We start from the raw sequence: 121,896 nt of genomic DNA, 5'->3' as shown, positions 1-121,896 counted from the left end.
CAGCTCCAAAATCCAACATCCACTCCAGTCCACGGCTGCTCGGGGGGGCTCCATCCTCCAAGTGTTTTTCACATAAAAACACGCTGCGCTTGAGGGTCTTTTTCTGCACAAGCTTCTCGGTTGTTTTGGTCCATCGTTTAGCCAGCAGAAGTGGACCCCGCCGGGCTGGCACTGCCTTGCAGCAGCACGCAGCCCCGTCGTTAAAAAGAGCGGCGGTGAGGAGAGGCGGCATCTCACCGCCGCTACAGACTCTCACACGCAGCAGAGGGATGGCCGCGATCTCATTGGACAGGACGGCTCGTCATCCACCAATAGCAATGCGAGGGGAGAGAGCACCTAAGCAGGAGGCCAGAGCACCTAACAGTTTCATTACCCCCCCCCCCCCCAACTACATCCACTGTGGACACCAGTGCGACTTCATACCGAACAACAGCCAACAACTGAGTCTCCTGAGATGGAAAAAAACACAGGAGACAGCGGAGACCTCCCGGTGATCGGATGCGTGGCTGTGGATTGGTTCCACGCTTGAATAAAAACACTCTCTGATCAGAGCCTCTCGTTTCATTACTGTGAAGTTTCCCCCTCTGCGCAAAGGGTTAATGTGGCTCCAGACCTCCAGCCGCCGGAGCAGGGTCCCCACCCCTCGCTCGGCTTTCATTGGGCCGCCCAGCCTCTCACCCACCCGTGGACGCGTCTCTCAGCCGGTCACGATTTCCCCCATCTGTCTCGAGCGCACCGGAGCCAGACGCCACTGACGCAGCACGCGCCTCACTCACTTTTTTTTTTTTTTTTTTTTTTTAGCAGTCACGACTCGAGACCCGTCGCGCACAAAAAGGGGGAAAAAAATTAAAAAAATCTGCAAACAAGCATCAAATTGTGAAGGTAACGCTGCTGCAGCTGCTCTGCGTGGGAAAACACACACACACACACACACACACAGCTGAGGGAAATCAGAGGCTTTCTGAGGTAAAAATCTGCTGCAGCAAACTTGTCGGAAATGCCCACAGTGGGCAGCGGGAGCACGGTCCCTTGGAGAACAGCTTCAAACACTTCAGCACCACCACAGGAGGACAGCTCCCCGAGCCGCCGGGAAATCTCGGCTCTCACTGTCTGATGACACCAAGTCGCGATGCAAAGAGCCGCGGTGGTGATATCAAGCACCGAGCACCGAGGACAGACGCGTCCGACCTTCTTCTCTCAGTCATGACTGAGGGTGATTCCCGTGTAGCTGCAAAGTCACACAGGTTTGATGCCTCTGAGCATCGCTGCAAAAGGAGCACAAATCCACGCGAAGCACTCATGACACCGCGCGCATCCCGCCTGAATCAAACAATCACATCTGCAATGAACTGCCCTACATTTAGCACTGGATATAAAAAATAATAATAATAACAATAAAAAAAGCATGTACATATACAGCAAAGCCTTGAGAACAGGAGGAAAGGAAGCAGGAGCTGGAGAAAGGTTGACACCACTCACCACTGTAGCAGCGGAGCCTCCTTTTCAAAAAACACGCAACGTAACAAATAAAGAACAAAAAAAGCTTGTTTGTCCGTCAGGAAATACAGCCCTGGCTCCCCCCTCTCCAGACTGCACACACTGTACTCCTGAATGGCGGCTCTTTTATAGCAGTGATGCCCCCCTATCTATTTCTGGATCACGATCCAACCCCCGTTTCTATTTTTAGCTGGCGCGTGATAAAAAAAAAAAAAAAAAAAAAAAAGAGGCGCGCGCGCAGAGGTTCCTCGGAGGAATTTCGAGCCGCGCGCGCGCGCCCGGCAGCACGCTCCACGTTAACGACCCCGCGGAAATCTGCACGCCCGGATCTCACGGTGACCCCCCCCCCCCCCCCCCCCCAAGCACCACCACCCGACTCCCGGCCCCATGACGGGACGCGGACTGACCCCCCCCCCCGTCAGCTGACAATAAATGTGGCTGCAGTGCACAAACACACATGTGATTCTGTGGATGTTATTTTTACGCCGGCGGCTGTGTGTTGACGGTAGATCATAATAATAATAATAATAAGAATAATGATAACAACAACAATAATGGTAATAATAACAATAATGATAATAATAATAATGATGATGATAATGATAATAATAATATTAATAATGATAATAATGATAATAATAATAATAATAATAATAATAATAATACTGACTGTCCTCTCCTGGGGGCTGCGTCAGTCACTCGGCGTTGACGTCAGGTGGAGAATCTCCCACTTTGAAGGTGGGAGCAGGAGCCTCGGTTGCCTATAATGTGGCGAAAAGGAAGATCCAATAAATGTTTAATAGCAGAGGATAGGCTACAGAGGCGCAGCCCCCCCCCCCCCCCCCCCCTTTCCTCTTCCTCTTCCTCCTCCAAACCTGAAGGGCCATTGTTTGCCGGCTGTGGTGAAACCTCTCTCTCATGTCACTGGGAGGAAAGGAGCGGTTTACGACCACACACACATAAAACGGGGAGTGAACCATGAGCTCCACTGGTCATGTGACAAACCACCACCAGCAGCAGCAAACGCCAGAAAAGGGGCAATTTACTTTACGATTTCCCCCATAAACCCACTCTTATGCCGGTGAAGGCGGCTGGAAGGAGTCCAGGCTGGGCCGGCCGTGCAGCGGACCCAGAGGAGGCCCTCAGTGTGCTGATGCGGAGCTGCACAGGGAGGCGGAGGGGTGGTTACAGGCTGCCGTGCTCTCAGTCCTGCAGACCCCCCCCCTGCACAGGGCAGAATGCTGAAACGCGTAGTAACGGAGCGGCGCTTGGCCGAGCGCTGATGCTATTTTTAACTCTGGTGCTCGACATGCCTGGCGCTGCGGGTTTCTCTGCTCAAGCTGGCCTACTGCTGCACGAGAGGCAAACATAAACACAGGACAGCGTCCAGGCGGGAAAACGGCCCGGATCTGCTTTCTAAGAAGAACAGTATAACTATATATCCTCCTCAGATTATGGGATGGGTTTGTTTTTCTTTATGAATGTGTCTCTTTAAGAATGAGACCCTGCCTCATTCATTAAAGCTGCAACCTGTAGGATTTACATGGCGGTACATTTACATGAGATGAAACTTACTGTATCATTCTCTACTGAATGTGCTTTATTCATATGTTTTTTTTAATCATAAACAAATGAAGCATGATGATATTATTCTATATATTTATGTTCATATCTTTACATTCATATTTAGTGCATACAATTGCAATATGATTTACCTTTAAGATAAATAACCAGGCCTAGTTATAGCACATAAAGGCATGGTGCACAGCAGTGTGAAAGTCAAAGGTAAGCTGAGTGATATTAGGTCAGACCGGACAGACTGAGGAAAGTTTAGGTGTCCTGTCCTGGTTTTGCTCTCTGGCATCATGCAAGTCATTCATGGAAGGCAGGGGACCGACTGTCAGAGATGGATCCGGTCCAGACGGTGCCGCCTGAAGCTGGGGTGATTAGAGAAGCTGACTTTAAGCTGAGTGTGGTCTTATTCCACCTGACAGCGGTGGGAGTCATTCACACTGGCCACAGTTGGTAGTCGGCAGGTTTTCTGTTAAAGCCAACCTTCACTCCACACAGTGCTGCGAGGTAGCTCAGCTCTCACCTGTCCACCTGGCTGATTGTTGGGGACACTGCAGACAAGACACACCTCTTGTCTTGTGTTTTTAGGTCTGGTCTCTTTAAGAGCTGATGTTTAGTTTGACTGAGTCGTTCCAGGATCATGGCGCTGAATGAGGAGCCAAGACCAACAAACAGATCCAAGACTGACTGAGTTATTTACTGTAACAGACAAACTACACAACAACGAAGAGAGTGTCTGTGATTATAAAGGTACGACTCCAGGCACTCATATGAAAATCGGATGTTACTGACATAGGTTACCTTGCAGCTCTAGCTCCCAACTGATAATGGATGGTTGCAAAACAACAAGTTAATATAGTTTATATCCTTAAAACTGTGAAAATATTTGAATGCAAAACCAAAGGTGTGGTCTGAAATGGTCCTGAACGCTGCTCAGAGAGCGAGAGGAGACTCAAGGTGTGGACTAGATTCACAGGACTTGAGGGAGAAAGAGAAAAAAGATGTAGAGCTTAACACCAATAATTCAGGACTTCACTCAGACTTGATGTCCTCCTCAAGCAATGGCAGGATTTCTTTATGAAGTCTGAGACCTGTCTGTACAATCGCTTGATGTGCAGTTTCACCACTTTCCCTGTGTGCTGATATGTCATCATCAGGATTATCCGTACGTTATGGTGAAAGGTTGGAAAAGTGGTAAATAAATTTTACATTTACGTTCCTTAGACTATGTTTTCAGTTTAGTAAATAGGACACAATTTGTTTACAGTCTGGTTTAGGACTTGAAATCCAAAGGCAGTTTATGACTTAAGAGTTTGACCTGGAAGTGTAAATATTTCCGCTTTAATTGTGATGTGTGTGAAAGTCAAATTAGTGTGAATCATTTGTTTTTATTATTTTTTGAAAATCTTGTTATAATCATGCTAATGCCGTCCAGATGTTCTGTGATGAGGCTTCTTTTCCATGGCAACTGTAACCAGACCTGCTCATCCTGATTGGTCACATTAGTGACTGTCCAGCTCATGGACAGTTCACGGCTTCTTTCCATTTGGTTAATATTATGTTGCTTTTGGGCAAGTGGCCAATCAAGGCCTTCAGCTATGTCTTCAACAAAAGTATAAATCATGCCTTGGCTCTTTGTTTGAGGAGATTTCTCTTCTTGACTTCAAGGTTGAAAGGTTGTTGTACAATATATTTATAATATATTTATTTTTCTGTGTTTTGAGTGTTAACTGGATGTCCAGAGTGTTTCAACAGAGCAGCTGTCCATAACACTTGAAAAACAATCACATGGTTCAGTGTTGGAGTAGGCCACGACCAGCTCAGATTTCCAAAAGGAATCATTTAAAAAAAAGGTCAATTTTAAGAGCAGGTCTGCCAAACAGTTTCTAAGCTAAAATAAACCCACTACGCCTGTGCACACTGTCCTAACAATAGGACAACAGATAACAACAGATGTAAGATGTCATATAAATAGATTTAAAAGAAAAAACCTGATGGGAGTGGTCTATTCCAGGATGACAGTGCCGCCATCCCCCGTCCACTGAATGGTTTGGATGAGTGGGAAAATGATGTGACTCTGTGGTAATGGCTTCACTGGGACATCAGATCACAAGTCAGTCAAACACTTTAAGTTTTAGACAGCATTCTCAACCGCCATCATCTAAATAGCAAATGAAGAAACATCTCTTGGAGGAGCAGGGTTGACCTCTTCAGTATTACTCCACACACTCTGACATCAAGACGCTAAGATACTGTGCAGTGTTTTTTTACCTTAAGTCACCCATGTGAATGTCAGTGGTACAGCAGTGTGCTTAGCAGTGGGCGTCACTGTGGAGCTGTCCATGGTACTGGAGCCAACGGTGAAGCAGGCAGGACAGCCAGGGGTGAGGGGTTCCCATAACAGCCTTTAAAGTACAGTTCGGGTTCAAATGCTGACTGCTGTTAAATTTTCTGTGATGCATTCGCTTTAGTGCTGCTATGATCAGTCCATCAAAAAAAAATTTTTATTTAGTGATTAATCGCTTCAATTGCTTTAAGCAAAATTGCCATACACTGGCTGGTTCCAACTTCTCAGATGTGAGGATTTTTCTGTTTTTCTGCTTGTCGCTTATGACAGTAATGAAACGTCTTTGGGTTTCAGGTCATTGGCTGGACAAAACAAGCTATTTGAAGATTGAAGACGTCACTCTTGGCTCTGGGAAACTACAATAAGCACAATCTTTAGACTAAATGATAATTGATGAATGGAGAAAATAACAAATAAGTAGACAAATTTATAATGAAGTAATCACTAGTTGCAGTCATTCATTAGGTAGCCTATGTAAAACAGACTTAATTAACTACAAACCAAACAAACTGGATACAGCCTAGCATGCATGAGTGTCTCCTGCAGTGCTTAGATGATTATAGCCAAAAAAAAAACCCAGGAAAATGGTGGAGAAAATAGATTTTTTTTTCTGCCACACAAGTGTCTTCTACTTCATGAGATCTTCACACGCACATCTTCAACCTCAAACACAAAAAAAAAGATCAGACTGTTATGATGATATTTTACTATGGTGTGTATATGCAGGCCTAATAAATATGTTTACATTTAAAATAAGTAGCTATATGCATCAGAATACTGTTGCAAAAGCCAGCTGCAATATATATATATATATATATATATATATATATATATATATATATATATATATATATATATATATATATATATATATATATATATATATATATATATGGGCTATTGACTTCCTTGTTTTGTATTTTGTTTTATTATTGGTTATTTTTTATTCTGCTAATAATGTGTGATTATATTCTATTTTCCATTTCTGGTTTCATTTATTTTTCTTATGATACCTGGAAAATTCACTGTATCTTACACGTCCTGTCTGAAATCAGGTCCAGTATTATTCTGCTGCAGAAACCAAGAAGCCGCTGTCTTGACATCAGATGATAACAATACATGCAAACGTCTGTGAGCCTGCACCATAAACAAGAGACGGCTCCATTCAAACAGACTGACATCCTTTCCTTGTGTGTTAAAGTCTTAAACCACTCTTATGTCACTGTGTCTTTAAAAAAGCCACCTCCTTTCATGTCTATGTAGGAAATTCACTATTATTATATAATATCTCACAACATCTATTCAGTGTTACTATATTCAGCAGTGGTGAGCCAAAGCAGCAAGTCTGACTGGTTGCTACATAAATAGATAGTTGCAAAGGAAAATGTCTTGACTATATCTTAACAAAACTGCATTAGTGAAAATGACACTTTAAAGAAAACAGTCTTGATCCAACCAGTTTAGAGTGTTGCACAAATATAGAATAAGTATTAAAACATTTACATAGTACTAACAAACAACTGATAAATATGAGATTGCCAGATTAGTGCAGCACCTTATTATACACTCTAAACAATAGCAGCTCTACATTAATATCCATATTTGCTTTAACAAATCATGTAGTTCAACTATTACAGTGAAAAACATAGATCCTATAAGCTCAAATGAATATATGAGGCTAGTTTGTCAAGATGAAACTGTTTATTTAATCAGTATTAAACATGGAATTTATATATGTGTAAACCTTGATAAAGTGCATCATTTATATATATAAAAGGTGCATGCAACTTAATGTTTAGCTTGTGCAACAACAGAATTAGCTGTCTCAGCTGCAGCAGACTTAACAAAGGACTCCCAGTGAGTATACTATCACTCTGAAAACACTCAATGGGTACAGAGCGTCACACACACCCATTCAATGCAGTGTCTCTGTGGTGTGCCAACTCACATGCCTATTACATAACAGGGCTCCTACTCCCAGGCCTCACGCCCCTGGCAAATCTATGCACGCTTTGCTACACATGAGCTATTTATATACTGCACCCAAGACAGGGCTGGTCAAAAATACCACCCCAGTCAATTATTCATTGAGAAACATTCCAAAACAGATCTGGGAGTGGGTTCAGCTGCACAGGAATAGACCAAGGGGCTCACAATAAATAATGTCCATTAGCAATGCAGCAACCAGTTTGTCCTCAGTGGTACCGAATCTGAGGGAGAGAGAGGGCGGGAGCTGCAATTGCCCTCTCATGTGTTGTGCTTGTATTTATAGGAGTCTGTGCATACACTTCAGCTCCTCTGCAACCATCTTGTTCCTTTACAGGATTCTAAAAATAGCAGGCTGCACTGTGCCTGTGCCATTTTTAGCTCCTGCAATTTAAAGCGAGGGGGAAAAAAAAGTGCCGTTTCACACGGATACTATGTGGATTCACTTCTTTGTGTGTGAACTGACGCACTGTTCCATCTTTTGGATGAATGCTCCATGCTGCACTGGCAACATCACATTCAAATAAACAGCTTTAAACTGCCAGGTTTTAAGGTGTTTTTTTGCACTACACATTTGACACTGGAAATAAAGCATTTTGTTTTGTAAAGTGCTATAAAAACTAATGAGTTACGATCAGTTTCAGGGTTATAACTGCCAAACCTATGAAGCCTCTTAAGTTTCTAATTATTATTAATTTGCTTCTGCAAACAACTACAGATAAACAGCTGTAGCTATAAAAGCTATAAAAATGACTCCTTCTCAGAATGCGATGCGACTTTACATACATGTCCTTATGCAGTTAACTGTTAGCAAAAAATAGGTTAATTAAAACTGATGGTTGAAAAAAGCAGATATGAATTTTTAAAGAGTTTATGTTATGTAAGAAAACAAAAGCACAGAAACTCTGACAGCTTCACTTTGTGACTGATCTGTTGCCGTTTTCAAATCTCGTCACTGCACAACAGGTTACTGAACAAGAATTTGACAAGAAATATATTTTGAGCCTGTAAATGTGTAATTCAGATCACTGATGCTTATCAGAGCTACTAGAAATCACATCTGTTGTGAGCTGAAGCAGAGTGTTTCCAAATTTCACACCTTCAAGTGAAATTCTTCAGGTTTCCCAAATCTAGCTTCGATTAGGCTAGGCAGTGAAAAAAGTTTTGATCATGGCTTTAAATTTTCCTTTCTGGACTATGGTGTAATAATCCATGAAGATCTTGTTTGTACTGTGCACTCATTGCCTGCAAGCTCCACCTCACTGCAGTCATAACGAACCTGCTTTTTAAAAAAAGTTTTTCATAATTATTTTACACAAATTGATTTTGTGTCTATCACCTAAACATCCATCACTTCTTGCGCAATGTAGCATCCACAGTTTTTATTAACAGGCCCAAAGTGGACTCATGACTATATTGTTTCTTGGTTGGTGACTGTTTCAAAATAGAAAATGTATTCACCTGAAAAACTATAAATTATTTTGACTTTGATGTCTTTATCCAACATAAATATAAAAAAAAAAAAAAAAAAATAGATTTTACCAGAATTCTCCATTCCAAGTTGAATGTATTCTGATGCCATTTAATCTACAACATAAATATCTCATTGGAGTATTTTGCAGCTTTTATGTTCCTAAGTCATAATAGTGTCATTTCATTGCAGAGGCTACGATGACAGAGCCTTGTCATTAAGTTTCCAAGTCAGATTCGTTAAGGTCACAGTCTTTGAAATGAACTGACCTGGGGATGTAAAATAATCATACTGTCATAGCTAAAATACAAATCTCTGTCAGGTAATCATTATTTACCTTCATAAATATAAACTGAACACTCTTCCTTCTATTATTAGAATATTATTTACAAGTTTGAGTGCGATAACCAAGCTACAGTTTGGTTGTTTGAATTATGGCTCAGTCATTACAGAACTGGTAACATGTAGCTGTTGATTTTCCTAAAATATATGTGATATTACAACCTGTGTGGACTGCTTCATATCTTTGATCACAAAAAAGTGACTTTTAAATTGATATAAAATGCATTTTGGACTATGATAGAGAGAGGGAGTGATTTTAGGAGCTGATAAAAGAAGTGTCTTAAAAGGCTGGACAGCACCACCATTAGGTTGGTTTTAAAATCTTTACAAGAAAAAAATGCAGTTGTGTTCATATTTATGTTTAGTTTTCAATCAGGGATTCATATAATGTGGCTGATCACAGTTAAATGTTATGTCCACTGTTTAATTTAAGCTTCAAGGAGTCCAAACACTTTGTTTTTAATTCCCACAGAAACAAAGAACTGATGAAGAGAAATGAACTGATGAAATCCACACATTGCCTTTAATACTGTACATTTAATACAGAATCCACTTTAGAGTTTTTTTTTAATAGATGGTCAATGGCAAATCTTTTTTTCTGCCTGATGATTTCCATAAGTTAAAAAGCAAATGTAATAGCATATTTCATTTTCTCTCTTTTGTATTTAAATTAGCTTGGAGCAAAATCAGAGTTTGTAGGTCCCATATAAATAGGAATGATACAGAAAAAGTGCAAAAACTGAGAATTCCCATCCGTTTTATGAGGCAGAAAAAGTGAGGGCTTATATCGTTCACATCGACTTGTTTAACCTCCGAGTTGAGAAGCACAGTCTTTACCATCTCAGCAAAAGATTTAGGCGAATACTGTATAATATCCTTTTCCAAATAAATTCCCAATTAAAATATTAAATTAAAACATGGCACCATTTCCAAGCTGTAGTATGTTTGTTCCTTGTGAACAATGGAACAATATACTTATATTTCCTTTATTCTAGATGCCACATCCACAAACCAAAATGCTAAAAAGTCTTCATGAATGACAGGTTGAGCTAATCTTCCCATCAGCAAAGATTGAGAATAATATATTGCAGAATTAACTGGAACTTTAGAGCCTTATCCCATTTCATTTTTGCAAAACAAGCAAACCTAGAAAAAAAAGGTTGACAGTCTTAACTTCTTGATTGTTAGATAACAAGAGGTCCTGCATTTAACAGATAAGTTGTGGGGCAAAAGTATCTACAGTTGTACTCTGTGACGTTTCCTAATTCTTTGGGAAGTCAGATCTCAAAGAGAAAAAGCCATATATTTCTGGATATGAATCTTGATACCTCACCTTTAACCACATTCAAGCTTCTTACACTTGTTTTGTGTAAGTTGTCTGTGGTCTTCAGATGAGCGTGTGTCTCTGTGTGTGTCTGTGTGTATGTGTCTGAGCATTCTTTATCTGGCGTGCACATGATTGCAGGGTACTCGTGGGGTCAAACTGGTAGAGTGGTTCAGGGCTGACGGCGTTCCCTCTTGGTGAGCAGGTAACACTGAATGGTTCTCAGTCGATCTTTGGCAGGGGCGAACTCCGGCTGCAGCTTCAGAGTAGACTCGTACCAGCGCATGGCCTTCTCAAACTCCTCCTGTTGTCAACAAACAGAACAAACACGTCAGCGTAGCACTGGGTAAACTTAAAGAACTGAGCAGTAGGTCATGTCACTATAAGGAAACAAATAATGACCAAAAAGCAACAGAAAATTTGATTGCAGCCATTACCATTGCTATATAGACGTTGGCGAGGGTAAAGTGGTTCACAACAAAGTGCGGGGCTATTTCTACAGCCATGCGGGCGACTGTGAGGGCGTCCTCCCATAGCCGAGCGTTCTGGAAGATGTTGGCCAAGCTGATGAGGGGCACATCCTGGTTCACAATTCAGGAGGGGAAAAGAAAGAATATTGATTTTTCTCATGTTTGAAACAATCCTTTATTCAGCAGAAAGACTATGTAGGTTAAGTGTTGATGTCTAACTTGCCTTCATATGATGGGGGGCGTAATTCAGAGCCTGTCGTAGGCAATCAATGGCTCTCTTGCCTTGACCTTTCACCCTCCAGTACAGTGCAGCCATGCTGGATAATACCCATGATGTCTGATTCTGCAGGTTAGGGAAGAGAAAAGCATGTACAACTGAAACTGCATTGGTTGAGTGTTAATAGTTTTATCGTTAAGAGTTGAAATAGCTGAGTGTAACTGCTAATAAATAATGCACAGTAATGGCACCTTATCCTATCTTTACATTTCAGAAAATCCTATGCAATGTATTTTAGGTTGCAAAAAACTGTAAGATCAGGGTTGGAATGGCTACTGTTGTAAGCAGCCATGACACTGAGAAGTCTTTGGCATCTAAAAAATGGTTGAAGAGACATTTAACAGTTTGAATGTGGACTCCCATCCCTACTTCTTGGCATTTCGCCTGTTTCCTCAATGGGAAAAAAAATCTGTCTTTAATAGCTATTATTGTCCACTTTCCTAAAATCCCTATATTTGGAGAAAATGAAGAGTGATGAAGAGTTAATCCATATAACTCAGACAAGACTAATTGAGCCAAAAGGACTGAATATGTTTAGGTAGAGTAGAGAGCTCATGTCCATCAGATTCAGTTTTGGAGGAACAGCTGCACCAGCAAACCCTGAACAAGTTGGCTAATGAGCAAATGTTGTGCAACACAGTGTAATATATCTCACCAGTTCAAACTGCACATAAGCTTTGCTAATCTAATAGCAGTTAACTGTAGGAGTGTATGCAGTATTGTAAGAGAACACAAGTTAAGAACATTTGATTGTGACTCTCCCCAAAAGAAGCCAAGAACTGGAACCACCAGAGAGCCCTTACCTTCTCCAGTACTTTAGCAATGCGTGTGCCCACCTGCTCAAAGGACTGAGGGGAGTACTTATCTTTGCCTAGGTTCTGCAGGACCTGTGGATGAGACAAAAAGAGACATGTGAGACTATTAACTTTGAAGTTGAGCTGTACTGATCATTTAATAATAGTCTGACTGTCAATTATATCATTTTCTCTATTGCGTATAACAATGATTTTCCACTTGAGAGATTCAGTACATGACTGACTGACCCTGTGCATGCATTACGTACACCTGTTGCATTTCCTCCTGAGACCTCAATTCTTCACATTAAGTTTGCATATTGATATAATACATGGTTTGCAGAAGTACACCTGTGGAACTGAAACTCATTTGGATGGGAACGTTAGATGTGTTCAGCATGTTGACATTAGTTTTGATGAATAATCAACTTCTCTGTCATTATGTTTATTATTGTTGTGATAGAGACAACATTTTTTAGGGAGGAGGATGGATGATAATTCTTGTATCTATGGCTTCTGCCTCAGCCTACCTCACGCAGTTGACTCTCTCCAGTGTAGTGGATGGCGGCACGATTGGCCACCCCTCCCAGGTGGTCGAGGGTGTGCATACTGGCAGCTAGGTTGGCGTTGCATAAAGGTTCAGCAGCTGGCTCCTGGAGCGGAGTGGCAAAATCTATGTGCTCTGTGATGCTGAAAAGAGACAGCCAAGGTTAAATATAAAATTAAACATAAAAGACTAAAATCTGTATTTACTGAATTTTGGTTGTTGATATGACTCAATGAGGCAGTGATGTTTTCTTCTTTCCTGTTTTCTATTTCTAAACACTCAACAGGTGTTTCATAAAAACACGTTATGTGTTGTTGTATGAAAAGCTTTTTTGGATATTATTTTTAAACATAATGAATTAGAGCGTCACTCACAGTGTGCACATGGTCAATATTTCTGCACCTACTAAATTCACAGTAATATAATAATAGGATATGTGAATCCTCTTTGGAATTGACATGTTGTGGAAGATGAAAATGAGAATATGATCAGGACAGTGACAGTCTTACTCAATGTTCTTGGCAGAAACAGCCAACCAGGTGCTTGCTACAGTGGTGAGGTCTACCCTTCGTGTCCGCTGGCACTCCTCTGGCCCTGGCCAGCCAAGACTTGTGTAGTCCCTCCAGCGACCTGTCCAGACACACAAAAACCACAAGGACATCTCTCTCAGTTGGGTGAAGTCCTGTACCTCTCTGCATCTTCTGTCTAAAATGTAGGTGCATGTGGTACCTGAAGGTCCAGGTGATGGGATAGTTGGCCCACTGATCTCCAAGACAGAGTTTGCTCCAGGCAGTGACTCCCCATTCTGGCTGTCATCAGAGCTGGAAACGCTCTCTGTCCCATCCACCTTAGCCTTCCTGACCCGCTTTACCTGGAAGGTGATCTGATGAATGACAACAAAAGGCATTCACACATTCAGATCAGCTGTACACACACATCAGTCACATCACTCCCACTCATATCTGCAGGAGTCTGATGATTATTAAGCAAACTCACTTACCCACTCTGCTCCCTCATCATCCTCACAGTTTCCAAAGCAGGGCCCACCTCCAGCACGGGCACCCATGACACGGTCATTCTTTAGCACCCGGATACCTCGCAGGTCCCCCCGCTTGCCTCCTACATCCAGTGCTCCTTCAAAAGCTCCCATCAGGTCCTCTTTGAGCTGCCACTCCTCCTCCCCTTCCACTCCTCCACCTCCAAATGGGGTGGCCATTTTAGCTTTTCCCGAGGCAGAGGGAGAAGTCCGGTGCTGTCCAGCTGCCTCACCTGACCCATTACTGTCCAAGATGACCTCTGGGGGAGCCAGGATACGAAAGGATTTAATTAAAGTGGTGCTGAGCTACAGGAGCACTTACCAAACACACTTGCACCTATGGAAAGAGTTTCTTGACTGTTTTATGTTATCATCTCATTCTCTCATTCTTACTTTCAAAGAGCAAGGAGTCCTCCATTGCAGAAATGGCTGGTCCATCCTGCTTCTCTTCGCTACCCTCCCATTCTTCCAGCTGTATGCCAAGGTCCTCCTCAGCCATGCAGGCACCCTCTGGATCAACACAAGTCGAGGGACAACTATTACTCCAAATCTTACCATGATAGTAGACCCGGGGCCGACATTTACTGGGTGGGACTGAGACATTTGTATTCATAATGAATTAATTGACAAAGACTGATAAAAAAAAAGCTTAGCATGTGACAAACACAAATGTTTAATGTATTCCCAAGCACTGTTCTGTATATCCACACATATTTTGGTAATGTACATTAGTTAATTTGGAATAAAATGAATGTTCTGAGACCTGAACAATTATCCGACTCCTGTGTGGGGAGTTATGTAATCATGTTAATACAGGCAAGTTACTATGGCAGTTTGGATGTTTCCTATACCAAATCAGTCCTTTCAGCTTTTCTGTCTCTACACATTGCTGATTCCATTCACTGTCTCAATCCACTAAATCCACAAAGGGAGTTTCCAAGTTTTCAAATCTGAACTACATTACTAGATGTCACAATCTTATAGGAGCCATGGCAGACCTGTTAATGAGTTATATACATGATAAGGGAAACCATGGATGGCTAGTTCTCAGCAGTTAAAATATATGTATATCTTTTTTTTTTTTCTTATACCGCTAGAGGCTGAACACAGCTTTTGAGGCAATAATACAATGAGGCTTTTAAGCTAGAAATGATAGTAACATGGTCTACCATGGCTTATACCTCCTAACACCACAGCAAGAATGCTCTTATTGTTGCAGCCCTGTATTGGTCTTTGTCGCACTAGTAGGTTTTTGCAGTTGTTTATTAGCTGGTCTACACTGACTGCGATTATCATGATGTTGGGCTGTGGAATTTTTGTGCATTATTGCCTTCTATATGGCCTTCCCCATAATGCAGACCCTTTCTTTTTAGGTGATTTTTTTTCCACCACATGCTACAAACCATCTCAAGATTTATAGCACAAGGAGCCAGGAAGGCAATGAATGAATGAACTCATCAGGTGCAGTTGTCTGCGACTAATCAAAAATGTGAATCTATGTATAGCATTTTGTTTTTCCACAACCATGAAAAAAAAGATGGACAGCCCACATTAGTACCATTTATATGACTGTAGCAACACTGCTAAAAGGATCAAACATGTAGGAGGATCTGCAGCCACCATAGAAATTATTATGAGAAATGTTTGTATTTTTTGTGTATATTTAAACTTTTGCCCCAACTTAAGGTGGGTGTGTGTTTTATAAGTGCTTGTGTGCCCTCATGTACTCGGCGTGCTTTATGGGAGCAATATTTAGCTTTGGAGAATAAAATATAGACCCTTCTAAATTTGGCATCAGCTATTTTCTGCAGCTTAAATTATTGAGTGGCAAAATTTCTCCACTTCAAAGCACTTTTCTCTTCCCTCCCACTGATATGAATAAAAAAGCAGGTGCAGTCTCTGTTCACATCAGAAGCACAACATACTACTTGTTTTTCACAGCCACTCTTGCAGCTTCAAGGGACAACATGGGGGGTTTCTGAGTGTGTGTATGTGTGCATTATGGGTCCATGGCTAATTTTCAGTTCAATATAGCCAACTGGCAGAGTTGGGCAATACAGAAAAAAATATTTGTAAGCTGTGATCAAACAGCTTTGCAAAATGACCTTTTTAAAATCTGAGAAATAATTTAGACTCATAGCCTTTAATAAAAACTGTGAGATTTAGAGAGTACTATAGTAGTAAATGTGATTAAAATGTTTTGTTATGTTTTATACAAAACTAAACCAATATACAAATTAAGAAACATATTGTCAGGTTCTGCTTAAGTGGCTATAATGTTCGTCAATGTGTTATGGAAGACATCAATATATAGAACATAGAGCACATTGTAGGTAAATATAGGGCAAATATTGGGCTGGGATTTGTTTCCTGGAGCTGTCCATCTGTCTGGCACAAAGCTCAGGTAAAGATGCTTATCACCCCTCTGTCTCTGCTTTTTTGTTATATATGGCAAGATTAACCAACAATGATACTCAGTTTTAAGAAACCTGCAAATTCTTCAGGTTCTCCCACAGCTTTAACGCAGTTGCAATTGTTAGACCAGGAAAAAAACTGCAAAGCTCTCTTTAAAAATACCTCACTCAATCTTGTTGAAACTCCCCAGTGCCTCAGAATCCCTAAACTTTCTCCCAGATCATTGCTGATGTTCTGAATCTGTACTCCAGTTCAGAGTTCAATTGAACTCTAACAAATGATTGTATATTATTAATCTAATTTTAAAACCTTTTACATGATAGTTCAGAGATACAGTAAAATAAGCCTGCATGTGTTTTGAATTACTCACGTGAGCAGGGCTGTCGGTGTGAAAGATTGTAAAGGAAGGGGTAGAACTGCAGACAGCGCAGCAGAGGTAGGCTGGTACGACACTGATCACAGCCAGCAAAGGATGAGAAGGAAGTGGTGGAGGAAAGGGCCATCACCAGAATGTGGCGGAACAAGGCCACAGCACCTGTCACATTGCCCTGGGCCAATTGCACGCTCACCAGGCTGAGCAGAGTGTGTGGCTGAGGAAAACCAAACAAAGCAAAAGAGCATTAGCTGATGGTAACATACATGAAAACTGACAGAGATATGGGGACAGAAGAAGGTATATGCATTTTTATTGCAAAACCACAAGAACACTGCAGTTTACGGTGATTCAGTGAGGTTGAATCATATAGTAGTGACTCACTGCAATTCCCTACTACAGCTTACCAGCTCCAATTCTTCCATATATTCTCTAGCTGTGGTTCCTGGATTCATATATCAACAACAAGCATCATATGAATTGTATACACTTATGGCCACTTTATTGGGTACACTCCTTTTACCTCTACAAGTCCCTGTTTTTTCAAGGCTTGACTTAACAAGATTTTGGAAACGTTCCCTATTAATTTGAGTCAATGCTGACTCAATAGCATCTTGCAGACTGTGCACATTTTTCAGGCACACACCTGTGTTTTAAATCTATCCTGAGGTAGTCTTTTGGGTTACAATAATCTGCAGTTGACTGGAGAATAGTGAATTTGTGTTCTTGGAATCACCATGAGATGATAAGTTCTTTTTGACATGGCACAACATACTGCTGAACACCTCCAACTGACAAAGAGTTCAGTGTATGGTCATTGCAAGATGCACTTAGTCTGCACGACTAACCTGATGAATAAGAATCTGTTAATAAAAAAAACACATACAGCAAGAGGAGCAAGACTACTATGATCCTGTTGGGGTTTTATCAATACAGTTACGATGATGCACTGATATTGGTAATGAGTGTTGTATACTACAAAGAGCAGCAGACATGTGACTGTCTAAAGGAGCTACTCATTTGTGTCGACAAACATGCAGCTTACATGGCCACAAGTGTGGGTCCAGGTAATACAGCGTATGCGTGCACCCAGCAGGTTATTTACCAATGCGCCTTTACCTCTGATGCATTGAGTGCCAATGCTTGCTCCAGCAGTGTTTGTGCGTGGGTGGTCAAGCCGTGGTGTAGCAGTAGGTTAGCAGCGTTGGTGAGGGGCAAGTGGCGGTGGGAAGGCGGAGCTGAGCTCAACACTTGGCGCAGGCACTGTAGGGCACGGCTGCCATTGCCTTTGGCCCGCCAGAAGAGAGCTGCCTCATTGTGGATCTGCCAGCGGGGTATAGTGGCCTATATATACAAACAAACTTCTGTTAGCTCTGAAAGTGACTTAAGATGGGTTGAAGTGGGAGCACTTAAAATTGGCTGAAGTGATTTATGATCAACTTCCCAAATCTGAGATGTGATGGAGACTTTTTATCAACACAACTCAAGTTAGAGTGTGAAACATGTTATGTGCAACTCTCTACAGATTCAGACTTTCAAACATTTTACACAAGGTAGTGAGATACGTTATTGTGCTACAAGATCAAGAGTGAGGGGCTTTAACCTGTTTCATAGCTTGAGCTACTCTGGAGCCAATCTGCTCCAGCGTCCATCCTCCACTGCGTAACTGCAGTATCTGTAAACACACAAAGTAATAGTCATGACTGGATATTCTTCTGCTCACTTCAACATAACATATACAACACTCGCACACAAAACGAGCATACAAAGTACAGGCACAGTAATTCTGTAAACATACTACACATAGTATGTATCTATCTCAATCATTTTCCTATTCAAACCACAAACACACACGCACACACACACAAACATAGATAAAGAGGCAGACGGATACCTGGGAGGCAAAGGGATCTGGCAGCTCCTTTTCTTCCAGCGGCCAGTCTAGTGAGGCTGGCAGGAGGGCTGGGTATGGTTGAGGGGTGGGACCACAGTCTGGCAGAGCTACTGTCTGAGGAGGACTACTCTTCCCATAGAGGAGAGCTGCCACTGGGCTGAATATACACAATTAGATATATTTCAAGTCATTTTATGTGGTAAATTCTGATGTATAACTCACTCTTCTCTCACTTCCCTTTAAAATGAAATGGAACTATGCTGCTACTAGGCACATTCAGTCATGTGTACTGACCTGAGGGCCTGCGTTTCAGGTGGAAGGTAGTAGGTTGGGAGCAGGTGAGCAGGGGGAACACTTGGGTACTCATGGGCACACTCAGTCCTCTGAGGCCACAAAATCCTCTGTATGTCCTAAAGGTAAACATAATTTCAGCAACTCTTGTCCTCAAAAACTATACCATAGTCTATTATCAGCACATAATCAAGACAATACAGGTAAGCCACACAAAAATCTCAGACATATTTATGAGTCTCTGAGAACTTAAGATCTTTTAATCACAATTCCAACTGACAATCTCATATTTTCAATGCTTCAAACACTTTATCTTACGAAATGATTGAGTTTGACTTTTGACTGCAAGACCAAATGTGACCTGGCAATTTGGATACAGTAGCATTACATTGTTGAGTGTGCATTAGCATTGCAGAGGCTTCATTTGTCCTTTTGTTGTCAATTTGACGGGGTACTCTGCAGTCACGGAGTTGGCCTGCAAAAAATTAATTTGCATGCAGTTCTCTTTATCTTGCCTGTGTGTAATCCTGACGACTGCCCCACAGGGCTGCAGCAGGGTCTTGGTCTCCGGACACAGAGGGATGGAGCTGGGGACCTGTTGCTGTCTGGTTGGAGTTGCGTTCAGACACAAGCGCCACACTGGATGCCACTGACACCTCCTCTCCAAACTAAGAACAAAGAAAAACAGACAAAACTGAAACAGAAACTGGCAGAAGATTTCCCTCAATAATTTGTAAAAAAGAATGTTTTTTATTTTTATTTGCTTCTATTGATAAATATCAACTGAAAGCTGCACAACATGTTCTTTTTGTAGTGAAAGAACAGTGCATTGTGGTTGAAATTCTCTCTGCATGAAAAACCCTGAGCATATAATCACCTTCTTATAAACACCCTACAACATCTCAAAGACTCACTTGGACATAGTGGACATGTTCAAACAAATCGCCACGGTGATAGCGCACAGGCAGGTCAAAGGGGCAGTAAAGGCTGCGCTGCTGCTGACCCAGAAGACACATCTGATGGTTCCCTGGAGCACATATGACACACAATACTCAGGTGCTGCGATGCTTCAGGATTAAAGGATGTTTGTGTACCAATATGCATGAGGACTGAAGCTACAGTAATATCAAAACACATCTTTAGAAGCAACTCATATGGTAAACTTTCTAACTCATGCCTCTCATGAGTTCCATATAATCACATTTATCTTGACCCCATAGCACTGAAGCTTTCCCCTTCTCATAATTGATAGATATATATCATTTCACTGCACTGCACTTGCTTGGTGATCTCACTTCTTTTTCATAATTATCAATCTCTGCTATTTGTCTACTATACTAAATCACATTTAGCACAAGTCAACACATTCTTCTTTGATGTACCAAAGCAATTAGCTTTTCTTCAGTTAAGAATAACATATACTGTATACACAATCCAAAAAAAGTAATCAGTTGTGAGATAATACTACTTGCACCTCCTCATGATTGTGTTCTCAGTTCTATCATGCCCTGGTCTAGTTGCTGTGCATGGCATCCTACCAAGTTGAGCTTCCTTGGCCATCTGGGTCTCATGGATAATGTTGCGCAGGATCTGCTCTTCCTGCAGCAGCTTGTGTTTGTCCAGTGCCTCCTGCTGGCGAAGGTAGTGATCATGCTGCTTCTGGTACTCCTTCAGCTCATTCAGTGTCCGCTGCAGGGATCTACAAATAAGAGTGAAAAGAGGACAGGAAACACAGGACAGTTGGCAGAAAAACATAGTGGGGTATCTGCAAAAAGATCCACTGCATTCACGAACAAAACACTGACACTCTGCCAGCTCTGGGTACTGTGCTTTTACTTACACACTCTAATTGCCCCATGGAGGGATGTAAGTGCAAGGAGAATATCTCCAAAGGCAAAAGTATTTTGGTTTTATCATTATAACATAATCCCTAACACATAATGAATGATACTCTCACATTTTCTTTGCGGGCCACTGTAGGTTCAAATCTTAGATTTTTACTTAAATCATTGTCTAAAAACTATAACCTGCTGAAGAGCTTACAAGTTCTTCATATGATCATAAATATGAGTATTTTAAAACAGTGAGCAATGATATAAAAGAGGAAATTGGAAATACAATTATTAGAATGCCTACTCAGACAACTCAGACAGAATACTGGTAAGATGATAGTTTATCTTTTGTGTGTGTGTGTGTGTGTGTGTGTGTGTGTGTGTGTGTGTGTGTGTGTATATATAAATGAGTGCTTGCCTACCTATGCTGGGCTTCTAGACGCTGCTCCAGCTTCTGCTGACAGAGCACAGCATGCTTCCTCCTCAGAGCCTGCTCAAAGCCTGGCTGGGCCTGCAGTGCCTGCTCGTAACACAGCACTGAGTGGTTGTATTCCCCAAGCATCTGGTCAGACAGTGACAGAAGAGGAGACATACAGACCATGGATATGGCAGAGGTCAAACACTGATTTGTTTCATGTAGAAATTACACCGAGACAAAAAAAAAAAAAAAAAAAAAAAATAGTAATAGTAAAATAAAAATAGTAGGGAAAAAACAAAAGGCACGAAAACTCAGCTCATTGTTATTTAGTTGGCTAAGTCTCAAATGGCTTTCTATTTCTTATCAACACATAAAAAGGTGTTAAGCACAGGTGGGCAGCAAAAAATGGGAACCTGAAATCATTTCTACATTTGATTAATGCATGTTGCTCTATCAATACATACATCAATTATGAAGCTAACTGGATCATTTTTACTTTCAAATCATTTTCCATGGTAGACCACAAAAGTCTGTAAACTATTTTGTTTTGTAAGCTTTTATTGTAACACATGCACATATATAAGGACTACGATACAAAGTTTGAAGTTGATCTTTAGCATACACCAACAAATTCAGGACACAATAGCTGTGATAGTATGGTGCTAACCATGGTTGATTAACCAGTTGGCAAGTTTGTGGTTTAAATACATAACAGCCTCTGCAGCAGTTGAATGGTTTTCCTTTGACTTACAGCATAAATGTTGCCTAAGGTGTAGTGGCTGGTGAAGAGATCTGAGCTAAGGTCCAGGGCAGCGTGGGCGAGAATAGCAGCATCTGCTGAAAAATGGGCCCGGTGCAGGATGTTGGCCATATTAACCAGGGCTACATCCTTGTGTTGCCTACAAGTACAACACACACACACACAGCATGAGAATATGAACACTTGTGAGCAGGCTCATATAATGAAGTACAGTATGCTAGTGCATTGGGTTTCTGAGCGGCCTGACAGTACCTTGGGGAGAAATGCAGAGCACGCACCACACAGTCCACTGCCTTCTGAGGCTCGTTCTTCATACGCCAATAAAATGAAGCCATGTTGTACAGCACCCAGGATGATGAATTCTGGAAAACACAATCATACAGACATGCAGACATACACTTTTTTAAACTTTCTTTGAAAGACTAAGTTCTGACTGTTAGGCCTCTATGGAATCTTAATTTTTTTCCACTCAGTTTTTCTGCATTGGACAATGGATCTTAATCATATGCTTGATTGGGCTCACTTGCTGATACTCTATATGTCTCTGGGCTTGCACTGACAGTGATTACTTTTTCACTTGTTTGGTGTTAGTAACCCATCTTCAAAACCACACTGATGCTGACTGAAAGGAGGGCAGATGTATGCAAAAGTACACACACAACCACACACACTTAAGCAGATATTATGTACTTCCCCTATTTGACATTTCTATAAAAAAGGCTTCTCCTGAATCTAATGTGGGGTTTTTCGACACACAATCCATGCTTTTGTCTACTAGTTACAAAGGGGAAGTAGTTTAGTGAGGCAAAGTTGTACAGGCAGACCTTACCCTCAGTAAACCTTGATGGATACGGTGGCCCACCTCATCAACACTGCGGCCCAGTTTATGGGACAGTGAACTAAAAATGGGATCCTCCTTAGAAAGAAGTGGGGAGGTCAAGTTTGCCCTTTCCTGCACACCCTGGAACAGACAAATGGGAAAAGTCAGTCACATGGAATTTTAAAATTGGAAGAGTGGGAAGAGTCAGTCACCTGGCAGCAAGGTTAGCTGAAATTCTCAAGTGTTTTACAACTAGATACAACTAGATAAAATGCATACCAACTCCCAAGGTGAACATTTGAACCACATACAACTATACACACACACACCACAGTGGAACAACATGATGAAGCAAGACAATAAATAGATTACTTAATAAAAATTGACAGAGTTATCTGGGTTTTTCAGTCTCACTGTCGCAAAATATCAACTTTATTCATTGGTACTTGGCCACAAAAATACCACTGCCCATTAATCTTTACCAAAAGGCCTCACTCATAAAATTGTTGATGATCTTCAATGCAACATTTAGATAAAATCATGTTGTTCTTGAGATCTGGAGACACAGATTACAGTGCCTTGCATATCTCCACAGGGGCTATTTTATTCTATAAGAGTCACAGAATATAAATGTCTTGATCTGGCATGAAGAGAAATTTACTTTTACGTATCATAAAAACCATGCTGTTGATAAACTGCAACCAAAGCTTGGCTTTTTGTACAGAAACAAAACCACCTAGTTTTTCCTTAGTTCTGGATTACTGGGATGTAATTTATTGACATGCAGCTGCCTCCACCATTGGCCTTTGGATTGCATTTCACATTAAGTTCTAAGGGTCACTACTGAAGATAATTACAACACTCATTGCTGCATTTTATTTGATAAGGTTGGCTGGGCTTTTCAGACTGAGAAACTTAATAACCTTTGGCATTCAGATACAGTGGGGTCCAAAAGTCTGGTGTCAAGAGAACACACAACACATTTATATCCATAGTTCAAAACCATTCTTAGTAATCATCTCATATGTGCCAATGACTGCTTTAGCTGTGAGCCTATATAATTGTTGTATTTTATTATCTTCTGTATGTCTCTGCTCTTACATCCCTTAAATAACTTCACAGTGAAACTGTGAACAGCATTGCTGTAAAAATTAATGTCAGCTCTGCTAAACTAAACATAAGATACATTCCCAACAGGATGCTTCCATCAGACGGATAAAAACTGTTGAAATACTATTTGAACAATAACTGTTATATTAAGCACCAGACATTAATGATTTTCAAATTAACATAAATTTGAGAGAGAAGAGTACAAACAGCGTTCCAGCAGATATGCAGCACACCACCTCTTAAACAGACAAGAAACAACAAGTAGGTTTTTTTTTCTTTAACACACACAGGAATATGACCTCTGCATTTAACCTACAGTATCTGTGAGCACACACCTCACAGATAGTGAGCACTGACACCTGGAGCGGTGGGCTGCCACATTATCAGCAAACCAGGGAGCAGTATGGGGGTTAGGTGAATGGTAAATGATAAATGCTCTGCACTTTTATAGCGCTTTTCTACTCTTATCGACCACTCAAAGCGCTTTACAATGTAAGCCACATTCACCCATCAAGGCAATTTGGGGTTCAGTATCTTGCCCAAGGACACTTCAACACATGGACACTGGAGGAGCCAAGATCTCACCACCGACCCTCTGAATAGTGGACAACCCATTCTACCTCCCGAGCCACAGCCACCTCAGGTGTTTTGCTTAAGGACACTACAGCCATGAATGATGAGTGGGTAGAATGCAGTTCATTCTCTCCCACCATCCACATTTCTCCTGCTGGTTCATTTGGAATTGGGGAATTGTCCCAAGACACTTCTAATCGCTAGGCCACGACTGGCCAAAATACTGGCTGGCTGCATTTTGAACAAAGTATTGACAAGTTTGACCTTACTCACCCTGAGATGTTGGAAAGCATGGATACTATAAGGTAGTTCAAACACTTTTGCACAGTCAGGCTTTTCTAGATCTGGGGGCAGAGCTGACCGGGAATCCACATAGTCTTCAGGACTACAGGGAGGAGAGAGGGGAGAAAAAAAAGTTCATCACTTTAAGATGAAGAATTTATCGAAATCATAAAGTCACTAAAAACACACTACCTCCATGATTCAGCTATTCAAGATTTAAATGGTGTGCCATCTAATTTACAAAACCACTGCAGAGACAAGAATAAGAATAATGGCAATGATGTGTTTTAATGAGGAAAGCTTACCTGATGTCTTTGACTTCCAATGAGATATAAGTGCCATCATACAGGTCCAGATCCCCAAGGGGTACCTTAGCCATGATGCAGTCTGCATCCTCTTTGTAGTGTCTCTGCTCTAACCCTGTGTCTCTGTCCTCATTTTCCTCAATGTGAATTTTCTGTGCCACCAACTGCTTCTGCTCAACAATAACCAACATCAGTCAATCAGTGAGGATATGCATACACGAGAAATGGACAGTAGACAGAATACAAATTCTTCTCTATGGTTGGTAAGAGAGAGAGAAAGCAGAAAACCCATTTGACAACATCCTTGAACATGACACTGACAAAGTGAAACACACACACACACACACACACACACACACCTCCAGCTTCTTGAGGTAGTTAACACGAGTCTCTTGCCTCATGAAGATCACAACGTCATGTGGATGCTTAAGATTCAAAGGTGAGTCAACCTGAAACAAAAGTAGTGATGTAAGGACTGACATACAGTATGCATATTCATGTGAGTCTCCGTGAGTGCGATATAGGTTTAACCAGCGGATTGGTCAAATGATATGACACCTTATTAAAGTACTGCGGAGACAAAGCTTTCTCAACTTAAATTGCAGATGTGCAAACTCCTGTCCGCCTGTCACATTAACACCAACACCGTCTTTCTCTCTGTGTTAAGGTAACGTAAACTCAGGCATAGTATAAGCGATTTCCATCGCGGACATTGACATGGGCCTGAAACATTTTGGTCATCTTGACCTCAAACACCTAGCGATAACGTCAGTTTTAAGGTAGCTGGTTTGGGCTAACTGACTCAGCCAAACAAAAACAACTTTTAATGCTACCTTCTCGTCGTATGCAACATTACCAGAGCCTATAAACGAGTCTCGCTGAGTTCAGATAAACCACTAAAATAAATAATAATAATAATAAAACCACATAACAAAAAAATACTGTTGATGCTAACAAAATAGTTAGCGGCACAAGCTAGCCACCTAACGTAAGCGTTAGCAGGGCAATGAGCTAGCTAACTGACATACTTGTTGTTGAATTTTTCCATCCTCTGTGACAACCCAATGAGTCGTGGCTGCTGTGGAGTCCACTAAGAGCAAGCAAAGAAGGACGAAAAGCTTCCCCTCAAGCGATGTTTTTCGTGAGCAGTTGACACGACAGGGTACAGACTCAGGACAGATTTTCCTGAGGTCCGCCATTTTTCTGTCTTCTTTTGCTCTGTGGCAGTAACGGTGAACCCGCCGCCTCCGGGCGGCAGGGGGCGCTGCTCACCGCTTCACCCAGCAAACCAAAAAAAAAAAAAAAAAAAAACACTTCAACCGGTTATCATTGATGACGTTTCGAAAAAAAAACAGGAAATTTTCTAGAAACGAAAAGTCTGAGACATTTTCACGTCAAAGGTGCGTACATTACAAGAATTTTTGCTTTCACAAACCTACTCATTACTCCCATGCTGTCGTTGCTGCGTTGCTGACAAGGAAGCGCGTTTGCCGCCTGCGTTTGTTGGTCAGTATCTTACTTTTAATCTCTTTTCAGTACAGTCAGACTCGAAGTTGCAGTTCCGCATCCAGGGGCATGACCGGTCCATTAAGTGACAACATTGTTTGTTAAGTGCAGTTGTTAAGGATTGAGCGCTGTAGTTTCAACACCTCCGGTATGTGTTTTACAAGCTTAAGTCACTGGATCGAAGCAGATGTGGTGCACAGCTGCAGCTTTTCAATTATACCAGCAGCTCTGTATTTGCCCTCAAATTCAGGGCTCAAGAGCATCCTTAATGGGTATTAAAACTTCTTATTTTTATCCACAAAGATCCAGGTTGTAATAATATAATATTATTTTCAGGCCTGCTGTAGGTAAGTAATGCAGGCTTTAAAATATTTTTGTTTGTGATCTTACTAAAAGCTGTCTGGAAAATCCCCAGTACTTTTGTTCCTGACCTCTGGCCTTATGTAAAGTCGTTATAAGGATCTTATTTAGGTAAGCCATCCATTTTCTGTTAACTTACACAGGCCCGGCTCATTGTTAATGCTTAATTAATGATATTATCAGGAATTACTATATGAAAATATCTGTAAACTCGTGGATTTTGTAAATAAGTCTCTGCCTTATCATCCTTGCTAGTTTTCATTGATATATTTCACACTAAGGCCAGTTCGACTGTGAAATGGATGTTAAATTGCATTTTGTGGTGTTAAAAAGTCAATATGACTTGGTGAACCCAACAGAAACCCTGGATTCAGGACTCAAGACTGAATACTGTAGCCTTTCTGACCTTACATAAATCAAAACAGAAACCTCACATCACTGAGACATAAAACGAGATTCAAAAACCTGAATGGTTTTATTGTTTGACCATGAAAATTTTTTCTGTATTTATTGTAATAGCAAACTGTGACTATATGGGGGGTTGGACACAACAAGCCTTTTGAGGACATCACCTCAGACTTAAGGAAGTTGTGATGGACATTTTTTAAGGCCAGCTTTTGAAAAAATTGCACATTTTTGTCCCCCTCTGCATAGATGGCTTGCTTTGAAAGCAATAAGGGAAGTTTGGAAGAGGACAGCTATGAAGGAGCCGCTTTTGAAGAGCTGTCCGGCTGTGCCTTGATAATGCTGGAAAAGGAGCGGGAGTCCCTGCTCAGCCCATCAGAGAGCCCCGGCACCTTCATCAGCAGCACCTCCAGCAGTTTTCCGGCTGCTGCCCCCTTGCAGGGCTACGACGTGGAGTTTGACCCGCCCCTAGAGAGTAAATATGAGTGCCCTATCTGCCTGATGGCTTTGAGGAATGCTGTTCAAACACCCTGCGGTCACCGTTTCTGCAAGAACTGCATTGAGAAGTCAATTCGGTATGTTATTGTGCAACATTGAAGACTAACTCAGGTTTATGGTGCATTTGCTAACACCACCATCATGACATATTCTTGAAGAGCTGTTGATTTTTTTTATTAGCAACAGAACAATCCGCAAAATGTTCTCTAGGTATGTTTCTTAATCTTAATGATTACTGTTTGATTACTGACTACTGGTTACTTCCTCTTGTGATACAGAGATACAGGACAGAGATGCCCCGTGGACAATGAAATGCTATCGGAAGATCAGCTGTTTCCTGATAATTTTGCCAAACGGGAGATTCTGTCACTAACTGTCCGCTGCCCAAACTCTGGCTGTGTTGAGAAAATGGAGCTACGACATTTAGAGGTGAGAGTTTTTAAGAGTGACGGCCATCTCTGATCTTTGAATGCAGCTTAACCAATAACATGGAAATCAGTATTTTTAAAGTATCTTGTTTTGCACAATAAAATTTAAATGATATTTAGACCATTGCGATTACTTTAAGTTGTTTATTATACTGTTTAGACCATAAATGACATGTAATTGTGATCTTTTATGGTTGATCCAATACTACCATTGACCACACTGAGATTCCAGGAAACCTAAACAGATTGTAGATGAAGGAGTAATGAGGGATTTCAGAGGCTGTGACACTGTGTGTCCTTGTATTGGCTTGTAAAAAATGGGATGGATGTCACATAAAGAGCTGGATCTTTCTCTGGCATAGACAATAAAATTGTAATATATATGAGCCACTGCTTACCTACTACAGAATAAAATTAACAGCATTGTTTCAATATGTTTGTTTTCCTTCCAGATTCATTTGGGACAGTGTCTGTTTGCCACTGCGCCTTGCCCTCAGTGCCTACAGTCTGTGAGAAAGAGCCACCTAGAGGAGCATACAACTGTTGAGTGCCAAAGGAGACCCATGTCATGTCCAGACTGTGTGGCATCCTTTGTTTACGAGGAGAGAGAGGTACTGTTGACTCACTTATGTAACTGCTCCTCTTGCTTTTTCCAGAATAGTTCTCACAGCAGAATCACAGAGTTGCATTGTGTATCAGTGAGGATTAGTCTCCTTACAGTCTGGTTTTGGTTGCTCCTCCAGCTTCACGAGCAGCAGTGTCCCTTTGCTAACGTGAAGTGCCAGTACTGTGAGATGGATCTCATCAGGGACCAGGTGAGTGTATCTGCCATGAAAAAGGCCTCTGGTCAATCAAAATGTTTTTAATGAAAAGTAGTGACCTGTTAATCATCTAAGCTAACGTCTGTTTATGAGAACTTCTCTTTTATTTCAACAACGCGGAACCAGAGCCAGTCACAGTTCATGTCATAGCCGATGTGGGCACCCACCACTTCTGCAATACCAAGTGCAAACAGTGATGCTTTAATTATGTATTTCCGAGAGGGTTACTTCATTACATTTGTTCACAATTGTGATAACTGGCTTCTTGAAATGCTTGTTGAAAATATGATTTCAAAAAATGAACATGAATAAAACCGAGCTGTTTTTGTTTCAGATGGAATCTCACTGTGATACAGATTGCCCTAAAGCACCCATCGCCTGCAACTTCAGCACCTTTGGATGTAAGGAGAGGGTAGGTGGTCCATTTCAAAGTCTCCTATCACACTGTTAAAAGAACAATCCTTGAGAACTTGGTTTGTTACACGACCCTTAGTCCTACAGACCACGTTTCACGAGAAATATAAAGAAATATTGTCGTGCCTCTGCAGATGCAGCGCCACAACCTGGCTCAGCACATGCAGGAGTTCACACAGATGCACATGCGCTACATGGCTGAGTTCCTGCGTGACCTTAGCATCAATGGCACCACACCCAAATCCCTGTGGGCGCTTGGATCCTCTGCTTCTCCAGAGGATCAAGGAGCTGCAGCATCAGCGTCAGCCTCTAGTGGGCCCAGAGGATCTGTAAGCTGCAGCAGCAACTGTGCTCCATCACAGCCTAGTGAAGAGATGCAGAGGATCAGAGAGATGGATGGGCGATTGGTGAAGCAGGATCACCAGCTTCGTGAGCTCATCATCTTTAAAGAAACACAGGTACGGGATGTCAGAGTACTAATATGTTCATTCACCTGGTTTATATACATTTTCTATCAGGACAGTTCTGTTTTTGCTTGGCCTAAGAAATACTGATGGAATTTGAGTTTTAGAAGAAATTAATACACACCCATCGTTAAACACAGAGCTGGATGTTGCTTTTAAATGACAGAGGAAAACAAAGTAACGATGGGGAAGTATCCACGCTGAAGGAGATACATAGGGGATGTTGAGGAGATTTTTTCACTCCAGTGTTTCTTTTGCTTTCCTAAAGCTCACCTATGCTCTCAGGGCACAGGCCATAATGACCCCCACCCTGTTATACAATAGGTTAGGAGACACTTCTGTCCTCCGTTGCTGGGGTATCCAAGGTCTTATAGATAAGGAGGCAGGAGGAAAGCACAAACTTAATATTATATAATATAAAATATTTTTAAGATTTAGGACGAGACTCTTGCAATATAAATTAGGTTTTTTGTGTCCCATAGCATCTTCAAACACAAGTGTTTAGCATCGAGTTTAACGTTATATGGAATAAGGTGCTGTAAAATATTGTAACTGTGTGAGATCTGGGAATATATACCGATTGTCACATAAGACATCTTCAGAACTTGCTGTCATTTTATTGCTCATCACTTTATCTGTGGTGTGTCAGCTTGCAATAAATACTTCTGCCTGACACATCTGAACTCCTGGTCATCCTGTATTCTTCAACTCAGAGGAATTTTAAATCACAGGGGTGATGTAAAATGTGACTTGGAGACAAACATACTCTAACTGTACTCATGAGCTCAAACATGGTTTTTCTACAGAGTGAGAGTATTGCCTCCTTTTCCTTTCCTGATGGCCCAGTTTTGTTGGCAGCATGTTGTCTCTAGCTGTTTGAGACTTTTTAAACCCTGTCATGGTTGTCTTGAAGTCTCAGTCCTTTAAAACTATCGTGCTATCTCTTTCACAGGCAGGCCAGCTTGCAGAGCTCAGGCGTAGGGTCTCAATGCTGGAGGACACAGTGAAGGAGCTGGAGGCCCAGCAGTGCCGCGGTATCTTCATCTGGCGCCTCAAAGGCTTCTCTGTCCATCTGCAGAACCAAGAAGCATGTCTGCCGGTGGTGGAGCACAGCCCTGGCTTCTACACAGGCTGTCCAGGCTACAAGCTGTGCCTGCGTCTGCACCTGCAGACCCCCAATGCTCCGCGCTGCTCCAACTACATCTCCCTCTTTGTCCACACCATGCAAGGAGCTTTTGACGGGCAGCTGACCTGGCCATTTCAAGGCACCATTCGGCTGGCCATCCTAGACCAGGGCCCTGAGGGTCAGCACCACATGGAGGTGATGGAAACGAAGCCAGACCTGCAAGCCTTTCAGAAGCCCACCATCCAGCGCAACCCCAAAGGATTCGGCTACGTCACCTTTATGCACCTGCATCAGCTGAACCAGAGAGCCTTTGTTAAAGACGACACCCTACTTATCCGCTGTGAAGTGACACCACGGTTTGACAATATGCCTCACCGCGAGGGACCAACAGTGCAGCCCAGAGGGCATGAGGCATCAGTTTCAAGGGACTAAAGTCAAACTCATATCTATGGCATCATTGTTACACTGAGATGACAGCACCATACATCTCCTAATGTTTCAATGCGTCTTGGTTCATTTTATTGGTGCAAATCAGTAGGAGGAAGGTTGATGTTGACAGCCATTTAAAATTTGGAAACAGCAAGTATGCTTGTATTTATTTGTTTACCAACTTTTAAATGTCTGTATAGTTTTTGTTTTAACAGATATGCACAGTCCCCTTGAATTAAATTTGAAATGTATGTTCTCACCTATATGGTACCACTGTTCACTGTGCCTCATATGATCAAAGTGTGTAAATATCCAATGTTAAATCAGCTCAACATGACCAGTTAAAGAGATGTTCTCACTGCTTACAGACTGAACATGACTACAGACTTTGCTCTCTTCTTGTTTTTGCTGGAGACAAAACTGAATGTTTTGTAGAAAGACACCCTGTGGAGTTTTTGACCTCTGGTGGCTCAAATGAGCAGTGTTCTGGCAAGTAGATCCCCATCTTTGTTTTACCTCATCTTCTACTATTACACTCATGCAAGCATCCACATGTATGTATGTGACACAGGCCCTGGTCAGACCTGGTATTAACATCTGTCTCTGTGATCTGATCATAAGTGAACAGTTCTAAGCACAGCTGTGAGCGCACCCAAAATGCATTCAGGATGCATTTGAGATACGATCACTCAGACCACATTCGGAGGTGGCCTGGGTCACATGTGTCCACACTCTTTTAGCAGTGTGAATGTAAATATAGCCTGGGCCACATTGAAGGACCGCCTCCTCTGCCACAGTCTGATCTGCCGCAGTTTCATAATGAACTGAAAATATTTCACTATTTCAAATGGATAAAACCTTTTTTACACTGTAGAGCCGTGAGCAGCGCTTTGATTCGCTCAGCCCCTCCATACTGCTCACACACACACACAGAAGCACATTGACAACAGACTGTCCGATTGGTGAAAAACAACACTGCATTATTTGCATATGAAGTGAAATGTCATCACAAGTGGAGACGCATTTTAAAGCCAGGCGTGAACAGACGTACTGACCACTTGGAGCAGACCACTTGTGATGGAATCACTGAGGAGGCATGCTGATACCAGGTCTGAACAGGGCCACACATTCTTAACGACTGCAGAGGGCAGGAATGAAAATGAATAGTGCATAAAAGGCAAACAGGTGAAACTAGGCTCCAGGAACAGAGCTGGGCTGTGTGGCGTTTTGTTGTTGAGAAATGTGATGTTCTTTGGTCCAGATCATATAAAAGAGATGGCTGCACAATAAAGAAGTGCCACAAACAGATGGCAATTATTCTTCTTATCACAATATGACGCCTTATGCCAAAAACTTGGAAGCCTGAAGAACTTTTGTGTGTGCGTGTCAGGTGAGAAATGGGTGCTATCCATTTCTCTTTAATTTATCAATGGGTGAAATGAGATGCAGAGGAGCATCATGTCAATGGTTACGTGACATCATCAGTTTCATGATGATGGATGTTTGCTGGTGGTAACATGGTAATCAGCTGAGTAAAGTTTGAGAAAGGGTGTAGAGGAAGACTACTAATTGATGTATATATGGATATTCAGGAATAATGTAAGTTTCAAAATTAAAGGTCTTATGTTTTGTGAGGAAGGAAATGTATTTAATACATTGGTTGTGTCTGAAAGACACAGAGTACGTGGATGGGAAACACTGACTGTAAACGAAAACTCCACAGGGTACTTTTGGTTTGTTTTTAAGGTTTAAGGTCATTATAAGGATTAGGAGGATCAATAGTCAAACTCATGCTCTCTGAATTCAACATTAATGCTTCTCTTATTTTTGACTGTTCTGTCCTTGGGGGTCCACTGACATTGACACCTTTTTAAACATGGAGAACCACTGTATATTTCTGATGAATACATTACAGCTAAGTACATTAGTCTCCTAGTTGCCTATATTGCTTTTGACAGAATTTATAGTGCCTTTCACACAAGCCCCTGCTTAATGTGACCAATCAAAACATTTCAAGAGCAGACATAAATACTTTTTATTTTCAAATAATATGCTGCCTGTTTAGCCTTTATGGATGTTAAGCCTTGCCAGTAGATTGTGTTGTTGCTTTTTAAATGTATTGGTATGTCACCATTCAGTGATTTGACTGTATAAACAATGATGACTCTTAATCTTAATCCAATGCTGATGGAAATAGCCTTAAATTAAAGCTAAGCACACTCACTGTAGTGTCAGATATTCAAGGTCTTCTACTGTCTTGATACATTATGATGGAAAAACAGCTTTATTCCTGTATATTTTTGTCACATAACCAAGGAACCTAATCAAAGAGTGACCTATTTGATATTTTGCTCTATCATTTGGTGCTACTGAAGGAAGCTGGTCAAATATAAATAAATAAAGAAAGAAAGGTACAGTTCAAGTGAAAATGAATCTCATATAACAACAGAAAGCTATAGAAGTATTAATAATGTGTCCTGAGATGCAACACTCAAAAAAAACAGGGAGACATCTGTGAATAAAACTAATATAATTTAATTAATTAAGGTAATGTCCAAACCAAATCAATATCGAAATATTCTGAAAATCTTACATAGTGTCATAGTTCAGATTTATCTATGTACGTGCTACCAGCTACTATTATCACTTTCATTCATCAATATAAGGAAATTTTTTGTTAGCTCCATATCCTGGGTGACCTGCTCTGGCTTCCCCTGTGTCCTGTTTGGCTTCCTTCTCTGGTTCACTGTGAGCTGCGTCCTTGGAGCTGCTTGCCTTGTAGACTGTCAGAGATGCTGAAATTTAATGCCACATTGAGAATAAATTAAAAATTAAAAAGTATTTTTGTCTGTTATATAATGGTCAATTATGATGTGATTATATTTCCTGTGTCTGATTTTTGACTCACTTGGAGCTCTTGGAGCTTCTTTCCCACACTTGAGTGTGCTCTGGGCAAAGCACTCTGCCATCCAGGACAACACCTCTCCACAATATCTGATCTAGAGACAGAGAGTTATGTAAACTGTGTCAGATTACTTACTAGATTTTTATGTGAAGCAGATTTAGGAAAATGCAACCAGAATATGTCAAATAGTGCTGTTGAGGTGACTTTTCCAGGTTTACCTGAGCCTCCATGGTTGCCATTCGTTTCTCTTGGTCTTTAAACCCACCAACAATCCTCAGCAAACTCTGAACCCTTGATCACAAACAAAAATCAGTTCAAACCATATTCAATGCTGCAGTGATCATTTTCCACCACCAGGGGGCAGAAGAGCTTTAAAACAAGCTGTGGTTTGGAGCTGGGTGCAGGCGGTGAGGAGTGTACAGGGGTTTATCAGCGCTTGTTTGCTTAAAAGATTTCATTTCCCTAAAATCAGAGTATATGACAATTTAACCACTGTAACAAAATAGCAAAATGACAGTTACTTGGAGGAGGTGTTCTTGAGTCTCTCCTCACTGCTTTCCCAATGCTGGCGCTCCAGTTTGGCCAGGTAGTTCTCTTTCTGGACCGTCTCCCATGTTATCAGCCTCTGGTCTAGCCCCACCGGCAGCTCCCTCTCTGGAAAAACACAGACACACACACACACACACAATAGGAAGCAGTCCAATAACCAATTAACTGACAGGCATTTCCAAGGACAGAGCATGTGAAGGACAGAGATAAACACAGTGTGTTTGCCTTATTTTAATTTAGCAACAAGAAACTATTTAATCTATTATAAAAGTCTCCATTGGAAATATAGTGAAAGATGCATATGGACCCTTCATACCGAGGTGCTCCTGCTTGGACTCAGGCCGTTTGACCAGGCTGAGGAGGATCTGACAGAGGTGGCTGATGATGATGAAGGGTGGAGCCAGTGCTGGACGGCTGTGGTATTCCACAATCAGGTTGTATCTCTGGAACTTCCAGAAGATGTCCGTGTTTCCCTGCACCACCTGGAATGTGTAGCTGTAAATGGGAAAAAAACAAAAAGAAATAAAACCAATAAAACCAGTTTGAGTCTTTTCATTTTAACATGTACAAACAAACCACTAGCTCAACTCATTTCATCAGTCAGACAAACATATGGGCGGTGTTCTGGGTTCCCACCTGAACATGGCAATAAGCAGATTCAGCAGCAGGACATTGGTGACAAGAAGGAAGATAACCAGCAACAGAATGACCAGCCAGTTGGCATAGATGTTGGGACATGGCGGCCGTAGGCCCATGATAATCTCCTCTGAGTCATTGGTGCAGTTAATTTCAGGCATGCGAGCAGCTGTGCTCCGTTTATGAAAGAAGAAAATTAGATTAGCGTTCGGCAACATTCAGGCCAGCAGAGAGCCATCCCAGATTGCATGAATGAACAAAATGTAACAGGACAATTAACTGTCACGCTGCACAGCGCACGTTTAAAAAGTTGCATCTTCTTTATCCTGAATACACGCAGAAAAAAATGCATGTACTGTAGTTTTACCATCTATTTCCTCCAAGGGGATCTGGCCAAAGATGTGCAGGTAGGGGCGGTACAAGGCTCTGCGAAACACCCAGTCAATCCTGGGATCATTGGGGTGGAGAAGAGCCTGGGTGGCAACACCGTACGCAATGAGCCACACACTCAGGAAAAAGAGGAAGAAGAAAACGTCCTTCATCTGTAAAGGAGAAACAGACATGTTGTCACCTATGACAGAGAACATCACTTTCATGTTTAGATAGTGGTGTTCTGTTTTGCTCACCATTCTCTCCACAATAATGATCTTGGGGCCGAGCTGCTTATGGATGGCAAAGATGTGGATCAGACGCAGAGTGAACACCATGAAGTCTATGGCCAGCACGGTCCTTCCTGCCTCATAGGTGTGATTAACCATCCTGTAAAATCAAATTAAAGGGACACTGCCTTTTCATTTCTGCCACTTCTTCACATTCAGTAGGTAGTTCATTCTCCTTTCTCTGCGTTTTGTCATTACCTGCATGAAACCCCAACGACAAAGAGTGAGATGGCGACCATGTCGCACTTGTTCCAGTTGTCCTCGACGTAGAGCTTGAACTTCTTCAAGATGTTCATCTCTTCATCCGTGAAAAAGCTCTGTGTCAAAAGACAGTTGATGTTTTACCATAAAATGTAGTTCATTAGAAAATCATAGCCAGTCATTTTCTTTATCTTTGGTACGAAATTTTTGTTTGTTTGTTTTTTTATTTCTGTTGAAAGACAGGTTTTATTTATTTTGCTTGCATATTCTTTGTGTGGTTTAGTGGTATTAGAACATATATCTGTTGCGTATTGTTTTAATCTGCATCCTTGAAATTATTTGTCTTATGTCATATAAGTCTTTTTTGCTGTTGGCTCAAAGAACGGAACTGATGTGTTACATTACATTATGAACACATTTTTTTTTTCTCTATTAGACCCCAGTAATATTTTTCTCATGCTAGCACACCCGCTGCCAGGTTATACATTGGAGCCCTATTCAGACACACCTGCAGGGCCAAAAGGGAGCTAACACGCACACAGCTCTGCTGCTTTAGAAGCACCTGCAGTGACCCATTTTCTCACTTCTGTGAAATTCTCCTACACCTGAAGTGTGAGGCTGAGTGACTCTCATGGCTCCATCAGGGCACCTGTAAGTACACCGAGAGAAACAGTGCTTGGTCTCTCGATGGCACAACTGGCTGACTATCAGAGGGAGGAGAGCTGCTTTCATAGAGTGACAGACTGGTGTGTGAGCCCTGACTGTCACACTCCTTTATGCCAACACGAGGACCAACACTACCCCAACACAGTGACAAGAAAAAGAGTGAATCCTATGACATTACCTGCATGTATGATTGGACGTGAAATGTGATCTGATCTTTTTCTAAGTCACAAGCATGAACAAAACACAATGTGCTTAAGCTAATTACACACAAATAATTACAATATTTCACATCTGTAAGTAACACACCCAATAAACATAGTTGGAAAAACTAAACACTGAACCCTTGCATTCACATAATGGTACAACCTGCTTTGGCAGCTTTGAGTACCTGCACAATGTTCAGGAGGTACAGTATGTATATATGTATATATGTATATATATATATATATATATATATATATAGTGCAGCATACTGGTTGTCACAGCTTTGTGAGGGAAAGTGAGGAGCCTTGCACCAGCCCATCTATTAGATTTAGAAAGCTGGTAAACCTACAGTCCCTGTTCTATGACAATTATGATAAGAACAGGGGCACCGTTGGCATTGTCTCCCTTCAGGGAGAAGCATGCACCCTAGAGCCATCCCTTTGAAGGCACAGGAGCCCCGCTGGGCTTGGTAGCATGCCAGGGCCGCCTGTGGCAGCCTGGTTCTGTTTTTGGAAAGCTGTACCATAGTTCTGCTCAGTTCAGGGACTTTCTGAGATGCACGTTGAAAAAGTGAGCCGAGGGGAACGGAGGTGAGGCCCTGTCTCATCTGGGGCTTTTGCGCCCAAGGGAGCAAGTCTGAACGGGATCAGTGAAATAAGGGCTCATGCTTGTCTGACCTGGCTCACTGGGAGGGAGTCAGGCAGAGAGGTGAAAGGCTCATGAATCCTTAAAACCCCAGAGAGAATGAGCTCATCGCAGCGATTCACATCAGCTCCTACTCAGATGTGTCTGACTTGCCAAGCATGAACTCTGTCATGCAAGCAGATAAAATAGAAATGGCAGAGCTTCAAAATAGGTGTCACACTGCATAGACTGATAGATGTAGTGAATACCTGAAAAAAAAAATCACAAAATAATGATCTGAGAAAATCTCTTTGAAAACCAGTGAGACTGGGAGCTTTGACGGTCACCTGTCGAAGCTCCTCCAGCACCAAGGTGAAGACCCAGAAGTAGAGCATGATCTCCGGGGCTCCGGGACCAGAGGGCGGTGGTGGGCGGAAGTCTAGCAGGAGCACGTAGGTGAAGAGACAGAGGAAGGCGAAGTACATGATGACATTACCAAGGAACACAGTGACAGGGGCGCTCCAGAAGCGACGCCAGCGGCGGAGTAAGAAACGCCACCAGACAGAGGCACAGCTTTGAGCTGCTGGATCTCCAGGTGGAGAGTCCCTGGAAATCAAAGAGTGGAATAGACACTGAGGTGCTTTAACATTTGATGATCAGCTCTGTTGATGCAGGCTGGATGTACTCCAGGTTTTATGTTATGCTGTTACTGATGTACATTGTTTTATGTGAGCGTCTGTGGTGGGCTTTCACAATTTTTTTTTTTAATTCAAGTCTGTGTCCTGTATTTCACTTAGCTGCAAGACTTCAAGAAAAGTTGAAGTTGAAATTAAGATGTGAATTGATTTTGAGCATCTGATTTCTATACTTAAGCTGTACATGTATCACGCAAGGTAGTGGAATACTACATGTTTTAGAGAGAAACAATGAGAATATGAAAAAGAAATTTAGCAGTAAAACAACTCTAATAATGCTTAAGGTGGTGACTTAAATTCTAGCTACACAAGATAATTTTCATTATCATTTAACGTCGATTTAAATATCATATGATGGCAGACTCACAGAGGGTCATCGTCGTCAGTTAACAGTAAAGCCTTCTCTGTATCCAGACTGTCCAGCTCCACAAACTGCTCGCGGCCATTACGATTGTCAAGTTCCTCGTCACTGAGAAACACACAAGTTTGTCAGTGCTCACAACCAAACGACATACAGTACATCCCCATGACGAAGGCAAATGGTGGGGCAGCATGAGACTGATCACCTGAACTTTATGAGGTTGGTCCAGATGAGGGGTGGACAGAAGAAGGACACCACTAGTTTGGAGATGGCCGTGTCTGTCGTCATCGCCCCCCACCAGATCTTTGTGAGCAGAGCCTGCGGTAAAAGTTTAGTTTTGTATCATTTAGGTGAAGAATCATCGGATGGTTTCATTAGAGGGATAAACTAACTGAGCAGGTGAATGGTATTAACCACAAGAGGGCACCACAGGCTATAGGATGATTCTGCCTTACAGTTAAGCGACTGTGGTCATGGAAGCATCATACAGGGAGTTGCCCCAGTTGGTTCACAAACAAAAAAACCATCATCAAACCATTTCATATCATGTGTGAACCATCTCCTTCTCCTCAGGTGTCTCGTTGCAGTCTGGGATGGGGTCATATTTCATTCTTACTAATAGTCTAGTCAAAACAGACCAGTAAAATGTGCATTTTCTCAAAACTTTACAGATTTATTAAAATATAATCAACAGCTTCCCATTAAAAAAAAGTTATTTTATTCCAACTGTGAGGTTTAAATACACTATTACTTAACTGTCGAGAGTTTTGTACATACTAACTTTCCCTAGTTACATTTAATAAAGTCCCAGTGATGACTTTCTAATGACAAGGACATTTGCTGGAGGGATATTTAGACAAAACTGTGCAGTAAATGGAGGCCAGCGAGCCGGAAAAGATATGTATATTTGAAATGGGTATTCAGTTCCCTGGAAAAGTAAAAAATAAATCACCAGCCTCTCTAAATACACTCTAAATACACAATACTTTGAAACTGTTGGATGAAATAATAGAGAATCAATTAAACTGGAACCAAATGTGGAGCATATGGATTTCTCTCCTTGTTACCTGAACTCCATCGTGGGCAAAGAAGGATTTGGCATCTGCCTCCGTTGCCAAGTTAAGGACGGTAGATTTGCTCCAGCAGTGTGTTCTCCTCACTAACAAAGCATACGCTCTGTCTTCACTGTTTGAGTAACACTCTCCAAAGACATCTGCCACAGTAACAACAACAGGTACACAGTGTCAAACACTCAGCTACATTTGGAGAATTTGCATGTTCAGATACATGTTTTACTCCTTCCAGCTGGATCATGTTTGTGCTTGTGAAAGACGGCGCTGTTTTGAGGTCAGTGAACAATCCTTTTGCTATGTTAGACCCTTACTTCTTCTGAACACACTCTCTACTGTTATAAATGGTAAATGGGCTGCTTATATGGCGCTTTTCTAGTCTTATCGACCACTCAAAGCGCTTTACAATGTAAGCCACATTCACCCATTCACACACACAGTCATACATCACTTACATCTACACATAGAGCACTTCTATTTCACACAAATGCATTCACATTCACTTATGGAACAGCCATCAGAGGCAATTTGGAGCTCAGTATCTTTCTGACTGGAGAGGCAGGGGATCGAACACTCTACCTCCTGTGCCACAGTCACCCTTCGTTGTCATTGACCAGTTCAGGTACTCACCAAGTGCAAACTGCTCGTACTTGGCCTCCTTCATGCTACGTGCAGACTCAGCCTCAGATTCCAACCGTGCCATCTCTTTCAGAATCTTACAACCCGCCAGCGCTGCTGCAACCGCCTCAGGGCCCTGAAGGATTAAAAGAAAGCTGAATCCAAGAAATGGGTTTGAGAGAGGGATCTGAGAAATCTGGTTTAGACTTTTAGTGAGCTGCATCTTTGGCATCTAAATGCGCGTGTGCATCCAGCTGCAATAGATACATTCCTCTCTCCAAGTCCACCCACTGTTTCTAAAGGTCCAGTGTTTGAGTTGGCCATATAAATTACAGCTATTCCCAAAGTGTGCAATTACTCTGTGTTCCATATGAGCAAAGTTTTGACAGCATCAGATAATATCAGTATCTCAGATGTAGTTGTCATAGCCTGTCAGTTTGGGTCATGGATAGATTACCAAACAGGCCTAGTGACCACAGGGGGGGGACACCTGGGCCAAAGCCTCTGTATGAAGTGACTGTCAATAAAAGAGGCAAAACGACCACAAAGGGAAACAAAACCTGTCTGTGACCAGGGGTCAGTTTTCTAATAATCTGTCCATGGTTTGTGTGTGACAGCAGCCCCATGTTTTGAATTTTAGCAATGCAGTTTCTTATGTCCTCAAAATACTGAGATAATTAAAAACACTCTCTCATCTGTCTATTCAATATGAAGCTGTTAGCTTAGCTTTGCATAAAGCCAAGAAAAGTTTGCTCCTAGCCAAGAAAGAGTCTGCTCCTGGCCAGGAAATAGACTGGCACATAAACTCCTGTAAACTTGTTTCTGCACTTAACCTTTTGTACAGATTAATTAACTGTGATGTTAATCAGCTTTAGAGGTGCTGGTAAACAAATGTGTTACCTGTGGACAGTGGTAGTATCGCTGTTTCCAACGTGTTACCTTTTCATGACAGTAGCAGCGGCAAATCTCTCATAAACTCAGCACCTGCCCTGTCTCATGATTTTGTGCTGCCTGTCTTATGATGAACCTGTCTTATGCATCTTGCTCTCTGCTTGGACATCTTCACCTTTCTCCTTCCTGGCTGAACAAGTTTTAGGATTATTCTTCTAAACGGACAGTAAACATATCAAATGTGCAGTATAGAGGAAAATGTCTAAAAATGATCGCTTCTGTGATAACCTCCAACACATTTATCCTTAACTGACAACTACACAGTGACGATGCAGATCCTGTATTTTCCAGCCTCAGTGTAGTTAACCTTTCCTGGCTCATCGTCCGGACTGTAGTTGGGAAACACAGATATGCGGGAACTTTGGTATTGAGGAGTCGTAGCATTTATTTACTGACAAACGTGTGACTAAAGAGCACATACAATCACTGCTACGTTCACAGCTACACTGCTAACTGCTAACTAACCTGCTAACTCTCAGCTCCGGTTGCCGGACTCACGACAGCCCCTACTCTCTTTCTCTGCCACTACGCTCACAACCTCCATACTGAGCCATTCCTGGAAAGAGCTGCTCTACTCCTGTAACAATACTCTGTCTCCAACGAATCAAACATACTGCAGATATTGCACAGAGATGAAAAATTACTCCACTGGCTCATTGCTTGCTACTGTTACATTTTGACAAGAAAAGTGGAAGTTTACGCATGCGCATGATCCATGCAATATCATAACTGATCTCAGAACGGTAGAAGCAAAGTAGTTGGGTCAGGACAGCTCGTCTAGCACACTGTAGTTTCTTTAGCCAATCACCAGTCAGGTATCAGGATTATGCGCATGTGCAAACCTCCAAATTAAGATGCTTTTTCTCTCTGTTTGCCAAACTCCGGCCTTTGTCAACAAGACACGGTCACACCCACAACAATGACAGAAGGGTAGCTTACAGGGACAATACCCCGCTGCCACCACAAGAGGGCAGTAAATTACATGATGACAGCAAACTGGCACCAGATCCTGTATGGGACAGAAACCCAGAAAGCTGTTCTGAGATCAGATGAAAAGAGAGATATAAAGCATGATGGTACGCCACTTATGCGAAGCTAACTGTCTTGTAGGTCTAGCTTCAAATTAAATGGGCAGATATGATAGTGGTATCAATCTCCTATTATCTATATCATAATAAACAAAGTTATATTCAAGAGTGTTGAACTGTGTCTTTAAACCAGTGCTTTAACATCAGATTGATTTTTTTCCATCATCCATGTGAGAATACAAGGAAGGGGCTTTTATAAGAAGACCTGACCAATAACCAATGTACTCTTCTTCACAAAGAAAACCATTACTTGGTCGTTTCTAGATAGAGACTGGCATCATCTGTTATGGCATTATAGTCCATTATGTTTCCTGTGTTATATTGTCATTTTCTATAATCAACAGGTAACAGCAACCTTTACTTTGAGGAAGAAACATTTGCAGGACCAACATGACAAATGTGTATATGAAAAGCAACATACAAAAACTGAGGCCTCTTCATTTAAAGTTACACAGACCCCTTACCTCTTTATTTAAATGATCAATGGTTTTTATATATTATACTGTATGATGTCACTCTTGGGTTCGTATATATATATATATATATATATATATATATATATGTGCTTATTAATATTGAGATATTTTGCTTGCATAAGTCAAGCCTGCAAGGATAATTGTGATGAGGCCATGAACACAAGAGATACTTCAAACAATCAAATTATGAATGTAGATATCCCAGCCAGAGTCTGAGTGGTAAAACGATTTGCAGAGGGGGGATGGACACACAGTGAATGCAATTACCATAATTTCAGATAATGTTTGAAATAAAACGCAGGAAAGGAGCACATCCCGGTGACCGCTTGTGAGATTACAGTAATTGGTTCCCTTGGATCAGGGAAGGGCAATAAAGAAATGAAAGGTGCCTTGAAAATATGTTGAAAACAAAGAGCAATTACCGTTGACTGGTGTCATTTAAACTGTTCATAGAGCATCAATTACATGTCAGGATATATTTCTCATTAACTTCCTCAGGACTTCAGACACGCCTGCCTTACCTCACCACTGGTGTGCCACCGCTTGAATATACTGCCCCAGCAAGCGGCGTGACCTTCATTTGAATAATGTTCTTAGAGATAAGATAGCTTTTTAGTTCACCTCAGCTCTTGGTAAATATACCATTTGCTGGGCTCTTTTATCTAGACTGACATTTTCATATGGCAGGACTGACCTGCACCTGCACTGTGCTGGCCCACATTTCTCATGTTCTCGCTGAATTCAGAATACAAACCAGCACAGAATAATTCATCTCACTTAAGTTTGGTTTGAGCGTTTTTCTGCCAATGTAAGGCACAATTAGACTTTTACTGATTGAAGCACACAGCACTGAGCGAGTATGAGCTGGAACTGAACAGACTAAAGAAGCTGACAAGACTGACCATGGCCCAAAAGTAGTTAGCCATCTGCTGTCGGTTCTGAAGGACGGCCCAGAGGAAAAGATCCCTCCAAGGATGTTCACAGCGCTCCTCTAACTCAGCCAGGTTCTTCTGGCTGTGGAACAGTCGACCCTTTGCTGGCTTCTCCTGGAGCACACAGACAGTACATTGTGTATTAAATTTGCCCAGATTACGGAACATGCAGTTATTACAACATACATTACACAACATAGAGAGTGGTAATTAATTCACAAATCCTGAGAATATATTTAGACAAGATTTCTCAGGACTGCAAATCTGGTTTATGATGATGATCCATCTCTTCCTTTTCACAGTTATAGTGAAACTGAAGGCCCCTTTCCCCAGTGGTCCCCAACCTGGGGGTCTGGACCTTTGCTGAGGGGCAGCATATTGACCAACAGGATGGAAAACAGGGAAACTACACAGTTTTGCTACACAAATCATATCCAATTTTACATAACTTCAATTATATGATGTAATTCTTGGTAAAACAGTATCTTGGGTTGAGACATAACACAGATGGAGATCCTTCCAAAGTGTAAAACAATGGGACGTCAATTTAGGAGAGAAAAGCTGACTTGAAAAGAGGGACAGCAAGAGCAAAATTCACAAAAAATTGTGATGATGTTATTGGTCTGATTTTATGTTTCACATCTTCTAGTGCAACAGGAGGTCACCATTAAAGAGTCACTTTTCTACAGGAAGTGAGTTCACCATGAAGTCGGTACATTGTCTATTCCATTGCATCCTCCAGGCCTTTAACGGCTTTAAATGAAACAGTCTGAGAGGGTTAGAGAGGAAAATCACTCTCTGCTCACAGCCCATAGACACATGCAAACTGTGTCAAGGGGTCACAAACAGACATTGCTTCACTTTATGGAGTCAAACACTAAAAAGGATGAGAGCTGCTGCAAGACGCAGTACAAGGTGGAACCTAATTCATCAGTTAAAGGATTTCTTATTCAGTGCAGTGTATGTGATTTATTGGACCTTTTGTAACAGAGTACACTCACTGTGGGAATCTTTTGGTAAAAGCCTTTGCAGGAGTCATGGAGAAAATCTTTAAGCACTTTGGCGACCTCGTAGAGGGTGAAACGGGGTTTCCCTTGCTCAGGTGGATGGTGCCCAGGTGGACCGGGCGTCCTGGCGGCTCCGAGCAGAAGCTGCTTCTCCTCGTACTTTTTGAGGAGCAGGTTGTGCAGCAGGCTCTTCTCTGACACAGACCAGTACAGCTCCTGCAGGCGGCCATAGGTGAGGAACTCACCCAGGTTCACACCGTTGTCCACAAAAAGGCGCACAAAGTCTGGTTTGTCGTTGATCAGTGCGTCCATCATCACCTCTTCAAGGTCGCATGCCTGCAAAGATCATGTGTCTTTGTTACAACAACTCATAAAGCAGAGAAAAGGTTTTTGTAATTGTTTTTTTTTCTTCTTTACTAAAATGTACACCAGCTTGCCACTGCTTTTTAAGGAGTCACTAGTCATTTTCGAGAAATGCTCATTCAAAATAACCATGCTTATCTTCACCATTCATGGCTCTAAGGAAGGAAATGTCAGTCAGCCCGTCTGTTTGTCCACCACTTTGATTCAGACTGAAATATCTTACATTATTGGATGTACTGAGGTGAAATTTTGTACATACATGATTGATTATGGTTGAATTTTACAATGTTAACATAGTGAGTGAAAGACAAGGAGAAAGCTTGTGACAGAAAGGTCCCCGGACTGACAGGAGGAAATCTGGGCAGGAAAATAAAGGAGCAGCACTTATCCAAACCCTCATCAACACCACTGTTGGGCCCTTGAGCAAGGTCTTTAACCCCAACTGTGTGAATGCAATCAGCTTCTCTCCCAGTCAAACTTCCCTGAGTAAATAAATAGATAAATGCCAGAGTGTGACACACCTCTCAAACCCCTCAACACCCCTCATCAAATCATCTGTCTCACCTTCCACTCCACATCCCCATTGAAGATGTCACTCTTGGCAATGTCCGCCCTGTTCCAGGCCACAGCCAGCTTCAGTTCATCCAGGAAGTCTTGGGCCTCCTGACTTTGGCTCTTACAAGCTGATATGCACACAAACACACAACAACACACAAGATGTCAACAAATTATGAAGGGCTCAAACTGTCAAGGCTCTCTCTCCGTGCAACTGTCAAGTCGCAAAACCTATAATTGTTCAACCTTAGAAAATTGCAAGTTTCTCAATAACTCTCTCACGAGAAGTACTTTACCCTTGACTAGAGCTTTGAGAATGACAGTATCCAGCTCAGAGCTCTCCTGCTCAGGGTCGTGGACAGTTAGGAGATGCCCGTGATCAAGTATCCTCTGGATCTGATTGGCAGGATAACAGTCAGTTGTTACTAATACCTCAATTGAGTTAAGTAATGTGTATTTTTTTTTTTTTATCATTCATGCATATTTTTCCAAAATTGCAATCCCTTCTCTGTGTATGTCGGCTTGAAAAATATCTCACATTATTGGTATCTTTCCCTCCTCCTTCATATCCTTAATTAGGTCATCACATACAAATTTTGAAGATAAGGCTGAGAATCCTACATTTGCTTCTCTCGCAATCTTTCCCACTGTGTCCCATTTTTCTGGCAGTGTTCATGATGCGTGCATATCTGTGTATGTGCCTGCCTCCACGCTGTGCACATCGCTCTCACCAGCTTGACCCAGTTACTGATGTCTGTGCTGTGGTGGGCATTTGGAAAGGTGTCCAGCAGCAGCTCATGAACACTGTCCGTATCCCAGCATCCCCTATTCATCAGTGTGACGAGGATGTCAGCCACGCCTCCCGAGCCTGCCAGGATCAGCCATGGTGTTGAATTGCCAATGCCTTTATACATCCTCTGCAGGGAAGGACACAGTGTTCAGACATGAGGACAAACTCACAAATGTCATCATTTTTTTAACTTAATAACTTCACAGCGACAGAGAGTTATATTGATCTGTGTAAGCTGTCTACGATCTCCCCTGTTATAGCTCTGTTTATGCAAATAAACATGCAGGCTTTCTAGTCGAAGAGACAGTCTGGCTCTGGCCTGCCTCTTCAGGAGGTGGCCCAAACAAAATTTGACTCGGAGCTGGAATCTCAAGCCACTGTTCAAAGTCAGATTATTCACACAACAGAACAGATATCTGGGTTTTAAAAAGTCTCTTTGCGGTCATGTCCTTAAAGTTCTTGAGGTACTGACTGCACAATGAAATAAAACTCACCTTTAGGATCTTGGGTTCCCCATGGACCAAGAGACACAGAACTGGGATCTCAAAACTGCCAGCGCCTGAAAGCACCAAAAACCACAGTCATAATAACATCATTTGCATCTCAGAGTGTCTGAAATTAGAACCACTCTGGTATTAGCTCCCGCTATTGTCTGGTTGGTGCAGCAAGTGTTTTTTGTATATATAGTGAAACCAAAGTATGATGTTACCATATTAGTAGTATAAAAAGTTGTGGAGGCTTATGGAGTCAGAAAAAATAAACATAATTTGCATCACACTTTTTTTTCTTATTTTCTCTTTCTGATTATTTGTGTTTCAACCCCTTGTTGGGGTCCTGACCCTGAGCTTGGAAACCAATATGTCTATACTATGTGCTTTCACAACAGAGGCAGATTTCTTTTTTTTTTTTTTTACCCCTTATTGGATTAATGAAGCAACATTTTTGAGAATGGGTGCCTGTTTTGTTTGTTTTGTACTCATGCATGTGTGAGTCACATGATATGTCTCCCTCAGGCTGATTTTAGGCCACTCCACTGGCTGTCACTTGTTGATGGTAACACACAAAGAAACAGAGCAGTGCCCCTGCAAAGGCAGAGAAAAAGACTGACTGCAGACATGGATGCACAAATGCACAGTGTATGCACTGTAAACATAAACTCTATGTAAATGTAATGTTTGTTTGTTTACAAGAAAACTCCTGAGCACCTTTGATTACTCAGGATTTTTGTGAAGTAGCATCAGCACTGAAGGGACCACAGAGAAAACGTCTGAAGCTGTGTGTGCTCGCTTGCTGTTCTCTAGGAGACGGTCTGTAGTTCAGTCTTTAATAATATGTTTTGTTTTGTTATTTGACTTTACCCATGAGCAGTGAAGACTCTGTACCAGGATTTCACAAAAAAAAAGAGTTCTGAGCAGATGTGCGTTTTGTCACTGCGTTTGTGAACAATTTAGAGGCACATGATTTTACAACACGCCATATGAAAAGGTAATAAAATATGTAGCAGAGCTTTTTTAAGCAATCAGTATATGAAGCTACCTGTACTAAGAACATCGGCAGAGTGAAATAATGCTTAATGCATTATGAATAATAGATAAAGTATGAAGTATATAATTCAATACCTTGAAAGGGACCATTTGTTGGAATAAGTACTTCTACTTTTAATATTTAAATACATTTTCCAGTTTATATTTCTGTAAATCTTACATAAGTAAATGTAAATGCAGGACTTTAACATTTAATTAAGTCATTCTAAACTCTGGTATTGTTACTGGTGCTTGAGTAAAGGATTCTCAATCCATTACTGGTTCCCAGCAGTGACCTAAAGAGCTTTACCTCCATAACCAGTGCGCTGAAGAGAGATGTGTTTGAGCAGCTTCACCCTCATTTCACTGGTGGCTCCTGGTCTGTTGGGATCCTCCTCCACCAGCACAAAGTGAGAGTGGTGGCTGTCCAGGGAGTAGACCGACCCATGGGGCAGGTCCTGTGGCTTGTATGCAGCAGGCTCGTCCACCTTGAGAGCACGAACGCAGGTGTGCAGAAGGACAGAGGACAGCATGAACACATTGATGTAGAAGATGCAAATATTTGCTCCCAGACGTTGCTGCTGTTTGTTTTTTGTTCATTAGTGCTGTATTGTCTTGTGTGTGTCCTGAAACCTTGGCAGTGAGGAGTGCCTCTCGGTTGTGAATCATGTTCCAAGGTGCGATGCCAATGGCCACCACTCGAACTTTAGAGGAGGTGCTGGCCAAGGAGTGATCTCTTACTGCCTGGCCCAAGTGCTTGGTGATGCCAAAGCGAAGGCCATTCGTTAAAATCCATGCCCCTGGAGAACAGAGAAGCAGTCACACCGTATGTATGTGGGTGGGGTATGGACAGGTTTTGTGCACTCTGTAGTGGGGTCTAGGGAACCTAAAAACAAATCTTTACTATGTGTATGTACTGAACTAGAAAGTTGTGTCCTGGATTCCACACAAGCGGCCGGTCTATTGGTGATGGTCTACTGATTATTGCCTTATATGGTAATAAAGCATTCAGTGTTAGTCCTCCTTACATACATTAAAATTAATGAAAATATTTCACCAATCATGCAATTAAAAAAACACATTAAAAAAGCCCCATAAATAATTTATGAATCTTATTTTAGAACCTCATACATCTGAATAAAAGACTGGCTTTCATCTGTGTGATGTGTTTCTTGTAGTTCTTCTACCAGTCGACAGAGGGCAACACGGAACACATTCTCTGAGCAACGGTTTCAAAAGACGAACCCAGCTTTAGCTGCTTTGATTATAACCTGTGCTCTGTGCCGCCTTCACAAGTCCTTTTCTCAGAGTGTCCCTGAGCCAGGGTTTCATCTGAGCCAGCTCGTCTCCCCCCACCAGCGCCACCACCAGGTGTGGAGGAGCCAGGCCCCACTCTTCTGTCAGCATCTGGTAGATCAGCACTGGGTCTGTGTTGCTGCACACCCTCACAAACTGAATATAAAGACACAAGTTGATATGTCAGCATTCTGCTCAAAACATTTGCTCTCCAAACTTTTCCTTTTTGTGTTATGTAACCCTCCGTGTTTGTTATGTTGTCTAGTTTCACCTTTCCTCTAGTCTTAGTGGAGCCGATGAAGTCTATGTCGCCCACTCGTCCAGCTGCCCAGTGACTCTTCTCCCTTTTCATCCTGCTGGCCAGGCCTCTGGCTACATTCTGCAGTGCCTCATCCACTGTGGAGCAGCAGGAGCAGCCCAACAGGACACTGAGAGAAACATACAAGTGCATTGTATCATTCGGTCCTTGCAACCAAAACACAATGGAAATGATTGTGTATACCTGCTCTCCAGTAGTGTAGCAAGCACCAGGAAAGGACTGTGGAGCCTTAAGACTCACCTCTCAGCCTTTTAGTCCCTACATTTTTCTAAATGCAAAGCCAGTCTGCCTTATAACCACCATCCCAGTGCTTAAGTTGTAGTTTTGTCTGTCAAGGAGGTCCTGTGTTTGCTTGTTTGGGTGTTATTTAGCAGAGGATTTATAATGCTAATCAAAGACATTTGCAGTAGATTACTTGAGTCAAAGTACAGAAACTACTTGCTTTTAAAAATACTTAATTATTCAAATCACATCCCTAAGGCAATGAGCAGAATATGCTCCAAAGCCTATAGAAATGGCAAAAGGAACAATATTGAATCAACAAAAGTTTTTGTTTGTCCTTGTTTGAAGTTTGGTCATAGTAAACACACCAAACGTTTAAAACAAAAGGAAGGAACAAGATAAGGCCTATGGCTGTTCGAATTCTTAAAATAAAATAAAATTCATTCTGCTGACTAGTCCTTCATTGAAATGTACTGGAGACAAATGTACAATTTGTCTTTTATGTGTAGTAGAATAAAAGTCATAAGTAAAAAAATAAATAAAAAATAAATACTCAAGTAAAATACAGATACTCAAAAAATAAGCTTGAGTACAGTACCTTTGTTACTGTTCAAACCTGGCCATGGGTCAAGGACAAAAAAATCAATGCCACCACTTATTAATCCCTTTAGATCATAACTCCTGAACAGTCAGGCAAACAAAGGCTCCATGGGAATGATCCCAGTGATTGTTTGACAGATAACTGGACATAACTCATTATCTTCTCTATATTATAACCCTCAGTTTCATCCTTAATTGGGCAAAGCTCTAATATTTCCAAAGAGAGTCACAATGCATATTATGTTGAAGCAGATCCCGATGCAGAGGTGGATTTAAAATCTAGACACGTGTCTGACCATTAAAAACAACTCATTTGGATAATTTTGCATCGTTGGAGGTTCTCTAAGTGCTTTATAATTCAGCTGCTTTGCTATCAAAAATGTAGTACTTTTCTTTCTTTTTCTTCGTATTTAACACTGGATTCTATTCTAGAGCTAGGAAATAATAACCAGCTCTCATGAATAATTTAAATAGAAAACTGTACTTGGAATTAGTTAAGGCTTGTTAGCCCAGTACAAATGTTTGCTTCCCGTTGCACCTCTCACCACTTACGCTCTGCTGATCACTGGACTGATCTGGATGCTTGCAAATGTCCATGTTCAGATGACGTGACGGTGACTTCTTTATCGTGACTACTGAACAGCACTGTCATTTGTTTCAGATAAGAGCCTTTGCCGTTGTCATAAATGTATACATCACTTCGTGTGGAGGGAGTAGGCTCATCATCGACTTCTAAACACACACACACACACATACACACCTGTGCTCCTCTGACCACTCCAGTACATCCCCACATCGCAGGCATCGTGTCTGTGGCTGCAGAGTCGCCTGTAAACAAATGAATGCGCAGATATTATGTCCATTTTCCTCTAAATCTATTATGACTTACAGATGGAGAAGTTCTTAGAGGCACTTGTGGCCAATGCAAAGTTGGCATAATTTTCATCCTCGCCTCATATGCAAAGAGCTTCCTGCCTGATGTTTGAACTTGAAATACACGAAATGCTGTCACTCATATACAGTACACGAAACCAAGGAAACTGGGCCACAGCACTGATTGAACCTCCGAACATAAAACCCTTCTGATACAAGTGTGCACAATGTCGCTTGTGACATTATGACTTGGTTTTGTGTGTAGTCATTGTTTTACACTGAAAACAGCTACAGTCTGTTTATCTCTGAATGATTCTTTTCAAAAGAATAAACGACACAGAGTTCAGATGGTAAACTCATTCATTATTGATAAGATTATCCATTTGCCTGAGTAAACACAGACTTTAATCAGCCTGCCTTATTTGCATGGGCACTGGAGCTGTTTGTGAAAGATGATTAAAACAAAAATGCAACATAAGTGCCCATTTCACTGACAAAAAACAGTGGTCTCCCTGTGCACCTTCAGTTAAAGAAAGAATTCTAATAGAATTGTGGTGCCATGGCTGACACCAATCAGTGTTTAGCCATCTGCCTGCGGGAGCCTTTATTTGACTACAGGTCTGAGTCTGGGAGGGAAAAGACGACTGGGTATGCAAACGGGACAATTTGCATGCAAAGTTAAGAGGAGAGCACGACCAGCTGTGTGCGTATGTGTTTCATGGAAGTAATCAACTTTACACAAGAACACACTTTACATCTTGCTTGAAGTCTAGCATGATGGAGACAGGGTGATCTGGGAAGTCTGAGTCAATGTGTGTATCTTAGTAGAGAGCCAACACACGGCTACAGAACATGGGTACAGTAAATGTGAAACTGCAGAGCCCAACAATCCTCTTTAGACACATGTAGAAAACAGTTCCTCTTTAGATGTATAAGATTTATTGCTGAAAAAAGAAAAAACCTTCAACACAGTAAAATCTGAAAAAAAAACTTTTGTGAAAAGCTATTTCACTGAATACAGTGATGCAAATACATCTTATAGGCTTATATCTTTAGGTTTGAAAGGTCAGAATTAGGAACCAATGTTGTATAAACTGTGGCTTCTCATATCTTTGTTGCTGTCTTTAACACCATAGACCATGAGAGTTCAGACGTATGCATAAAAAGTGATGATCAATGTAAGTATTGATTTAGGACTGACTATTGATTATGAAAAATGCATGAAATTTGTATCTGCATTTGTAATACCGTGGGTACATCAGTTCATCTCTTTGAGTCTTTATGGCTGAAAAAAAGACCAAAGCCACAGCATCTGCTTCATCTTCAAGTCAACTGTGTAATTATTGCCTCCAGATTTAAAATCACACACAATTTCACTCTATACAACACATCAATCTCAGCATGAATTTCCAATATTGTGCAGCCGTCCTTGACATACAATATACAGTGTGAGTGGTGGAGGAGGAGTAGACACACTGCTTTGTGCTAAAACATTTGTCATCATATACAAGTTATATATTTTACCAGGCAGCATTCTTTCACATTGACCTTTTTAAACTTGATACACACAAAAAAGAAGGTCACTACACTGTAAATACTCACCAGAGCTGTGTCTTGTCTCTGCTGCATGGCTGAAATGAACAATCCTCGACTCCTCCTGCCAAACCACACCTGTGAGGGCTGAGGGGGTTTTCTCTCCCATCCCACAGGTCAACCACCTGGGCCATCAGGAAGTGGGACAAAGGTGGGGCTCTTCCTCCGGCCAATCCCGGCCCGGCTTCACTCTCTTACTTTGCATGTTGGTCAGCTGCTGCACTTTGCTCTCATCAGGACCAAAACACACCTGTTGCCTAATGATACACTTTTACTTAGCTTTACAAGAATACTTTACTGTTAAAGTTGACTTACTCTCCACAGTGTTTAGCATGGTCATGCACGACTAATGAATTATACAGAATTATAAATGCAAATTGCAAATCAGCAGAACGGAAAATAGATTAACATAAAACTGTCATTTTTCCCATTAGCTTCTGCACCAATCACCACTCATAATATATATCAGGGTGATTGCCTGATGAATTACATATTAGTATTGTGCACCATCACAACATGCTTTATATATATGTTATGCTTACTTTCTTTGCTCATCCTTCATTGTAGCACAGATAATACCTAAGATAAGCAGCATATTTTCAGGACTATGGCTCGACCATTTCTTCACACTATCAGCATAACAGTGCCCTGTGATGGACTGAAACCTTAGAGAGTGGGTCTTGAAGGTCACCAGACTGATAAGCAATATCTAGGTGCGGAAAGTGAATGGCCCCCTCCCTCATTACCATCCCTATGGTGTCCTTGTGCAAGACCCATAACCACCAGTTTTTTCAGTGGAGCTGCCCAGTGGCCAGCAAATCAGACTGGGATGTAATTGGCAGCTATGAATGTGCAGTATTAGTGGGAACAGGGCTTTCTATACATTTCTCAGCCATTGTTAAAAAAAAAAAATCAGTTTAATCAAGCAGAAATTGTAATATAATTAACATAAAGTAACAAAATGGAATTGGGTCTCTGAGACAAATACAAAAATGAGAACCTTTTTACAACTCCAACCTACACACAACTCTTCTTACACTGGGGACAAAAAGCAATTAAAGCAATGACTTTTTAATTACTGTAGTTTTGACCTATATGTAACTGAAACTAAATCCCATCTCCTGACTTGAACTACTTTTCAATTTAGACCATACACTTGCTTTCAGTCTCATTTTGGCAAGAAGGCTTTGGCAGGCAGGGCCTCCTGTAGTGGCCACTCAGCACTGTTCCCTGGAGACTGAACTGCACTGCTGCGTTTTGGCACCATCTCATTCAGAAAAACACAGCCTATAGACAGATGAATGACTGTGTTTTGCACTCACTGACAGTTTGCAGTCATGCAAATGAAAAGTGGGATTGGTCTTGAAAAAGGTAGACTGATGTCAGACAGCAGAAATCGTCCTAGTTGTGATTCATTCAAAACTGATGGTTACTTGTTGAGGGCAGATTTTTAGAGACTTTGATTGATGGTGTCACTGCTCCTCATCACACAATGAATGAATTTCGCCCCCTCCCCTTATCCGCTAGCTGCAGCCAATCAACATCCTCTGTTCATTGTGTACTAACAGAGCATCGTGCGCCCTGCAGCTTTTAAATAGCCCTGCTTCCATGTGATGAGCAGAACAGGCCGGAGGGACACAGCAACAATACCCTTCCCCTAAACTACACCGAGACTTTCACCACCATAACTCGGCCAGAACCATTACTAAGGATGAACTCCATCAGGCGCAAAGAGTCGGTTTGCAGGAGTCTGTTTGGCCCGGTGGACCACGACCAACTGCGCCGGGACTTGCAGCTGAAGCTGAGGGAGATCACTGAGCAGGACAGCCGCCGCTGGAACTTCAACTTCCAGACTGACACGCCGCTGCCGGGCAGGTTCGACTGGGAGGAAATGCCCGCAGACCGCGCCGCTGCTTTCTATCAGGAGTCCGCACCGCTGGCGGAGGCTGCCGGCTGCTCAGACACTGCGGATGACGACAGGCTGAGCGACCGTGAAGGCAGCGCAGGGGCCGACCAGGAGAACTGCTCCCGCGTCTCCAACACGCTCAAGCGTCCCGCTGAAGTGACGCCCGCCCGGAGGAAGAGGACGCTCTCCAGGGAGGCATCCAAGCCCAGAAACAACGCACGAATTACAGGTGAGGAACAGGTCTTACACACCCTCAGTGAGTTTGTTTTCATTTCATCATGTAACAAGCGTCTATTCACTTATAATGGCAGAATATCAAGTGACCTAACAATCTTCCTTCTTCTTGTTTTCTTGGCAGACTTTTTCGCTAAGAGAAGGAGGACGACAGAGACCAAGAGCATCCTGAATCCTTTTCACACAAGTTCCAGTGAAGCAGCTCTGTGCAAAACAATAAGATAAACGTGCTGCTCAAAGTGGACTATTAATGTTTCTACAGACATTTTCATGGACTGAACCAAGGCCAGTTCACTGCACCAAAGGGATTTTATTTTATTTTATTTTATTTTATTTCACAGTTTCTTATTTGTGCCAGTCATGAAACTGTACAATTTTGTGGTATTTATTTTATTTATGGACCCTTTTATTTAATGTGTTTTCACTTTCTTCACATATGATGTTTGATCAGTTTGTTTGTTAATTTATCTAGTTGTGTTTTTTCATCATTGCCATCAGCTTCGTTGTTTCGTGAGCAAGAACACTGAAATAAGTGAACTGATTTTTGTCTGTGTATTTTATATTTGTGTTGAATGAATGTATTGTGCAGAGCTGCTTCTGTTAACTGTATAAAAAGCACTATGTTAATTAACTGAGATGCAGATCGGAAAGCTTGTGAATTCCTACAAATGTTGTAATTTTAATAAACTACTTTACCAGTGATACTAATTGTACTTCTTATTTTGTGGATATTGCATTTTCTGCAGTCTGCTTTCTTTTTGACGACACAATAATCCATAATCCAAAATAACTTGTTGATAAATGTGCATTTATTGAGTTTTCTGTGGCCAAACCTTTTCAATATGGAGAACATTCTTATATTCTTACACTTATATTCAATCTTTTATAAAATGTGACAAAACACTTCAGAAAGCCACATCAGTCCTCTAATCAATGCCTCACAAATTTTTGTCCAGCGTTAAGGTCTGGTCTGGGCCCTCGAGCACATACAGTAGATATATAATTTAGAAAATAATGGGGTTTTTTGCATTGTGACAATTTATCTGAAGTAAAGATCTTACACTGAACTGAGTTTAAACTTTCTAAACCCACGCTGTCAAACATCTTGCCTTTGTATGTTGAAGACTGCGTCTGTTTTTTCTATTAGTGTTCATAATTTTTACACCAGTTTCCATTAAAAAAAAAGAAAATGCCCTCATTATGAGCATGACAAACACTTAATCGAAAAGCTACTAAATACTGGTCTGAGATTTATAATTATACCCACTGGTGAACAGATTTTCAAATGATTGTTTTTTCAACATGGCTGTAGTCTTATGAGAAAGTACATTACATTAATACTTTAGTAATAAGTGTCCCTCTGAAGTCATAGAAAAATCTATTCAAGTTGCAAGTTTGGCAAACGAAAGAAGAAAAAGGTTTTAGAGTAATTGCATTTTCTAGGATGCATTATGAAATGATTCATAATCACAGTCATAAGCGCTGTGCTGTCAGGCTTAAAATTATATCCGTTAATATGAGCTGTAACTGCCAAATTAGCCCATTAGTGAGACCAAATCCCGCAGAAGCGTTTGCACTCCCACAGTGTAAGGGGTTTCAGCTCTAAAGCATTTTAAGAGGCCATCTGGCCGCAGTGCAGGACAATGGCCACAAAGCAGAGTGTGCCATCTATTTCACCTGCAAATCAGCCCTCAGAGCTCTTCGACCCCCCAGGTTTTTCCTCAACTCTTCTCTTTTCACTTTGTCCCTTTTCATAGTCAAAGCAGCTATTATCACCGACATGTGCCCAGTTTATTCTCACTTCGGCTCATGTTTGCTTGTGTGCCACCGTTGCAGGAGGACCGAGTTCATATTTACACACAAGTGTAAAAGAAAGAGCAAACATCACATTTACATCTTTAAATGACTCCGTGGCAAGGACAACCAATGTTAAGTGTGCTATTTTTCAATCAGTGACAAATGATCTTAGACTCTGTTCCAGTGGATTTATTTCTAGATTACCAGTCAAAAAATCAATAATCAAAATATCCCAAGGGTCCAAAGGGTCCCATGGGTTCCCCACCCATCACCTAATTAAAGATGAACACTACAAGCTGCTCAGTACATCATCAGTGAATGAATGCTGAAGTGACTGTGTCAGTGATGTTCCTGCTGAATGTTTTTAAATGTATCTTCATGTTCACACAATATACACTAAAATAAAACCTATGCTGAGCTTTCACTCAGGAATAGAAACTGGATTCATTTGCATTAGCTCTGGTCTAATCGTCCAAATTAGAAAAAAGCTAAATGAAAAGAGCAGGGAAGTCAATAACTGAGGGAAGTTTACGTCAGCCAACATGTATACTGTAGATTCAGGAATGAACAGATCATAGATTATTATAGCTTTGTTCATTTTAGTGTGATGCTTGATCGAATAGCATCTTATTAAACTGTAGTTTAAATTAATTTCTTAATTTATTGGAACTACTTAACCAAAGCAGTTATTCGTTTTATCTTGTTTTGCTGTTTTTTGCTGTTTTATTTTTTGGGATGGACAGATCCTCATTGTTTCAGTGACTGTTATGCTGATTACTGATTTCCTCTCCCTATACCTAAATTAACACTAATTACAAGGGTGGGTGGGTGGAGGGGCTTTTTAAAACCTCCACACCCCCCCTGTAATAAAACTCTCCCCTCACCCAACTCTTGGTCAGCACAAAGGCCAACCACCCTTCAGCACACTTAAGGAGGGTGGGGCCCATTGTTGTGGACACCAGAGGCAGATGGTCACTTGGGCCTTTTCTCCACATGGCCACTTGTGTGAAGGAATGCCTGGACACCCCATGGATGGCCAGCGGGGAAAAGGTCACCATCTGCTGCCCAAAGGTTACGTGTGTAAAGAGCAAGGTATTATCCATGCTTTTAGCCATTCCATAAGTCAGTGGGGGACACGGCAGCCACCCCCACCCTCACAACAATGAAGATGATTCTGCTGCCAACAGGTTTGACACGTGATTATTCAGAAACTGTAACTTGAATGGTGGTTTAAAAGTGAAGTGTCTATTTGACTGATGACTGAGGAGGAAAAAAAACTTTCACTTTTTAATGTAAAAAACGTAACCTTTTGTCTTATTTCAAGCAACTTCTGGCAAAAATAATAAATCTCTGAAATTTTAAATATATATATATTTGTTTTAGTCACAGATTGCACTAAAATCACCAAACACATCACATAGACACTTGGTAATAATTACCATTTTATTACAGAAGAATATTTCTAAACATTTACAAAAAAAAGTGAAATAAAATTAAAACAGTGAAAACAGCATTTGATTAAACTGAAACTTTTCAAGTGAAGTATTGAAATATGAAGCCTCTCCCCAAAAATGAACGTAATTACATTTGCTATCTCAAAAGAATATAGGATTTTGAATCACAGTACATGATGCATTGGCACAGTGGCAGTGTCTTTGGCATTAACCTGAACAGAGTGCTGCAGCGATGACTTGCCTTTGTAGGCCAACCCAGATGCATTACCTCCTCTTACAAAGTTAAATAATAGTTTGCAAAAGTGTGAATATGAACATGATGAGGCTCTAAATTCAATTCAATTTTCAATTCAATTTTATTTGTATAGTGCCAAATCATAATATACATTATCTCGAGGCACTTTACAGGGTCAGGTCGAGACCTTACTTTGTTACAGAGAAAAACCCAACAGTTCCCACAAAGAGCAAGCGCTTGGCGACAGGGGGGAGGAAAAACTCCCTAAAGAAAGATTGCTCAGTATGTCGGTTTTTCTGTCAACGGTTAACGTCCATGACAACCTTTGCTGTCTAATTTGGCCATTTGTTAGCGAGCGGCCTTTTTAAAGAGACTTAAAAGCTTATGGAAATCTTGATTGGGGAATTTACATGCATATTTTATGTCGGAGGATAAAAGGTGAAAATGTCTTGAGCTTGTGTTGACCACAGACCTCAGACTTTGGGACGAGGGAACTGGAAGTGCTAAAATGCTAACTGATTTTCAGGCTTTAAGACTCATTCCTGCAGCACTCTATACATCTCAAGTATAATATTCAATGCAGTCTGCCTGTTGAGCTCAGGTTAGCTCACTTGGTAACCACTTTTAAATCTCCCTTAAAAACCCATTTTTTCTTAAGGCAGCAGCTTGGTGCACTTGTATTTATGGTCGTTGCGTGATTCAGTACTTTTATGCTTATTGCTTGTTTTGTTTTCTGTTTTGATGTTGTGCATTTGCATTATTAGGCTAAATGTTTTCAACACTGTGTGTTTTATTTTAATATTTCACTTGTGCAAACACCTTGTACATTTGTTTAAAAAGGTGCTCCATAAATAAATACATATTATAATAATTATAACTACTATACAACAATCCAACAGGGAAATCATTTCTTTGCAGTGTTGAACTGTCTTTTCTCTTTCACACTTGTCCCATATTTCCCACATGCTTCGATGAGATATTTCACATAAACATCATGATGCCAACATTCAGCAGAGCAGCACCTGCTAGATGTGCCTGTCAATATTTGCTGCATTAATAAGATAGATAGATAGATAGATAGATAGATAGATAGATAGATAGATAGATAGATAGATAGATAGATAGATAGATAGATAGATAGATAGAGCATGTTTGGCTTCAGGTTTCAGCAGCTCTCATCCTGACTGGGGGCGGTGCTGAGGGGGGGGTTGAGACATGCTGCTGTGCTGGCGGTGTTGGAGGAGAAGGACGAAGGTGATGAGGACAGCTGGTCGTAGCTTGGCAGGCTGTCCTGGCTGGGGAGGACATGACAAGTCCGTCCAAGCCGTGGCCTCGATCTGCCTCCACCTTCGCCCTCAACTTCCTCAACATCCCTCTGGTCCAGCAGAAAGACCAGGGACTCTGCGATGCGGTTCAGTGTCTGGTCCATGTGTGTTATCTATTAAAGTTGAATAAATTAGACAAATCAAAGAATTCACAGCGTCATGCTGGCATCAGACTGAAATGATGCTTTTTTTAGTCATTCAAACTAAGTGAATGAGTGAGTGAGTGAGTTCAAACAGAGATGAATATTTGTTATATCCTTAAATGTATAATATCTTTAATCATATATTTTAATCATAGAATGGAATTGCCCAGTGTGTGACAAAATGAACTGTAGTATTGATCCGTAACCTGTGCTGAAATATTTTACAGTTGTATTGTACGTGGTCTTTTAGTCTATTATGATAAAGATCAATCAAGATTACATTTCAAGAAAGCTTCACTGTGCCAGGCCAATATAATGACCATTTAAGTTTTTATTTTGATTTGACAACAAGTGTCACAAGAATTGCTTTGTTTTTCAGATTCTTTTTTTTTTTTTCATCTTGAAAAAAAATCTTGACAGATAATTTTATACATTTTTGCAAGGCACAAATGTAAGGCACACTTGGGGAGTGAGGTTTGATTTTGATTTCTGATTTTTGATTTTTTTTATTTTGACACATCTTAAATGGAACTGAAAGAAAAACAATCTCAAGGCTTCTCTTTTTGCACTGCAGAACTGGCACAAGCTGTTAAAGTTTTATAACTGAATCAGCAATAACACTGCTAGGCCCTGACGACAATAATAATAATAATAATAATAATAATAATAATAATAATACAACAGAAGACAGGATCCTTTGTTGCATTATACAAAACTAGTCTCAATTTCAGTTTATTGTGATAAGTCAGACTGCCACTGTCATGTCAATATCCTCCCTGAGAGAAACCTTATTTGTTGCATTTCCAGAAAAGTTAAAACTATAAATACAAGACAAACATGGTTGTATACATTTTTGACAAACAAATATAAATGATCTTAAACAGTATTAGTGAATATTACATTAGTGTCACACTGAAATGGCACAAGTCCTACCTTATCCTCCATCCTGTTGAGTCTGGATCCGATAGAGTTGTTGCCTTTGTCTCTGGCTCTGTCTGCAGAGGGACACAATAATCAAGTAAATAATAAGACAGGGGGATTAGGACTGTGGTTTGTTTTATAGTTACTGTATTATATTTTGAGTGAGCACTGGAGTGATTCATTACCTGAGCCAGTCTGGAACAAAGTTATTTTCCCTAAAGACTGGTCCAGTCTGAGAGAAACAATGGGAGGCTCAAGTCAGAGGAACGTATACACTGAAACACTCGCTCTGTATTTCCTCTCTTATTCCTTTTTTCATTACACTTGCAAAAAAGAACCTTATGCACCCTTTGTCCAATTCACATGAAACTCATGTAACTTAAGAAGTTTACCTTCTCTGCAACTCCTTGATTCGCACCATGAGGTTGAGGTGACCCTGGGAGTATTGCTCAATCACATCTCGCACATCGTACGGCTTACGAGCTTGCTACAACAGAAAAAAAATGTTTGGAATAGCTGCATTAAAAATATTAAATGTCTTCTTAGGCATACAACTTTTACTTGTCCCTATTATAATTCTGAGCTTTGTTTTTGTGTTAGAAAATAATGTCATTACTAAAGGGGCGACCACACCAGGAAAGATAATGATAAGGATGTTTGCATCTACACTGATGAACCATAACTGATGTGTTTTGATCGACTGTGTGTTTCTACTGCTCATCAAATCACTCTGAAAGTCAACAATATTGTTCACCACTGTTGTGGTTACAGTTTTGGTGTGGACTCCACCATCCACTTGAGTTAGAACGATTTTTAAAACAACATATTTATAGTTATCTTTAAGGTTTCTCGTTCTCAGTGTGGATTGTAATGAATTTACATAGATTTTGGCCTTGTCACCCCCCAGTCTCTGCTGCTGAGCTTGGTTACAGTACAGTAGTGGTGAGGTTCAGAATTCAGACGCCTAATATTAATTTGGTACATGCAATACTTTATATTCTCTATCACACAACAATATCACTATTTTATATTTTACTAGATTGGTTGAAATGGAACAGTTCCTGTAAGCAGGTTTCAGTTGACTAATTTAATATATCCAAGCTCTGCTCCCTTTTTTTTGTTCTGTTATGCTGCTGCTGCTCATTTGCAAACTGTGCTGAAAGATGGTTTCAAACACTTGCTGTTGCCAGTGCTGCTGCTGCTGCTGCTGCTGCTGCTGCTGCTGCTGCTGCTGCTGCTATCACCACAAGCCCAACCTCTACCCATCTGCAGGTCTAAGTTCGAGTGGGGCAAAGCTTATTGTCAGTCCACAATCTGTACGACTGAGCTTGGTGTTTGCTTGTAGGCACTGAGAAGTCAAAGTGTAGATACCCAATAACAACCATACACACTGTGTACGTACTTCATAATAAAAGTTCAGGTTCATTGGAATACCAAAATGTCAACATTGAAAAACATGCGAGTGAAGCTAAATTGTCTTAAGTCTGATCAAAGTACACAGGGGTTAGTTCATTTTAAGTGATGTTTTATATGCAAAGACAATTAAAAGTCAATTATTTTCCAATATATTGAAAGAAAAGTTATTTGCAATGAAATAGTATCATACTTACCTGAAAATTTCTCTTGGCCACAAAATAGCGCATTCTCTGGATCACCCGGATGGCTTTTCGGTGCGACTCTGTCAATCTGTGTGAAAGAGTTTCATAGGAATGTACCGATGTTACTTTGAAATTTCTCCTGAGGAAATTTAATGAAGCTGAGATTGTGGTGAGAAATATTACTGTAATTGCTTTTTTGTAAAACAGAAGTGTCAGAGAAAAAAAGCTCCAGACCTCTGCTTTATTTTTCTCGTGTGAAACAGGTGTTTCACTGTGAAAAGATGAAAAGATGGTTGACACGGCCTTCATACCCAAACTCTATCGAATTAGGAGAAATATTCAGTGCAGCCTTTTTATATACAGTCTATGAGTGCAGCTCAGTTTCATGATTACTTTTCAGTCTACATCAAAAGCCTCTCCCTGAAGACTTTTCTTCTTTTGAAGGTGGTGAAGGTGAGTTACACGAACAACAAAGGATGGGTGATTGCTGGGGTCAGTGTGTTTCTGTGAAAATCATTAATAAAAAGCTCAGAGTGACTGTAGTACATTTAGCCTCTGAAATGTTGTGGGAATTATTAAGGATCTATTACTCATCAGGGGCCATTACACTGGCGAAGCAGTGAATAAATATGTGAGGGGGAGAGCAGCGAGCTCTTTGTCAGATCTAGTTAGGTGAAAGAATGTGAAGAAACAAGGTCTGTGTGTCTCATAATGGACTTTTCACAGGCAACACAATGGGCTGATTCTCAAATGCAGCTTTCATAACGTTCTGCCAAATTAGGTCTATATCAAGAAATGTCAATGTGCTCTGAGAGCTATTATAGAAATCCATTTCCCCCACAAAAGGATTATGTGGTGGTGATATAACCAGAAATACACAATACGGCAAACAGTAAGACACAGTTTCTTGAAACTGTTATGACAGATGTTGAATTCTACTGAAGGTAAAGTTTGAATAGTGAATGGATTTCTTATTTTTACCAGGAAATGTGGGGAGAGAGTTGGGAAGTGACATATAGTAAATAGTCCGGTCAGCCAGGAGTCAAAGTGGGGACCTGCTGCTCAGGGCTTTTAAATCCCACCTCAGCTGCTCAGCTCTCAGCTCGTCCCAAACATGTGTAAATCGTAACTTTAAAACATCCATATATAACGTTCAGAGAACCTTTGTTAGCTACCGCACAGTGAACGGCTGTAAGCATACTGTTGCTCACAGGCTGGTACCAGTGAGCATCCTGGGCACTGGCCACAACAGTGACAAGACATACACGACATTCTAATATTACACCGTTTTGATGGTTTAACTATGATGACTACGATGTTGGCCTTAGTTTTCCTCCAGTGTCGCTCACTTTTCGTTTGGCCAGAGGAGCTTCACCAGATTGTGTTTTGTGTTTCCTGTGTTTTGACGGAGGTGGAGTTTACTGGAGGTGAGGCTGACGAAGCATTTGTTCTGGTCTGAGATGCTGGTGGTGTAGCACAACATCGAGTGGCAGTGACCATTATTTACAGAACCTTTGAGATGTGTTGAGGCTGTTAATTATAAAAATGGTTGAGGCTGTTCAGATGTGAAATGGAGTTAACACAAAGAGGAGAAAGGGAAACTGAAGCTACACTTTTTAGGCCTATTTCATATTTTTAAAATGAAGCACTTCACTTGCAGTGCATTAAGCTAATGAGTGTTTTCTCTTGCCTCATGAGGTAGTTTATGAACCAAACAATACAAACACTGCAAAACACTGAGAAACTTAGCTCCAGCCCACCTTACTGCTTCACATTAGAGGCCATGTCTGCTGTGTTACCTGAAGTTTTAATTTTTGCTTGTTTGTGATGAAAGTGTGGCGGCTTTGTTAAAACCCTCAATACCTTAATATTCTTCACTTTGATGTCAACAACAAGGCAGCTGCAGAAATATGACTTCTGTGAACTATTCATCATCATAACAAGCAGCTCTCTCCGCTGCTGTCGACAGTACAGACATTTTGAAATTCAGTCTGTGATTCAGTTTAAAATCTGAGAGTTTTCGCACTTTTAACACCTTTTTCAAGCTTTTTAAACACTGTGTTTTCTTGTCATGGATAGAACAACCAGTAGTGTCTCATAATGGCTCAATTTAGCTTGGGATTTGATGTGGCATCACACTATGAAAACAGCTGGTTACGTATTTTGGAGTCAGCAGAGCACGGAGTGATCTTTGCCAACAACACTGCTGCATGCAATTCCCACTCTGCATCATTACCCCATTGTTCAGAAAGTAAGTCCCACGGGTCAAAATTGTCACTCCATTTGTTTCATTTACTGTGCACTTACATTACACTGCAGTTACTTAACACTCATTTCCTCATATTACTTTCAGTCTCTCGCTGGGCAAGTGCCTCAGCAAGCAGTGCTTTTCCCGACTAGAGAATCATTACCCAGCAGACAGTAGCGCTCTGGGGTTTGCCGTGTAGCAAAAGTTAATTACCAATAACTAAAAAAATACAGGCAAACAGTCTCTAACATGCTCACTTAAGTACACTCATGCATGAACGCAGCATCAGTGCCATGGCAGAGCAGCGGTGAACTCACTGTGACATTGAGGTGGCAGGAGCCAGTTCACTGTCTCGCTCTGCCTCCAGCTCCAGGTCGTCTGCAAAGCTGCAGTTCCTCTGGAGGGGGCCGGGGGAGTGGACATCCAAGAGGCCAGGGTTTCTTTTCACTGCATGTTCACACACAGACACACATGCAAACACACGTTAGACTAGATCCAGATATGGTTTGCTTGGTTTGCTTTGGATTTACAGTGTAATTTATTAAATTGCTCTCTCTTGCTCTACCAACCACATATATCCCAATATGCCCAATGGGTAAAGAGATAGAAATGAGCCCATAGGTGAATGTTACATTAGCTTACTGATCTAAAAGTCACAGACACAGACAAAGTAAACAGCTGAAATAAACAAGAAGAAAATGCTGAACTGGCTTCTCCAAATCCCTGAAGATCTGGGGAAGGCCTCCTCATTGTGGGAACACCAGGACCTTGTGTGACCAGTGACCCTGTTTAAACATAGCTCTGTTTTGGATTATGACAGAACTGTCATTTTCAGATGGGAAAAAGATATCAGAGTTTACAGCCACAGTTATATGGCCAATACTGAGGAGGAGTAAAACATAGCCTGGTTTTATTAAACAGGTAAGAGACATTGTTGATATTATGATGTTCTCAAAGGGTCAGATGCTAATACTGGGGTTGCCATGAAACAAATGACTGAAGAGGAAAGGCTTATTCATGTCTCATCCTGCAGAGGCCTGATGTAAACTGTAACATGGCAATTTAAAAAAATCTGCTACTTTATACTTGTGAGAAATGTTACTGTGAACAGAAAAAAGAAACAAATAAATTAACAAACAAACAAAGACGTGTACACAAAAAAGGTTATTTTAAGTCCAGTAGACAGAGACTCTGCAAGTCTCCAATCATCTGAAATCCATAACTGCCACTGCGCCTGTTGTCACCATCTCAGCACTGAGAGATGAGTTGTGGAAGACTGTGGAAACCTATTAAATGTTAGATCCTCCAAACGCAGTGTTTTGAAACTGCACCAGCTCGAGAAGTGTGATGCAGCCGATCTCGTGCATGATTCTGATGTGTGAAAATAAAAACGTGGTGTGAAAATACATCTGATTTAAACAGACTTTGAACAGAATAATTGGTTCTGTCAACCTGGACTGATGTCATGACAAGTCCTGACAGGCCAACTCATGTTTCTCCATAATGGAGCGCAGAGAGCTGCTTTAACCACTCGGGCGTTTGTGTGATACTTCACACATAATGACACAACACAAAAACAGCTGTAAACTCAAAAATAGTCATTTGACTTCACAAAACTTTCCTGATGAATAAAACTGTAAATTTCTCCCCAGAGTAAAACTTCTTAAAACTCCAACTTAATCACGCCATTACAGATCAACTTAACGCGTCCACCAATTAGTCCTCTTCGTCCCAGCACTATTATATTCAGTCAACTCTACACCTGACCAGGTGAGCCGACTGTTTACCTAAGAGAGACAAAGCAACAGAGCAACAGTCACATGAACAGGTGGTGTTACCTGGAGGTGGTGAGCTGAACTGCAGGGAAGACAGAGACGTCCAGGACTGCTGGCGATCTGAAGCACACACCACCAGGAACACAAACATGATGATGACATCAGAATTGACACAGGGCCATAAAGGACAACAGCGATGATGTTAGTCAAAAACTGTGGCGCTAAAAACGCAATTTTATCTTCATTAGTTATATAATAAAGAAAACAACACGACATGACCATGCCCTGGTATATAAAAACATGCTGTTACAGTAAAACAGGTGAGTGTAGAGGAGACGGTTAAAATAGAGAGTAAGAGAGGACAGTGAGTAGACTGAGGACACGTGCAGGACATGGACACTAACAGCAGCTCACCACATCCTCCCAGAGTGTGGGATCCAGCTAGAGACAAAACCAAAGAAAGGAAATAAAGACACAAGGCAGGAAACAGGCAGTTAAGTTGGATGAAAGAAGCAGATTGAGATACACAGATGAAAAGGGCAGAAAGCTAAGAGACGTTCATAGAAAAGAGTTTTTCAAATCACCAAATCCCCAATAGGAGGACACTTTTACTTATTAAAAGTGTCCTTCTGATAAAACCTAATAAACTGGCAGCTGAGTCAAAGCGGTAGTAGTGCTGAGCTGCTGAGTTTCCACCACTGCTGAAACCATTATGTGATTGATTATTTCCTGTATCTGTATTATTGCTACAGCCCCGGTGCTGTGTTTTGTGTATTTTGTGGTGGTGGTGCTCTCTCTCTCTTCTGCTCCAGGTGTCGCCCCTCCTCCGGTGGAGCAGGTTAGGTGTGTGCAGCTGCGTCCACTCACCAATCAGAGGGAGTGTAAAAACGGAGAGAGGGAGCCAAGCCAGGGCCAGTGGGCCAGTGTTTGGCAGGGAGAGAGCTGTGTGTGGCAGTTTAACATGTAGAAAACTAATTGTTATCTTGTAAAACCCTGGTGGTCTAGTTTGTTTGAAACCAGCCTTTAGTTGCCTTTTATGTTGTAGTTTTGGAATTATTTCTTTGTTTTCTTGTACATGCTTGTCTCCTGATCTCTCTTTCTCCCCGGGAGAAACTTTTCATTTTGTTACTCCCCCTCATCCCCTGGTTCCTCATCAGGGAACATAACAGTTATGTATCCATAATTCCTGTATCATGTCATGTGCCTAGCAGCTGCTGAATGTCGGCATCATGATATTTATGTGAAACATCTCATGAGAGCATGTGGGATATAAGGGACAAATGTGAAAGAGAAACAACAACTCGCCACTGTAAAGAAATGGTGGACGGACTGTCCATCCTCAGAGCCACGCTGCTAAAGTGGATAAAAATGAGATGTTTAAGCCCTGAACATGTTCCCTCGCTGTTATCACTAAGTTTCACAGTCACGGTAACACCCTGCACTGAAGGCAGAGACACTAACACAATCAGTTGGAAGTTGGAAGGATACAGATACGGATCACCCTGAGCTCTCCATTATCGAGCCAGCGATACTGCATGTTGTGTGGAGTTTTGTAAAATCAGCAGAGCACTGCTGGAGTTCACACTCATCAATGCATCCTCACGTTTTATTGCTGCAATGTGCTCATCCATCTTTAATGTTTGGACTTCGTCCTGTCCCCCTCCTGTGCCTACAACCCTACAACCGAAGTTCAAATTAAACATTTTCTCTTTACGGTGTTGTTTGGCACTAAAGTAGCAGTATTCATTTCTTTTCTATTCTTATGTGCATCCTGAGTGAGACTGAGTGTTTGGTCTGATTTTAATTAAACCACATACAGAAAATGATTAACTGGTTTAATATCTACCACACACGGAAAGACTCTTTATCTATATGTAAGTGTATCTTACATATGTTCTGTAGTAAACAGAGTTTTTCACACTGATGAATGTGAACTGGAAGCCAACTTACTGCATCAGAGATAAGCATACTGTACAGATTGTCCCATTTTTTTTTTTTTTTTTTTTTTTTTAGTACCTGCTGTGCCCACAGTGCTGTAAACATCTGAGCTCAGCTCCTTCCCACTGTCAAACACAGAGTCGAAGGTGATGCTGGGGATTGTGGGAGAAGTCAGACCGTTGTCCTTGTCAGTGCTCTTCAACTTCCTCCTTATCTTCACCTGCCCAAGAAACACAAACATCTTAGCTCAGCAAAGCATTCCTGTGGAGGGCCACAGGCATTTGTTTGACATTTTAATGGTACAGCAGGAAAGCCATGTTCACCTTGTGGTGAAAACTTTGTTGTTTTTGTTATTATGGTTGTTTTTCGTGCTCGTCCATCCATGCTAAACTAGCTTTTTTTTACCCTTCAAACAAAAGACTCTTACTACTCTTTTTATGATGATTACCTACATGAACATAGAATAATGATTTGATTAGGAGTGTAAGTGCAGAAGCACAGGAATGACTGTTAAAGTGTCAGATCAGTAAAATGATTATTTTATATTGATATATTTTACATATTCTCATTTGCATATACACATTTTGCATCTTTAAAATGATAGTTTGAGTGATTTGATGTGAGGCTGTGTGAGGTAGTCATGAATAGTCAGTGTGTTACCTGCAATAGATTCAGATCAGCACGCCGCCAGTCAGGCAGAGCACCAGCACAGAAGCTGGTGCACACTGCACGGGGCCAGCGGGTAAAATGTTTTTTAGATATTTTTTAACTATGCCCACAGAAACAATCCATGATCCACTGAAACGTAGCTTTAGAATATTGTCAGCGTTTAATCTTCCCATGAAAACAAAGTGAAATTAAGCTCTTTTTGATTCGCTCAGCTGACCTGCGGCTGTGGTGTAGTACAGTGCGTAGGAATACGGTAGTTCAGTGGTTGAGAAAAATGTAGTACCAAGGGAAAGTACTGTTTTGACGAGAAGATAAAGTGCTGAAAATATTCTAAATGAAGCATACGTGTCACCGGATATTGGATTGTTTCAGTAGGCGTCTTTTTAAAGTGTCTAAAACACGTTTTTTCTGCTGGCCCCATGCACAGCAGCAAGTGCTAGTGTGCCATGATCCAAACCTACTGCAGGTAACACTGTGCACGACTACCTCACACAACCCCACGTCAAATAAACCAAACTATCACTTTTAGGCGAGGCCCTTCATATTATGGAGGGAAAACTTTTGACATGTTAACATTTTAAAATGTATGCATTAGAGTGGGCTTGGTTTCACACCCAAGTAGCAGTAATATTGAATAATCAATATCAATATTAAACTGCTGCTGGCTGTTGTCTGCTGTATATTTTATGTCTCTATTCTGCCCTAATGTCTTATATTTTTTATCTTTTCCACATATTTTTCATACCAACACTGACAACTATCACAGACACCACAAACTAGGGCTTTCAAAATTACCATGAGGTTGAATCAACACCTCTCTAAAACAGTTTTCACAAAAACACATTGCAACCTTCATGACAGCAGGATTAACAGTATTGCAGGGCTGTTGCTTCAGACTGAAATTCGTTTTGCCTTGGTGCACTTAATAACCTGGAAACTGAGTGTGTGGAGCAGCCACAGTTAAATCTATAGGATGATTACTAACCGATTTCTTGGGCTTGGGGGTGGTCAAAGACGAGGCAGGGATGTTGGATCGCTTCTTCAAAAACATTTTGAATGTGGCCGAATCAAAGTTCTCCACTGCAAAACATCTCCATGCAGTCTGGAGGGGCATGAAAATAGCAAGAAATTGGTTGGACAGGATGCAAGAAAGAAAAGTAAGGGCTACATGAAAGGATGGTCTCAATAATGAGACTGGGACTCTGAGACAATCCAGTACCCCAGCAGTACTGTGGTTTTGTTTGAGTATTTTTTTTGGTCAAATACCTGAATGAGGCAGGCAGCTGCAGGGATCTGTCTGTTGAAGTGTTTCTGTCTTTGCTTCTGCTGCACCTTCAGGGCGAAGCCTGAGCCTAAGATTCCCTGTGAACAACAGCACAGCAGAGTTACTGCTCATTAATTCACTCACAACACATCCAGGCATCAGCATGATATGTGCAGCAGAAATACACACAAAGCTAATCAAGAATTAAAGAATAATGTGGCGATCCATTTTAGTCTATTATTCACTTTGTTCCATCACAGAAATCAATAGTTTAAAATGTTAATCACGTAAGTCTTTACTCAACTAAAGATATATTTGTCGGTCACAGTTTCTGAAATGTGAGGGCTTCTCTAAATTTCACATCACTGCAAACTGAAAATCGTTTGAGCTCAAACTATTTTAGATATTTTACACACCACATTTGAATACTGAACCAAATAAAAATGCAATAATGGAGACAGACTTTACTCGTCTAATCCTAATTCATTTGCATGCAAAACTGTAACTGCTTAAAGCAAAGTCAGTGCATTTCATCTCGTTTCTCAATTTTTACTCTTGTGCAGGACCTGAGATGTTGCACAGAGACGGCCCTCACTATACAGGAAACATTAGAGAGCGATCAATATTTTGAACACAGCACACAACACTGAACAGATCTAAGACACCTCAGCCTGAAATATGCCGTGGTTCAGCAATTTCTCTCTCCACTTACTGCAGGCAGGGCAAAGAAGGAAATGGCAAAGACAGAGAAACAGGATGCGATGGTCTTTCCAATCCAGGTTTGTGGCACCTTGTCTCCATAGCCAATGGTAGTCACTGTCACCTTTGGCAAAACACATGGGAATTACAACACAAAGCTTACTGATCAGTTGCAGAACTATAGACTTGAGACTTACTGGAGTCATGCTCATGCACACAGTGCTTGGAGGTAAATAATAACTTCAGCGTGCTAACATGCTCACGGCTACAATGCTAACATGCTGATGTTTGCTAATTACCACTCAACACAAAGTAGAACTGAGGCTGATGGGAAATGCCTTTTGTTTTTGCAAATATTTGGTCATAAACCAAAACACTGGACAAACAAAGTTACATTCAAATATATGAGACTAATTAAAACAGATTGCGAGACTTGTGAATGTTTATGCCAAATTTCATGGTCATCCATCCAATGGTTGATGAGACCAAAAACATGAACGTCATGATGCCACAGCAGGAAAAAGTCGGCAGGCTTCATCCTGAGGGGACGATGAATGTCTGTACAAAATGTTACCGCGGTCTATCGATCTGTACCGAACTGTGGCCAAATGATAATATGTGTATTTGAAGTTTGCTCAACATGAGCTAGCAGCATGGTGGATAAAGAACTGGTGCTACAAAGGGACTTAATGTAAGTATTGTAGGTTTGACTATGCACAGTTAGATATAAATGGATATCAAAAGTCTGTGCTATGATTTTTGGAAAGGTCACCCACCCTAACCAAGAGACGAGTTGCTCGCGTGGCTAATAAAAAACATGGAAATGATATTTTGACTGAGTTTTGACTAAAAACACAACTTTCTTCATGAGGAAATGTTTCACATGCTGTGTGCAAATGTGTGTTTTATTGGTCAGCATGATCTACTTGGACTTGACCCAGAAGCCCTAACAACAGCTGTGGCTGGTTGTGATCAATCTGCTTTGAGTCTTTACTGTAGTGCATGAGGCCTATGTTTTTCCTGACCCTCCAACTACAACTCTGACCTTTTTCACTGCTCCGACTCTCATTTACATTTTTTTGCACTTAGGGTGCCCAATGCAGACTGTAAGAGTGTGTGAGTGGATTCAAACCTGATAAAACTCCTGTGAGTTAATACTGCAAATAAAGTTGATAGGACTTTGCTGTGTGTGTATGCTTTTTAATATCAGAATCTCTGAAGTTTCCGTGCAGCAGAGTGGGTGGTGACTTATTGTCTGAAAATAAAATTTCCTCCTGTATTCTCTACACTACTTGTTTTGCTGCTTGTATTAACAGCCCACTTGATGTGCCCAAGGGGTTTGGCACAACTCCTACTGTAACAACAGTAGTACAGATAAAACACAGTCTATATTTGACCTTTCACTTGCCAAAATACTGTTTACAAGTCAATGTTTTCTGCAAAATCCCCCTTTTAACAAGACGGGGATGTTACTAAAACAATGTTTAGAAGACAACTAAACTTTCTTTGAACCCTAACACAGTTAATGTCAGTGTAAATGTTTGTAAAACAGTTAAACATAGTTCTGTGATATCATAATGTAATGTCAGAATCAGTTCTTCTTAAGTATAATACTAATATAATATGAATGATTACTAACATTCACTTAATTAACTATAATTAAAGGAATAGTTTGTAATAGTTTGACATTTTGTCAAATATGCCTCTTTGCCTTGTTGAGGGTTTAATGAGATGATCTGTCTGTTAATTATGACGCTAGCTTATAACATTAGGGTAATAATGTTTTTTTGCACAGATAAAACAAACAAGACACAACAGGTTATTAAAATGAGCATTAGCAGTGCTGGTAGGCAGATTTTTTTTTTTTTTTTTAACCTCTTTATGCTAAGCTAAGCTAACAGTACTATGACTGCACTGTGAGTGTGATTGATCCTCTCACCTCAAGTACTTCCCAAAATGTCAAACAATTAGATGAACAATAGTGACTGGACCAGTCACACACACACACACACACACACACTCTTACCACTCCCCACCACAGAGCATCAGCATAGTTTCCAAACTCGATGGAGCCGCTGCTATCGACTGCGTCTTTCTCTGCCAGGTAGACGAAGTACGAGGAGAAGATCAGGCTCAGGAAGCCGATGTATAAGGTAGTGATCAGCTCCTGAAATGCACATGAACAAATGCATGACATATTTCAAACTCAATAAACAGTGATAGGGTCATTTCAAAGAGCATAATAAGATGAAATGATATGATGTCTGTGTGGCTGTGTCTCACTGAGCGTGACTGTGTTTGCCAATAACATGACATATGGATGTGAATATTCATGTACATGTGCTGTGGATATGATGATTAAAATTTCTTTTTTTTGAGTATCCTGCTGTGTCTGTTGGTTTGTGCCATTCAGCTAAAGGTAGATCACACTTTAAGCTCAGTTGCTACACATCATTTTGGTATAAAGATGTTGTATTTTAAGGATACAGCCTGCAGTATTTTATATTTTTGCTATTATCAATATTCGTGAAACGACCAAAATGAACAATGTATTAGACAGTTTTTTTTCTGTCCGACCTCCTCACCCTGTCTGTAGCCCTATGTCCCAAAGCCCATTTGATCCTCCTCAAGACATAAATCTTTCAAGATGCATCACAAATATAAAGTTTCATTTTTTAAAAAGGCTCAGAAATGTCTTAAAGCAGCTGAGCCTCACAGCCACAGTCAGAGAGGCGCTGATTGTAGTTGCTGACTGTCGTTATAATCAGCATCTATTACACAGACTGTATGTTTCATTCAGTCGTGGGCCTTGCTTGTTGAATTGTATTTGTTCAAAACAAATATGCAAATCAGAACACGTTTCATGACTGAAACAAACAGCATCAGAGCTAACATCCTGTCTGCAAAGCTGCATTCTTAATCATACAACCTGTCATTTTCTGACAAATTTTTTAGTAGCTATTATTTTAGCCTAAATTCAACTGGGTGACTAATATTTTTCATAAGTGACTGAAACGAGAGAAAACTGATTTTCCTTGACTGAGACTAACATGTCCAGAGATTTAGTCGAATAACATTTGACTAAAAATAATGAGGATGAAAATATAGGATGACTAAATATGACTGAATGACCGAAAAACTTTTAATCTCAGGACAAAGACTAAATCTAAAATTAGCTCAGAACATAACTACTTTCTTATTTCTATATGTATTTCTTCTCTTACAATTGACATGAAAGTGCAATATAAGTAATAAAAAATATCAGTACTATTATGCTTTATGCAGCTTTAAAGAAACTGTGTGTGCAACTGAGTTTAAACTGAAAGTATGATCATAATAATCTCTAATCACTGCAGTGGTTCTGACTGAATTCAGACGGGCATTAAATCATTATAAATTAGGTTGAATCCCAGACAGTGTGCCTCTCCCAGTGTATTCAAAATAACTATGAAGCATGTTATTGTAGATTCAATAAGAAGCTGTCTCTGATTTTCTCAGGAGGTCTAATTGGGCTTAGCTCTTATCCTGTCTGACTGTAATTGGACTACTGATTTGTGAAAGAGCTCCTTAAGTGAATGTTCTCTTTGCACTCACCTACTACGTGATTTAAGCTGTGTTTAACCACTCAGTCTGCAGGAGCCCACAAATTGGAATGAATTCCTGAAGAGCAAAACTCTTATTTGTGTCTCGGCCCAAGACTATCCGAGCGCCACAGAGGAGCAGCAGCAGATTATTGCAACCACGATGCGGGAAATAGCTGTCTTTGAAAAAAAACACAAACCTGTCCGTACATTATCCTGCATAAATAGTACCTGTGGTCCTCTGGAACTCAGTGTCTGTGTCTGTATTTCTTCACATGATTTCACAACTTCTTATTAAAGTTTGGGAAAGTTAAGTGCATCAAACCTTTGGCAGTGAATGTAACAGCCTCTAACACCTTCAGCTAACATCACTGCTTGCAGACTGTAGGGGCATGATTCTCGGAAATAACAGCTTTTAATGCCCTCAGGTTCATCGTCCTTGACTCACTACCAAAGGTTTAGTAGATGTGTTTCAGCTGCTGTGACCTGGCAAACACGTTCAGGAGACACGTGCCCCCCATCTGCCAGCGAGCCAGCGAGGAGCAACTGTGCAAATTGTGTTTACAAGCCACGAGCACTAGACTGCCACTCAGCGTGTATTTAAATGCTGTTATAGCAGGATGACCGGATTCTCATTAGAGTCAATGAAACTCCACTGACTTTAAAAACTCCAGCTGTTGTCACAGAAGGGCTGCAGTTTCATGAGTCTGTGTAAGAGAATGGCAGAACAAAATTTTCCGGGTCCGTGTTGACTTAACCATAACAGTCAGATAATCACCAAGGCACAAACATTGGAGGCACAGTGCACCCGTGTCTAGGTGGTTGATGGTAATTTAACTGTAAACTGTAGTGACTGTCCTATAAGTCCACACTGTACTTCCCCTCAGGGCTTTTGGGAGTGTGTGGGGCTTTAACAGAGCATGTGGTCTATGGCCAAGATGGTTACAATGAGAAAATGGAATGAGAAATAAATGAACATGGGGTGTGCCATATTAAAGCCTGTCCCAAACCAGTTAGTGTGGAATAGAAATGGACATAGACACCAGCGCTGACTTGTTACTCTCCACTACTCTGCACAGGAAACACAGATGTTGGATAATGGATTTAATTTCCATCTTGTTAGTTTGTTAAATATAATTTTGGTCATGGATATAGCCTAAGCAGCATAATAAAAGGAATAAGAAGAAAAAAATATGTGTTTATTGCATTCATTATGTTAATTTTTCTGACCTGTCTCTAATCTTTGCTGGTTTCCTCTGTAATATTAGGTAGTTCTGTCTCTTTATGCCTCAAAAAAAAGAAAATAAAAACACTGAATTCCTTTATATTAAAAGGTCACTTACTAAAAATGTTGAGAACAACTGGAACAAAACCTTTGCTACACTTTCTCCACACTTTCTTCTCATGGTGAGTCCAGTACCACAAGATATGGAGTAAATTACTCTAAAATTAAAAGTAAACAATGCTTCATTCCTCACTTAATGTATTCGACATGTCCTATGCTCATATGCACACCTGCTCAATTAATAAAGAATGCATCATCTATTTTATTACACATGGTGGTTGCTCAAGATACGTAAAGCTTTTACAACATGACAGAGTAGATGTTTCGTGGTTATGGATGCAAATGGTAAGTGCTTCCCAAAAATTCCAAAGTGCCCTCTACAGCCACAAGTGTCCTGCTGAATTCACACAGCGCCAGGAACAGGAAACACATCCCTTATTCCGTTTTGTTCACATATGGTTCAGAGGTGGTTAGCGCTGGTGCTAACTGTGTAGTCACGCCAGATGCACAGCCTTAATTAGCTACGTGTGTCACGTATTTGTAGCAGTTAATTACTAAATCAAACCTGAAACAGTGTATGGTTCATTTCAATTCTTTTCATCAAGTGGGCATTATCGTCTGTGTCGGAAATTCCTGAACTCAGAGGCTGACATGAACAGTTTTAGCTATAGAGACCAAAAATGTTTTTGTACCAGGCTGTAAACACGTTTTTTTCTGCTGTAAAGTTTTAACATGGGAGTCTGTGGAGACTTTTGGAGTCAGCCTCAAGTGGCCATTTGCGGAACTGCAGTTTTTGATACTCGTATTGGCTTCATTTTTCAGCGATTGAGGTTGCTGCCTGTGTGAATGTGGCATTATTTCATGCGGAGTGACACCCCACAGTGAATGGCTACTCACTTGGTAGGAATGGGTTTGGGGAAAGGCCCCAGAACCTCCCTGCACTGACACTCACTTTCTTTACAGCTGCGGTCAATGACTGTGGATGATGAGCATCAGCTGGGAGTAATTTAGTCATCAGCCAAGGCCGATACAAGCAAGCACAGTAGGTGGTACTGGATGAGTAACATCCCTGACGCTCTGCTCACCTTCATCACTCTCTCTTTTTACAGAGACATCGCACAGCTACTGTGGCCACTGGGAATAATCACGGCCACCTCTGTGTCTCAGCGGAATGATACCCTGGAGGAAGACACACTCCTCTCTGGCTGAGTCTATAACACTAAAAACCTAACCTATTACACAGTAGCTCTTTTCTTGTGGCTCTCTGCTGACTATTGTTTTATCTGTATGATGTATTTCCATTTGAAGACTCTCTCTCTCTGTACTGCATAGTAATGAAAAAAAAATGCCCTGCATGATGAGGAGAGGCTGAAAATCCGCTGAGAAAAAGATTCCAGCTTACTAATAATAATCAGAAGCCCAGATGGTTTTGGACCTGACATGTAATGAGTGTTTAAAGCTGTGCTTGTGTACCTGCCGATGGATGAAGACAACAGAGCCCAGGAGACGCCAGGTTCCTCCCTGCCGGTCAACATGAAGCATACGCAGGATCTGCAGGAAGCGAATCCCTCTGGAAAATAACAAATGTGTGCTGGACTTGTATGCAGACACCCTGAGGTGTGCATGTAGCTGTGTATGTACACAAATATATGTGGGCACTGAAACATCACAGCCATATGGATTGTTTAAAGTCTCATTCCAAGACTATTTACTGCTATAACTGTTTCTGCTCCTCTGGGAAAGCTTTCCCCAAGATTTTAGAGCCTGGCCGCACAGTTTGCTCCCATTCAGCTACAACAGAGTTAGTGAGGTTGGCCATTGTTGTTGGACAATATAGCTTAGCTCACAGCTGGGCAGTTCATCTCAAAGTTGTCGTAGGGGGCTGAGGTTAGGGCTCTGTGCAGGTCAGTCTATGATGCCTTCCATACTAAACAGGGAAAACCATTTCTTTATGGATCTGGTTTTATTCAGGGGGGTTATCGTAATGTTGAAATGAGAGACGGCCTTCACCAAACTGATGAAGAGAAGGTCTTGACCTTGTCCAATTGGAAAGTGCCTTGTGATAACTTCTGTTGTGATTTGGGACTATATAAGTAAAACTTGATTTGATGTCCACAAATTTAGAGGCACACTTATCTATAAAAAAGTTCATATGCTCTACTGCAGTGGTTCCCAATTGCAATTGGGCAGACAAATCATTTGCAAAACAGAACAGTTTTGGTGAAAATATATAATCATAATAAATATATATATATATATATATATATATATATATATATATATATATATATATATATATATATATATATATATACACACAAATATTTTAAAATGAAATTTTGAATAGAAATTTGAAATTGTTTTTTCTTTTTTCCTCATCTTGAGGCCTTTCACTGTGATAAGCCAAAGATAGGAACTTTTATTTTGTCACCAGCTGGACCACTTTACTGTTGGACCACATATTTATTTCCCCTGCTGTCAATGTTCAATTATTATCATCAAAATAAAAAGTGCTCTGAGAGCATATTATTTGGCCTCTGCATTGTTATGGGCTTGTATGTGGGCTGCCAATGTTTTTGAGATTTTTAATTAGGCCTATAGTTGGAAAAGGTGGGGAACTACTGCTGTAGTGTTACAATTACCCTTAGTTGGAACACAAATCATAAACAAACAGCCCCAGTAGAACAGAAAGTGTGTTGCCATCAAGCAGCTGGACACCTGCAGAAACACTGTCTCTTACCTTACAGCAGAGGTGGCAAACACTTGGCCTTTGGAGCCCACTGACAGCACAATTATTGAGGCAACAACTACAATCAGATCTGAAGAGACAGAGAATAAGGAGCTTTCAGTATAAATGTGGCATAAGCCTGCAGAAGTTCAATATACGGTGTGGCAACAAGAGCAAGTGCTGTCTTCCATGTGTGAGTCCAAGAGTGCAGATATTATAAAGTAGAAGGAAAGTGCTCTATTAAGCAATTATCATTGGTTTTCATAAATTATTCAATAAATTAATTGAGGTGAGAAGGGTTACAAATAATATCAACACCAATATTCATTGCTTCATATTTAAAAAAAAACAAAAAACAAAAACCTAAAGGTTCCAATTTTAAGAATAAAAACCAACCTGACGGTAGAGAAAATATTGCAGTGACAGTTTTAATTTCATGCTGAATTTGTCTAAGATATCTCATTTTTGGGATGAGGCCCAGGATATATTACAGATATTGTTTAAATAGTGTGTGTGGGTGGGAAGCGATAGGTCTCTTTGTGTGCATGTGTATGGATATGTGTGTGTATAGGGGTTGTGTTCCCACCTATAATAGATATTGGCTTCCTGGCAAAGCGCAGTCGGCCCCAGATGCCAACATATTTACTGCGGCAGCCTGCTGACCAGAGGCGGACAAAATATTCCACACCGAAGAACACCACAAGGACGATCTCCTGTCAGAAAAATGAGGAACAGACAGGGCAGACGAATGAAGGAAAACGACAGGTGGGAAAGCAAACATCAGATGTTGTTGCAGGTTATTCAGTGCAACAACACCTGAACAGCTGCTCGGTCTCCTGCAAAGTGCACATTAAAACAGATACGGCTGAATTATAGATGCAACTGTTGCACAGCTGTTCTGCTGCTTCTCACACAAACCTGATCAAGTCGCAGCAGCTTATTAAGGATTATTGATTCTCATTCCGCAGATGCCCCATTTGTCACTGTTTAATTTGCACCACATTGTTATTAATTCCTTAATCCTGCTGCTAAATGTAGGCTACGTGGACCTGATAAATGAAGAAAGTGATTATGTGTCCTGACAAATTGTTAAATAATATTCATTTGGTATTTTGTTCATTTTAAAAGGAAACTTCACTGTGTATTAAGCCTTTGTGGCTCTGGTAAATTGCCTTGAGGCTTCCAAACCACTGTAGCCTGCGTCTGATGTCACTGTGTCTGTATTAAAATGGACCATGATCTTTCCTGAACCTTAACCCAGTGCTGTGAGTGAAGGCTTAACATAACCATAAAAAAGAATAATAATCAGTACAAGTACAATAATACAATACAATACAGGTGAAGGTCATATTTACTTGAGTTAAAGTACTGGAGTGCTTGCTTTTAAGAATATTTAAGTATTCAAAAATATATATATATATATTTTATGTAAATGCATTGTTGTATTCATATGCACAGTGTACATTTACAGAATGTAATGCCCTTCAAACAACCCACTGAATGCCTATAGAATAAAAGCTTGTCGAATATGATACAAAGCCAATAGAAATGTCCATAAAACACAACTGAATTAACAAAAGGAGCCAACGACAGCAAGATGTCTGTTTAAAAGTTTATCTGGAATAAAACAAACGTCACACACCTTGACATGCTTTCTAAAGTTGGACGGCAAATTTTTGTAGGCAGTGACGAAGTTTGGTCATGGCAGACGCAGCACACATTTAAAATAAAAGGAATCTTTCTTTATTTCTGAAACTTCAAACATGGACATGGATAAGGCCGTGGTGCTCTGGTGAAGAATCTTCTGCCTCATCTTTATCTATGGTTTATGGTCTATGGTTTATCTATGGTTAGGACACTGCCAGGCTCAAACTGAGCTGTTCGTGCAGCAACCACAACTGGCAGTGTAGGAGTTGGCTGTGATATGTTTTTCTCCTGTAATGAACAGAGTGTACGGTCTGTCACATCAAAATTCATTCCACTGACTAAAAGCTGTGCTTTGTTACAGTCCACCCCTGGTGATAATGCTTTAGTCACAAGTGGATATTGTACTGCAAGATCAGACATCTTGAGGGAAGACAAATACACTGTACATTTTACTGATAGCCTATGTTCAGTATCAATATACCTGTGACTTTCCAGATACATAAATTAACAACATTTCCTCAGGGTTTTAATAGCAAACTTAAACCTGTTGCACTTAAATTGCACACATATTTGTTGTTGCAGTTTAATTGTGTAGAATCAACAAATCAACATGCCTTGTTTGTTTAATCCACAGAAAAACCAGAGTGTAAAACTGACAGGTCCTGGTTTTATGCCTAAAACAGAGCCAGGACAGTGGTATGTGTACAGTCTCTGTGCTAAGCTAACAGGCGGTAGCTTCATATTTACCATATATACCACATCTGAATTACTTCCTAATTTTCCTCTTCTTCTTTCTCCCCTAATTATTTTCAATTCATGTGACAATAAGTGAAACAAGCCACAACACTAAACATAGATTCATACAATTACAGCTTCTCAATTAAAGCGTCTTTATTTCAATTCCATGCAAGATTCCTCCAATGCTCCTCGAGGACAAATGGATTTAAAAAATCAATTACAGCACACAATTAAACCAATGTGTAGAAATTAATGAACTGGTGTGAATGAGAATGCGATTACCTCTACATGTCTCTTAATACTTGACAAGGGATTGCAAATGAAGGTGTCTGAAAGCAGATGAATACCCTTTCTTAGATTTTTACTGGTGACATGATCCTTTTGCGGTGAATGATGGGAGTAACAAACCGGAGGATTCAGGCAGAAGATGAGCACCATATTGTTCAGCAGGAGACATTTTCAGCTTGGAATTCTCTTGAGGTGTTTTTCTTCATTAGAGCCAAAGATTAAAACGTCAGTGAATATAAAATAGCACATCTTATAAGATGAAAATTTGATTAATAATATGTTAAATTGCACTCTTGGAAGCTAATATGTAAAATGTTGTTAATTTATGCACTAAGGATTTCTGCTTCAAGGTTGAAAAGCAAATGGTCTTGTGGAAAAAGCAACACATTAATAAACAGTGTGGGAGCAGAGACGGGCACAGAGGAGAATCCAAACAGCGGCTTATAGTTGAGCTGTACAGTTCATTCTTACCTCAGCAACAGCAGCTGACTCTAATGGCCACTTATCTGCTTGTTCCAGAGCTTTTGACTGTGTAAAATGATCATCCTCAAGAGATGTATTGTCTCAGTTTTCATCAAACGATAGATGTTTGCTTAAAAATTTAGATGGACAGTTCATTCTTGACCTTGGAAGAGGAAAACCATGTGATATTTTTTACCTTGCGTTCAGATTGTACTGTCAACTGCTGTTTCCTTGATCAAGAGTGATCTGACAAGCTGAACGTTTAAGCCCAGCGTGGAAGAGAAATCCCAAAAGTGCTCAGAATAATGAAAAGCTTGAACACCTACAATCCATCTGCTGGTAAAGATCAAGTGATAGGGGTCTGAGGAAAAGAGACTGGGTCTAAAGTATACTCAGTCTAATTAGGTCATGTGGGTCCTTATTTAACTTCCATCAGCTCTGAGCACATTGTACATCATAATCACTGCACTGGAAAATCAGTAGCTTATTTAAAAGATGCCGTCTATTAAATTATAATGCTTTTTTGGAACTTGATTCACAGATGTTCGATTGAGAGGATTGTTATCTTGTGTCTGTCCATTGGCAACAGAATGTTTTATTGTTACAGCAGGAGGTGAAAATAGACCTTCAGTTATTTCTGTAAATTAGTGTTTGAAGCATAAATGTTTCTATGACTTTTTATCTGTTCACTGCTCGTTTCTGCTGTGGCGGCTCATTACCTGGTAGCACATCATGCTGCTTATGATAGCTATTCTCTCTCTAGGGATGGGCACTGCAGATTAGCTTATTAGCTCATACACTGCCTGTGTTTTGGATTGAGTCTTCTTACACTTTGGTTCAGGAAGGTTTTCCATGGGTCTATCTGCGATCAGGTCTAATACTTCTGACCGATGAAGACCTCTACAGTTAAAAGCTCCTGAACAAGTGAGTAGGTGGATGTTGTGTTAATGTTATCTTGTAGCAATTTAAAGCCATGTTTTTATATATATAATATATTATAATTATAAATCATTGTAAGTTATAAGTTAAGCAAGTGTCATCCATCTATCTGTGCCTAACCCCTTTCTTTTCCCTCTCTCCCAGTTTCCCCACCTCCCATCCCTCCAGTCCCCTCCTTCTCTGCTTCCTCTCCTCCCTCTCTCTCATTATGGGAACCACAAAGGGGGGCAATAAAATTAGGCCTCATCTAGTCACTGCCCACTCCCAACTTGTTCTCACTCCCCTAGTTCCTCTCCACAACATCTTTCCACTTAAACCCATCATCAATCCCCATTCAACCCTCTCTTCATACTCAACCCTCATTTCATCCCACCCTCCAATCTCGAACCCCATCATCCCTCCGCCTTCATCCCTCATTCATCCTCCCTTTCCAATAACGTGATTTGCATTGTTAAGTGACTCAGTGGTCTTTGCTTAAGACAAAAGGTTATGTTTCCAGGATTTCTTTGCATAATGAAATAAAATGTACAAGTACTTTTAATAGTTCACACTCAATTTGACCCGAGAGGCAAATAAATTCTTTTGACAATGTGGATTCTTTGGGCAAGCTGCCAAGCATCTGGCCAAACACACTACTACAAACACTGTCAGCAAGTGCTGCATCTCCACATAGGGAGCAGAGTGGTCTCTTTTAACCTTGGGTGTGCAGGAAGAAAGAAACAAGACGAAGGAGATACATCTGTGGTGGGGGAGTCGAGAGAATGAAGCGTCAGGGTCAGAGCAAATCTCTAAACGAGAAAGTGCAAAGTACAGAAGAGTCCTCTTGGGATGGAGGATGGAAAGGATGAATGTTTGAGATTTTGGTAGCATGGCAATTATTAATTATTCATTATCTGTGTAGAAGAGAAGAATAAGAAGATTAGGAATATCTCCAGAGGGTGAACTTAAGGCAGAAAAACATTTTGCTATAAGATATACGTGCCATGATATTGTGGTAGTGGCTTTTGATACCAAAATTCACACTTTTTTTTTTAAATTGCCAATCCGCCTTATACACAGGAGCCTCGGCAGCAGCCTGAATCTCATATGAACCCAACAATAAACCAATAGGATTTGAGATTCTGATGTGACAGCTCATAAAAACGCCATGACCATTTCATCCCATTATCTTCAGGCCAAGGTGAACTTGTCACATGTGGCACGCTCCAGTCCTCCTCCAAGAAAATCCTCAAGTCCTTTTTATCCTTTCTTGGGGTTTTCTTTTGTGTGAGCTTGAGTGACTCACCCATCGCCCAAACAGTTCCTGTTCTCAGCAGCTGGTGTCTCGGGGTTAAGTTTATCCCATTTACTATTGATTTTAGAGGAGCTGCCTTCGCCCTCTTAGGCCAGCGGGATACTCTGAAATTGTTTGCAGAAAAAAAAGCCAGTGTACTTCCAAACAAAGTGTCCTTAAATTGTTTTTTGTGAGGCAGCAGTTAGGTCAATCAAACCATGAAATTGCTTTTGAAACAAGAAAACTGAGGTTTGATATTAGTTGTTTGAGGAACGTCTTTGTCATTGTGCTGATTGTTGTAGCGGGACCTTTAAAAATATACAATTAGCAAACTGTGTTAGAAATTAATTACAAATCTGTGATTATTTGCAAATGAATGATGTGACCTTCATAGTGATTCAGTGTCTATTAACTGCATTGTTTTATGAGCATCGTTATCATTTTTTAAATTATTTAATGAGTTGTTTGACATGGAATGGGGACAAACTCTTTCTTAACGACTAAATATCAGAAATCAAGCCTGTTTGCAGATGCCAGCCAATGAAAACAGAAAAAAAAACAGAAGCACACTGCAGATGGTGAGAGTGAAAGGAAAGATCGGATCAGGAGCCAGCAGAGGGAGAAAGGGCTACAGGCTGGATCTTCAGTGTAAACAGTGCTGCTGTGATAGGAAACTACTGAGATTTAGATTCTTTTAAAACTTAATCACCCTGCTTGTGGCCTTTAGAGGCATGTGGTTCATGCACCACTGATCAGGATCATTAAAGGTACACTGTGGGGCTCTCTTGTTTACATCCAACATTCCTACCCAAACACTTTTTATGCATCCTTATGGCCTAACAAATACATCCTAACATACATCCTAGCATACAAAATATCTTTATCTATCTATATCTATCTTCTTTCTCTTCTTCTTATGCTGGTGCATTGGTGAACTGCTTGGAAGTGTTTTCAGCACTTTCACTTGGAAGATGTGAGCAGATTCAGCCAGTTATGCACCACAACATGAGGCCGTTTGACATGAAGAGCACAAGTTGTTTTGTCTGTGTAAGTGCTCCACTAATTCATATAATCTTTAAGAGAGTATGCGACAGTGTTGGAGCTGGCATTAAAGCAGTTTGTCACTTTTCTTTAACTTCTCCTTATCAGTTGCCAGAAACACTTTAAAATGTCAGTCTTTCAGTTTGCCTTCAGCCTTAATGGTGTGGTCACACCTGCATTTCAAGCAGACGATCCAGATCCACTCTCAAAGGCAAAATAAATCCACATTGGCGAAGATTAAATTGAGAATTCACATCAAAGCCCTATTGAAGACTGTCTTGGTAGTGCAGACCTTTTAGGGAACAGAGAACCAGAGAGTCCATAAAGGAGAAAACTATCATGTTAGTTGCATCACTCCATCCAAATTGTTATAATCCTTGTCTGCTGGAGAATAAACTGCTCCACAATAGAGATGCAGGTGGAGATCTGTGCAGGCTTGCAGTGACCACCGATGTCATTAGACAATGATATTTGGTCGAATGTAGGATGTGATGTCGGGTAACCAAAATTCAATGACAGGACAATGTCTAATGCCACCATCACAGAATACCTACAACAGCTGACCCTGTTATTTAGTTGGTTTTAAGTTGTGTAGTTAAGTAATCATTACATTACATAACATTTACTCATTTGCCAGATGCTTTTATGCAAAGCGACATACAAGTGAGGGAAGCTTCAGTGCAGTGGGAGACCTTGGTGTAAGTACAACATCTATTCAGTAAGTGCAAGGAGATCAAGTAAAGAAGTGAACCGAAAGTGTATAGTAAGTGCTTCTCAGGCATGTTATGGATTTAGAAGTGAGATTCAGGACGCTCCTGCTCTGAGAGCATTCTGTAGCTTGTTCCGCTATCAGGGAACCACAGACGAGGACAGTCTGGACCGCGATTACCAAAATCCAGCGTCTTCCAAATGTTTCATGCCAAATGCCATCTTGACATATAAAGACACAGACATTCTTAATTGTGAGAAAAACCCATTGTCTGCTAAACATTGTTTTGATGCCAACCTGATTTTCACTTCCAAGCAAAATTTAACATTTCTCTCACGACGTTAGAGTCATTACAGCCAAACGTGTTACCGCCACTGCATTGACATCCGGTGCATGCTGGGACGCAATCAGTTGTGAGAGAGCAGTCGAGACAAATATGCCTCTTGAATGAACTAAACTCATCTATTGACCTGTTGGTGACTGAGCTACCCAGCCCTATAACACACAACATAATCTCCACCCATCTGACTCCCAACCCTGCTCTCAGCTCTGATGGGTTAGTAAGAGCCTTTAAACTAAAACCTGTCTGAGAGGTAGCTGTAATCTCACAATGACAGAAATTAGGGACTAAATAATGTTTTTTATGATTAATCCCAGGTGTTACCTTTCAGTTTAATCAAATTTAACACTCACCACCCAGAAGAGTGTTGTGTGAGCCAGGGCCTGGTACTGGTCGATGGTAGAGAGGACACTGAGGATCAGACAGGCCAAAACTATGAGAAACCTGTAGGACAAAAAAATGATTCATACATTAATCTTGATTAAAATGTGATGAATGTAGTTTTTATTTCATTTATTCTTATTTTTTCCAGCTGCATAATAATGTTCAGCTGGCTCTGTTATGTTATTGACAAACATATTTTTCCTTTAAACACCATGTCATCAGTCAAGTCACCTCCTCGCTGCATGTTTCATCATTCCACCTCATATTTATGTCAACACTTTACACTTTGATTTAGACAGAAATACTTGGTGTCTGGTTCGAGTCTGAGCCTCTGAACAACTTTTTTTTTTGAAGTTTCAAGCCAGCAGAGCATTACTTGATATTTTTGTCGTGAAAAGTATCTGACTGAATATAAGCAAACATTCAAGGACAGCCCTCGGGAGGAAATATTGTGAACCTTTTGAACTCCACCATATGAATGCAAAGCGCATGATAAACTTGTCAAATAACGAGCTCACAGGTTCGCACACACACACACACAGTATCAACAAACAGTAAATTGCTCTTTAACATTCTCCTTATTCCCCCCTCAAGGTCACAAGTGTTTCAGCTGCTGCAACAATAAGACGTCTGTAACTCCTCGACCTACTTCAGAAAAATATATTTTATTTCTTTGCAATCTGGTTCAAGCTGCTGTGACACTGCACCAAAAGCATAAGGAGCACTTTTTTATGTGACCTTCAGTTTTTGATTTTTACATTTTTTAACAGCATTTACAAATCTGAGGACTGACGGGATTTCAGGAATCCTTGTATGTCCACGCTTTTGTTATTTGGAAAAAGAGCGGTGTACATTCACAACAAAGGCCTACATGTAGTACACTGTGACAACAAATACATCTTGGGGATTATTTTTCACAGCTGTTCATAAAAGTCAGGGGGAGAGATCCTGTTTAATTTGAAGGTAGTGGAGGAAGCTGGGAAAGCAGAGCTGACTGCAATGAGTCATTCTGAAACTCATAACCTTGTTCACATCTGCTTCCAAGCCAGGAACAGCCTCAGTTCCTGTTTTTATTTTTGTTATTCCTCTGTTGCTTCTGCTGTAAGAGCTGGAGTTACTGTACGCTTTCACAAACTGTAAATTTATATGAAACTTGTTGCTGGAGCATGGACAAACCTCGATTAACCTTTAATCTAAGCTGGCAAGGGATGTGGCCATGAAGGACACAACTTCTGAATGGAACCACGTGATGCCGACAGAACGAACTTACACCGAGGCACAGGAAAGGTTGCTTCCTGTTTAGATAAAGTGTAATAGTGTAACCAGCTGCGAGTATTTTTATTTCAAGACTTGGTACAGAGACAAAAGAGCAGTTCTAATGTTATCATATGTGATTCTGCATGAATCTGCACCTGCGAAGGGTTGATATGGACGTGTAATTTTATACATATATATATATATATATATATATATATATATATATATTGCAAATGAGACAAAGATAAATTAAATATTTTTAATAAAGTTGATTACAGTTACAAGTTCACATCCTTAACCCCGAGGCCATTAGGTTGCTCCAACTGTGGTAACAAGACTAAGACTCTTCAGCCACGCCAGCGGCTCTGTGAGGCTGCACTTAGCCACACTGGTGCTTTGAGGTAAATGCTAACGTCAGCATGCTAAGATGCTCACGGCATCAGTGCTAACATGCTGACGTCTTTGTTTACCGTGTTCATGTTTCGAAAAATTAGCATATTAACATTTGCTAATTAGCACTAAGTGCTAAGTACAGCTGAGGGTGATGGGAATCTCTTTATTTGCAGCTATCTGGTCACAAACCAAAAAGTGTGTTTGATCTGATGATGGTGCGAGATGAAAAGTGAAGGAATCACCAAAGTTATTATAATTAGTCCTGAGGGAAGCAAGTATATCTGAACCAAATTTCATGGCAATTAAAGAGTTGTTGAGATATTTAATTGAAAAGCATCAGTTACCCTCAGAGTGATGCTAAAGCAAAGGTCAGGGGATAAGTTAGTTAATAGGATCCATACAGTGGAGGAAATAATTATTTGATCCCTCACTAATTTTGTAAGTTTGCCCGCTGACATAGAAGCGATCAGTCTATAATTTTAAAAGTAGGTTCCTTTTTGAAACGAGAGACAGAATATCAAAAAGAAAATTCAGAAAACCACATTATATAAAAGATATAAATTGATTTGCATTTCATTGAGTGAAATAAGTATTTGATCCCCTGCCAACCATTAACAATTCTGGCTCCCACAGACTGGTTAAATAGTCCTACTCCTTAGACACACCGAAAAAAACTTGTTACCTGCAGCAAAGACACCTGTGTCAATCAGTCACCTGTATAAAAGACACCTGTCCATGCAATCAATCAGACTCCAACCTCTCCACCATGGGCAAGACCAAAGAGCTGTCTAAGGACATCAGGGACAAGATTGTAGACCTGCACAAGGCTGGATTGGGCTACAAGACCATAGGCAAGAAGCTGGGTGAGAAAGAGACAACTGTTGGTGCAATTATTCGAAAATGGAAGAAACACAAAATGACCATCAATCGACCTTGTTCTGGGGCTCCACGCAAGATTTCACCTCGTGGCGTATCACTGATCATGAGGAAGGTGAGAAATCAGCCAAGAACTACGCGGGAGGTGCTTGCTAATGATCTCAAGGCAGCTGGGACCGCAGTCACCAAGAAAACCATTGGTAACACACTACGCCGCAGTGGATTAAAATCCTGCAGTGCCCGCAAGGTCCCCCTGCTCAAGAAGGCACATGTACAGGCCCGTCTGAAGTTTGCCAATGATCAAACTTGGGAGAAAGTGCTGTGGTCAGATGAAAACAAAATCGAGCTCTTTGGCATCAACTCCACTCGCCGTGTTTGGAGGAAGAAAAATGCTGACTATGACCCCAAGAACACCGTCCCCACCGTCAAGCATGGAGGTGGAAACATTATGCTTTGGGGGTGTTTCTCTGCTAAGGGGACAGGACGACTTCACCGCATTGATGGAAAGATGGACGGGGCCATGTATCGTAAAATCCTGAGTGACAACCTTCTTCCCTCCACCAGGGCACTGAAAATGGGTCGTGGATGGGTCTTCCAGCACAACAATGACCCAAAACATACGGCCAAGGCAACAAAGGAATTGCTCAAAAAGAAGCATATTAAGGTAATGGAGTGGCCTAGCCAGTCTCCGGACCTTAATCCCATAGAAAATCTGTGGAGGGAGCTGAAGCTTCGAGTTGCGAAGCAACAGCCTCGAAATCTTAAGGATTTGGAGATGATTTGCAAAGAGGAGTGGACCAAGATTCCTCCTGATATGTACCTGGTAATTAACTACAAGAAACGTCTGACCTCTGTGCTTGCCAACAAGCGTTTTGCCACCAAGTACTAAGCCATGTTTTGCCTGGGGATCAAATACTTATTTCACTCGATAAAATGCAAGTCTGTTTATGTCTTTTATTTAAAGTGATTTCCTGGATTTTCTTTTTGATATTCTATCTCTCACTATTTGAATAAACCTACCATTAAAATTATAGACTGTTTGTTTTTTTGTCAGTGGGCAAACTTACAAAATCAGCGAGGGATCAAATAATTATTTCCTCCACTGTACATGTCTGTAGAAAAAATATTAGTGGATAATTGAATATTGACTTGCTGGTAGCACCTCATGGAAATTCAGGGGATCATTATCAAAGTCATTAGGGGATCCAGTTGGTATTGGAACATATAAGAAACCCAGTATGGAACTGGCATAATTTGACAATACTCCACAGCGTTGATGGAAGAATCACTCTACTGTCATCCAGTTGATATTGTTTTAAACTGTTGTTCAGGAAACAGCCCTAATGGTTCACTGTCTTGTCCCTATATGAGCAGACTTGATGGAAACTATGTGTAGAGGCAGTTATAGTTTCCAGTCTGTGTTTGCACCATGAAGGCCCTTATCACCACATGCTACAGCCCGAGTTTATTGAATACTGGCCAGGAATCCAAACACCCCCCCCGCCTTTAGACTAACACATACACAGACACACAGACTTGAATGTGCACGGCACACGTCCACACAGATAAAAGACAGAGGAGAGACCTGCTCAGGAGAGATGGGCGGGTGCAGCTAACAAAGCAGCTGGTCCTGTCTGAAAGAACAGAACATGCAGACAATGCAACACGTAATGACTCTGAAGTTCCGTGCCTGTGCCTTCTGCAAACACACATCAAAACAAATACAGTCTGCTGCCTTGTGCAAATTGGTGCAAATTTGTCTATTAAGAAGAGCAGGGCAAAAACCCCCCAAAAATTTTAACGAAAATGCTCTCGGGTTAGGAGGCAGTGTAATTCATCAAATCTTTCCTTCAAATGTGACAGAGACAGTTTAAAAGAGGATCAAAAGAAATACAAATGAACAGCAGACTTTCCAAACCAAACACCCCAGTATGCTAATGGTTGTAATTTGTCAGTGAAGCTCTGCTTAAATTATTTCAGAGCTTTTGAAATGCCAGTAAACATACACACTCAGTATGCTGGGCGCACACTTCTGCTTCACTTTTAATCCATCTGAGACAGTCTGACTCGTCAGGCCCTCACTACTAACTGCACCTTCACTCGCTTTACTTTCAGGCCTATAGATAATACAGGCTCTGTATCACTGAGTGGCACTTGTGGGCTTGGTGTAGCAACAGACAAAATAATAAATTGGCTCAGCTACATAGGCACCACTGAACTCTAAACAAAAGCTCAAAGCATTGCTCCTATCTATTATTGATGGACAGATTCACTTGCAGTCTGTTGTGCACTGAGTGTAGAGACAAAGCAGAGGACGGGATGGGAGTTAGTAGAGACGCTGCTGACCAATGTTTGGAACAACAATCCTACTTGACTATTTTCACTGTTACAATGTGCCAAACAACATTACAACGTGAAAAAACACTAAATGTACAACCCAAAGGCAGTGCAACACAAAACAGAGGTTAAGATGAGTACACTGTAATTAATGTTGGACAATCAATAGAGGCCTGTGTCAGGACCTCAGACAAAACTTGGGTTTGTATGGGGTTAATAGCTTAGCGATAAAAGGCGGCAAACAGTCGGTGACCTTGTCTGTGTTCTCCATTAAGAAACTCAGCTCCTGTGTTTTGTAAAACAGGCTCAAAAGAAAGACGTTTGAGTGAGGCCCGGGTGCAGAGAACTGAAGGGGTTTAAGACAGAAAAGATAAAAGCCCAGACTTCTTAAAGGAGCGAGTACAAGCAGCTCAAGTCAAAAATGTTTGCAAAATGGAAAAGAATACGAAAACATGAACTCTTAGCCTGTTTGTTAAAACATTTAAAAATTGTGTCTGGATTTACTTATACCCGCGTGATACAGTTTGACAGAATATCTGCTGTGAAAAACACTTTTGATTTTCTCTTACGTCCCGTGGTTGACACATCTAAAACCAGCTTATTAAATGAATCCATGCTGCTCCGGACTAAAATACTGCCTTTACTGTTCAACTTATGGTACAGTGCAGACAGCAACCAAGCAAGTGTACTAAACCAGCAGAAAATAACAACTACAACATGGATAAATGTTCTTTATTTCAAAAGAGTGTGGGATATACTTTCATAAATGCATAAAGCTGAATGTATACCACGTTCCCTCTCAGTGAAATGCCATATTGCTCAGTATACTTACAGAGACTGCAAGCATACTCCACACACACACACACACATACACACATACACACACACTGACATACATATGCATGTGCAAACACGCACACACATGGGTACCTCTGATAAGGCCTGGGGTCGCTCTGACGTACGAGTTCTGGGTCAGTGATAAGGCCGTGCTTGTTTTTAACTGCTTTTCTCCCACTTAAACACTTGCAGAACAAGGCACTGAATTGACCCTAAAAACCCAGAGGATGTTCAGACATCACAGTAACATGCTCTTACAACAAACACCTGGCGGTGTTATTGAACTAAGAGAGTTTTTTCGAACAAAGACTACGAGACACAATGCGAATTGACCCAAAACTACTAACTCTGAATACGTGGCTTAACGCTGCAGGGAATGTGTTGCATAAATATACTGTAGGGTTCTAAAGGTATGTTTTTTCTGAAGCCTGGATTTGAGCGTGCAGCTTCCTGCCGTGTTTGTCAGTAAAGCCATAATCACATTACACTTCAGTCCTGCGAATACTGGCTCTGTCTCCCATTCATGTCAACTGAAGCCCACACAACAGACACAGTCAGGAACACACTGCCGTACTGGGTGAAATCTCCTGGCTGCCTCCAGCAGACTAAAGTCTGAGGATCACCTTTGTTCAGCTTTGACTATGTGCATGTGCAACACTGTTGGAAAAGTAAAAGTCGTGGTTGTAGCATGTATCATCGCCACAATTGTGCAAACTCCTGCTTCACTTCCACAGACTGTTTAGAGTTTGTGATCTCTCTGTTCAGTATTTGTTACCAACACAGGAACTGCTGACATCGTGTCCTTTTCAGGGGCCGGGTGCAGGGCTGTTTCTGTCAATGGCAGGCCAATGCGACTTTAGTGAAACCAGAAATTTGAAATCTGAGGCAAACAGGGCTGGCGTCTGTGCAGAGCGGAGTAGCAGCAAACAAACAACCATCTGGGCTGAGTGACTGAAAAAACGTGTCAGTCAGGGCAAAGCTAACCTTAAAACACAGTGAAATTTCCAAATGATCACTGTCATACACACCCAAAGAAGGGACATTTGCCACTGATCCTGTGGTTTATGAAAAAAACATTGATTTTGTATTTTAAGAAACACTTTGTGGTGTTTCCTGTGATTCCATGAACTCTGAGGTTTCTTGGAATCAGCTGGAAATGACCATTACGGAAAAATTCAAGCATCTCACCTCTTATGTACAAAGTCAAAAAATATAATATTCAAAATGTTGATGCTTAATTTATTTTCCCGTAATCACAGCAGCCACTGGTTTTCCTATTAATATGTATTATGCAGTTATTCTTGGTAATGTTCTTATGTGTTTAAGCAGCACTGCGTTGGCTTATGCTCCCTTTGAGTCAGTGAGACTCTAACCTGCCCCGACAGCCTGCCTTTCCCTGCGTCCCCTCCGACACTGCAGGGTCACAGGGTGGCAGCACCACAGAGGGCTGCTACCTCCTCCACAGCACACACACACACACACACACACACACACACACACACACACACACACACACGGCCAAGTTTAGCTGCCTGCTATCAGTGCCAGCAAGTGGGGACAGACAGCACACATGGGGGTGAGCTGGAAGATCACATCCCACATTCCTCAGCCTCTGTGTGAACAGTCCAGTCCAATTATTGAATTGCCAGTTTCCTCCACATGAGTTATACCAGCAACAGTGAAATGTACTGTATGTGTTGATATTATTGATATCAGTGGTGTGTTCAGAGGTATATCACTGGTAACAACATTTCATTTTAAAGGAAAAAAGGCAGATTTTCAAGCTACCTCACAAAACTGTCACATCAGTTTTGGGTGGTGAACTATATCTGACATTTTCATTTAGCAGATTTAAACACACACACACACACACACATGCATTTTATGTTCACTGCTTGCTGTGTGATTTATATTTCATTCTCATACGGCCAGGTAGTCTCACACACCTGTCAGACTGTCAGGAGGGAAAAACATACTCAAACATTCCCTGTCTGGTTGAATTAGTGAAAATGTTCTGCTGTTCTAGACTCAGTGAATGCAAAGCAGAAACCTCTGCATTCAAACTGTTGTGGGAAATTAAATGTTCAATGGTGCAAAGGAAAATAGTCTCTCAAATGAAATATGTGTATTATATTCCTTTAGTGCTCCTCTGAGTACCTATCTTGTCTGAAATTCTGCTGTCTGTGATGAATTATAAGGTATTTTTTAATGTGCTGTGGCTAGACTAAAATATCCTCATAATATTCCTACAGGGACCTCCAGTTGTGCAGTGATATCTGCGCAGCATCTTTATAAAATTCACAGGATTAACATTTCTTTGTAGCGGGGGCTTCCATGGCTCTACATGCGCAATTAACTCCCCGTTTAATTAGGATTTTAGAGTTGCAATTATGCCCTTGAATACCCCGTGGATCTGGATGATTATGAAAATAAAAACACTCACACTGTGAAGTGATACACGAAGCACTTCCAGCCAGACGGCCTTTCCAGAAAGTTATACACGCGTCCTTGGATGTAGGCGCGGGTGAGGACTGGCCGGACCCCGGTGCTGTATACCGACATCCGCACAGACATCCGGGGGTGAGATAAGTACGGGTGGAGGTGAACAGGGGGGACCTCTGTGCGAGTTTTACCGTCTTCTGGCATTTTGTCGTGTTCAGAAAACGTGTCGTTGCCCACCGGTGTCCCTGGTTCAGGCGCGCTGAACGTGGTTTCCGACAGCTCCAAATCCGGTGGTCTGTTTCTACGTGCCACACCAGAAGACCTCCGAGTGTCCCCCTGACAGGGGGCGAAATGAGACATTATAGCTTCCCGCTACCCTCCTGTCGGTGGGCTAACTTTATTACTCGGTGACTGACTCAAACTGACAAAAGTTCGCTCATGTGCGCTCACCTTCCGTGGCGCGCCTGTTCGCGCCAGGGCGCATAAAACTGTAACAGAAACGGTGTTATTAGTGCTCTAGATCACCGGGATGGTGTTTCTTTAATTTAACTTTACAGCTCTCTGCGTTGTGGAGGAAATGGCGAGTCTCAGTCTTGAATGAGTGTCCCCTGCCTCTTTCAGAGCACTTATCAGTCACAAGAGCTGTGTGCGCCAGGCGGTGCGCTGTCAGCCGCCAGCTGTTCAGACGTTTTACTGTTTTTGCAAAACTGCTTCAAAGCGATCAAATAATTCATATTCGCACAGGATGCAAACCTCAAAATATTTTTGCAAATAATATGTGAACACAAATGTCGTGCAGCTGTCATTCTGTATATAGATGAGGAAAGTTTCACTTGTCAAAATGACTGTGGATATTGTTGTGTCATTCCTGCATGTGTTAATGAAGAGAAGCACAGCACTATATAAGCAGAAAACAAAGCACTTGTATACCTCAAGGTTACCACTGAATTGTGTTGCAATATTGTCAAAAGCTCTTGCATCATACTGGGGTAATCATACACTTAAAGTAACCAAAGGCACAGTCAAAACACACAAGTAAACAAAAGGGTGAACCCACCACCAAAAGTCAAAACACAAGACTGGAACCTGCTATGATGCACAGGTCTTTTGATATCAGTCAGTAAAAGTGGACCTACAACAATTACATTTACAATTACATTTTAATGTGAAACCTGAACATATGAGGAGTAAGTGTGCAGACGTTTTTTACAATAAGTTCTATAAAGACTGCAAGGTAGACAGACACTTGTTGATTAACTCAAGTTTCAATCAAGGTTGATCATATGATATTGTCTGTATTGTATGTGGAGCAAAAGATGCATTTTCATTTGTTGATGCTGTTGTTTCCAGCGTCAGATTTGTTTATGCTGTCAAAGGCCATCAGCAGTAACCAGTACTGCTGGAAATGCATAATTAGCAATGCATTTGTAAAATATCTTCAATTTTTAATTTTTGCACATTGTTGTTTATGCCTTCATTTATTATTTAGGAGAGCTCCATCTCTAAAGAAAACAACGTGATTGGCTAAATTCATTTGTGCAGGATTGAAAGGCCTCCCATTGTTCAGGATGACATTCAGACTATGAGTCATTTCCCTCATTAAACTGTCAGTTGGAAGCAAGTTAGAAGTAACAGTCATTGTGTGAAAGGCATGTTTGGGAGCTCTACCCAGTTCTCATCTACAGTACATACCTGTCACCAACAGTCAATGTGCAACTGCTGAGACTGTAAGTATTATTAGAAGGAGCAACTTGTCATGTAGCTCTGCATTGTGTCCATATAGGCTTTAACTTTCCTTTCTCTTTGTCACCTACAAAAAACTCCCACCTCCATCTTGAGCTGCTCAAAGTAAGAGCAAAAAGAAACACCTCTGACTAAATGATATAATAGAAAGCAGCATGTTAGGCTCCAGCTTGAAATGTCCATAAAATAACTGACTTATGTGTGATTAATTACACTTTGAAAATAAACCATCAATCTTGGTGTTACTGTAATCTAAAGAAACTCTGGGGACACATGCAGCTTAGTTTGACAAGGTTACCCTGTGGATTTTTTTTTTTTTTTTTTTTTTTTTTTTTTTGCAGTGACCTTGGCAAAGCTTGTCCAAGGAGGAGGAAACAAGTTCACTGCTGTGGATTTTAATAGGAGTCGGGTAACAGCCATGTGATGACAGGATCTGTTGCCAGGTAGATATTAAACACAACTCTAACTGGTTCTTGTTGTTTCCAACATGCTACCCAACAGGGCAGTTACCTTGAAGGTCAACCATGCTGCCAAATTTGATTTATGAGACGGAAATAAATACTTTACTTCTCAGGGTAATTTAGAAATGTTGATGTTTAGAATTGATTTGTGACTTAACTGATCAGTCAAATTATGCAAAAGTGAATAGCTACCATCTTGATAACTGATTAATTATCTATGTAATTTTTTAAAAGGAAAAATTTTCAAAGAGTCACAAGATTTTTCAGTGTAAACATTTGTTTGTGGTTGTGGTTTTTGTGGTTTGTCACACCACAAAATTGCCTTGTTTTCAGTTTTGTGGCTTTGTTTTTTTCATCTGTCCACTGGATTTTTAAATGGTTTATTTCACTTAACAACAGTATATTAAACATAAACATTTAACAACATAGACATTTAACCAGTAGGTTTAGCTGACATATTCATAAACATCAAATTTGGAGGTACATGGATAACAATGATATCTATTGCATTTCCTACTTTTGTTAATTGTTAATTTTGTTAATTAATTGTTAATTTCTGATCATATACAGCTCAAATGAAAAATGTATTAATCAAGAAAATAATTGGAAGATAAACAAATAATAAAAATAATTGTTAGTTACTGGCCCTTTAATGTACGCATTGATTAAACCGCTTTACCAGCAAACCAGGGATCATTAAAATATTTTTCAAAAAGGAGCAGACTGGAGTTAGAATTGTTTATTGACGATGTGCAAAAGAAGAAAAGTGCTTTGTTTCTCAAATGTTGATCAAACCAAAACTGTCCACAATCACCATTAACACGCATGTTGCATCATCCTTTACTCATTTTCCCATTAGTGATGAATATTATGTATTTTAAACCATGTCCAAGCAGTTTGGAAGACTGACTTCACCTAAAGAAAAAGGCCACACATTGAAGTTGAAACCATACGGCAGTCAGAAAGCTACTGGAGTCTGGTGTCAACTGTTGCAATCAGGTTAAAGAAAAGTAGAATCTCATCTACCTCCACAAGTGCATATGAAGCAGGCAGTTTTTTTATTAACTGTTATTTACTCTGGCTGCTCTAGATGAGATTAAGAGATTCGTTTTCGTAGCCCAGGTTTAACAGCATTAACTCATAATTTAGTTTGCAGTGAGGGTGTGTCAGGGGGCAAACAATAACATTCTTCTGTAATTAATTGATGATCTCAATAAGAGAAAACGAAAGAGAGAGAAAAAGCAAAGATGCAGATATGGAATCATAGAAATTACAAGTGGAATGTCAACAGTTTCCAGTAGATTCATCCTCCCAGTCCTAGATGCTTTGAACAGTTACATAAGGTTGAAATGTTTCTGCAGGGTACACCAGAGACAGCCTTTCCAAACAGGCTCTGTCCAAGCGTTCAGGCCAGTCAGTAGGAATTAGTCATGGGATCTCAGACTGTATTGTCTTCCATATTTATGACTAATATAAACACATAAAGGGAAGGGGAGCCATCCCTTGATGGCCTTATAAACAAATTATCAGCGACTAAGCCTATTCATGTAAAGACATGGCTAATCAAGCCACAGCATATAATGTGTAAAGATGGGTGAGGGTTTTGCATTTTCTGATATAACCCAATTAATAATGATGAAGAGCATGTGCGTCAGTGTGTCGACGCTGTTGTACACATAATCACTGTGGCCCAATTCAGGGACTGCACCCTTTGAAGTCTGTGTTTCTTGACCAAATATGACAAGGCTGTCCCCTTCCAAAGGCTTCTCTGAGTGCAGCTTTAAAGATGGGTCCCACTTTTGCCTGAATTTGGAGGACGCAGTTGGTGTACCTTTTGCAACCCTCATTCTGAGTGCAGATAAAACACATGGTAGGCGGCAAAACAATGTCACCTGTCATGAACTCCCATTTGAAATTTAAAATTTGGCTTGCCTTGACTGATGTTGGCTGGGAAACAGAACTCTGTCCTTTTTTCCTCTGCTATGTTGCAGCCATGTGAACAGCCAATCACAGCCCACTGTGACACAAAGCAGTTTATTTTAAACTAAGGTGAAATTCAGTGACAGTTTTTCCCACTGATTTCAAATGGATGCTATTGTTCTGAAATCAATTACAACATCTATTATAATTACCAGTCAATTGCAATCACTGCTGGTCCAATCATCTGGCCCAGGTAAAAAGCTACTGAAAAGTGCAAATAATGGAAGTCATACATAAATGCCACTGGATGATTGCAGCCTGTATAATAGAATAATTGCAGCCATACAGATATAATGCATTAGATTATATCATCATACTGGAAATATTTTTTGTGTGCATATTGTGATGCTCTGTCCTAGGGGATCTTGTTTTGTTTGCAACATGAGATGACTAAAGAAAATTCCTCTCAATTTAATGTAATTGAAATGACCTTGTTTCCAAACCATGATTCACCAGCCAAATATCAGCAGAAATAGGTCTTGTGTTGTTCCCACTGATGGATGCGTGAAGAACGGTGGGATTAGGAATGGGCACATCAAAACTTCTGTCATAGCTTCACACCCTTTGATGTGCCCAGCTAGATGGCTACATCCATGAGAAATAGCAACAGAAAAATGGTCACAAAAATGGCAACAAGTCTATATGACACTGAAAGCAGAGGTTGTTGTAAGTCTACTTGCAGAGCAAATCTCTTAAATAGATTTTTCTTCAGACTATGTGAAAAGCATCAACTGCTTCCAGCAACTGTTGCAAAAGCTTTGCAACATGAGAACATTGTGATGGAACAGCAATATTACTCACTTTGATTGTATAGGGTAGAACAAAACAAAACAAAAACTCCCTTCCTTTCCAACAACAAATAAGCTAACATGAATATGATATTGGGCTCAATGAATGAGTTGAAAGAAGTACAGAATATTTACCATTGCTGCCAATTAGCTATCATGATAACCTGAATAATATCCTTGACTTATGGCAGATATTTCAAGGAACGGGTTCAACAGTGTGCCATGACAAAAATCTTCTGTCCATCCTGACTTAATAGCATCACGCATTTCCTGCAGATTTTTTGCTCTGTTGTATCTCATCCCTAAGGTTCTCTGCTGAGTTGAAATCCAGTGTCTTTGGAGGCCGCTGGAGTTAAGGTAAGTCACTGTCCTGTTGCATTTTCTTCACAAAAGTATTCATTTGGAAAAAAGCTCAACTGTGACCACATGGGGCTGCTTGAGTTATGCTGTTGTATTCAGGATATGCAAGACTGGCACAGAGCTAAGAAAGCCTTTTCCTTACCAACCTTTACTATAGATCAATCAAGATTAATTTGGTGATTATTGATTCATTGTGTCCTTGTGATCACTCTACCATTGCTCCTCCTCAACATGCCCATGAACCACCTCTGAATCAAAGGTCAAATTCAGGATGGGTGAACATAAAAGAACCTCAGTTTAATATTATGTAACAGGAAGAAACTGCATAACATTCCTTCATTTTCTCTACCTCCTATTACATCACCATAAATAACATGGTCACAGAAACACTTGTTTCTGATTCACTGGCTGCTAAATATGCATTGTTTTTTTGTTGTCCTGTCTGAACCACTACATAGTCTTAATACATTTAGAATTAGTTGAGACACAGCATATATGAGAGGAGTACCAGCTGTGCAGGAAGTCAGGCACAAGGGAAAACACACCGAGGGTGACTGGTGGACAGGTGGGAAATGTCAGCACCTGAAAGAGAGACATAACACACACACGGAGGGAGGTTGAGACTGATACTCGAGCAGCTGTGACAAACTCAAAACCTGTGACTTGATTGTGGAAAGACATTATTACAACCTCAGGCATGATGTGTACATGACAACATTTGGGAAGTCTGCTTGTATTGTAGGCAGTTTTTATGGGTTAGGAGACACAGATGGATGGACGACCCGAAAACATAATACCTCTGGCCACAGCTGTTGTGGAGGTATTATTTTTTCTGGCTGCCCATTTGTCCATCCCTTTCTTGTGAACACAATACCTCAGGAACACCTTAAGGGAATTTCTAGATTAGAAGTGTCGGTCAATGGTCAAAGGTCACGTTCACTGTGTCTTCACAAAACATGTTTTAGGCCATAACCGAAGAATTTATGTGCTTCTTATGACACAATACACCTTTTATTAAATTCCTTCAAAGTCTTCACTACAGATATTATATGAGTCTGGACAGACATTCAACTTTACTGAGCAGTTGGCAGAAGCATAAAACCATGAGGCAGTAATTCTAGTTAGCATTAGCAACAGTAAAAGTAACCTTTTACATTATTAAAATGCTTTTACAGACAATTTTAAATGGTTTTCAGTTTACAGTGATGAACATTTTGGTAAATAGCTCGAGGCAATAGGTTTCCAATACATCACTTTCCCATGCAACACTTTTGCATGTTTTTGCTTATGTCAGTTGTGAATGTACAGCGATTTGATCCAGAATCACCACAAAACAGATCCTCTACAGTCTCTATCCCAGTAAAACAAAAAAAAAAGCTTTTTAAAAGCTACTTAAAATATTTATACAGTACTTCTCATCAAATGTGTGTGCATGTAGTTTGGTCATTAATTCATTCCACATACTTCTGCAAAATGATAAGCACAAATACCTCTCAAAATATCGGAATATTTTTTAAGGGCAAGAACGTGCAGTGCAAGAAGAAGGAATATTGATTTATTGGCTTTCCAGTCCATTATGTGGTTATTTCCACACAACCTTCTACTCAGAGCCCATCCGTGTGCCTGATTAAACGGTAGAGGCCAAAGAAAAGGGATAATTTAAACATTCTGCCCTTGAAATCAAACCTGAAGAACTGCCTGTATCTATCCCACTGCTGTAAACTTAACAGAGGTAACCCCATCATCCATGCCGATATGTTGTCTCATCTAGTTAGCATGCTATGCTATGCTCACAAAGCAGATTACCATATTTTTTGAGCCCTCTGAAATGCACAAAGGAGAGCGGTTTCTGTTCAAAATAGTAACTCAGCTTGCTTGTTTTCTTGGCCAAGCTCCCCTATAGCCCCCTCAGGCAAAGATTTTAGCACTTAACACTCCTCTGTGCTACAGGTTGTGTCTGAATCAGTTCTCTTGTCACTCAAATGCCAAGAGTTAAGTATAATTGCTGCTGTTGTGTCCTCAGGGTGCTTGTGCTCTCCATGCTGCCCATGCTTTGTGGCCTGTAGAGAGGCAGCAAGGGCAGCCGATGTTTATGATACTGTCAGGAGAGAGGTGGAAGCTGTGAAGGCATATTGTTAAAGCTGATTTGATTTACTGTAAGACTGCATGTACTGCAAATGTGAGAAAAGGCTACAAAAACCAGGAAAGTATTGAACTTTGACACTTAAAAAGAGCATACAGTTACTACCAGGCAGTGACAGCTTTGGACACCTTAAAGTATAAAGCTGGGGATATATTCTATATATTTTCTTTTTGTGAAAATCTCTTGAAAAGACCAAACAAATAAATAAATAAACAAAAGGTATTTCCTGTGTAACCAAAGTCCGTTACAGCTTAATTCTCTGTGCCATAGAGCTCCATAAAATCTATGACAACACATCAGTGAGCAGCACCATTACAGTGTCATGTTCCTTCATTACGATGAACATGGACTGTAAGTATTTTGACTCAGTCCCACACACACCATTCTGCAGCTGTAAATACTCACTAGAGCACCAAATGTGTATTAATTCATGGGAAAATGCACTATTTTCTCCTGTTTGAGTAATATTTGAAAAAAAAAAAAACAGAGCCCAGATGCAGATGTTTTATTATTCAGCTATTTTTGTAAAGTATTGAAACTACAAATGGGTGTCATGTTTAAGGATCTCCTGCAGAATGAAATGGCTGAGAGAAGTTGTGGTTTTGGTCTTTAAATGGGATTTCATGACAAAGACTATAGACTTTAATGACCACAATAAAAAAGTGATCTTTCAATGAAAATTAAAAAAAAAATCCCTCTTGCATCAAAATATCTCCATGATATCAGGCATATCTCTGGTTCTTCTGTCAATGTAGAGTTGATTTGTACATGAACTGCCTGAAAATGCAACATATGGTGTTTGTGTGTAGTGTAAAAACTAAAAACTCATAAAAACCTGTAAAACAAATCTCACAAAAGGAGGCTTCAAAAGGCGATGCAGACTGGAAATCCTACACAGTCTCTATCAAACAATTGTTAAAAATTATTCAGTGAAATTTTCTGATTCTCGTTCAGCTAACTGCATTCTCTCATAACTCCCACTTATCTAGTATCTAGTGATTTCCCTGAAAATATATATAGAGTAGCTGAAAGAAAAGTAGATTCATGAATAGATGTCATTGGTTGAAAACTCAAAGATGATACTTTATTTCATATGTGAACATCCACTCATGCTCAGGTAAGATACCTACTCACTGATCTTGAGAATTTCCCTCCTGTCATCATTGATCAACTGTACTGTCAAACTGGCACCCTGCGGTAATGATGATAGCATAGAGCTTCACTACAGAATACCTCTCATTGCCTTGTTTTTTTCAAACATGGTTTATATATAGCTTGGACCTTGCGTTCTGAAATACAATTTTATGAAATATGAATCCTATAGAAATCTTGTGTAAGAAAACATGGAGGGAAATTAGCACATTATGTTTATAGGTATAAGAGAACAAAGTAGTCCCAGTTACTGCTGGTTTTCATTCTTGTCATCTTGATCTTGGAGCCTCTCTACCTGACTATACCACTGTCTAGTGCCAAGTGTATTATTTCTAATAAAATGTGTCCACCATATTTATCAACAGTCCAAGCATTATGCAATAATTCCAGTACCACAATGTGTAATCAACATTGTGCTACTCAATGATTCATAGCCCATTAAAGAGCTCTATCTGGGGAAATCAGGCAGTACACAAGCACTTGCTCAGTGGAAGACAAAAAGAAAACTGTACAGAAGATATAGGAGCCACATCAGTTCAAGCATTAAAAGTGATTAGTCAAATATTACAATCAAATCTAAACCTAACAAGCAGTTATTATCAGTAATCTTACCAGTGTCGCATTACCCACTTACTGGGGAGCAGTCAAGATTAATCCAATCAAGATGCCATAAAAGCATTAGTCTATGTCTTTAAAAGACACAATTAATCTAATCATTGCCAGGTTTCCAGGATGGCAGAATGACCTGTATCTGATTTAGCCTCTCAGTGTGTTGTCAATGCTTAAACACTACTGGGGCTTGGAATGGGAGAAATGTGAAGGTTTGCATGTCTGTGAATCACTGCAAATGATAAAATATTTGCATTTGGGACACTTGGGCTTTACACAGTTAGATGGCTTGATGAAATTGTCACTGAAATAAAACAGTTTATGGGCTGTATTAGGCCATTTTATCCACATCTCACTGATTCAACTTGTCAGAGTCTAGTGCATTAACAACTCCGATGTTACTCACAATGTTAACAATTCACACATCATTCTACAACCCAAAGCATCTTCTCTGCTTCAGGTCTTTTTCTTCAGTAAGAATTGTGCTGTGAGTTGTGTGGCTGTGGGATGGGACCCAGAGTGAAAGGGACAGAGCACTGTTGAAGCTGTAAACACAGCGGCTGCATGCTAACACTTACAATGTGACCTATGCTAGCATGCTAATGATAGCCCTGGGTTCTCAATGTACAGCTGGGGCCGAATTTAGTCATTGAGTTTGAAGTTACTTTAAAGCTGCACTAAACAATATGTTTTATAACAGTGGTTCAAATATGTAATGTGAAAAGGCTGATGAACATAGTGGAGCTAAATGTCCACATCCACATATTTTCCTCAAGTGCTGGTGAAGACCAAACCGGAGCTAAAAGGAGAGCGAATATTGGTCCTGTATTCATCAGGTGACCAAAAATACAGCTATAAATAAAAGATAACATATGGTGATAATATGTCAATGTAAAATGTCATTGTTGTGCTCACTGGTTTTTCTGCTGCCCTCAAATTGGCAAAAAAAAAAACCAAAACAAAAAACAATGAATGCAGGTTTAGTTAACTGAAGTTTTGGATATGAATTGTAACATGTTGGTGGTGCCAAGTGACAATCTCCAGCAAATTGATTCATGCACATCCTTTGGGGAGCACAAATTTCATGGCAGTGGTTGTGGAGATATATCACTGTGGATGATGGTGTTGGACTGAAGGTCTGAAAGATGGATGGGTCAGCATTACCATCCCCAGAGCCCAGGCACCACTTATCTGACACTGAATTCAATTCCCCAGATGACAAGGATATAAGATCAATATTCTCAAGATACAAGATAAGCCATGACAATTAAGATATTTCCCTTAAAATGTGTTTGCAGGCATCGCGTCCACTCACAGTGTGACACAGATTTCATATCATTGTGCTGTTTGCAAGACTGTAAATGAGGGAAACAATGCCTCAACTGCTTGGCAGAGCAATCTGTAAGACTCTGGGCCTCAGCCCAGTGCAAGCCCAGTCCACACGCTCAGCACTCTGAGATGTGCCTTGTGTGGGTTTTTGTCTTGTGCTATGGAGCAGAAGTAGTCTCTTCCTGTCCTGACATCACACAGCACTGTCCTGTCTTGGGTGGGAGATGAGCAACTGTGGGATGGAAATTGAGAACCAGAGAAAAGAAGAACGGGATGACAACAAAGAAATGGGAGAGTGATGTATAATGAATAGTGTAAAATAGAACAAAATATGAACCGAGAATTTCTTAAAGAGGGAAGACAGGGAAAAGGCAAAAGCGGCGATTGTTTGTGTGAAATAGCTACGGGGAGAAATGGCAGTAACAGAAAAGGGACTAACTGAAGTGACTGTGACTCACTGTGTTTTCATTGAGATCCTTTTATTCCAAACTGCTACACTAATTGGATCAAGTCTAAAACTGGATCAGAGGCCAAACCTTGACGAAATCGCTGATAATCCGAGGTGCTGCTGCAACTGTCTTGAGTATTTTCGAGGTTCATGGGATCCTGATGTTCAGTGCCTGTACCATTCATACCTCAGAGCAGTGTTTGATTTTAATGCTGCCTATAAACATGACCGATAATCTCAAAAAGAAAAATCAGTCCAGCTAATGAGACCTTAAGGCACCAATGCCCGAAGAGGATTTTGAAGTAGCTCGAGGACATGATACAATTAAATAAATAGCAGCTGCGTAGGTGGGGAGGGACGATACTGACTCATTTGCCTTAGCTTTAATGGATGTTGGAAAAGTAAGAGCTCTGTATTAATATTTTGAAAGAGGTGTTGTTTATGTTTTACTTATTGAAACCAACCACATTGCAAGTGGGGATAAGCAAATGGGAAACATGGCTGAGAGGGTTGAACTCAGGCTTTGAGTCAGCACAGTTATCTGAGGCTCCAGAACTGGGGAACTTGACTCTGCAGACCCAAACACTGGGGCTAGATAAAATAACATGGACACCTGCACAGTATAATTAGAACATTAGCTCCTTAGTCACTCCTTGCACATGTTTGTGCAGACAAAATGTTTGGAAGAACCCTCAAGAGCAGTTATACTTTTCAGGTGGGATCCAGAGCCAATATAAGAACATTAGTCCACAATAGGAAGCATTTTGCACCTTGTAGTGGTCATTTAGCCTCATACCAATCTCCAAGGTCACCTTGTCTGCAAAGACATATCTTAGCTTTTAGCATTTATGTTTATTTATTTTATTTGTACAGGACCATGTACAATATTAAATATACATGTTACCATTTGATGCAGAGCTAGCCTGAGGCAAATTTTCCTCTGCTGTCCCCTGGTAGATCACAATTAGAACCTCCTCACAGTTACGGAACTAAGCACTAAGCAAACTTGACAAACAAGACAAAACACACAATACACATTACACACTGTAATGCATCTCACAAACACACATACACACACACACACACACACACACACACACACACACACCTTGTGTCAGCACCAGGAGTATGTTTGACAAATTAAAAGCAAAAATATTTGAATACCAAGCAAAACAGATATAATACAGACTCAAGCAAAATGTATGATATCCAGTATCATCAATTCTTTACAGTAAAACAGTCCACTATCCTCTAAAATATATTTAAGGGATCTCAAAGATAGTACAAAATTGTACTTCACAAGCAAAAAAGTATAACCACAAGACTTTCTGGCTCTGTACATAACATATGACAATATAAAGGGGGCTGCGTAAGAGGTCCCCCAATTTACAACCTTGTAGTGCCCTTGAAAATATGCCATTATGTCAACATAATGGTGACGAGTTAACATTTATATAACCAACTATGCAGGATTTTGTGAAGATTAATGGCAGTGAAGTTCTTTTGTCTGCTGTCACAGGCTATTTAAGAAACTATTCAGTGTTCCTTTTGTAAGTTGAAAAGGTCACGCAACCACAATTAAAGTTTGTGCTCAAATTTGTGTGGATAAAGGCTTATAATTTTCATTCCATCCGTGCCCTCCGTGACTGTACTACTTCACAAAATGTGTCTTACAAAGACTCCCTGTGGGCTTAATGTTTACTTTATATATATAAATATAAATGAGGACTGTATTTTGTCCATGTTTTAGTGTATACACAAATATAAATTCACAAATAATCTTGTAAAGATGCAAAATGGTATTGTTTTTGCTGTCACCGACACTTGAAAGATTTATGTTTTACTCATTCATCCACCACAACAGTCTCCTTTGAATACAGACTTTATCTGCCAGAAAGGTCTTCTCCCAAGACTGCAAAATCATGGGTTTATTAAAAGAGATACTGGACTTAAACATGGCGGCCAGTCATTTGAATGAAAAATTGCTTGACATTCGTCACAAAGGTTTTGTGGCTTCTGCTACTGTGGTGTGATGTTACACAATTAAAAATACATTTTCTGGGCTCTAGAAAAGTTTTACAAATATAAAACCTCCAGGGATTAAATATTCGTGATAAGACACGTTTGCAGTTCCAGGTGTCTCTTTTATAATGACGGTCAGTCACAAAAATGCTGTATAGTGAGTGTTTGTTAAACTGCTTTACAATTCACAACTGGACCACTGTTGTTAGCCTTCTAGCCATGCTACCTCCAAATGCTCCGATTCAGGAAAAATTATTTGAAGCATAAACATGCTGTATAGCCTATTATATTATATATGACTATTATTATTATTATTATTATTATATTCTCGGGAGTCAACTTATCCCAACTTTCCGTCATAAGGGATACAAACATGGCTTCATTGATTGTTACTGGCATGGACAGTAACAATGTAAATGTTATTTAATTACTTTTAACAAGTCATATACTATTGTATGTGATATATTTACATTCTTAATATATAATCCATATTGTTTTCTGAATTCTGAGTAGAGTTTCAGAGTTTACTATCGTCCTGAACGCAGCATTGAAATTCAGGCTTGCTAACCTACTCACGCTATTTCCTGTGCTTATGTTTTGCCTGCACCAGTGATAAATCGTGCGCAGCTGATTTCCACTAATTTCTCACATATATCAGCCCCGCGGAGTGGAGTCTTCAGCGCCAGGCCCCCACAGGACGGGGCCGCTGTGAGTGACGGGGGGGCCGTCACAGGCAGCCAGCTGTCTGCTGGGCGTCACCTCACATAATTGGACTGTTGAATGTGAATGTGACTTCTCCTCCATGTTTGTGGTGTTGTGGCCTTTTTGGAGGATTTTTCATGCACAATATGGGAGAAATAATACGGCTTGCAGTGCGGTGAATTGACTGAGGAGGTCTGTGCCCCTGTGTTGTGAGGTGAGTGAAATTCTAGTTTTATGTTATTTATTTATGTGAACTTATTGGTAGGTGTTGTCCGTGCTCACCATACCTGACTTAACACAGCCTGTTAACTAGCTAATTAATTAGGTTTGGGTTAGCCTTGGACACCCAGCTGTGCTAAGGATGCTAATGGGAGAGTGTGCTTGCCACAGCTATTAAATGGTGTTGTGTCAAAGTCCCCAGCTCTTGTTTCTTCCAACATTCACATGTAACCTAATCCTGACTCTAACCACTAAGGAGGGTGCTATAGGAAACACCGTTGTAATCATAGACGTATATAGCTTATGTCTGTGGTTGTAATGGGAGGGAAACTTTATCTAATGGGTTACAGACTTAAATGCAACACTGGAATGCACCTCACCCCATTGCCCACTGCAGGAGTCAGGCATTGCCAAGATGGCGACGGCGCAGCAGCTCATCCTGAGCTTCAAAACCACTCTTCAGAAACCTGTGGTGACATCAGAGGCTCAAACACCTGCTGAAACACCTGTTGTTCATGGAGAACTTCCTAAAGAAGCTGCACAGGAAGCTTCAGGATGACGTGCAGAGGAATAACGTCTTTGGACTTGCACCCAGCTATTCTTGATGGACTTGTGTTTTCTTTTTTCTTGGCCTCAAAGACCATTACAAGTCAGAAGTGAAGTTTCTCTGTCCTGCTTTTTACAGCTTTGGACGACGTTGACGTTTCCCAGGGACTTATTCTGCACTGAGATGTTAGGAGTCCTCACTTCACTACACCAAGGTAAGTAGGCTGTGGTTGCTTTTTGCCTTCATATACTGCATGTTGTGATTGTATATTGGCTGTTTGTTCAGTAATGGGGGCCACTTGCTGTTTTAATTGTGATTTTCTTGTGGATTTGGCCTTTGTTTATTCCTCTTGTGGTACAATGTGGATAGTCATGTTTTAGTTTGTCATTATATTATGTTGTTTTTGGAGGATTTATAATTGGCTCACTGCAAGCTTGGGTTTCCCTTTAAAAGGTTAAATTGTATTGTAAATTGGCCTCAGGGACTGATTTACAGAAATATCTCTAATATTGGCTTTTCTCACACACACTAGAGAGTAATTCACATTTCTCCACACACATATTCAGCTACACATTAGATAAATATTTCAACTCAAAGCAATTCATTTATGTGACAGTTTGCTTTACTGTTCTTCATATCGTAATTACATCTAAACTGCTGAGCCCCTGTTCTCACACTGTTGCTTCGCTCAGCTGCACTCTTTGACAGCCTGTAGCTTATATCCATGTACCGATGGTCATCTGCTGCTTATCAACACTACATAACATTTCATATGAAGAGGCTGTCTGCTCTAAGCTGTGAGTTGTTGTGAATTTTTTTTTTTTTTTTTTTTTTTTTTGATATGGCTAAGTGAATAATTATCTGCTGTAGAGCTGGTGCGCTTTAGCCTGCTGTTCTTGCTGCATATCAGATGGGTTTCAGGCTTTAGATTTATCCATCTTGCTTCACTAGATTGTACAGACAGGTGACAAATTAAAAGAAAAACCAATATAAGGTGTCTTAGCCACCAGAACAACCTCAGTGTGCCTTGGTATTGATTTGAGATGTCTCTAGACTTGAGGAATGAACAACATTCTTTCAAAAGGGATTCCCTCATTTGGTGTTTTGAGGACGGAGGTCGAGCTCTGTCTTAACACATCAGTCCAAAATTTCCCATTGGTGTTCAGTTGGTTTGAGATCCGCTGACTGTTAGGGCTGTAGCAAATGATTCACATCATTTTCGTACTCCTCAAATCTTTTAGCTACTCTGCTTGCCTTATGGATTGGGGGCATAATCATCCTGGAAGAGGTCACTTCCCGGTCTTTTCTGCGCTGAGCTTGGTGTTTGCTTGTGGATCATGCCAGCATCCAGCTATAGGCCAAATATCAAATCTGCTTATTCTGACTGCACACAACAAGTCTGTCCTGTGAGTTGTCTGTTTGAACCGATGGTCATCTGCTGCTTATCAACACTACATAACATTTCATATGAAGAGGCTGTCTGCTCTAAGCTGTGAGTTGTTGTGAATTTTTTTTTTTTTTTTTTTTTTTTTGATATGGCTAAGTGAATAATTATCTGCTGTAGAGCTGGTGTGCTTTAGCCTGCTGTTCTTGCTGCATATCAGATGGGTTTCAGGCTTTAGATTTATCCATCTTGCTTCACTAGATTGTACAGACAGGTGACAAATTAAAAGAAAAACCAATATAAGGTGTCTTAGCCACCAGAACAACCTCAGTGTGCCTTGGTATTGATTTGAGATGTCTCTAGACTTGAGGAATGAACAACATTCTTTCAAAAGGGATTCCCTCATTTGGTGTTTTGAGGACGGAGGTCGAGCTCTGTCTTAACACATCAGTCCAAAATTTCCCATTGGTGTTCAGTTGGTTTGAGATCCGCTGACTGTTAGGGCTGTAGCAAATGATTCACATCATTTTCGTACTCCTCAAATCTTTTAGCTACTCTGCTTGCCTTATGGATTGGGGGCATAATCATCCTGGAAGAGGTCACTTCCCGGTCTTTTCTGCGCTGAGCTTGGTGTTTGCTTGTGGATCATGCCAGCATCCAGCTATAGGCCAAATATCAAATCTGCTTATTCTGACTGCACACAACAAGTCTGTCCTGTGAGTTGTCTGTTTGAACTGATGCACTCATTCATTTCCTCAGAACAGTGGTTAATGGGTGCTGTAAATGTTGAACAGCATTAATACATCAAAAATTTGATAATAGTTTTGAATTCACACTTATAATTACTGCTGCCATAATTCCTAAAAATAGTGTTTGTATGATGGTGAAGGATTTATTGGTTTCACCAGCACCAAATTCTTAATAGTGACTCAGACCTTTGCTGGCCCACATTTGGCCCTGTTAAATTAATTATGGGGTACTTAGGGCTGCAATGGTTGTTTCTTGGAAATTTGGGTTTGAAAAAACAGTATTTTTCTAACTCTTTAGAATTAGTCAACCATGTCAGATCATTATGACATATCTTGTCTTGAAATGAGGGCTTCGGAAGAGAATAAATCAATGAATAAACAAATGAGCTTTCCAAGTCCAGCTAAAAGAGGGGTTGGTTGTTTTTAGCTGGTTTGAGTGGGCTGAATGTCTGTCTGGCTGAGTGTCTGCCTTGCACAGTGACCTGCAGCCATGTATGTAAATGTATAGCATGTTCTGTTGATTTGCCTGCTATCTGTGTCTGAGAGGTTTCAATGAAACAAACTGGTCAAATGGCAGTTATTCACTGCAGCAATTGCAGTAATCAAAATTTCATGCAAACCGGGTCCGTCGGGCTTAATAGCCTCTCACTGTCAGTGAATTGCACATTGATTGATTGAGCCTACTTTGCTATTGGGTGTAAATACATTATGTAGTAACGCTCTGAGGTTTTATTCATATCTTATTTAACTCATTTTAATATAATAAAAATGTAAATAAAATTGTTTTGTTGTAACATGTGACCAAAAGCCCAGAAATTAAGATACAATTTAGATATTTTTCTTGCCTTGCTGGGATGGAAATACATTTATATGTTGACAATTATAGTTTCAGCTATCAGCATTTTTTTCACTCCCTAACAGCATTTAATAACCAAGTTTTTATAACTGACACACATAAATATAAGTGTGAATAAATTCAATTAAATCATGCTTTTGGCAAAAGAGCTCCATCTCTTGCCTCTCATTAGAAATGACCATGGCAATTAATTCTCGACAGACACAAATCTGACAAGCTTCAGCTGTGTTGTGCTCCTCCACTGCTAAATCCAATGTGACAATGTCATGACTGTACCTACATTTGAGAATTTCACTGCACACTTGAGGACTGCTCTCCGGCTCCTCTGAGTTGACTTCAGTTTTCCGAGTGCCATGAAATGAGATGTGAAGATGATATACCATATGAGATGAAAACTCTGACAGGGACAGGGACAGGACCGAAGTAACCAAAGACACCCCCCCCCCCAGCCTGACAGCCAGGCAGAAGCATAATGTGGCTTGAAATACAGCACAGCCTGCTTTATTTTCAGGAGGCTGAGCTCATGCTGCCAAGTCGCCATATTTTCAGCTGAAAATCAAGAAATCACTGTAACACTGTTGTGCTTCCTGAGTGCAGAGTGCTGTTACAGGGAGACTGTAAATTAAATTGTAATTGAACCATGGAGGTGATACCTAGTCTACATTATTATTTTTATATGAAAGAATTAGTGTAAAATATTTTTATGAAAATGACTTTGTGTAGACTCATATTATCCTCATATTAAAGTGTGTAAAGTAATTTCACTTCTGCGCTGTGCTGTTTGTTTCAGTAATTTAATAGAAATTTAGGTCAGCAGCTTGAGACTGATGGGAAAATGATTTTTAAAACAAGATGACTTGTGTTGTAGCAGGTGGAATTATATTAACCCACCAGCAGATTCTTTGGTTGTTTTAGTAATATTTTGCAACAACTGAGATATTTGAGAATCCAACAAAAACTCGAAAAGAAGCTGATAGAATTAGTTGGTAAATTGATTTAGTCAGCCAATAGAAAACAACAACTGTTTTGATAACTGAGTAATCATTGAAGTAGTTTTTTTTAAAGCAAAAGTGCCAATCATACCCTAGTTCTAACTTTTTAGTCGTGAAGATTTGCCACTTTTGTTTGTCTAGTGTGTTAGTACATTTAATATTTATTGGACAAAACAGGATATGAGAATGTCACTAAAATAATTGTTAGTTGCAGCTCTAAAGTGAAGTGCTGTGTTAAAATCACTTTGAAAGGATGCACATAAGACTGTTGATACAGATATCCATCAACTGGATGCAGCATCGACTGATGGTGAAATGACAGCAGACTAAGATGTTTCAATTATATCTACATGCTTCAATACTGTGTGTATTGTATAAATTAGCAGCTATTCTGTAAGCTTATTAGACTGAAGATCCTGGAAGAACCAGCAGTGTGTAAGTACAGCTTGTAGAAATGATGCCATATTAATAGTAAAATATTGATTGTTACCATGGGCCTACATCATCGTCTCTCTGTTCCCGTCTCCTGTATGTGTGTAAAACTCATCTGCATGTTGTGCAGTCAAGTGTGACATCTTGCACTGCAGCTCAGCTCCATCTGACAGATTATGATCTACTGTTATACTGTGATGAAAAGAGCAATGCTTAGATTTCAAGTTGATGACATGGGCTTACACAGTGGCTGATCAGCATTTTTCCTGGGAGTGAATTCTCTTTTGTCTCAGCAGAAACAGGACAAATTCATTAAGGCTGTTGTGTGTGTGTGTGTATAGTTGTTTCTGTGTAGCTCCTCTTCACAGCACAGCTAATAAGTGTGGAAAAAACAGAGGTGATACTCAGGGCTGTATGGAGGAGGCATTGTGACCTGATGGTAGCACTAGAGCAAAGGTCATGGGGTCACCAAACCTAATTTTGAATGTGCAAAGGAAATGTCGTCAATTGACCAAGCACATGGTGAATCATACAGTCATCTTTGAAGATGTCTCAGCTAGACAGTGGCATTAAAGGAAAAGTCACAATGACACCAAATTTGATAGACTGAATGTGCAAAATGAATCTTATGTATCTCAAAACAGTGCTAATGGGGTGGAGGGCCAGGTGGCAACAGTCACACATCAACTCTTGAAAACTGACAATTACACTGTCTTGTTGTCTACAGCTCTAACTGTTGACATGTTTGTATTAAAAACTGTCAGGCAGTAGATGTACAATAATTGGCAGCTTTTAGGTCTATCTATCTTAAAATGATGGTGTTTAACACCCCTGCAATAAATCTTACCTTCATGAAGGTTATAATTTATAATACATAGATGGATAGAGTACTTTATTGCTATTGATATTAATAATTATTATCCCAAAGGGAAATTGCTGCAACAGTGCACTGTTTAGGAGTGGTGCTTACTGGGGCTCTTGAATGAATTATAATTACCAATAATTTGTTTCAAATTTTTTTCACTTGACTGACCCATTAGAGCAGAAACTTTATATGAATAATACAAATTTAAATTTCTTTGTCAGTTTTAAATTAGGGGTGTTGCATATACCTGTATTGATGATAACTGGGACATTTAATAAATGAAATATTGATATCTTGTTAAAAATGCACATGGGAATATTTTGACGGCAGATACCTTGTGGATCTCTTCATTATCATTTTATCTGGTTGCCTTGCCACTATCATTAAGTGTAACTTTTTCTAAACTTTTGTACAGTTGTGGTCACAGATTCTGTCTCCATTTGCCTACACTCATAATTAATTTGCCAAAAAGGAGACAAAACACACAATAAACAAAGTTCAGATAGATTCAACTGATAGCATCGTTCCTTTTTAAAAATATTTTCTATAGATATTGCAATAATTGTGAATTCTTTTGGCCACGATAGCTGTGAAATGAAAATCTGATATTATGACAGCCCTGGTTTGAATACAATATACTGTTTAGGATATTCTCTCCAGAGGAAAGCAATAACGTAATGTAGATCTCTTCTCCTCATTTACTTCTCCCTGATAAACACAAGTTTAATGTAAAACCACTGAGTTTATGGCCATTTTCTTTGCTTGTGAATTCTTCTTTTAAATTACTTCTTGCTCTCCTCTTTCATTATTTTTCTTGTGTCTTAATTTTCACTGTGTTTTAAGTCTCTAAAAGTTAATTAACGAAAATGTCTCAAATCTAGCAGTACTCTCTGAAACATCTATGACCAATTACTACTCATCTATAGAGGAGATTTCTGCTTTTTTTTTTTTTTTTTTTTTTTTTTGTCTCAAGCACTTCAGCAGACATTCTGTCACTTCTTGATTGGGTACACTTGTCGGGGACTGGGTAGGATATTGCCTCCGAGGACAGCCTGAATTCAGGGGCAGATTCAACACAGGAAATTGTGGACCCTGCTGACTTGTCAGCATCATGGAGATCTTGCACATTTGTTGCCAGATATTCATGCTGCAACAATATTCACAAACCTTTAGGCGAGTAAGCTTGCTTTGTTGTGTTGAGATCTGGTGACTGTGCAGGGCGTTTTAATGAAGTGAAGCCTCTGTCATTTAACTTCATCAAATCATCTTGATATGATGGCTGCTTTGTGACACTATATTATCCTGCTGAAAATGTCAGTTGAAAAGGGTACAGTGTGGCCATCAAAGAGTGTAACTGGTGTGTAGCAACAACTCGGATGTTGTTCAAGTGGTGTTTATTGGTTTGCCATTAAATAACTCAGAGCTCCATTTTATCACAGCCTAGAAATTTGATGCTAGGTAGAGTGTATCCATGACTGATGCTGTTCACTTTTTCTGCTCTTTATTTATCTGGGTTTTGCAATCACTTGCTCATTGTAGCATCATCCTCATGCTCTTGGCTGTCAGGTGTGGAACAGACTGTGCCCCTCTGCTCTGCCTCATGGTTTCAGGCATTGTGCTTTCACAGATGCCCTCCTGTGTGCACTGTTGTTGTTGTTGTTGTTGTTTGTGTACTTGTGGCATTTGTGTGTCCAGCTTGAAATAGTCTGGCCATCCTTTTCTGATGTCTCTGTCATCAGCAAGTAGTTTTTGCTCAGAGAGCTGCCCACTAACATGTTTTTTGTTTTGTCCTGTTCCCTGGGAAAAACTAGAACTCTTCATTGTAAGAAAATCCCAAGAGGCTGAAGTTTCAGGGGCTCATACCCACAGCCTACACCAGGCACCAAAATGACAACAAATTCATAGTTAATTACACGTCACGTCTGCATTTTATATTTTAGATTCAGCACCAACTACCTGTAGGTGCTGAGAATTAGTAATAAGGTAATCAAGACGCCACAACTCATATGCATCTCTTGATTGCTACAAAGGAGAAAGGTAGGTGTGTGTGTGTGTGTGTGTGTGTGTGTGTGTGTGTGTGTGTGTGTGTGTGTGTGTGTGTGTGCGCGCGCGCGCGAGATCTCAAAGGACTTATATCTGCCTCTTCACATTTGGTGAAGGCAGTAAGGGTTTCAGAGCTCCAGATAATTGGAGACTTTGTCCTTAAAGGTGAACCTGACATGTATGTGACATTTTTTGAGAGACTGCAGCAGCACTCTGAGCAGAAACAGGGCCACTGTTTAAACCATCAGCACACAGCTAGGGGACATCTGGGCTCAGCGGCGAGCAATAGCAGATAGCATCTAAGCAGAGCTACAGTCCGGGCTTAATCTTCTGTCTTATTGTCACTATTACTTGCTTTGTCTACAAATGTCAAATAATTGTATATTATTTAATTAAAAAGAAGTTATAATGTAACAGAAATAATGAAAAGTAGCCATCACAGTTTCTTAAAGTCAAAGGTAACTAAGAATCCAAAGCCCAGAGATATTCAGTTTACTATCGTGTAACACAAAGCAGCAAAATCAACAACTGAGAAGCTGGAACATGTAATCTTTTTGGCATTTTGCTTAAAAGATTACTTAAATGATTAATCAATGATTAAAGGAGCTGCTGATCAATTTACTGTGGCTCAATTAAAGAAATAATCCTCTAATTGTTGCAGCTTTACATCGAAGCACCAACATAGACGCAATATCATGTTATGAAAGTGAAAACATTTCTGTCCTGAGATCTTTTTTTTTATCAGGTAGTTAGTGCACTTGGATTCTTAGAGGAGCATAGCTTCATTCAGTTAACAAATTCATTTTAATATTTTGTGCCTTAATTGTAGCCTTGAACAAAAGTTCACCTAATGCATTAAATATTATTCCCTAAGTGGGTGTGAAAGCAGAGAAGCTGATTATTACTCATTAGATGTAATTATTACAAATGCATTATCATACAGTCAGAACATTAACAGTGCCCTGCCTGGTAAAATATTTGATTTCCCAATGAGATGGACCTTAAGTATCAGTAATGATGAGCAGTGAGGTACTCAGCAGAGGTAGGGCACCCCTTGCTTAAGCTTTTTACTATTATGACACTGTTTAATGATAAAATGTCATGGAAATGGCACAGCTCCTTTAATGTATATTCTTCACCGCACTCTGGCCAAGAGCTTTCATCATTCTGGTCATTCGAGAAACGACATAATGAGCACTTTATTCAGTAGTCATTTTAAATATATTCAGTGACCTCATGCATGTCACCTTACATATGCTCCTTAGCTCAAACATTCATCACAAGATGCACAGCCATGCCACTGTTTAGACTTTTATCTGATGCATCTTCTTGGCCAGAACTCTCTCTCAGAAAGAAGATTGATTTATTTATATTTTTATATATATATATATATATATATATATATATATATATATATATATATATATATATATATATATATATATATATATATATATATATATATATATATATATATATATATATATATATATATATATATACATACATACATACATTAACAATGCACCAACGGAGAATTATCACTCCAGTCTAAAGCTCCCTACAGCTTTATGGAGCCTGCACCGTCATTCCCCTGCTACACACTTACAACTCTAATAGCAGTGTTTTAGCAGGCAGCTGATAATGCTATAAAAAGTCAACTACCTGCACAGCACCCAACAACAAACAGACACATTAGCAACTAGATGGTGAACATACTGTAGGATTTAGCATCTTAAGAGCCAGATACTTCACTCAGGAGTTGGTAGGGACCAAAAACAGAGCTACAAGACAGTGACTATCGGACTTAGATTCATCAGGTGGATAAAACATGACTGAAAATGAATGCTAATTTTGCGAGATAAGTACTTGTTGTGTAAATAAACAACTGATTGCTAACAATTTGCCATATCAACTTAAAAAGGTGATGTGTCAGTGTTGGCTTCACAACTTGTTTGCACTGCCCTGTAGATTTACAGCAGTTAAACAACTGTTAAAGAACAGTAAATGTTGCAGCTATATTTGAATGGTTTAGGGCAAGGCAAGTCTATTTGTTTATTCATAGCACTCTTCAACAGCAACATCCCTGGTTTGATTCTGGCTGGGGACCTTTGTTCTGCATCAAACCTTCTCTCTCTCCCAACATTTCACATCAAACAGAGGCAAAAAAATACCCCCCCCCCCAGGAAGGGACCAACCTACTGAGCCTCAATTAGTAGGGATTGGGATGCTTGTCTGGCTTACAGCTCCCTTCTGGGTGTTATCTAACATCTGTCTTCTTCACACACCTTTCTAATTGCTGAGGCCCAAGGACTCTGTGGATTAAGCTCACAGTTCACCTGATTTAGGAGGACATTTCTAGCATGTTTACAGTTGTCACAAGAAGTGATTTTAGTGGAAAACTGTGAATTTGATCAAAGGCTTAATGGTTTGGTTGTGTGACCATGTTTTTCAGTTGCATTTATTTTTTTGTTAAAGCTGTGTCAATCCCAGACTTGAACAATTATACTGATGAGTAGAATTTAAAGGTTGTAGGAATGTAGGAATGTGCTTTCAGGAATAATTACCAAGTGTGAAACCCAGTCATGTGATTGTGTTATGAGTCACGATTTTAGAGGCAATGGTAATTTTCACATTTCATTTTCAAAGAAAAAAAAAATAAAAGTGATGTTTTTTGCTGCGGTCTGGACCCAATAAGCATGCTCCCTTACATCTGGAGAATATGATTTGTAGGCCGGGGCAGCTCTGCAGCACCACAATGTGTCATTTGTAATGGTATGACATGCCATAGTCCCTGGATATATAACAAAAAACAAAAGACAAACATCTGCACTGTCAGGGCTGACTGTAAAGAGACCATATGTGATTAGGAAAGTATTCTGAGGGCAGATGCTTTGAGGAAAAACTTCTGAGATTACAAAGTTGGCTATTTTTCATGAAAGCTTTCAGGATGTTATATCTTTGCCAAACAACAGTCAAGTCTGCTGATCACACGCATGTTTGTATTAAGAGAAAATTGTTTGGAGAGGAGTACTCTTTCATCTTGTACCCTAGGTGCTAACAATACACACAGGGTCTATTTCCATGAAAATAGAAACTGAAATAGGAACCCGAGTTGTTATTCAGAAAAAGTCTGTCAGTCATTATTAATTTCTATACTACAGATTCTTGTTGAAGTTATAATGGTTATAGTGCTGAATAAACCCTTTGCATACATTGTCTGCAAGTGAAAATTTAGAAGCATGAGAGCAGATTTATCATGCTGAGCCTTTGCTCTCAGCGGTATTTCTTGCTGGCAGTTACAGCTTTCTAAAGCAGCCAGGCACCATCTAAAAATCTGGAGGTTAGGGATAGACCATTAATTCAATGAATTTGGTTAATTAGCCTACTGCCTCATGCCAAACCCCTAATAAAATACCCAGGGATTTATAGTCAGAGGTTGCAAATAACTTTCTAATGTAGTCTTGCCCTATTTAAAAGCAGGATTTTTTTTTTTTTATTTTTTTTTTTTTATAACAGCGTATTGGTCTGTTGCAGAGGTTGTTTCATTTAGAGAAGGATCAGTTGTTGCTGTAATGTCAAGGTGATTCCATATTCAAAACCATCTGTTCTTGAACTCTGACACATCTGAAGAAAATCTGTGGGGCTTCTATTCTTGATGCATCCTATCTTACTGCAAATCTTGATCCAGGGCAAGTAACTCGCTATGCAAACTCATTTCCCTGTGAATTCAGCACCATGTGGGGTAGTTCCTGCTTTGTGTGTTGGTGGAGAGATGTTTGAAAAAAAAAAAAAAAAGAGCACTTAACCCAAACCTTGAAAACACTGGCTGGCAGTCTGACATGAAGAGTGTTTCAATGGAAAAAAAAAAAAACCTGGTAGAATTTAATTTAACATGTGTTTACTAATGTAAAACACTGTATGAGATGGACAACAGCTACATGAAATGCCACTTACCAAAGCCATAGCTGAACGAGAAGAAATGTGGCACAGTGAACGTGCCATTAGATGCAGTTCCTCTAATCACCACTAGGTGAGGGCGCTCAAAAAAATACAGGGTATATTGAGTAGACTGGGGAAAAGGGGAAAACCCAAAATGTAGTATGTCCGTTTACTTGCTCTGGTGTGTCAAAGTGGAGATTATCAAAACTATTGCTACATTAAGAGGAATGACTGTTGTGATATTCATTTTTTTTTTTTTTTTTTTTTTTAATAACAAATCCCAGAACATTCATGTCCTGAAATGTTACTGTTTTGTGAATTGCTGCAGCTGGCAGCAAGAATGTTCCATGCACAATGGTCACGAAAGCTAACATCTTGTTTAGGCTACCAGAGCGACAGTTCATAACGTGAGCTGGATGCCCCCCCAATAGGCAACAGGCTACAGTCATCACTGTTCAGTCTGTCAAAATATAACATTGCCTTTTCAAATGAATATTTTCACACCATTGGTCTGTCACCTTGTGAGTGTGCAAGTAGTGGTTTAAATTGACTAACTGTATGGAGGTGTACATGCATACACGTGCATGTGTGTTAACACACTGTGTGTACAGCAGCCTCTATTGTTTTCAGTTTTTTTGCTGTGATATTTGGTATCGACAATATTGGATTTTCAGTGGTATTCGTACCAACTACCAAAATACTACATCTGTATTACCTAGTTAAAAATACTACCTGGTTAGTTGTATATGTACCTAATTTCTAGGAGACTGGGCTGATACAGGATATGTGGTAGATTGTACTTATTTAATGTATGAAATGTGATGAAGGTCTACATATAAGGCTCAGTATTGAAAGTCACTACTTTTTTTGCTCCTGTCTGCATTGCCAAGCATCAAAATCTGTTGAGTACTGAAAGCTGGCGCTGAATGTCTCCCAAGTTTAGACAGTTTTTTTAAGTCAATGTTCACATGCAGCTGCTTGTGTTTAAACTCTTGACACTTGAGTTTTTCTTCCCCTTTTTTTTTTCTTTTTTTTTTTTTGGGATGAGAAAAGCACATTCATATCTCTCAAACTAATCTCAAACTAAAAAAATACTTTTTGCATCAGTGTTGAAACTCAGGCCTTGAATCTGCATGAGTATCAAAAATTTCAAACAGTGTTGGTGCCTAACTAAATCATATCGTCCCAGCATGAACTTTTTAGGCTCATGTCTCTGCTTTGATCCTTCCTGTGTGGAATTTATGATTTTGTTGCAGTTGTAGTTTCAACAAATGTAGCCTAGGTTAAATGCAGACTCAGGCTACAGAGATGCTCCAGCTCAATTGTGACCTTTTTAAATATTTACATTATGAAATATTTATTTACATTTATTAACTACTTATAACGCTCATGATTATTGAACGA

At 40.4% G+C, this 121,896-nt stretch overlaps 5 protein-coding genes and 1 long non-coding RNA gene across 10 annotated transcripts in view; 3 read left to right on the top strand and 3 right to left on the bottom strand.

Moving 5' to 3' along the window:
• Positions 1-9,711: 9,711 nt before the first annotated feature.
• Positions 9,712-26,003, bottom strand: ttc17 (tetratricopeptide repeat domain 17). Its single transcript, XM_071489356.1, has 25 exons — positions 25,765-26,003; positions 25,096-25,185; positions 24,737-24,906; positions 24,423-24,534; positions 22,476-22,607; positions 21,899-22,008; positions 21,638-21,785; positions 20,891-21,030; positions 20,175-20,335; positions 19,551-19,663; positions 19,152-19,304; positions 18,640-18,755; positions 18,346-18,502; positions 18,055-18,126; positions 17,571-17,795; positions 16,449-16,668; positions 14,057-14,173; positions 13,628-13,923; positions 13,357-13,510; positions 13,137-13,257; positions 12,611-12,770; positions 12,090-12,173; positions 11,233-11,352; positions 10,977-11,120; positions 9,712-10,843 (listed from the first exon to the last, which is right to left on the bottom strand). Exons 1-25 carry the CDS (start codon positions 25,933-25,935, stop codon positions 10,712-10,714), a joined length of 3,618 nt encoding a protein of 1,205 aa, XP_071345457.1. The 5' UTR covers positions 25,936-26,003; the 3' UTR covers positions 9,712-10,711.
• A 14-nt stretch (positions 26,004-26,017) lies between these two features.
• On the top strand, positions 26,018-34,028 carry traf6 (TNF receptor-associated factor 6). Of its 3 annotated transcripts, XM_071489363.1 has the most exons (9): positions 26,076-26,136; positions 26,273-26,390; positions 27,257-27,582; positions 27,784-27,934; positions 28,386-28,544; positions 28,677-28,748; positions 29,089-29,166; positions 29,303-29,626; positions 30,585-34,028. In XM_071489363.1, exons 3-9 carry the CDS (start codon positions 27,257-27,259, stop codon positions 31,188-31,190), a joined length of 1,716 nt encoding a protein of 571 aa, XP_071345464.1. In that variant the 5' UTR covers positions 26,076-26,136; positions 26,273-26,390; the 3' UTR covers positions 31,191-34,028. The 3 variants fall into 3 exon arrangements, with proteins under 3 accessions (XP_071345463.1, XP_071345462.1, XP_071345464.1); XM_071489362.1 differs by lacking the exon at positions 26,273-26,390 and having other exon boundaries at positions 26,018-26,136; positions 30,585-32,493; XM_071489361.1 differs by lacking the exon at positions 26,273-26,390 and having other exon boundaries at positions 26,056-26,242; positions 30,585-32,493.
• trpm5 (transient receptor potential cation channel, subfamily M, member 5) lies at positions 33,703-53,103 on the bottom strand. Its single transcript, XM_071489355.1, has 26 exons — positions 52,973-53,103; positions 51,258-51,325; positions 49,628-49,784; positions 49,332-49,512; positions 48,694-48,860; positions 48,371-48,548; positions 47,032-47,096; positions 46,479-46,664; positions 46,044-46,143; positions 45,757-45,875; positions 44,824-45,165; positions 43,793-43,936; positions 40,388-40,511; positions 39,755-39,900; positions 38,893-39,005; positions 38,694-38,795; positions 37,979-38,237; positions 36,135-36,253; positions 35,904-36,036; positions 35,645-35,819; positions 35,278-35,446; positions 34,958-35,136; positions 34,614-34,746; positions 34,311-34,383; positions 34,096-34,186; positions 33,703-33,982 (listed from the first exon to the last, which is right to left on the bottom strand). Exons 1-26 carry the CDS (start codon positions 52,997-52,999, stop codon positions 33,837-33,839), a joined length of 3,696 nt encoding a protein of 1,231 aa, XP_071345456.1. The 5' UTR covers positions 53,000-53,103; the 3' UTR covers positions 33,703-33,836.
• Positions 53,104-54,492: 1,389 nt separating this feature from the next.
• cdkn1ca (cyclin dependent kinase inhibitor 1Ca) lies at positions 54,493-55,805 on the top strand. Its single transcript, XM_071489364.1, has 2 exons — positions 54,493-55,098; positions 55,228-55,805. The coding sequence occupies exons 1-2, from the start codon at positions 54,675-54,677 to the stop codon at positions 55,326-55,328; spliced, it is 525 nt and encodes a 174-aa protein (XP_071345465.1). The 5' UTR covers positions 54,493-54,674; the 3' UTR covers positions 55,329-55,805.
• A 2,519-nt stretch (positions 55,806-58,324) lies between these two features.
• Positions 58,325-95,375, bottom strand: kcnq1.1 (potassium voltage-gated channel, KQT-like subfamily, member 1.1). 3 transcript variants are annotated; one of them, XM_071489360.1, is made up of 19 exons: positions 95,177-95,374; positions 94,728-95,062; positions 86,554-86,644; positions 79,350-79,476; positions 78,776-78,854; positions 77,509-77,605; positions 73,196-73,336; positions 71,183-71,293; positions 70,473-70,568; positions 70,192-70,308; positions 68,616-68,757; positions 67,014-67,040; positions 66,663-66,719; positions 65,142-65,271; positions 62,589-62,664; positions 61,371-61,465; positions 61,164-61,210; positions 60,991-61,052; positions 58,325-60,027 (listed from the first exon to the last, which is right to left on the bottom strand). In XM_071489360.1, the coding sequence occupies exons 2-19, from the start codon at positions 94,928-94,930 to the stop codon at positions 59,755-59,757; spliced, it is 1,971 nt and encodes a 656-aa protein (XP_071345461.1). In that variant the 5' UTR covers positions 94,931-95,062; positions 95,177-95,374; the 3' UTR covers positions 58,325-59,754. The 3 variants fall into 3 exon arrangements, with proteins under 3 accessions (XP_071345461.1, XP_071345459.1, XP_071345460.1); XM_071489358.1 differs by having other exon boundaries at positions 94,728-95,375; XM_071489359.1 differs by lacking the exon at positions 67,014-67,040 and having other exon boundaries at positions 94,728-95,374.
• Positions 95,376-108,338: 12,963 nt separating this feature from the next.
• The window catches only part of LOC139628032 (uncharacterized), a 48,715-nt gene continuing 35,157 nt past the window's right edge, over positions 108,339-121,896 (top strand). The window contains exons 1-2 of the long non-coding RNA XR_011692660.1: positions 108,339-108,677; positions 109,368-109,443. This is a non-coding gene — a long non-coding RNA (uncharacterized lncRNA). The remainder of the gene's footprint in view (positions 108,678-109,367; positions 109,444-121,896) is intronic.

The sequence above is a fragment of the Trachinotus anak genome, unplaced genomic scaffold, assembly GCF_046630095.1.
Source record: "Trachinotus anak isolate AG129_WGS33_773 ecotype Australia unplaced genomic scaffold, CSIRO_AGI_Tana_v1 ptg000011l, whole genome shotgun sequence".
In the NCBI taxonomy this organism is placed as follows: Eukaryota; Metazoa; Chordata; class Actinopteri; order Carangiformes; family Carangidae; genus Trachinotus; species Trachinotus anak.
This window is presented reverse-complemented; position numbering and strand designations above follow the sequence as displayed.

Excerpts from the sequence above, each read along its gene's own strand:
- cdkn1ca (XM_071489364.1), top strand. The coding sequence starts at position 54,675 with ATGAACTCCATCAGGCGCAAAGAGTCGGTTTGCAGGAGTCTGTTTGGC. Across the intron at positions 55,099-55,227 it reads AAACAACGCACGAATTACAG|ACTTTTTCGCTAAGAGAAGG; the intron begins GTGAGGAACAGG and ends TTTTCTTGGCAG.
- trpm5 (XM_071489355.1), bottom strand. The coding sequence starts at position 52,999 with ATGCAGCAGAGACAAGACACAGCTCTG. Across the intron at positions 46,144-46,478 it reads TCAGTAACTGGGTCAAGCTG|ATCCAGAGGATACTTGATCA; the intron begins GTGAGAGCGATG and ends CCTGCCAATCAG. Across the intron at positions 39,901-40,387 it reads GTACGAGCAGTTTGCACTTG|ATGTCTTTGGAGAGTGTTAC; the intron begins GTGAGTACCTGA and ends TTACTGTGGCAG.
- traf6 (XM_071489361.1), top strand. The coding sequence starts at position 26,069 with ATGACGTTTCGAAAAAAAAACAGGAAATTTTCTAGAAACGAAAAGTCT. Across the intron at positions 27,583-27,783 it reads TGCATTGAGAAGTCAATTCG|AGATACAGGACAGAGATGCC; the intron begins GTATGTTATTGT and ends CTTGTGATACAG. Across the intron at positions 27,935-28,385 it reads TGGAGCTACGACATTTAGAG|ATTCATTTGGGACAGTGTCT; the intron begins GTGAGAGTTTTT and ends TTTTCCTTCCAG.
- ttc17 (XM_071489356.1), bottom strand. The coding sequence starts at position 25,935 with ATGGCGGACCTCAGGAAAATCTGTCCTGAGTCTGTACCCTGTCGTGTC. Across the intron at positions 21,031-21,637 it reads CCTTAGGCAACATTTATGCT|ATGCTTGGGGAATACAACCA; the intron begins GTAAGTCAAAGG and ends CTGTCTGACCAG. Across the intron at positions 20,336-20,890 it reads CGTCTAGAAGCCCAGCATAG|ATCCCTGCAGCGGACACTGA; the intron begins GTAGGCAAGCAC and ends TCTTATTTGTAG.
- kcnq1.1 (XM_071489358.1), bottom strand. The coding sequence starts at position 95,086 with ATGTCTCATTTCGCCCCCTGTCAGGGGGACACTCGGAGGTCTTCTGGT. Across the intron at positions 61,053-61,163 it reads TTTGTTCCAGACTGGCTCAG|ACAGAGCCAGAGACAAAGGC; the intron begins GTAATGAATCAC and ends GTCCCTCTGCAG. Across the intron at positions 60,028-60,990 it reads TCAACAGGATGGAGGATAAG|ATAACACACATGGACCAGAC; the intron begins GTAGGACTTGTG and ends CAACTTTAATAG.